This window comes from Natrix helvetica (genome assembly GCF_964273705.1).
Source record: "Natrix helvetica genome assembly, chromosome: 5".
NCBI classification, from domain to species: Eukaryota; Metazoa; Chordata; class Lepidosauria; order Squamata; family Natricidae; genus Natrix; species Natrix helvetica.
In genome coordinates, this window is record NC_138551.1 from 42,469,005 (window position 1) to 42,600,243 (window position 131,239).

A 131,239-nucleotide genomic window follows, 5' to 3' on the forward strand; every position below is an offset into this window, starting at 1 on the left:
CAGCTGTAAAAAGTCTTATTTTAACATTGGTAGATATATGGTTTCAAACCATCTGAATACAGAGTCTCAATGAAACCAGTCAAATGGCTGTACACTTGCAGCTATAAAATAAGTTCAGATAATAGCTCACTTAAGCTTACTTCAATTAGTTAGTGGTGGTAACCAGAAGAAATCAGTCAGGTCAAGCATGAACTGCAAATGATGAAATTGTGGCGGTAGAAATATTGGAATGATCAGTGGCACTACATTTTGCATTATTGTACTCACTTGTATTAGAATAATGCTTACTGAACTTCGTAAGCCTTCTGAATAGATATGATTGGGGTTATACTATCTTACAACTTACTAACTAATGGATAAGGAGAGGAAGGCATTTAGCTTTGTTGATTGTATTTAAGATGAAAAATAAAGTAGTGGCTACAAAAGTGAAGATAAGGGTCATAATACCCTTTCATATCCCTTTTAAAAAGATATATTGAGCTTAAGGTTTGTTATTAAAAAATATTTCATATGACAGGGTAACCATTGATTATCTACATAAGTGAGATTTTTGTTGATTTGGTGAATTCCTTAGAAAATTTTGGTTTCTTCACTCCAATGTGTATCCATACCATGTTCCTGTTTATGAGAAAGACATGCCTATACATGTTCATTTTGTGGCTAGGAATCAAGCCAGGAGCCCTTTAACAAACATGAACGTAGGAGAGAGATGAGTGAGAATGATGTTTGAGCCACGCATGCATCTTTTCCCACTTCAGTTACTTATCAGTTGAAGTTGGTTCAACCAGGACAGTGGAGTATGGTGAAGAAAAGTATCAGTCTGATTGTTTCAAATAATCATATTCTGACTGGGACTAACTCCATGTGTTAAGTAGGGCAATTGCTTAAAAAGCCCAAGTCCAAATCTGTGAGAGCTGATATATTTTTTTCATTATATCACAATGTCTGTCTGCATGTTCAGTCCATGAAATTAATCCTAAATTAAAAGTGCAAGTCACAGCTGTAATAGCATGTAACTAACTGATCTTAGATTATCTTGAAAAAGCTAAGCCTGGTTAGAGCTGGTTATTACGTATGTGGAAGACTACCAGCAATCTCATGGTTAGAGACTAAATTAGATTTTGTTGCCAAGAAAACAACCCAGACATGTCCATAGAGTCACCAGGAGTTTGATTTGAAGAAAATATTACTTTTAAGTGTAGAGCTCACGGAGTCCAGTTTGGGCTGTCTGAAAGTACTATTAATAACAATATAATGTTTCTAGACATACAACAAAGATCGGTGTGAGACACTTCTGTAGTTTTTGCAGTTGAATTTGCTTCCCTTATTTTAATAGAGAGCCACAATGAGGACATAACAGAAGTCATCAGGCATCTCTTCTAAGGACCAAATGTCTTCTATCATGTCTTTGAATGCATGCAAAGCATTTGGGTCTATTGCTTTGTAGATCTCAGCTGGAATGTCATCCTGCCCTGTTGCTTTATTTGAACAGTGTATATTGATTTCATTAATAGAAAGAAACATGTTTAGGGTATCCAGGACTGGCAGGAATCTGCAGTAAATATCAGGATCAGTTGTGGATTGGCCTATAAAGAAAGTTGGAAAAATGTTCAGCCATGGCTTTTCAGTCCTTCCTACCCTGTTTCCCCAAAAATAAGACCTCCCCGGATAATAAGCCCAATCAGGCTTTTGAGCATATGCACTAAAATAAGCCTTCCCTGAAAATATTGCAACACAGCAGCAGCCATGAAGTGACCATGCTTGCGGCCTCCTGGACCTCAAAAATATTAAGACCTCCCTGAAAATAAGGCCAAGTGCTTATTTTGGGGCTGGGTCAAAAGAAAATAAGACCCTGTTTTATTTTCGGAGAACCACGGTAGTCTTTGATCAAGCTTGACCCATCAGATCACAATAAAGGGAAGCATCATGTTTTATGGCATTCTGTGGGAAGATGAGATGGTGTTTTGTGCATACAGTCAGAACCCTGCTGGAGAAGTCCCCAGATGACGCTGTAGGATGCTGTTCATCTTTCTTTCTGGTGAAGCTAGCTCACCTCCTGTAGTACATTTTGGAAAATATGTGAGCGTGAACAGAATGTGGTAGTAGTCTTAGGTAGCCAAACTACTCCTATGTACTAGCATTATAGTCTGGCTAATGTAACGTCACCATATGCTAAATAAATAAATAATGGCATTGGAGAACTTTTTGATGTCATGCACGTCTGCATCAGTGGTGGGATTCAAATCTTTTTTCTACCGGTTCTGTGGGCGTGGCTTGGTGGGTGTGGGTGTGGCTTGGTGGGTGTGGCAGGGGAAGGATACTGTAAAATCCCCATTTCCTCCCAATCAGCTGGGACTCAGGAGGCATAGAATAGATGGGGTGGGGCCAATCAGAGGTGGTATTTACTGATTCTCCGGACTACTCAAAATTTCCGCTACTGGTTCTCCAGAACTGGTCAGAACCTGCTGAATACCACCTCTGGTCTGCATAATGTTCTACCTGCACAGCCTTCTTCTGCCACCATTTATCCTGTATTTCTCACAGTTCCATTTGTAATTTGGATTGTATGTGCTTAAATTTGTCTTTCTTTGAGACAGATGATGATTCATTCTGCCAGTCTGGGTAGGCTTTGCTCTTGGCTTAAAGGACTCCTAAAATGCCTTTGCAGTTTTCATCAAACCAGTCTTGATGTGACTGGCTTTTCAGTCCAATACAGTTATCACAGTCTGCATTGATGACATATTTAAACTACGGTATGTCTACTTTTCTTAATAGATTCCTACAAGTGGCAAACAGTACTTCATTAAGTACATCTTGGGTGCCTTGGACTTGGTCTAACTCTTGTAGTCTACCAATATAGAATGACTTACAATCCTTGGTTGTATATAATGTAAATGGGCTTTGTGTAGGCTGAGGACTGACCAGACCAGCTTGTGATGCAGCAATTCACGTGACATGGGTGATGGTGACATCTTTTAAGATCTCACTGATATACTATGACATAAATTTCAAGTAGGTGCCAGTGCTTGGATCTGTCAGTTTTGTACTTTTGTAGCAACCAGGTAATTTTGTACTTGTTGGCAAATCTGAACATAACTGTTTTTGATGCACAAGTTGCTTTCAGCGTATTTGCTCAGAAACAGCCCTTTGACATTCTATTTTCCCACCTTGTATCTTCCAAAGATTCTGTTCCAGTTGTCACTGCCTGTGTCCACCCTAGCATTGAAGCCTCCCAGAATGATGAATTTATCGCTGCTGGTGGTTGTTTGAATAATTTGCTCCAAGTTGTAGAAAGCTTCCTTCCTCTGGACTTGTGAGAGTTGGGGCATGGGCACTGAGAATGGTGAGAATTGCTGATAGAAAAGCAGAACTCCATTATGTGTTCAATATTCTGGTGGTTAAAGTTGGGATGTTGTTCAGCAGAACAGCTTTGATTGCAAAACATCTGTTCTAAAATGCCTTGGCTTTCTCATGTGTGGACTCAAAGGATGAGAACACAAGATGTAGGTACAATAGAGCTTGCTAAGTAAGGCATTGAGGAAACACTAAATCCTAGCTGTTAGAATATTCAGTTAGCTATACTCTCCTAACTACTGCATGCTTCCTATCCACATTTTAATTATCTGTTTGTTTTGTTGGGTATCCAGATCATTTCCTGAAATATATGAAGGTACATCCTCAGTCTGTTGGATTTCATACTGTTTGTGAACGTTATTTATGACTGGACTGCCCATAGAATAATGGATATGTATCAAAAGGAAGCAATAAACGGAAGAGGGAAATGCTACTCTCAACTTCCTTTTAACACTGCAGCTTGGAGTTAAAAGGAAAACAAGAAGGTGAAAGAATTTTAATTTCTAGTATTTATTTGAAAGCCAACAATGGGATTGATTATTCTTTATAGAACACACTTAAAAACTTTGTTCTTGCATAATTATATAACTAATTATGTTTGAACTTAGGAATTACAGTTGGATCTATTAAATATAAATAATGTAAACTGCATAGGTAATGGCGCTCTGTGGTCCAACCTAGATTTGTGGCACATTTTCTGGGCTTTCTTTTTTCTTTAGAAACCAGCCAAGACACTGATTTATCTGCTGGTTAGCAAAATCTAATGCTTATTTGTTCAGAAAAGCAAAATGATTTTGCATGTTGAATAGGTCAAATGTTAAAGCAAATATTTATGTTGCAAGAATATCCCCTTTCCCAGTACTCTGAGTTCAATTTTTTGCTGCTGTGAATGAAAATAAACAAATATTTGAATTTTCATTGTTCGCTGTTTCAGTTTCTGGTTGAATTTATACATTGCCTTTTTACAATTTACTTTGGCCTTCTTTCTACCTTCTATTTTTCAACACCTACGCTTAGTGTTGCCCTTGACAATATCTGATTGATTTGCCTTCCTTTTCTCTTTTGACAAATAACTTCCCTAGCCAAATGTTGAAACTATTCCACAACAGAACTTTTTGAAGTGGGGAACTATTTTTAGCATCTGAAGTAAACAATACCCAGACAGATTAGTAGGAATTTTGATAGTTCTGCATTAAAAAATATTGTAAGTTGCAGAAGAAAGGGAACACTAAACTATAATTTAACTACAGCCTGTCATGGATGGGCTATTTGGAGGATAAGCTGTCTAGTTGTTTATGAATTCTAATCCCTACCTGCCTTGGGCGGGATTGCCAACTAACTGGAGGGACAGATTTCTCTAGTTTAAAATTATTTGGAGTCATTAGAATATCTGAGAGAACAGGACTGTGAAACGTGTTATTCTGGATGTTTAAAAACATAAACATCAACCAAGTCACCTGTAAATAATAAATGTAGCAAATGAGACATTGGGCAAATGTTTCTGTCTTTGATTTTATTTCACTTGTTTTGCAGGACACCACACTCCAAAGAAAGGTGGGATGAAGCTAGAACAAAAACTAAATTGCATTTCATTTCATTTCTAATTGAAGTTAATTAAATATAATTCATGAGTCTGTATGAATTACCGGTATGTTTAATAAATCTTTTCAATAAATTTGTCGTTTGGTAACAACCTTGATATATTTGTTTTAATCCAAATTACAGTTTGAGGTCTCAGCCTTTGAATTTTGGGATTATGGTATTTTTTTTTTTGCATGTCATGTCCTGCTGTGACATTACCTTACTTGTATTGAAGTAAATAAGAATACAGGTTTGTCTCCCGGGACATGACTTTCTTAGAGGGCACATAGGAATTCTTTGCTCATTATGCCTCCCACCCCCACCCCCATCTTCTAGCATTTACCAGATTTGGGAATAGGAAATGCCACTATCTGCTTGCAACAAACTCCTGAAGCTTCTCCTCCAGTAGCCAGATCAAACGGAAGTCTCTTCAGTCTTAATCGGCTGAAGTAAGATTTTCTTTGCTGAGCTGGCAGTTCATTTCAGTTACTTTTTAGTTACTGGTGATATAAAAATGGCTCTGCTGAACAGCGAATGGCATAGTTGTCAGAGAGGCATTGAAGAGAGTTAATGAAGCACCTTGCTGAGCAGATGTCCTCTTTATCTTGGTGTTACAGACACCTCCGTACAGATTTGTCACCTGCATGGTGTTTTATTAGCTCCCTTTGAAATACTCACTGGAACAGGAAAAACATGTTGGATATATATCACAACGCACTCCCCCTTCTGGTAATGGAATCATAGATGTTGCAGACTTGTATGAGGACCATTGAAGATGAAGGCATAGCTCTGAATGAACCAGTGGCCAAGAGCTTTCCGCTATTCATTTAGTTTCAACCCGATTCCCCCCTTTCACTCTCCTTCATCACCACATTCATATTCTTTCTTCTCTTCTTTAAATTTGAGGTTTCCACTTATCTCCAGAACGTCAAAGAAAATCCCTTCTTGCCCTTATTGTTGGTATGCAGTTTCCTCCATCTGAGGTCCTGCACTAGAGAACTGGGAATTTGAAGATTCTCTGCAATACCTTAGCTGTTCCTCTGGAGAGAGAGAGCTATGATGTCCTGGGATCTGTTGTAGGAGGCACAGAGCCAAGTGCTCCTACCATTACTGGCAGTGGTGGGATTCAAATAATTTAACAACCAGTTCTCTGCCCTAATGATCGGAAGGGTGGAAGTGACAGGGTGGGCGTGGCCAGGGATGGGGCAGCACTCAGCCTCCTGCAGCACTCTACCAGTCAAAAGAGGGCATGGGTATTAATTACAAAATGTGGGCTTTGCTTTGTGACATCCAGATCCAGCGAGCAAGGGGTGTGAACTGCACAGAAAAGACACTTTTGTTTGGTTATGAAGAAATATCCCCAAAGTCAGATGTATACTAAATATAGACTGACTTTTAGCTACACACCTCCCCAGCAAACAGCAAATTTTGAAGCTCCAGGTAAAGAGGATTCGTCTTAGACTCCTGCTTCTATGGATCTGAACTTTGGTACCTATTCTTGTACTGCTTTGATCAGACTCTCACTGTTGTCTTTAAATCCAGCCCCTTTCCAGCCATTTCCCTATGTCTGACATCTCAGCTATCTTTGATGGTACATCCTATTCAGGTTTTGACTTGCCACAACACTTCCTTTGCTTGATCTTCCTCAAATGTTTGTTGGTATCTCAAACATTCTTTAGCAGCTCTTCTGTGGATGCCATCTTACCAATGTATTCCTGGATGCTCTGGGTTTTCTCTGGGACAGTGGTTTTGAAAGTCACCAAACTGTATCCGCCCTCTTTCTGGTTGGTATGAAGTTTTTGGGTGTTGGACTTGCAGTGGAAACTTGTGTGCATTGTGAAGACTTCCCAGTTTTCACATTGGCAGCTTCTATATCCTCCATATTCTCCTCAGTAACCAACAGGTTATCTGATAACTGGCAGGGCATGTGTTGATGGTGTGATTTTCCCCCCCATTAAGCTTGTCTTCAGGACTTGTCTTATCCTTTGTCGATACTTGATACTTGAATGTTGCTGTCTTCCTTATACCTTTCTCATGGTTCACATGTGGCTGTGGGATACCAAGGTATTTTTAGCTGGTCTATATGTCTACTATGTGGCCCACTGGTAGTTCCCCCTTCCATCAGTCTTAACTATGTTCCTTCTCTTTACTTCCATCTCTAGTCTAAATGACATCCCAATGTCCTCATTGTAGATCCACATTAAGTGGATCAATGTCTCACTTATTCTTAGCATACACTTGACATCATCAATGTACAGGAGGTTCCACTCTTAAACTGATACTAATACTCATAGTATCCAGTCCTTGTGATAATTTGGCTGAGGAAGTTTAAATATATGCAGAGCAGAAGTGGGGACACTGCAATACCTTATTATATGCCTCACTTAATAGCCACTTATGTGAGCTGTCTTGAGTTGATTCTCAGTGTTGTCTCCCACAATCCTCTTGGGGAAGATCCTTAGTGTCCTGTTGACATTGTATAGTGCCAGGCATCCACAGATCTGTCTGTTTCCCCATGAGTTGTAAGCTGTCCTGTAGTCAATCTAGGTTGTGCTCAAATTGGTCTGTCTAGACCTTGAGTGTTGAGGATGGCTGTATTTATCTTTTAGCATCTGGTGTTTTGAGCCTCTGGTGTTGTTCCAAGTGCCTTTCTGAGCTCTGCTCATGCAGTGGCATGTATGGTCCTGTAGCTTGATGGCTATGATACCTGATAGGACTTTCCAAGTTTTGTGGAGATAGGTTAATGATCCATAGTTGGACAGTACTGTTCCTTTGTGATGGTATTTTATGATCAGCAATACTCTTCCTTGTATTAGCCAGTCTGGGTGGGGCCCTGGTGCTAGCAGCTGGTTCATCTGTGCTACTAGGCATTTATGCACTATTGTTAGCCAGTAGGTGTAGATCATATCTGGGTCAGGTGCTATATAGACTTTCACGTTGTAGACTTACTGTTGGCTATTGTGCTACTGTGATTGTAACTAGTTCCTGTTTTGGGAGATCATATGGACTGCTTTTAGGTCCTGCAGCCACCTGTGCTATGTGTCTTCTCTTTCTCCCATATGTTCTTCAAGTATTGCTGTTACTGTGTTGCACTGCAGTTAGGTGTACACAAGGATGGTTGTTTGGCGAACAGGGCATTTGCCTTCTTGACATCTGCTTCTCTAGTGTTCTCTCCTTAGGTTTGGTAGCCAGGGATGTGAATCTTTGTTTAGCAGTCTCTAGGGCTTCAGATGGAGTCAGGTCCTTGTGCTTTTTCAGTACCTGAGTGTTATTTTTTCTTGTCATATTGTCAACCTGAGGTTTCCACTTATCTTTCTGACATTACACACCCATCCATCCATCCATCCATCCATCCATCCATCCATCCAGTTCAGCTTTCCTGTTCCTTGCACCACAATCTGTAAAATATGATTTACAGTTACATAAAGCTGGCTTTTTAAAAAAATGTTTAAGTAATGGAGACAGATTGCAGTATAATCAAATTATATGCTTTCAAACAGCAAACTCTTAGAGGAACAGTTGAAAGACATGGGAAGTATAAAATTATGTTATACAACATAATCTAATCTATATGGGTGCAGAGACGCTGCTATCTTGGACTGAATAGATACAGCTGCCAATCCAGTAAGCTTCTATATAGAAACAGAAAGTATTGCAATTCTCTTAGGCATATCCTATTTACTTACAGTATGTAGCAACAAGGTTTAGTTGACCTTCTTCTCTGATTCAGCAATTCTCTTTAATTATTATTCCCTGAAATCTGACTGGAATCTTCTATTGATCTGAATGTAATTTCAGTTCCCAAACCTTCTAAGATCTGCAGATCAAGCTATTGGTTACAAATCCAGTTAGAAGGAACATTTTTTTACTTCTATTGCAGTAAAATCAGTTTGCTTCTTTTTAAAAAAAAAGTGTTTTAGATATGTTGTAAAAGCACAGAAGATTGAGCTGAATGCTTTTTAAAAATGTGATTTAGATATGTTGAAAAAGCACATAAAATTGGGCTGAATGCATAAGGCTAGAATTATAAGTGGTGGCTCAAATAATGCTTTAGATACAGTTTTAGGACCCTCAAAATGTGGCAAATTATTAGTAGTTTCATATTTTTATTAAATTGAATACTATTTAACTTTCCTTTCAAATGACAACATTTTCTTTATGGTTTTAAGATATGTGGATTTTGCAACATATAAACATTTTGCAATAATTAACTACTCAACTACTTTGTTTTTAAAACAAATTTATTATGTATATCAAAAGTGTATGTTGTACATGTGTGTGTTTACAATAGCAGCAGAAGGAATGGTACTGTATACTTGAACATAAAAACACATATAACTCTCCAAACCATTTTCCTATTCAAATTGTACTATTTTATTTTGCCATCATAGGGTTCCCAAATAAATGTGAAACTTAGTAGAAACTAGAAATGAGAAGGAGGAGTTGTTTGCATCAACTGAACAGTGAATAATGTTTAAACTCCCATTGCCAACCCAACACTTATAATTACATCTTCTTATGCCTTGCAAGTTAAAATGACTCATGTGGTTTTCCTTCACTGGCTCTGTTTACAATATGTATTTCATTTTCTTATTGTTTGTAAAACCAAAAATCAGCAAAAAACAAGCTGTACTTTAAATTGCTCTATTGCTCAGATTTGGCATGCAGTGTAAGAAAACAACTCTGAATGTTAAGCATAACAAAATATACCTGTCATACATCAATGTGCCACTAGGTGGTGGTACAACATTTCTTTGTACTTAAGTTTTTTATTTTTATGCAGATATTTTTTTAAAAAGGTTTGAAGGAACCACCAAATTTGGAGTTAGAAAATGACCTACACTTTCCTCAAACTTTATAATTTTGTAAACACCTGCAAATAGTTGTTCGCCAACAGTGCATCTCTTTCTTTAAGGCATGCTTCCTAATCAGTTTATTAATCCAGTTGTTTATTTGCATCTTGCTCTTTAGTGTCCTCAAGCAGAATGGAGAATAGAAGACTCACTTCAATTAAGTGAGTCAAATCTCAAGCAAATACAGTGCAGCATAAACTAAACAGCATGTTAGTGGTTTTAGATTTAAGAAGCTTTACAGACTTTCTCTGTCTCCCCAAGAACTCGTCTGTTTTGGGAGGTAGGGGAAAGACCAAAGTGACAAGTTGTAAGTTGAAGAGAAAGTAACACGAGAAATGAATCATTTCTTGATGAAATAGCTATATTTTCATTACTAATTAAAAACTATCCCATGACTAAAACGATTCCTAGAATTAAAAATTGGCCTAGTACCATGTCAAAAAATTCCAAAGTCAAACACGTATATGCCTATAGCAACAAGGAGGCTCAAAAGCAGGGGAAATATTGAAAAAAAAGTGGCTTCTTCAAAATCTGCCAGTAAAAAACCTGTAAGAACAAACTAAAAAAAAAGTTTTTTATTTAAAAGTTTACATGTCATAACAACCAACTTTATACATCGACTGGGATTTTTATCCGTCCTGGCCTGTATAGTAAAGGAAGAAGCAGCAAAGGCACAAGAGAGGGCCGACAAGTTGAGATTGCTTCTGCCTAGGTCCCATCCCTTTGGCAAACCTGGATAATGCGTCAAAGTTGATTGAGTAGAACAGTCCAAGACCCCATAGCCAAATTGGGCGGCTTCCCCCTGCTAGCAACTTTTAAGTGACTCATATGGTTCTCTTAAGTATTAACAGTTTTCACTTGCCATTTCCATTGTTTTGACATAAAAACAAGAGAACCCGTTGTCTTCCAAACCTCTGTACATGCAGATGGACCAGTCTTTGAAGATGCCTCTACCACTGTAGCTGGGGGGGTGGGGTGGGCTCCCTTTTGGTGGGTGTTTTCATTTCAATGCCTCTCAATGGGATGAGCTGGCTGTGTGATCTCTGTTCCCCAACACAAATATGTTCTTTTAGCTGGACTACATGCAGCAGAAACTGTTCATGTAGGAGTTCCAAGTTCAGCTGCTAATATAAAATGGTGCCCGTATTGTTAAAAATAAAATAAAACAAAAGGCACAAAGGCCAAGTTAAGTAAATTTAAACATCATACAAAATGATGCCTGAAGCAGGTCTTGTTGTAGTGTAGAGCTATTCTGGGTCAGCAGCTTTATCTTGCACATTGTATTGCTTGTTCCTGGTCAGCTTCCAGCTGATGAAAGATAATAGCAGAATGCCAATAATTTTGTAGCCAACCTGGAGGCCTAAGTATCTGGAGATATAAAGAGAGAGGTTATTCCCTTTGAAATGCAACTTATCACATTTGTAGGGATGCAGTAATAAAACTTAGCTGAATGACTGAGAAAAAAATGAATCATTTATTTAGATTAAACTAACCAATTAGATTAAACTAACCAATGCTGAATTTGAAAAAAAAAGTTTTGAACTCCAAACAGTTACCCAAGTGCAAAGCAAATGTTTCACTGAATCTGGCTATTTCAATAATTTTAAGTGTTTCAAAATGCTCTGTTTTAAGCTCTGTACACTTCCAAAATGATTCAAGTCAGATCTGAATGCAGAAATATGAACTTCCATTTCTATGAAAATGAAAAATCCAGATCTGGGTGAGTTTTGACAGTGAGAACTATTAATCTTGTGGAATGGCTTGCCTCCAGGAATTGTGAGTGCTCCATCACTGGAAGTTTTCAAGAAGAGACTGGACAGCCACATGTCTTGACTAGTACAAGGTCTCCTGTTCGAACTCTGGGTTGGACTGGAAGACCTCCAAGGTCCCTTCCCAACCTGTTATTCTATGTGATTCTACGTTGTCAAGAAAAGAAAGCTTGGGGGGGGGGGGGGGAGAGAAGAGAAACTCCTCTTTAAGGGACAAAAACCAGTTTTCCTCCAATTGGTATCCCCAAAGTGTTGTAATATTTCTTTTGGAGAATTAACAAAGAGGTGGAAATAAATAATAATTTTTCAATCATTTAATGAAGCGGAATGTTACACTATCATGGCAGATAAGGGTTAGTATGTGTGATTCAGCGTGCCCAAATGTTTTCTGCTGTCTGGAGAGCATAAGATGTGCAAGCCAAGTTAATGATTTATTATTCTAAAGGTAGGAATATGCTTGCCCCAGACTGGTTTCCATTTTATTTTCATTTTAAGACAAAATTCCTTCTTTCTTGAATCCATATTGCAATCTTCCCAGCCACCAATGATATGTATCTCCAATTTCTATTATATCCAAATTGGTACCGCTACATATGTTGGAACTGCAAGCCACAGATTTTTGACCGTTTATGTCCCATGTGGAGGCAGCAGGTTGGAGAGCTCCTCTACAGATGGTCTGACTCAAGTATCTGCACCCTGAGTAGCTGTGGAACTGTGCATTACTATTAGTTCCTGGTTCAGTTAGTCCCAGTTAACTGCTCTATTTTAGGAATAAATGTCACCTCCACTATATTTATTTATTTTATTTTACTTTGTTTAGTTTGTCAAAAATGTACAAGATAACAGGTATAAGTATAAACATGGACATGAACAAAGCAAATGAATACAAATAAATGGGGGCAGTAGGACAGGGACGGTAGACATGCTGGTGCGCTTATGCACGCCCCCTTTATAGACCTCTTAGGAATGGGGTGAGGTCCACAGTAGACAGTTTAAGGTTGAAGCTGTCCTAGTTGTTCCTTGGGAGGAGGAATGAAGATCAGGATCTTGGCTGAGATTATACGCAATGGATGCTTAATTCACTCCCACGGCTGGTATGCTAGGAAATATCTGAGATTCCCCTGTGAGGTGACTCTCCTGATGCACCAACAGAACATTCATTGGAGAATGTGGTAAGAGATGCCAAAGGGCCATTGAAAAGACTTCCTTTGTTACTGATTAAAGTCCCAAAGCTTTACTAATGTTGGGGTTATTGGAGTCTTGTTTGGTGGGATGGAAGGAAAGCTCAACCCATCTGCATCCCAAGGAGGAAACTGCTAATGCACTGACAGTCAAGCTTATTTTCTTAACTTCACCTAGCCAGAGGCAGGCATGAGTCAAGGGCTGAAAGGGTATACAATATGTCCCTGCTCTTGAGACAGAACGTCATAGAACATTACTGGGGATTTCATGGCAAGATGCATTCCATTTTTGCTTATCTATTTGTGTTAGTCAAATCCTCTATTGAGATTCTTCTTTGCAAGTGCTGTGCACCTCAGGAGCTTGTTTCCCTTGTAGATGGCAGAAGCCTAAGGATCAAGGGGAGGAAGTCCTCATCCTCAAATTAAATCTTTAAGAATATACTTTCCCAACACCCTTAAAGTGCCTGTCCTGGAAATAGTTATTCAGTAATGAATAGCCACAGTTAGTTCACAGGCATAATGCACAAAACTTTCCTATATCATTTCAATACACAAACATTTTCACAAAAAGCCAATGTATTTCAAAATCATGCAGGAGAGACAGGTGGCCTTTGCTAATTTTATTCAATAACCCTACCAGACATTTTGAGCACAAGGTGACTGATTGGCAAAAGTCACCCAGTAAACTCTAACTTCAAGTAGGAATATGCACGTGGGTTTACTAGACCCAGTAAAATGGCAATTCATATATTTTCCCTACAACAAATGTGCTTAAAAGATGGCATTTTTGAGAAGACAGCAGTATTTTTGCATTAGGATGGAGGTGTCCTCTCAGAAAAGTGATATAAGGAGATTGTGCTTACAGAAGAGGCACATGGCAAAAGTTCTGAGAAAAAGGGATGGGGAAATTCCTGGGAATTTACCTTCTCTTCAAATACCAAGTCAAAACAAGTATTCTCAAACAATTTTGTGTGCATGTATATAAAAATCCTAAGTGGTTTGTAAAGGAATGCCAAGGCATTCATACATTAGGCTCCAGGAGTATAAATAGTTCTGTCTCCCCCAAAATAGTACATTTCTTAAGCTGATTAAAAAACAACAACAGCCTTCAGATTCAGCCAATTCAGATGCATGGGTAGAGCAACAATCAAAGCGAGCCCCCCCCTCAAACGTAAGAAAGAAGAGCCAAGAAGATTTCAGGCATCAGCCACCTTTGTTCAGATGCAGAGATAACTGCATCAAAGTCTTTTAAGAGGCAACCAGAACAAAGCCACATTATGAATAGAAGATTTTCCTGCTATTGCTTTAAGCTTGTAATTATTAATTTCTCATCTTGCTTACATCGCTTAAAAGTGATTTTAGTGCAGCAGACTTGCACCCTGATTGCTAAGCACAATACAGAAAATATTGGGCAAATTACTAAATTAGATTATGCTGCAGATACTACTACTACCATGTTTTCCTGAAAATAAGGCAGGGTCTTATTTTCTTTTGACTGCTGAAATAAGCACTTGGCCTTATTTTTGGGGAGGTCTTGTTATTTTTGAGATGCAGGAGGTGGCAAGCATGGTCACCTCATGGCTGGTGCTGTGTTGCAATATTTTTGGAGAGGGCTTGTTTTCAGGTGAGGGCTTATTTTAGCGCATGTGCTCAAAAGCCCGATTGGGCTTATTATCCAGGGAGGTCTTATTTTCAGGGAAATGGTATTACTACTAGTATTACTACTACTACTACTGATACTACTACTATTACTACTACTACTACTACTACTACTACTAAATTAATGGACACCAGCATTTTTGAAGGACCCAGTAAATAGTGACTTTATGATATGACTTGTAGAAGGCAGCCTCTCCATCAGTTCTATCTATCTACCCCAGATAAGAAAAGCCCTTATCTAATTCACACAGAGAACTATCACTATTCCCATTTCTTACCTGCTGCGGAAGAAGCTATTGTTATAATAATGGCAGGCTCCACTCTTACTGTTGCAGGCTTTCTTCCACCATATGCAGGAAGAGTCAATCAGGATACCAAAGAGGGTAGGAGCTGGCAACCAGGCTAGGAAAAAAAGAAAGAAAGAAAACCTACTAGTATTTCATACCCCAAGTACACAACACTACACATTTTTCACATTCAGAAAAACCCCTATGGGCCAACTCAACAAAAACCTTTTATCTGTTAGTTATATCTCTTCCAAGGGAAAAATAATCAAAGAATCATCTGAATTCAGATTGGATCTGGATTACAACTAATTTAATGTAACAGTTCATGTTATATTTTCAAGGATATGAAGATCACACTTTGTTGATATCTTTCTCTATTTTGATTTGAAATTACAGTAAGACAAAGCAGTAAAATTGAAACAAAACAGTAAGATTTTCTCCAAACCCAATAGCAAATGAAAATTATCCCAATATCTGAAATTATATTTCAGAAATGTGAAATGTATTTAAATACGAAGAACAATAGATTTAAGATAATCTGGATCTGATTTAAAATCCTGGGAGGAAGACTGCACCTTTGTATACGAATAAACTTTTAACCAATATTAGGAAAAGTACAATCAGTATGTTTTTGTGTCATCAAATTTTAATTTATTGTTTAAAACTTGAGTTTATCAGAACACCCATTGTTTTCAATTTTTGTTTTATTTTTATTTATTTTTATTTTTTATGTACACTGAGAGCATATACACCAAAGACAAATTCCTTGTGTGACTAATCACACTTGGCCAATAAAGAATTCTATTCTATTCTATTCTTTTTATTTGCTTTGGATTATTAAAACTTGTGCTAAGATAGCTTCTTCTTTATTTGTTGATTAAAGGCAGTTAAAATATTATGTAAAGAAACCTTATCACACCTAAGTGCAATATGTACATCCAGCCCATGAGTTTTTGAGTCGTCATCTTCTCCATTTAGAACACACTGTTTTCAATAAGTTTTTGGCTGTTTTCTTACCAATCCCAAATCTATACTTGGCCTCAACATTATATTCAGCAGAGCAAAGAAAAGGAGAAATTACTTAAGGATTGGTAACTACCGGTATTGTCCTGGATAGAAACAGTTATATGTGTATGAAATGGGGAGAGAAGAAGAATTATCCAAATATGGTTGGAATCCAATTCTCATTATTGGAGTTCTGACTGTTAAGCTGCTAGACACTTGTATTTAGATAATTGAATTTCTAAGGCTGTTCAACTTTACAGTGACTTTGATTGCATTTGAAAGAAGATGCAGCCCAACATCTAGAGCAGTGTTTCTCAAACTTGGCGACTTTAAGTCCTGTGGACTTCAACTCCCAGAATCCCCCAGCCAGCATAGCTGGCTGGGGAATTCTGGGAGTTGAAGTCCACAGGACTTAAAGTCGCCAAGTTTGAGAAACACTGCTCTAGAGAATGCTAAGTCCTATTCTGAACAATGCCATGTCTTCAAACTAGAATATGGAATTTATAGAATAGAATAGAATAAAATTCTTTATTGGCCAAGTGTGATTGGACATACAAGTAATTTCTCTTTGGGGCATATGCTCTCAGTGTACATGTGCTGCCCCAGCAGTATATAGATCAGTGATGGCAAAACTTTTTTGGCTCACATGCCAAAAGCAGAGGGAGCTCAGAGGAGTTGTGCGTGGGCGTGCCACACCCATAATGCTTTGCGCACGACCCCAGTGCGTATGCATGCACTACTAGCACTCCCCCTCATTTTTGGTGTGCTTTTTTCTCCTTTCCCAGGCTCCTATAAAGTCTCTGGAGCCTTTGGGCACAAATAGCCTTCGCCATCCCCCAAAAGGCCCTCCTGAAGGCTCCGAAGGGCAAAAAATGACCCTATGAGCAAACTGGAAGTATGTTCCTGAATTTCCGGTTTGCCCGTAGGGCGAAAAACAGCCAGCTGACAGGGCAATGCGTCATGTGCCCTAATAAATGGCTCCGCATGCCACTTGTGGCACGCATGCCATAGGTTCGCCATCACGGATGTAGATAGTGCAGGAATTAAGAGCTGATTTCTTTAAGAAACTACCTCCTGGGAAATGTAGGCAGAGACTGCCTTATGGGAAATGTAGTTCCATGACATGTGATCATGGGGCAGCACAGTACATAAAAGAAAAGATACATTTTTGAAGAACCGTAAGGTACAACACTTAATATTGTCATGGGGTACAAATAAGCAATCAAATCATATTAGGAAACATCAATATAAATAATAAGGATACAAGCACAAATTTACAGTCATGTTATGCTCTCAGTGCTATTCATTGTGGCTGATTTTCTAACATTAGATGCAGTTCAGTTATGGAACAAACTGTACAGAGGACCCCCTTTTACCTGATAATTGCAAGCATATAGTTAGCCATCCAATTTTCTGGAATTCTTTAATTTGGATTCTTGTACTAAATAGGGGGTTGAAAGTAATGGCCTCAATGGGACCTTGCAATTTTAGGATTCTATGGAATTCAAAAACATCTGATGGGCAGCAGTTTCCCAATCCTCATTTTTAAAAAATTCTCCTCAGGAAAAAAATCATTTATATAATGTTTTTGTCCTGTTCTCCCCCTCCCACCCACCCCTCTTTTTAAAATAATCCTTCAATTTACCTGGGATGACCATAGAAACTACAGGTAGTCCTTGACTTACAACAGTTCATTTAGTGACCATTTGAAGATACAACGGCACTGAAAAAAGTGACTTATGACCATTTCTCACACTTATGACCATCGCAGCATCCCCATGGTGATTTACATTCAGATGCTTGGTAACTGGTTCATATTTATGACGGTTGAACCGCCCTGGCGTCATGTGACCTCCTTCTGTGAGCTTCTGACAAGCAAAGTCAATGGGGAAAACCAGATTCACTTAACAACTCTGTTACTAATTTAACAACTGCAGCGACTCACTTAACAACTGTGGCAGTAAAAGTCATAAAGTGGGGCTAAACTCACCTAAAAAATGTCATCTAACAAATTTCTCACTTAGCAACGTACATTTTGGGCTCAATTGTCGTTGTATGTTGAGGACTACCTGTTGAGCACATTTCTGATAAAAACCTTCAAATACTATTACAACAGGGGTGTCCAAACTTGGGAACTTTAAGACTTGTGGACTTCAACTCCCAGAATTCCCCAGCCAGCCATGCTGGCTGGGGAATTCTGGGAGTTGAAGTCCACAAGTCTTAAAAGTTCCCAAGTTTGGACACCCCTGTATTACAACAACCTTTGCACATATAGTCAGATGCAAATCCCTACTATGTTCAGTGTGGGTTATTGCTTTATAAATAATTCTAGGATTGCTGTTAACTCACCTAGTAATCTCATCAGCAGGAACTGGACTCCAATAGCAAAAGACTTTTCATCATAGGACACCACTCTGGTTAGAATCAAAATACAGTAAAGTACGTCAGAAAACCAGATAGGGAGAGCAGTGATCTGTTCCTGTTCTGGGAAAAGCTAAAAAGCTTGATGATGATTATGAATGGTTGTGGAACAGACATAGCGAATTAGTTACATATTTATTTAGCATGTGGCATGTCATACATGGACTAGCAATATATATTAACATTTCACCTAGATTAATAAAACACAGTAAAATACAAATGTTAAAAAGTTCTATGTTGAAATACCAACGTCAAGGCTGTCTAGCCATGGAAGTGCAGCATCGTTTATGTTAAAAAAAAATCAGATACTGGACTGGTATATGCCCTTAGCTTACAGTCGGTCACAATGTGATCTACAGTTTGACGTGGGATGCCGCAGTCGCACATACTATGCCCCATTTATACAGAGAGTCCCAGCAGATGCCATGCGAGGTGCAAATCCTATTCAGGATTGTCCATTGCTGACGTAGTTCAAAGCCTAACAACTTTTTTTGTGGGGTTATTTATATGTCTTCCTACCATAAGTTTGTTCAGTGACCCATTTGGCTCTAGTTGTTTAGTCATTGAGTTACATAAAAAGAGGGTTAAAATTGAAAAGGGCATATAAAGCAAAATATTTTTGGCGGCAGTTCTCCATAAATTCTATACTTTAGAAAGACTAAAAGAAGGACTACGGGGAGACATGATAGCAGTGTTCCAATATCTCAGGGATTGCCACAAAGAAGAGGGAGTCAAACTATTCTCCAAAGCACCTGAAGGTAGAACAAGAAGCAATGGGTGGAAACTAATCAAGGAGAGAAGAACTAAGGAGAAATTTCCTGACAGAACAATTAATCAGTGGAACAACTTGCCTCCAGAAGTTGTGAATGCTCCAACACTGGAAGTTTTTAAGAGGAAGTTGGATAACCATTTGTCTGAAATGGTATAGGGTTTCCTGACTAGGCAGGGGGTTGGACTAGAAGACCTCCAAGGTCCCTTCCAACTCTGTTATTCTATTCTAAAATAAAACCAGGTGAAACCTAATCTCTCTTACTTTTAGAAGATTTAGGTTAGACTTCAATTTCAAGGTATTTCAGCAAATACTGGTTCAGGAATTTTGGAAGTTGATTCAAATCTCAGTAGAGCATACAGATTGGGAAAAGCTGTATGAAAGCATATCAAGGTTTTAGGATTTCTTTTATTTGATTCCATATTGCTATGCTGCAGCTGGCATTTGTGATTATTACAAATTACAGATGTATTGCATGGGACTATCTACTAAGGCCTTAGCCCCTTCTTACCGTAACACCATCATGTAGAGAGGGTTGTGAGATAGACAGGCAATCAATGCAGAAAATGAGATGATGAATATAACAGGCAACAATAGATGGGCACAGCTAACAGAGCAAGATCCAGTCTTTGCTGAAGATTGTCCATTCTTGGCGTAGATACAGGAGCAATTTGTGTAGATCTAGTTTAAAGAAAAGAAGGGAAATCAATTCACTTCAAGATCAGACCATAGCTTAATGATAAGGCATCAAAATCAGAAGTACTCAGGTTCAATCCCCAGCTTTTCTAGCTAAAAGTACAAATGTTTTTTAAAAAACCCTCTGTCCTAAATGTCCAATTGGGCAGAATTTACAACACTGAATAAGCAAATAGTTTGATACAATATCAGTTGCAAGTGATTCATGACTTAATTATTTTATGCTCAATTCACTGTTTGGCTGCTAAGAGAATTGTGAGCATATGTTTGAGGGAAACAGGAAGTTTAGTTGTAGCACTACTCTAGTGTTATAGACATTGTATGCACATTTAAAATTATATACTGATATTATATTTTTGACCTACTTTCTGAAACTTTAGAGCTGGAATTAATAAAAACAAATATCTAAGTAGATAAATAAATTAAAAAGCACAGTGCTGATACTGCATCTTAAGCAATTTTAAAAGTAAAGCAGGTCTTCTAAAGCTAACTTAGAGTTTACCGTCTGCAATTCTTGAAGTACATATGAAAACCCAATTAATAAACAGAAGACATTATGAGAAGGCTGTTTAGCACATCAATATAAAATCTGTGGTCTCAGCCCTATAAAAAGGTAAATATTTCCCAGTCAGTCCTGTCTGACTCTAGGGCATGGAGCTTTATCTCCGTTTCTTGGTTGAGGGAGCCAGCATTGTCTGAAGACAATTTCTGTAGCATTTGGCCAGCATGGCTATACGCCAAAGGCACACGGGAAGGCTTTTACGTTCTCAATGAAGTGGTACCTATTAATCTATTTGTATTTGCATGCTTTGGAGTCCAAAAATTATTATATACTGTAATTTTTATTACGAGAAGGAGGAAATGATTAAATACATGGACAATAAACATATTTAACTTACTGATCTGATGCTAAATTTTAATTTAAACAACAAAATCAACTTTGTTCTGGCCTGACCCATTTTTAAGTGGAGTGTCCTTTCTCATCATACTCCTCAAAATATACAGGTATCTCCTGGCCTGAAAAAAATGGTTTACTTCGGTTTGAGTGCGACTATAGATGTGAGATATTAAATAAATTGATTCCTTTTAAATAAATAAATAAGGACAGGACTCATATTAAACCTGAGGGACATTAAAAAGCTGGTTTTGTTTTTGACATTACTAGCACAGCCATCTTATTGTATTACTAATTCATGTATTTTTTATTTTTTATGTTGAATAACGGTATTTCTTCAATTTTTTTCTTGAGAAGTATATTTTTAATTAAAATAATCAGAATTAAAACTGAGATTCTCTGCATGAAAAGAACATACTCTGAGTAATGAATCCTGATCTAACACTATCATTTAGGAGAAAGCACTTCAAATTCCTGCAGAATGCATGGCATATTGCCTTCCTTATCTACGAATCATTTGGCCATATTCCCACCCTGTCTATATGATGAGTGCTAGAGAGATTTGAATCCACTCTGCATCCTTAACCTCTTACCATTCCAGATGTTGAAGAATTAGCGAAGAAACCAGTACAGCCAGCATGACAGGGAGAGAGGTACTCCACACCATCATCTCCGCAGACTGGATGAAAGAGATACTCTGAGCAGGAGCAACGAGAGTTACATGGATCTTGTTCTGGGGAACTTGATGTACTGCCAGAAAAAAAAGGAGACCAAACAACATGGAACCAATGAGTGAAATATGTTTTCTTGAGTGGACTGGTGATTCCCAGCCTATTATTATTGGGTTCTTGCCATCTTGAACCTTGGCCTATTGCCGTCTGAAGGTATTGCTAACATTGTTTAGTTAAATCATATGTAATTATTACACAAGCAAAAATGTGTAGATAATTTGGGGAGCAATTTATTTGATTCCTGAAATAATCTATCCAACATAAGCCTGTCAGTAGAAATCAAGGGGGAACCAAGGGGGAAAATGTCAAAATGATATTGGAATTAAAATGGAAAAGCTTCTTAAGGCAAAAGTACATTCTCAAGGCAGAATCGCATTCTTACAATTCTCTTTTTGAATTGGGTCACTCATTTTGCACAAAAGTATGAACTCCTGACCAATGACAATTTAACATTAGGAATCAATGGAACATATTACCTAAGCTTTCTCTCGAGAACACTTTCATTATAAGCATAGATCATATATTCTATTAGTGAGCATGTATCTTTCCAAAATATCAAAGGAAATGCTTACTAAATATTGGGATTTGCTTGGAACTCTTCTGGACAAGAGTTTATAATCTTTTGAATGAATAAGACTTCCATCACTTTAGCTTCTTCTATGCTCAAGGAAGAGTTAATGAAAACTGATATAGGTAGTTCTCAATTTACAGTGTTTAGAGACCATTCAAAGTTACAATGACACTGAAAAAGTCACATGACTATTTTTCATATGATCGTTGCAGCATCCCCATAGTCATGTGATCAGAATTTGGATGCTTGGCAATTGGTTCATATTTATGATGGTTGCAGTATCCGAGGTTATGTGATCACCTATTTGTGACTTTCTAATAAGCAAAGTCAATGGGGAAGCCAGATTCACTTAACAACCGTGTTACTAACTTAACAAGTACAGTGATTCACTTAACAATTATGGCAAGTAAGATTGTAGAATGGGGCAAAATTCACTTAACAAATATCTCACTTAGCGACAGAAATGTTGAGCTCAATTGTGGTCATAAGTTGAGGACTATCTGTATTGCTTTCACATCTCCAAATTGTTTTAAATGAATAATTTGAAGCTTTTTGCCATATTATAATATAAGAACAACTCTACTAAATTGGGCCAAAAATTCATGTGAGTAGTTTACCATGGGAATTACTGGGATATTCACAGGCAGAGCAAGGATACTAAGTCTCTTGTTGGTTATCTCAAAGCAATTTGCATTAACTGCCTTGATATCCTGGAATTGGGAAGACCAACTTAACCATCCTGACAGTTATAGCTATCTTTTCCCTCTACCTATCTTTTAAAGCCATCTAAAATAGTGGCAATTCCACCTAATTCCATAAATTAATTATGCACTCTATGTAGAAGAGTTCACCTCAAATATCACACAGTGCCAGTGATACTAACAGAGCCCTATAGTGTGCAGCAAGAAGATGTGTAAGCATCATTGGAAAACAAAGGCAATTGTTTGGGTGATATCCCTGCCCAAAACGATTCAGCAATATGTAGCCTTCTCAAATCAGAATAGCAAAAACAATAAAACCGCGACAAAACACTGGCTAAAGAACTCGTCTTAGAGTTTATCGCTAAACTCAGTCACCATATTTATTGGATGAAGAATGAAGTAAATAAAATAAAACAAAACAAAACAAATAAACAATGAAATAAAAATCTAAGGGCCGGGACAAGGAGAAATTGTTAATTCAAGATAAAGATAAATCTCTGTGCCATGATTTTATAGCCCTATGTTCTAGTTGCCATAGAGCAGGGGTGTCCAAACTTGGGAACTTTAAGACTTGTGGACTTCAACTCCCATAATTCCCTAGCCAGCATGGGGAATTCTGGGAGTTGAAGTCCACAAGTCAAAGTTCCCAAGCTTGGACACCCCTGCCATAGAGTACTGCCAGAAGAGTAGAGCATATTACCTGGACAGATGAATTCCAGCCACGGTCTGTGAAGAGCAGCCCATAAAAAAGAGAGGAAGATAGCAAAGGGTAGAAAATAGTAACACCACAATGGTGAAACGTGGGATGGTTTTGAGTGAGAAAGCAAAACGTTTCATGATGAACCCTCCAAAGAGCATCCCTAGGGCAGCTGAAGGTAAATTCACAGATCCTACAAAGGAAATGAGGGGGTTGAATTACAAATCCTTAGCAATTGGAAACAGTGCTACACAACTGAAGACAAAAAAATATCTCTTGATGGATAATCGATCTTAAAATTGGTACAGAAGGGATTGCATGTTCTTTTTGCATAATAAAAACATTCTTTATTTTTATTGTGAGGGTAGGATAATCAGTTTTGTTTCCTGGCTATTGCACTTTGAAATTCCTATTGGGATTCCCCCCCCCCCCCCCGCATATTAATCTGAAGGAATCCTGCATCTTGCACTCTAAAAATCCAGCAAAAGGTAGACAATTTCTATAGGAAAGGCAAACGCAAACACAGGAATAGGCAATTCTTTTGCCGAGAATACTGTGTTTCTAGTTACCCTTCCAGAGTTACAGGTACTTGTTTTCATGACATTACTAGAAGATGATGAAGCAAAAGTGCCAGCCCTTCCTTTGGGCTTCATAGGACTTAGTTTGGGTTTTGAGGAGGTAAATTGTTGGTTTGCCTCTTTAACTCTTCTTAAAGGAAGAGAAAATACAAGCAGGGATTTTTGCTTTAAAGATGTGACATGGATGCCTTCATGTTTTGCAAATTAAAACATTCATGCACTACCTTCAAGCTTACCCCCTCCTTCATAAAACTTAAATGAATAGATAAATATTGATGCTCTTCATTTCAAAAGTGTCCTGGGAAAGTACAAATGGTTGCTGTAAGCTGCAGGCAACATCTGAATGTAAGCCAGGAGGAAAAATGACATTGTCTCCTTCCAACATAACATTCTCAGTGATAGGGAAAACAGTGGACATGTTCCTGTCATTAAAAGAGTTCTAGTTCACTGCTGCCACATGGCAAAAGAGGAGCAGTACTGAGCCATTTTTTTTACAGTAACAGCAACATCAAGAGATCCCTAGGCTCTAACCTCCTATACAGTATCTATTTGATGGATAGAAGGACATTTACTTTATCATAAGGATATTGAATTATCAGGTGTCCTGGTGCTTTCTGAACTTGGTTGTTTTCTTGCAGGTGTTTCATTATCCAAACTAGGTAACCTCATCATTGCTAGGAAGGAGTGAGCACCAAAGACCCCTCATTTCAACGTTGAGCTAGAAATATTTTCTTTTATCGATATTGAGGTATTTTATCCATTTAATTCAAAGTGCCTCTTAACTATTTATGGCAGCAATACAGGCCTCAAAGGTGGAGTTGCACAGCTACTATTAAAAAAAACATTGTTATAAAAGGAAGGAAGGATTTTGGATGGATTGGCAACTAGAATGCGTAGAAATGCTTGATAGTCACCTGCAACCACTATACTGCAGATGCATTCAGAGCAATATTTTTGGTGAGAGAATTTTTGACGCAGATATAAAAAGCATGGTTTCAGCCTGACATATTTTAAGATTTATCAGTCGTGCTTCAACTTCTAACTAATTTCCATTGCCCTCAATTTAGTGTTGTTAACAGATACTTTATTAACAGATATTTGATGGCACAAGCTGTTGGCAGCCCACAGAAGATTATTTGCTAATTTTTCTATGCCTTCCAATTTCTCAGATTAGATCTTCAATCTCAATACTGTGTTGCACTCCGGTGTGTTATTGGATGAAATGAATAAGGAGAATTACCTAAGCACTCTGTTTAAGTAGCTAGTGCTTTGTTCTCAAAAAGCCTCAGCCATTATCTCAAATTAGATGAGTTATTCTAGTTTTCTCACCAATGAGGAAGTTAGCATAAGAGGAGGAAACACCAAATTGTTTTTCCAGGTACTTGTTGAGGAAGGTAGAGAGCCCAGCAAGAATAGAGGAGAAGCTGCATTGTGTCAAGACCAACAACATGAAGAGAGGATTGAGGAGCAGTCTTAAGAAGCCTTGTGGGAACTCTGAAAATAAAAATAGAAGAGTATGAAGATTAGAAAAGGAAAAGGGCTTCAGGACGTGGGTACACCCAAATAATTATTATAGCATCTTATTAAGGATGTCAGTTGCAACAAGATCAATTCTTATGGTAGGTCTACTTGGTGTCTATTCTTAAAGATGTGTATCTTTTCTTAGTCTTTTCTAGACTAAGGTTCCCCAATCTGATATTCTTCAGATGTATTTAACTAGGTGAAAATGTAGGGTTGCAGCCCAACATATTTGGAAACCACTAGACTGGGGAAGACCAGGCTTGATTGATTTAGGCTTTAATGGCTTTCTGCTAAATGCTCATGGAAAAAGAAAGACAAGAGCTCTTTAGAATCTTTTTCCCCCTCTCTGTCTCCTTTACCCTCACAATAGTTCAAAAGAAGTATATAAGATAAGTAACACAGATAACATTTACTCATACTCTCACTGTCTTATGTTCAGAGTTATCTCTGCATTGGAGACTAAGAGACTTAAATCTAAAATTCTCAAACTGTTAAGGCACATATCTCATTCAGAGCTATATTCCTCTTACCTTGTGGACTTTTCTCTATGCTCATCAAGTAAAAGTCAACAAGCAAAATCAGTATCAACAAAATGTAAAATTACATTTAGAAAGCAAGTATCAGATGGGAAGAAGGAACCAAGGTTATAGAGTAATCTCTAAGATTAGCTCTCTGTATCTCGGCAGAAACTTCAAACTCAGATGCTGTATGGAAAGTTTTCAGATTAAACTTTTTTTTCCATTCAATCATGTCTGATTCTCGGAGACTGTCTGGGCATGTCCCTGCAATTACTCAGCAAGTTTTTTTGGCCCCAGAAGTGGTTTGCCATTACTACCTTCCTAGGGCTGGCCCTTTGACAAAACTGGGAGTAGAATTCAAAGCCTCCCAGTTTCAAGTCTTATCCTTTAGTATGCCAAACTAGCTTGATTAGATTTATCTTATATGGGTGGTTCTTGACCAGTGGTGGATTCCGGATCCCGTTCCAACCGATACGTACCACCTGTAACCCACCAGTGACCATTTGAAGTTACAATGGAACTTGAAAAAGTGAGTTATGACCATTTTTCACACTTATGACCGTGGCAGCATCACCATAATTAGGTGATCAAAATTCAGATGTTTGGCCACTGATTCCTCTTTATGACGGTTGCAATGTCCCAGGGTCATGTGACCACCTTTTGTGACCTTCTGACAAGCAAAAGTCCATAGGAAGTCAGATTCACTTAACAACCATGATAACTTAACAAGTATAGTGATTCTCTTAACGACTGTGGCAAGATAGGTTGTAAAATGGGACAAAATTCACTTAATGGCTGTCTTGCTTGGCAACAAAAATTTTGGACTCAATTATGGTCGTAAGCCAAGGACTACCTACATATTATGAAAAGTCATGTGCATATACATTAGATTATAAAGAACTGAACACTTTATTTGGAAATGAGATTTCTGTTTTGAAAAAAAAAACCTATTAGGACAGCGATGGTGAACCTTTTTTGGCTCGCGTGCCATAAGTGGGGGGAGTGCAGGGTGGTAGTGTGTGGGCGTGCTGCACCCATAATGCAATGTGCAACCTCCTCAGTGCGCATGCTTCCCCCATTTTTTGCATGTTTTTTTTGCCCTCCCCAGGCTCCAGAGGCTTTATAGAAGCCTGGGGAGGGTGAAAAAGCCTCCCCCGCCCCCCCAGAAGCCCTCCGGAGGCTTGAGGGACCTTCAGGACGCTTCCCTGAAGCCTCTGGTTTGCTCGGAGGGTCATTTTGAGTGCTCCGAAGGTTTGAGAGACCTTCAGGAGGCTCCCTGAAGCCTCCGGAGCAGTCAAATGAACCTCTGAGCAAACCGGAACCATTCCCAAACTTCCAGTTTGCCCGTAGGGCCGATTCTTTGCGCTCCAGGGGCTTCAGGGAAGCTCATGAAGCCTCCAGGGGGGCGGGGAGGCTCTTTTCGCCCTCCCCAGGCTCCTATAAAGGTTCTGGAGCCTGGGGAAGGTGAAAAATGGCTTTAAAAAAGGGTGAACTCAGCTGACAGGGCAGCGCCTTGCGTGCCCTGACAAATGGTTCCGCGTGCCACCTGTGGCACACGTGCCATAGGTTCGCCATCACTGTATTAGGAGATATGTACCAAACAGCTGAGTTAGCCATCAGTTTGAACTAGTGAACAATTTTCTAAGATTACTATACAGAATGCCTAAATGATTATTAGAGACATTTTTTCAGTCATATTTCATTCAGTGTGGAATGTCTTTTGGAGTAGAATTTGAACATTCCTCTACCACTAAGCCAACTCCTATAATGTCACCTAAAAGCACTGAAAGATGGGTCGATTTGATGGCTAACTAAAATCATAATAGAACGAGTAAGAAATAAATAGCTATTTTTAGTTATCCTGCTTTTCAATATTGCTACAAAAATTGGATGAAATCTGGAATGGGTTGGCTTGAAATATCCAAACAATTAATCTATATTAAACTTGCAAATATGAACAGGATGGTTGGTATTGTAGATATTAAGAAATGTTGTTGTTTCCCTCCCCCAAGTAGATATAATTATTTAGCAAAACAAGCATTTACTTTTACTGGAAATACACTTTCATTGAAATCACTTTACTTTTGATAAAAACCATCAGGGACTCTTCCTCTGCCTTTGTTTTCTCAATCTTCTTCAGGATATCTGCTTCAGATGCTTCCTGATGGAAGAGAATTTAAAAAAAATCACTGCTGGGGGCCCCACTGAATTTTTTTCCCCAGGTTCGGTTTTAAACATTACCACATTTTTTGGGACTCCCCCTGAAGGCCTGAGATTGATAGGGAGGACTGTTAATGAGCAAGTAGCAGAAAGCAAAAGATTAATGTGATGAAAAAATACGAATGAAATAAAGCTTTTTTTAAACATAAGAAAACAGAAGGTTGTTTGAAAGATGATGGAATATAGAAGGACTGAAACTGCAGCATGTCCAAAATGTAGTATCCAAGCTTGTGCTGGACATCTCCTGGTGGCTTTGTACAATATTGGCTGCATTGGCTTCCAGTTGCCTTCCATGTCAAAATCAAAGCATTTGTTTTATTTATAAAATCCTATATGTACATTTACAATAATACAATACAATACAATAGTAGAGTTGGAAGGGACCTTGGAGGTCTTCTAGTCCAACCCCCTGCCTAGGCAGGAAACCCTATACCGTTCCAGACAAATGGCTATCCAACATCTTCTTAAAGACTTCCAGTGTTGGGGCATTCACAACTTCTGGAGGCAAGCTGTTCCACTGATTAATTGTTCTAACTGTCAGGAAGTTTCTCCTCAGTTCTAAGTTGCTTCTCTCCTTGATTAGTTTCCACCCATTGCTTCTTGTTCTACCCTCAGGTGCCTTGGAGAATAGCTTGACTCCCTCTTCTTTGTGGCAACCCCTGAGATATTGGAACACTGCTATCATGTCTCCCCTACTCCTTCTTTCTCTTAAGCTAAACATACCCAGTTCCTGCAACCGTTCTTTATATGTTTTAGTCTCCAGTCCCCTAATCATCTTTGTTGCTCTTCTCTGCACTCTTTCTAGAGTCTCCACATCTTTTTTACATCGTGGCGACCAGAACTGAATGCAGTATTCCAAGTGTGGCCTTACCAAGGCATTATAAAGTGGTATTAACACTTCACGTGATCTTGATTCTATCCCTCTGTTGATGCAGCCTAGAACTGTGTTGGCTTTTTTGGCAGCTGCTGCACACTGCTGGCTCATATTTAAATGATTTTAAATGGCTTTACTAACATGTAGTATCATTTTTTAATCTCTTCATTAACTCTGGATCTATTGTTTTCATTATGTATATCATGATGTTTGTCTATGAATTTAATTTATATATTAAAATAACCAAGGGCAGTTTCAGGACAGAAAAAAAAAGAGAATACACACACACACAGTTTTTTTCTCTTATGTAACATTCTATATTCCATTATGGACAGGACGGTAGCAATTTAGCAAGATAATTTCCAATCCAATACTCGAGGCTTACCTTCCCTTTCAGCATATATCGAGGGAAGAAGAAATAGGGAATAGAACAGAGTATCAAACAACCAGCAGCAACGAGAAGACCCAACCACCATGCTCCAATCCAACGAGGGTCACCTGGGGTCAGGTTTACATCCTCTAAGAGACATATGGGAAAAACAAATCACAAATATCAAGAAGTGAAGTCACCAGACCAGATTCCTAACCTGGCATTTTTCAGCTTCTGCAATTCCCTGAATTCTCAGAAAGCATGACCCATAGTCACCTTATGAATTTCTATCCCGTTGCATCTGGAAGGTACCAGATTGGAGAAAGCTGCACTCAGTAAATTGTTACCAAGAAGTTACATTACAATTCTGCCAATACGTAAAATATGATCCTTTTTCTTTAGTTGGCCAAATGCCATGAAATTCAAATTATTTCTATTCTTAGAATCTATTTTCTCAGAGACCAATCCATCCCATGATTTTTTTTAAAAAAAACAGCAATGCTGTCACATTTGATCTGTGGTCCTGTTCTCCATCCCCCCTTCTTTAAGGTTATGGCCAACCACAATTATATTATTCAGCAATCCTAACCCTAATATTTCTTTGTTTAATTGGTTGGATTATAATTGTCATAATTCCAACAAACCTTAGCAGGGGTTCAGCAAGTTATAGTCTTAATATGTTAGCATAGCTTTACATTCTAATAGTATTTTATAAATCCTAGTATTACTTATGTCTTTTTATAGTTTATATCTTTTCTATCTTGATTATCTATATAGTATTTAGTTTATTGATGGTAATGCTGATTGTAATTTTACAGGCCTCCATTGAGTTTTGATTCCTGTATTTTGAAATTTTACACTAATAAATTTATTTTACCTTATTTCGTTATTATGATTTTTAATTTTTATTTCTATTTCAGAGTTACTGTTCGTTTTATTCTGCTCTATGTCTGAAATGAAATAAATACATATTATTTAGTATAATTTCATTAAGTTGAGTTGAAGAAGTGATTCACAATTTTTAAGGAAAAACTGCTCTAAAACAATTGACAGGAAATATTATCTAATGACAATTTTTTTAGAAGAAACAACCTCCAATGGAATTGTGAATAAAGAAGCATAAGTAATGGGGAAACCGAAAGAAAACCTATCTATAGGACTGGGCACCAAATATGAACTTCTGGTAAGGCGGAAACTTAGTAGTATTATGGGGTGAAAGGCATTTGTTTAAAATACAGACTTTTAACAGTCTACAGCTGAATTGTGAGGCTGAGGGAGGTAAAGTGGCAGGTCTGATTCACTTGTGGAATTGCAGTAATTATGGAAACCGTTCTATTTAAAAAATGTCTAGACAACTGATGGTTTTTTAAAACTGATTAGCCAACAATATAAATAGTCATGGAAGCTGGAAATATTAACTGGCCTTTCCCTGAAAAGAGTCTCATTAGAGTAGCTGTCTTAATAAGGCCAACATTTGGAGCCTCTATTCTCCTGAGATCTTAGCGAAGAGGCCTCAAATCAGTGTATTTTGAGAGCGGACATCCTCCCAGCAGGAGGTCTTGCTTCAAACAGGCAGCAGATCACTGAAACTGGCATCGAAAGTATCGCTCCACATTGTTAATGAGCAGGAAGGAATAAATAGCAATCTTCAGACTTTTCCAGCTCTGTCCAGGTTTCCTGTCCTTCAGTATTAAAAGCATGCAGACAAGAAGAGCCCACACCCCATTTAAACAATGGTATAGCTTTCCTGGATGTGACCACCCCACTCAAAATTGGGTGACATAATCAAGGGGCAACTAATGAAAAGAAACCCATTGCCACTTCCCGCTCTCAGCTCATTTATTTGCTTAATGTAGGACAAGATGTCAGCAACCATTCTGAAATTCCAGTCTGCCTGGAATGGGGATATGGGAAAGAAAATCTGAGGACTGACATCACAAACTTTCTGCTGCTACTTTTAACTGCCTGATCAATTAGGGCAGGATCTTTCTAAGTTTCTTCCTCTGACTGTTAAGCCACTGGGGGCTCCTCCCTTTCTTGTCTGATTCTTTCCTATGCAGCATCTTCTTCCCTCATTTCCCAAGTTCATCCACATATTGCATTACACTTAAGTCCAAATTATTAATTAGATGCTTATTCCACAAAACCTATTATAATAACATGTGAATTTCTCCCTAGAAATCCCATGATAAATAATAGAGATGTATCAAGAAATAATTGTGGTTAGGTTGGATATGGGAGAATTGGACAAGAAAAGATGGAAGCCGATCTCTCCATTCAAGGGAGAATCCATCCAGATGGATTCAAGGGATCCATCTTGACACATGGTTTCTGTAAATGTGATCTGAGTGCTTGGCAGCACATTACATGCCTATTATCCATAAATACACATGACAATATCTCATTCGAAGCATTATCCAAGCCAGAGTAGCTTATATATGCATATCCAACTAGCTTCATTATGCGACAGCAAAATTGCCTCCTCCCAATTTGATAATATTCATATTAGAATAATATTCTAATAAACCTATCTACGTATTTCCTACTGTTTATGAACATCTATCCATAAGAAGGCATAAATGGCTTGTTGCTTCAAGAACAAAGAACTGCAGAATTTCACAGTACCTCTAATTTAGGCAGGCTGTGCTTTCACCCTGCAGGGTATCAAAAATCTGCCTGCAAGTGGCAAATGGAGACAGAAACATACTCTGTGTGATTGTAGCTTTATTTCCAGGTCTCTGGTTATTCAAAGCTTATGTGTGAGAGCCCATAGCTTTCCTCAATTAGACCAAACACTTACTTGGGCTAACCCGTCCAAAATCCACAAAAATCCTCAATGCTGCAGAGCCAAGTAGGTAGCCAAAAGCTGGACCAAACACTGAGATGGAAAATAAGATTGCTGAAAAGAAAAAAAATGAAAAGTGGTTTATTTTGTGTGGAATAATTTTTTTCCAATTACAATTCATTTGTCTTAATTCTTCCCAGCCTGTAATAAAGTTTGATCTGAATATTTATTTTGTACTACAAACTGTGAAAGTACTGTGGTAAAATAAATTGTATAATTAAGACTTACTACAGTTGATTTTTTTATAGCAAATCCACTCTTACTTGTCACTGGAAGAAATCCCTAATATTTTCCCTAAAGTAAAGAGCACCTCCCACTTTAAATGACAAAATCACATAGTGCAATGCAGTGCAGGAACACTAAAGCTGAAAATATTTGGACCTAAAGCATACTTGCAACTCATTCATTTTCAGTTGCTAAATGCTCATGAAGTCTTTCAAACTAATCCTTTGCATGCATAAGGATAACTGAATCACTGAATAAAGAGTTAAAAGTTCCCATTGCCCTAAAAATGATATGAAATGGCATGACAGCAACAATAATTCAAGGACTTTTTTTTGTATTGAAGAAAGAAACATCCTTGTGCTATGCCAAATTATATTTCCTAACTTATATCTAATTGCTGAGCATAATTGGATGACAATCTTTTTGGCATCATCATAATATTGTATTCATCTAATGCCTAACCATCTGGGTCAACTTTAAATCATTTTTACCTGTACCATTGTTAAAATAGTATATGTATCCAGAGTTTATATTTAGGTTGTGGATAAAATCTGATGACCGTCATCAGCTATTTGCTGGTGGTGCATGGGATGTATGCAGCCCAGCAGCTGTTATGGACCTTATAAATTGGATTGTCTCATTGTGCTTATACTTATAAGCCAGAGTAGCAACTCAAGAGCAAGTTGGGGTGGGGAGAACTGCACAGTGAAGCAGGGAAGAGATGGTCCTTTCTCCTCCTTCAAAACACAACACTCCCGCACCTGTCAAATGTTGTTTTGGCTGCTTTTGAATATTGGTTTAGTGCTTTTTGGAAGAGGATTAAGCCAGTATCTAAAAGAACTTGACTATCAGTTGGTCTTTTTTTGAACATACATAGGCCAACTACTTGCAAAAATAATCCAGAGTGTTAATCATGGGTCTAGCATCTGTTAAAAACTTGCTTTCTTCATGTAAAAGAAAACGATTGGTGATGACTTCCCACTGGAACTGTATGTTTAATGGGAGATGAACAAAATGTCCACTTGGCATTAATAATTCTGGAACATCATGAATTAGGACCACAAGATTTGCTAGTAATGTGCTTCTGGCAGGATAGAGATCACCAACTGGGAATAGCAAATGTTATGCTGGCATTGTTTTCTCCTAGCACAGGAGTGTCAAACTCAATTTCATTGAGGACCACATCAGGGTTGTGTGACCTTGGAGGACCAGTGTGGGCGTGGCAAGAGTGGGCATGGGCAGCTTGACATCATGTGTATCAGGGGCACCTGTGGTGGCCTGAGTGCTCTGCCAACAAAAGCGGGCTCCCAATCTCCGTTTTTGGTTGGGACGGCCGCCTGCAACTCTGTGCCAGTGAAAATGGAGCTCTCCCGAGCTCTGTTTACACTGGCAGACGATTGCTGGCCATCCCAGCCGAAAATAGAGATTGGGCCGGTCCTTTGCTGTTTCCAGGGCAGCTCCATGGGCCAGATCTAAGCACCCTGTGGGCCAGATCCAGCCACGGGCCTTGAGTTTGACACCTCTGTCCTAGCATAAGGACTGGCAACTAACACTGAGATACCAATACTAAACAAAGAAGAGATGATTGATAGATGACCAAAGAATCATAGAAACAAAACCAGAATATAACAGATTTTATCACTTTTGATCCATACCTACTGTATCTATCCCATTTTTAAATCATTTTTTAAAAAAAGGCTGAAAGTAGGTTTTTTTTAAGAGGTAGGAAAAGCCTTTTGTCTCAGTCTCTTGTTAAAAAAATAACAAGCCTCCTCAAATTGAATCCAAACAACAAACAAGCGCCTTGTTTTAATTAACAAATAGCAAATTAAAACCTGTGGTAAAATTGCTTAAGAGCATTGAGAGTTTGACTGGTGTCTGAGCATTTGTACAACATGTCTTTATGCACGTAGGTCAGTCTTGTGGCTGCCAATTTCTCCCCTTCCTCTCTTTTCCTGCTTAAGTGTACCAGAAATTGTGTCTAGTAAGAAAACCCAGGAGCATGACTGACACAGATGGACAACCTTCATCACAAAGGGCAGTGGGTTATTTTAAAGGAGTAGCAACACTGGTGCTCCAACACAGCATAAAGTAAAGGTAAAAGTTCCCCTTGCACATATGTGCTAGTTGTTCCCGAATCTAGGGAGCAGTGCTCATTTCTGTTTCAAAGCCAAAGAGCCAGCATTGTCCGAAGGCGTCTCCGTGGTGATGTGGCCAGCATGACTACATACCAAAGGTGCATGGAACGCTGTTACCTTCCCACCAAAGGTGGTCCCTATTTTTCTACTTGCAGTTTATATGCTTTCGAACTGCTAGGTTGGCAGAAGCTGGCACAAGTAATGGGAGCTCACTCCATTACGCGGCACTAGGGATTAGAACTGCTAATCTTTCTGATCGACAAGCTCAGCACCTTAGCTCCTGAGCCACCGCGCCCCATCCAATAAAGCATCTAGTGCTGCAATTGCTGGATAAGCTTTGGTGAGTTGGTATCTGGCAACTGCCAGAAGACGGTAAAGGCTGCAAAACATCAGTTCTGGAGGATTAAGTGTGCAATGAAACTGCAAAAACCTTACCGTACGAAATGCCAATGGCCACAGGTATTATGGCAGAAAACCAGAAAAATGTCTTTCTTATTCTTTTCATAAGAGAAGTACATGAGGAAAAAGCTGCCATTATCAACAGGAACAGACATTAAGTCTGTCATCATGTTGTCAATAGTTCCCACAATTGAATATGGGTCTCCCCTCCTTCCTAGACAGCGATTTATATTACAAGATTATGTCCCTGACTTACGTTACACCAGAAAGAGTTCTTCTACATCAGTGACACATCCATGACAGTGTGCTTAGCAGATATCTTCTCAGCCAGCACCACACTGATATTAAAGAAATACAAACCAGACAATAAGGATGCTACAGTACATCTTTCAAGCAAATACTTACCTATGTACAAAGGAGAATTGTTTGGTTCAGCAAAGTCATCTACGTAGGAAATTCCAAAAGGCTGAATAGGGACTGTTCCAATTCCAGCCAAGAGTTGGGCAAGTATCATTAATCCCCACATGATAGTAGCCTCTGCCTGGATGTTCACAGTGGCATTCAAACACTTAAATCCTCCTTGGCAGAGCTCTAATCTGGACTGGCTGCTCTGGTTACCTAGAACAAAATCAACAATAATTTCACAGGAATACGCTGGGAATTAACTCTTTACGGTACTAAGTTCTTATATTAAATCCTTATTAGCATTTTTGTTTGAAAAAGAAAATCACCATATGTAGTCCTTGACTTACAACGGTTCATTTAGTGACCGCTCAAAGTTACAACAGCACTGAGAAAAATGGCTTATGACCATTTCTCACACTTACTGTATGACCGTTGCAGCATTCCCATGGTCATGTCATTTACATTCGGATGCTTGACAACTGACTCACATTTGCAGTGTCATTTGCAGTGATCTCCTTTTGTGACCTGACAAGTAAAGTCAATGGGGAAACCAGATTCACTTAACAACAGTGTTACCAGTTTAAGAATTGCAGTGATTCACTTAAATGTGCCAAGAAAGCTTGTAAAATGGGGCAAAACTCACTTAACAAATTTCTCACTTAGCAACCTAATTTGGGGGCTCAGTTGTGGTTGTAAATTGTGGTTGCTACCTGTACTGGGTATATAAAAATGGGCAAACAGCAAACTTGAAAATCAACCGGCAGTAGTTTATTCATAATCACTTGTAATGTCCATGGGGGGGGGGTGAGGATTGAGGAGGCACCACAACGTTTTGGAGAGAAGAAAGCTTAATAACTCCGGCAAGCACCTGAAGCACCTTATGCTGGCTAACATTCATTCAGAATCATCTTTGCAACAGCAACATCGTGGGTGGTGACAACTGCAATTCTTATAATCTCAGGGATCTACTAGCAAGAACAAGCTAGAATGAAAAGTGAATTATATACCCTTAAATTTGCTTAATGATTACTCATTCCTGGAGAATTGCCAGACCTATAAACTTCCTTAGTTTAATTAGTACCTGTCATCACGTTTTCTGTCAAGATACGACAGCATTGTTACAGGGGTAAGTTCAGAAATATTTTTGGAACCTGGGTTCCAAGGATGAAGGGACAAAAAGGAAAGAGAGACAGGGAAAGAGAGAGACAGGGAGAGAGAGACAGGGAGAGAGAGAGAGAGAGAGAGAGAGAGAGGCATCAAAAGATAAGAGGATAGTTATTACAGGACCTAAGCAAAGTTAAAACACACATAATGTCCTTGCCCTTAATTCAGTTTTCCTATATCCTAAGTCTTGTTATTTGCATTTTCACTGTTGATTCAGATATTGCCACAAATTTTAATCACTTTATTACCATGCAGGTTTGTGTACTTCTATGAATTTGAAAGTGAGCAAAACAAAACATGCTGAGCAGTTAATGAAGGGAATTCAATTAATACATTGTATTGACATTTCCATATAAATTAATTACAGCAACAATATTACAGCACAGGAGGCCATGATGTAATTCCAGAATGCAGGAGCCTTCATAAAAATTTCATATTTATTTGTATAATTCAATTCCCACAAGACCATATTTGAGATACATTCCATGACAAAGTACAATTTTTAAAACTGAAACTGTTTGGAGGTAAATGAGAAAAATAATACAATCCAACAATTTATTTTTTTGTTTGTTTATATAAATGCTCTTAATTTTCACTTTTCATCTCTTACTGAAGAGATTCTGAGGAGATCAGAAAGGATCTTTCTGGAAAAGAAAAATGGTTTACTGCCCTCACACACATACAATTGAGGTAAATAAGTTTTAGATATACACGTGTAATTGAAATGAATCTACAGATGGTATTTAAATGGTAACTAAAAATTGTTAATTAGAAACAGCAGACATCCCTACTTAGAAAAGTATACTGTAGGCAAACTTTAAAAAATGAATACATTCCATGATGAAGAAAACTATGTTTTAAAATGCCTTAATATACCTAAGAATATATTCTATTTATTAATGAGGTATGATCTACAAGATCGTTTAGCCTGAATATCTCTAATAAAACATAACTAAAAAAGCCCAGTTTCAACTCCCAGAAATATCCAGAAATTCCCCGAAAGATTAGAGGTCTTTATTGTCTTTACTATTAACAAATGAACTTTACATAATGACTTTTTCTCCAGAGAACTGATTACATCTTCCCCAAGATCTTCAGAACCTCTTCATCATTAATTTGTATTTCTAAAGATTGTTAGGCATGATCACTTGGATGAATTTTTTTGCCCCCCGATTTTGAATAATGATAGTTCATAATGCACAATACAGTAACATTTTGGAACTATTGCCTGCAGTGGAGCAGAGCTCACCGAAGTTCTTCATACAACTTGCCAATTTTTTATTATTGTACTCCAGGAGTGAAATCCAGCAGGTTCTAACAGGTTCTGGAGAACTGGTAGTGGAAATTTTGAGTAGTTCAGAGAACCGTCAAATGCCATCTCTGGCTGGCCCCAGAGTGGGTGGGAATGGAGATTTTGCAGTATCCTTCCCCTGCCACACCCACCAAACAATGCCCACCAAGCCACACCACACCCACCAAGCCACGCGCACAGAACCGGTAGTAAAAAAATTGAATTTCACCACTGCTGTATTCCATTTAAGTGTCATGTAGATTCTACTGAAATAATAGAATGCACAATTTTCTTTGGTTTTCTTAGCTTAATATGAAATGGCCACTTCATTTTACTGAGAATAATGTGAAGCTCGTGTGCAAGAGAGGGGGGGGAGGGGAAGAGAGTGTGGTGGCGGCGGCAAGGAGCCGCTTTCAAAGCAATTGTGCAGGTTTAGAAAAAGACTAAGCTTCTTTAATGATTTGAAAAGAGATACTTCATACATGCTTTCATGTGTTCTGAGGCAATCTTTTGAAAGATTTGCAGAGCCATAGTAAATAAAAATCCACAATCTAAGTAATAACATTTTTGCTGAATCTTCTGCCAAGATCTTTCTTACCAATTCATAAGCATTTTCAAGATCATAGCATTTTCTATAAAGGCACTTCCCAGTAATTTTATTCCATCATGGTTTGTGCATAAAGATGGCTCTGTAAAATGACAGTTATAACAAAAATCTTGTCTAGTACAAGAGAAAATGCTGTAAGATGTTATATTTGTGCTTGTCGGTAACTGTGAATATCCAGATTTCCTCTTCCAGGAACAAATGAGAATAATGTTTTCCTGCATATTCCTTGCTGAATATTTTATAGATAAATATCATGACCGCATAAAAGGTACTATTACATGATTATATGTATGATTAGAAGGTTCAGGAGAAGCCAAATGTACTTGTCAATGCTTCCTAAATGAATTATCTTATCCATCATCCTATGTTGCTTTTTGATGAATAGCATACTGTTTAGAAATTCAGAATTTGAATCCAAATCTTGGCAACCAAACAATCAAACCCAGCTGATGTCACCAGAAACAATTGATCCTGCCAACCAGATGTGGAACTCTTTTCAAGTAGAGTACATCAGGCTCTTTGTTTCTGTCTGATATTAAAAGGAAATGTGGGAAATACCGGAAGCCAAGCTGACTATATAACAAATTAATGTATAAATCAATAATTTCCTTTTAGGTCTAAATAGAAATGAGCAATAATACGGAAGTTTAAAACATACTGCATTATACCGAAGTTAAAGTAGAGGAGAAAAAGAACCAAAGAGAGGGCAATAATAATTGTTTTCTTAGACATATTTTTGGCTTTTTAATTTTTTGCTTTTAATTTTTTATATAATCATATCAAATTTCATCTTTTGAATTTTCACTTCAGTCTTCATCTCAATGTAAAGCTTATATAAGATCAATTATAGCATTAAGTTTAAAAAAAGATAAATAACATAGATGAGTATATTGCTATATATGTATGTATATGTATTCTGTTCCTTTCCCTTTTTTCTTTGTTTTGTTTTTCCTGTTGATGATTTTCCTTAATACAGATAAAATGTTGTATCATATATACACTGAACATTCTCTTTTTATAAGGCTTTGACGACAAAAAAGCATGAACTATGCATCAATGTCCTGATTACCATTATTTCTCTATCTGCATACAGTTTCAACTCATTTTGCTAACATCAAAGAATCCCGATATTTTCAAAGCAGAAATTCAATACATAGAACTATTATCAATGGCACCCAAAACTTGCACTGCCTCAGATTCAATTGGTCCTGATCCAGCTTGGCATGCTCAGAGTAGACAAGTCATTACACAGAGACTGCACATAGCCCTGCAGGGAATGTTGGAAGTTAAGATGGCCAAAGGCCAAGTTACTATAACATGCAACTAACCTTCCAAACTTACCTGCTAGGGAGAATCATATAGTACCATACAGGATTTAACAAGAACAAAGAAAGCAAAAAAAAAAGGTAGGGAACTCAACTAAACTTTAAAATATCTACAAAGGACTTGGAGAAGAAAAGAGTTCAAGAAAGTTACATACTGATTTGTGCTGAAGAATATTCATATCGGCCAGAAAGGAAATGAGGAAGAGTCAAAAGGAAGGCCCCTAGTGCCAACAGCAGACCTCCCAGACCAATGATCCGAGGTCGATGAACTCGACTACCAAAGTAGCTCACAAAGATGATGAGGATGACATTGCCAATCTGTGGAGAGACAAAAATATACAGATGTGTTAGGAGAGTTCCAAAGGAGGATACATGATAAGGAGGAGAAGGATCATCTGGATCTCTTTTATTCCTCTTTCATTTGCTTGTTTTCTGTCTTAGATAGAACTAGAACAGATTCTCTAACTGTGAATTCACCCACCCCATTAATATACATACACACTGTCATCCTTTCTTGGTTTTACAGTTGATGGAATCATTTCTTCAATATACAATTTTATCAAAGGTTTTTTTAATACGAATACAAATTAATATAAAGTGAAAAAGAGAAAAGTAGTAATCAAAGAGAAAAAAAATGCAAAAAAGAGACAAGTTAAAAAAAGAAACAAAATTAAAAAGATGCAAAGAATTAGCTTCTGATCTTTATAGCAGATATAAGTACTATTACGGGTTTACGTCTTCTTCTATTACTACAGCATAATGCTGTTCTTTCTATAATCTATTTAATCCTCAAAGCATAAATCATAAATTCATTATTTTCTGTTCCAAGCAAAAAGTCTATAAGGGGCTTCAGTTAGCAATTAATGTAGATCTTATCATTTCTCTGATCAAAGAAGTCAATTTATCCACCTCAGCTGGTTCTATCATCTAAGGCAATCATTTCTCCATTTTTGGGGAGTGCCAAATCATTCCATATTTGTACATATAATACTCTTGCAGCAGTTATCATATATAAAAACAAATTCCATGAACTTTTTCCAACTGTTTGTCCATCAATCCTAAATGAAAAACATATGACTTCAATTTCATATTACCTTTTAAATTCTCTTAGTTAATTAATGTATTTGAATCCAGAATTTTCTACCTTTGGACATATCCATCACAGATGATAAAATGTCCTTTCTTGTTGTTCACATTTCCAACATAAATTTGAAGTGTCTTTATATATTATGGACAATCTCTGTTGACATATACTAATAGTTTTTATTAAAAATATATTTAAGGTTATAACTTAATGTAAATTTCAATCCTTTCATCCACATATTTTTCTATTATTCCATCTGTACCTTAGAATCAATTTTTTTGGCCCAGCTTTTGGAATCATTTTTAAACATAACTGAGAAAACCTACGATCCCAGTCATCAGGCAGGGGAGCTTGTAGAAAAAGCATGAAAAATAGTTCCAAGCAAAAACATATGTACTTGGCAGGACATTAATGAGGGCTGTTTGTGGGCTAGAATAAATGTGACCATGAAGAAATTTTCAGGGAAGAACATCACAAAGCAGACATTATGGTGACCCTCAAGAGTAAGACCACATCTTTTTAATATAAAAAATATTTAAGAAGTTTCTGTGTTTCCTACCGTAAATGAGGCAATGTGCTTGGAGTTCTGTTGGAACAGCTTTCCTGAGTGTCCTCCAGATATGTGGACCAGCTCCTAAAATTTCTTGCCAGAATGGCCTTTGCTGAAAATTCTAGGAATTGTAGTCCACACATCTGGAGGCTGTTCAACTTGAGACAAAAAGTTTTGATGTTTGTAACATATTAGTTGCAAAACATTTCTACTGATTTTTAGAACTGCATCTGCAGGCATTTTGTTGAATTTCTACATATTTTAGAGTTTACGGAATAAATCACAGTGGGGTCATATGACCAATCCAAACAACACACAATATGTGTGAATCCAATATTTACATGTATCAGCTGGTCTTAATGGAATCCGCTTCTACATATACAGTATTTGGTTTGCACTACAATATATGTCCAGTTTCAGGATTTTCAAATGATCCTCACAGAAAACATCTATTCCCTTAGAAAAGCAAATGACATGGGACTGAAATTTGTAGAGATGTCTAAAAATCAATGTGTACTCAGACATACCTAACATACCAACAACATCACATCAAGCTGACCACTAGTGACTCTCTAACATTTATCTTGAGATGCTAGAAATTGAACTTTAGACCTTCTTCAGGAAAATCATGTCCTCTGACACTGAGGTACATACTCTGCCCTTTCCAAAATTAAACTTTCAGCTATAAACCTCTATACAGGAACAACCTTTATACAATAGCTTTGGGAATGATGTTTTTAAAAAACAGTCTCGGCTGACCCATGGGCGCCCAGACACACTGAAATTGACTTCCCAGAATGTTTGATCAGTATGGCCAATATAAACTCTGATTGGATTTTTTTTATATCTCAATGCATCTGGAGAGTCAGAGTTAGGGAAGGGTACCCTAAAACAATCCTGAACAACAAACCTAACACTATGGTGAGTTGGTAGAAATATTTTAATATTCACCACAATGAAAAGTATACACAATGTTTGCCCTCACTTTGCATCTTAGGAGAGATTTATTGCCACTTTTTAAAGTCCAGAGAAAAAGTCCTTAAATCTGTTCCTCAAAAGAGAATTTTTCTTTCCAACCTACCCAAATCTGGGAAACAGAAACATCTCTAGAAGCAACAATTTGGAATCTTGAATAAAATAGGTTAAAAAGAAACAAGTTGAGAAGAAGTTCAAGGATTCTAACTCTGGTATTTTGCCCATCATGTGTGACTGAGCAATCAGAAAGAAATGCATGGTTATTATTGTAATTATCAGAAACAAAAGCCAGTAACCTACAGCCCTCTTAAACTTTAATTCCCATAGCTCAAACCATCATGATCGACTGAAGGAATTATGGAAACTGTAATCTGAAGTATCTGGAAGGCACACCCTTAATATCTGGAGGAGGTTAATGAAGAAGATGAATATCAGAATGACTGGTTGATTCTAAAATAGTCTGGATAATGGAACGGGAAACATATTATGGGAAACAAATAATATTTGTATCCTTATAAACATGATCCCTGAGGGATTCTGAATTCTACAGCTGAAGGAGCAGGCAAACTGAAACTGTTTGATGACCCTGGAGGAGCAGGAGACAGATAGTTAAAAACTAAATTGTAGTCTTTTCCTTGGTGTGAAAGGAGTCAATATATGCGTACAATAAAAATGTTATAAGATGCTGCAGTAGTAACAGTAGTGTAATTTTAAAGTGCCTAATCAGCCCATAGTAAGATCACCTCATGTTCTTATCAGCAGTGGTGAAATTCAATTTTTTTAACTACTGGTTCTGTGGGCGTGGCTTGGTGGGCGTGGCAGGAGAAAGATAGTGTAAAATCTCCATTCCCACCCCACTCCAGGGGAATGATACTACAAAATCTCCATTCCCACCTGACTCTGGGGCCAGCCGGAGGTGGTATTTGCTGGTTCTCTGAATTACTCAAAATTTCAGCTACTGGTTCTCCAGAAACCTGTCAGAACCTACTGAATTTCACCCCTGCTTATGCCTGTACAGGAAATGCTGTTATTTACATTGCCTTTTGTTGTTCTTAGGTATCTTTTCAGAGTGTATATAACCTGTAAAATTTCAGAGCTTTTCTGCATTCCTTTGGCAAGGAATTATTGTAGTGGTTGTGCAAGCTATTAAAATATATTTTGTTGCATTTATTTCCAAGTGTAATGGTTCCTTATTTAAATGGGTATTTTTCCTATTATAATATCTAATGAGAGGTGCTGATAAAAAATTTAGCTGCTTTTATGTTCACAGTTAATATGAGATTTGGCAATTCTTTTTCTCTTATGGAATTATACAACACTCTTATCTTAATTTCTAATCAGTGATTCTGCTCTCCTTTTTATTGTTTCCAACCTACCCAAATGTGGAAAGAAATTCTGTAAAGGGTTCAAGATGCTTTCCATCGGCAAATTATCTCTTTGAAAATCACACAATGGAACTAAACTTGGTATAAGAAAAATCAGCAAAAGTCCAATTTTTTAAATGGACCAGATCTGTTTGGAGGTTACAATAAGAAATATTCCAGGAAAAACACATCTCTGAATACATCCATGTAGAGGCAATGCCTCAATGCTGCTGATTCCTCCATTCTAAGATCATTTCCATATTAGTAACTTATAGCATATTCCAGATCCTTATTTTTAAACTCAGCATCTTTAGAATGCGTGGGCTTTACTTCAGGCTGGCTGTGGAATTCTGGGAATTGAAGTCCACACATCTTAAAGTTGCCACAGACATCCAACCATTTCCATACCAATCTCATGCTATAGGTGGCTCGATGATGCTACAATATACAATAATTCACTGACATAGAAATTAGGCCGCTGTTCTGGATGCATTTCCTGGAGTGGAGAGCCTATACTCCACTCCATATGCTTCCCAGTGCACATGTACCGTATTTTTCCGAGTATAAGATGCACCCTTTTCCCTCAAAAAAGAGGCTGAAAATCTGGGTCTGTCTTATACACTGAATACAGCATTTTTTGCCTCCTGAAACCCTGCCCCCTTCACCAAAATGGCCTCGCATAGCTTGTAGGAGGCTTTCAGAGAGCTCCTGGGGGCAGGGGAGGGCAGAAATGAGCAAAAAACAGATCGTTTTTTTGCTCAATTCCCCCCCCCACAAGCCCCCAGGAACACTCTATAAGCTTCCTTAAGGCTATCCATGCCCCCCTTTTTGGCAAAAAACAGGCCCATTTTTGCGAGAAATGGACCGTTTTTTGCTTGTTTTTGGCCCCATCCTCCCAGGAGCACTCTACAAGCTTCTTAAGGGCTATTCATGCCCTTTTTTGAAAAAAACTTGGGTCCGTTTTCTTGAAAAGCAGGCCATTTTGGGGAGGTTTGCAGAGTGCAAAAACTTTTTTAAAAAATTTGCCACTTCAAAACCTTGGTGCATCTTATACTCCGGTGCGTCTTATACTCCAAAAAATACAGTAGATGCATATAGGCAATGTTTGTAATACTAAACACATATTTGTAATTTAGATGCCATAAAACATGGTATCATAGACAATCCACATCATACTCACTATGCCTTATTTTTATATTCTCAGATTAATCTGTGTGAAAAAAATGTATAGCCTACATGTAGCCTATTAATCTAACGTAATTCAGTAGATACTAGTACAACCACATTTCCATCAATTTTGGGAAGTTCAGCTAGAGCAGTGGTTCCCAAAGTGGGCGGTACCACCCTCTGGGGGGGGATGACTTAGGAGGGCACTAAGAGGCAAGGGAGGTGGTAGGGGGGGGCGCTAAGAAGCGAGGGAGGTGGCAGAGGAGTGCTGTAGGTGGCCTCCTCGCAGGGGCCAATTCTGCCTGGGGCTCTGTTGGCCGCCAGTCAGCTGAGCACTTCCGGCAGGGGTGAAATTCCGATGGAGTATGAAAGTGAAAAGGACATAAGGATCCTGTAAGCAGAATTCACTGCCTAATAAATCATCAGGTTATGTGTGCATTTTAAATTTCACTGTTTTTGCAAAGTTAAGCAAGGCTAGAACAATGAACAATGAAAAGGAAATTATGTTTGTGTGTCTCTCTCTATGTGTGTATTTGCAAGCCTAAAAGTAAACCTCCAATTCTCTTTCACCAGGAAGATTTCGAGATCTTCCCAAACACGAGAAAGTTTTTTCTTTCTTTGCTCTTCCTTTCCATAAATCGTAAAAGTTACTCAATTGGAGAAGCCCGCCCCCCCTCTCCTGACACATCCACGCCTTTTTCTTTCTCAATCGAAGACAAGAGCCGATCTCCAGGGTCTTTCTTCAGGAAATAAGTCCCACTAAATTCAACGTGGCTTACTTCCCAGGAAGCGCACAGAGGATTGAGACTACTGCTCGAATCGGCTTTCCCCGCCTCTGCAATCTGGAGGCGCAAAAGACCTTTCTAAGCGCACAGGTGTGGGAGGGTTGCTGCGGCAAGCTCAGCCGAGCACATTCACCCCCTCCACCAACCTATGAGTCACCTGCCTCAATTAGCATAGTGTCCATGTGATGACTCCAAGCCCTCTACAGCTGGTGGCAGCGCCTTTTTGGAGTGAGCGAGAACGTTCGGGAATGGCGGCCACCGACGGATGCAAGAGGCACCTCCTTGTTCTGCATATCGGTCCTGTTGCAAAATGCTATCCCACCTGCCATCAGTGGGGATTCTTCCATTCCACGCCTGTAATCTTTGCGCCCAGGCCCTCCACTACAGTTGCCTGGAAGAAGCAGGTTTCTGATGGGACAGAGTGAGCAGAGCAGCGCTTTGCTCCGTCATCCAGAGGAGTTAGGCAAGGTGCAAGGGCTGCTATAGCCCTGCTATCACCCGCTCAAAATTCTCCTTGGCTCCAGTTTTTTGCTCCGTGGTTGCCTTAGTGCCATGTACAATGACAGTGGGATGCGAGGAAGAAGAGCCCACTGAATTTTGTTTGAAATGGATGAAGAGTAAAGGAAGAGCGGAGGAGAGGGCTTTGTCTCCCCAAGATCCAGTGCCTCCCCTTTTCCTGGCCTCTCTTGCACTGTGAAGGGAATTTCTCTCCATTGGTCACTGGGAGGGGGCTCATACGGAATCTGCGTGCAGAAGCCCCTGCCCCCAGTTATGGGCAGGCTCAGAGAAAATATCTCGTTAAACCAAAACTAAGCCAGATTATGCGGGATCGCAGAAGTATTCTGCTTCAGCCACCTCCTGTCCCTTTCTTCGTGAAGGTGCCAAATGGGGGACCGGGCGGCAGAGTCAGCGGGTGAGTCAAAGCCAGGCCGGCCTAGCTTTATGGAGGAGGTGGGTGGTGCCGGGGGAAGGGACTTGTTTCTCTTGTGCCTGGTTTGGTTTGGCTCAAACTTTCTGACAGGCGACCTAATTATGAAATGATGATTTCAGAAAACCCAATCTTTTAAACAATCATCAAGTATTGTTCAAAAAGTATTTGGATGACAAGGTCTTATAACATATTAGGCCAACTGCCATACTTCAACTGAAGCTCATAATAATAGCGATGGACCCATTTCTTCTTCTTGAGTGCCATAGTTTTGGTTAAATTGTTGTTTCTGTTCTCTGTTGCAAGTGAAAGGCAGGTGAGTAGAGTAAATATCAGCCTGAAATGCAGGGAAGGAAGAAGAAATGAAACTGCATGATTTTCAACCAGGAGGGTCTTCCAAAAATGAAGGGCAGACTTGTAACCATAGAACAGTGCTAACCAAGGTACTCTGGGTCAAATCTTTAAAAAGTTTTTAAATTGGATTTTGAATAAATGTGCAATTAATTGTTACAGTTTTGAATTTTACTGTTACTATCTTCCTTCCGTCAAACTCGTGCAAACCGCCCAGTCACATGACCCCCCCAACCACGCCCAGCAAGCCACGCCCACAGAACCAGTAGTAAAAAAAATTGAATTCCACCTCTGGGTGAGGGGCACTGAGGATCAGTTTGTAGCACCAAGGGGGCGGTGGACTGAAAACGTTTGGGAATCACTGAGCTAGAGTAACCCTACCACAGCTTCACCCAGAAACAATTCAGCTGATGCAATTACCTCATGTAAACTGGAGATAAAGCCAGAGGACAAACTGGAGAGGCCAAAGCGCTTCTCGATGGTAGTCAAGCTACTCTTAAAGTAAGCACTGTAGAGGAGTTGACACAGCTGCATCAGGCCATGGCAGAACACAAACACCTGTGAGCAAGAAGATGCATAGTTAGATGTATTATCATGATGGAAGGCTAGGAAATACCAATATGTATGTGGATGATATTGTTGGGTGATTCTGAGTTTTCAGACAAAATAGTAACCAAATGTTTATATAAACTTAAAATCAAAGTCCCTAAACATCTGAAGAGAATTTGCTTATCTGAAAAACAAGCTTTTTTAAAAATTGGGATCTGTTGCTCTATATATGTGTTGTATACAACATATATATATGTTGTATTTGTGCTGATAAATAAATAAAGGGAGACTAGTATAGATCTATTTCAAGCTATTTAGCTCTCATCAGCTAGCCATACCCTTACTGGGATTCGAACCAGGGCTGTATTACATATTAGGCAGTTGTATTATATACTCAGCATATATGTATATATATATATATATATACTGTGTGTGTATGTATGTATATAAATATAGATAGATAGATAGATAGATAGATAGATAGATAGATAGATAGATATAGAGATAGATAGATAGATAGATAGATAGATAGATAGATAGATAGATAGATAGATAGATAGATAGATAGACAGACATATACACACATACATACATACATACATACATACATACATACATACATACATACACACACACACACACACACACACATACATATACTGGTCTTGTTGAATTCAGGTCTTTTCCCGTGTAAGATTGAGATTGTCTTGGCAACGTTTTGGCGAGGTCTCACTCGCCATCCTCAGACTGTTGTTTTGGCCAAAACGTTGCCAATACAATCTCAATCTTACATGGGAAAAGTCCCGAATACAACAAGACCAGCATACCTACACCCGTGAAAATCTACGAAAATACACACACACACACAGACACACACACACACACACACACAGATATGAAATAAAAGTTTAAATTGTATTGAAATAAAATTTTAAATATTGTGACAGTAGTTATAAAGAAGATGGAAAAAAACTTTTTCCTTTTGTGATTTGTATAATTTTTGTAGCATATCAAACTGACAGCGGATTACACAGTATATAGACTGATTGCTGAAGTCATTGCCTTCTGATGGTCAAAACCTTATGCTACAATCATTTATTTAGCTCTTGTTTGACATAGGGATCATGTCTTCATGCTCTGCTTTTAACATGAAATAAATGCTTGTTAAAACAAACAAGGAAATACATCTGGCATTAGGCTACAAAAACCCTGGACTTATATTATTCTTTCACTCCAATTCTTTGATTCAGCAAGCTATATTTTTCCTCTCTTCTGCTACTGGATTGCTCTGAGTTTGTTTGTTTTTTGCTCCCTTTAGAGTTTTTAACATTTTATTTTATTTTAATTTTTGCATTTTTGTAACTTTGGACTTTTCTTTGGGAAATTTTCTTTTTTTTTCTTAGTGGTCTCATTTTGTCCGCATTTCCTTGCGTTTAAAAGACTTTCCTAGGATTTGGCAGCTACAATTAAACGAAAAACTACTTGCTTGTTTGAGATGTGTTACATTAATAAAATAAAGATAAAGATAAAGCATGGCTCCTTGCCATCATTTTAAATTATTCTGTACAGCTGAATTTAGGTTTAATTCGCTTTTAAGGGTATTTAAGGGTATTCATCTTTTGTATCTGGTTTTTAATGAAATGCCTGTACACCGCCCCGAGTCCCTTCGGGGAGAGGGGGCGGTCTATAAATCTTGAAAATAAATAAATAAATGAATAAAAGATGAAATATGGAAGTGACTAGACCCCTACCCAATTTGAACAAACTTAGAGAAACACTGTAGCGAAACAATAGAGATTGTGAGATGACAATAGCATATGTATCATAGAAAAATCATCAATAAAAATGAAGTAAGTTTTAAGAAGGATTAAGTAACATGTAAAATAGAACCACAGAATCTGAAGGAACCATTTTGGCATTAAGTCCAATCCCTGTTCAACGTATGAATGAAAAGTAAAGCATCTGGCTGTGGAGTCCCACTTTAACACAACCAGTGATTGTGATTCCATCTTTAACTACTTATTCCTTCCCCTGTTGCATTGCTCTTACTATTACATGTTTAATAGTAAGTAGATTTATAGCATCGATCTTCCTGTAACAATAACTCTTTTTCTTCCTTGTTCTGAATTCTGAAAAGACAAACTATAGGCTTTAATCTTTTCTCTGTGACATTCTTTCAGATATTTAAAGAGTGCTTTCCCATTTCCTCTCAATCCTTTTTTTAGGTCTAAATATCCTAATTTCTTCATGGTGTACCTTCAAAATACTTTCAAAGTGCACAGCTACACAAAATATGTTAGGGAAATCTGCTGTTCTACTTGCAACTGCATTCTCCCCTCTCCAAGTCAAACGAATCTTGCTGTGTTGAGCAGTACTTTTAGTACTGCTTGGCATGATACTATGCAAGTTTAATGGCCAAGTACACTAGTTTTCTTTAATTTATTTCTGGAACTTTTATAAAGAAACCAACCGTGGGAATATTTGATAAAGAGAATGCAGTAGTAAAATCTTGAACCAAAAACTGGCTTACGTTTGCTTGTTAGATATTATGATCATGCTTGGTCAATTATGGTAGGGTGAGGCATCAAAATATGTATTTTTGAGTGAAAGAAAAGCCAAAAATGGTATAAAACACAATAGCAGAATAAAAATCAAACAAAACACTAAATAATCAGAACCTGAAATTTGAAATGCAAAAGAGCTTGAAGACCATAAATTTAAGAGCCTGCCTTATCCAACTGGTAATAGATGTATATTTTAAATAAATATTAATACGACAAATACACATTAAGTTATACAACACTTTTTCCAAATCTTGGCTTTTCTAATTCTCAATTCCCCGTTGTTGCCGATCGGTATTTTTTAGGAGGGTTATCATAAACATAATTGTTTCGTTGATGCTTGAGATAGAACAGGCATCCATGACATCCACTGGCCTCTGTTCCAATGCTAACGCTGGCAAGAGTGATAACATTTTGTGTGTATGTGTGTGTTTGTGTATGTGTGTTTGTGCATACAGGCAAACCTAATTTTTGCATGACGTTTTTTGTTTAGCCAATGACAATAAAGAACAGTTTCCCAATCAAAGCCACCAGTGGAACATTCCTTTCCCTCTAGTTGCTCTTAACTCAAATAATGTTTAACAAATATGACAGAAACACAGAAAGTCAAAAGAAAAGTGAGGTGAGAAAAAGAAGGGACAAAGTGGAGTTTCACAGTTTGGAAGGGAAAACGAGAAATTCATGCCAAATCCTCCTCTATATTATTACTTTTAAAAATTCTGTACTGTTTGTTATTACTAGTCCTCTCAAAACTCTTTTCTACATAACAAAAGTGGCTGTGACAGCTAGTCATTTTCCTGACACAACTCATTACTTTGCATCATCAACTGCAAAACTGATTACTGCCTTTTTTACTCATGAAAAAGAGTAGACTAGTCTTTATTTACTCAGCTCTTATAATTTGGTGACAAGGTTCCAATGTTTTTATGTCAGCATTATTCACACATTACTTATGAATGACAAGCAAAGTGTACAGTTTAATAACAAAGGCTGTGTTTGTGAATGTCCACCGATATCCATGAGCAAAATATACATGAAAAAACAGAGGTAAAAAACATTATTCTGGCCCAGGAAACAGTGCCTCTTGAGATAAAACAACACGAATTAGAGGAATGAGATATATTGGGAAGCTGATTTATGTGTATAGAAAGGAAAATCAAAAGCATTTCCAAGATCTGGACTGCGGTCAAAAAAGCAGACACTAGAATTTCTTAATAGTATCCAGATCAGATTCTTGGTTCTTTTCCTTGGAATTCAGACTAACATAACAGGACCACAGATTACTGTTCAGCACAATATGTTTTCCGTATGGCTTTTAACAATTGTGAATGAAGCTGCCATGTTTTCACTGGCTTTGTCGAGTTACAAATACATTAAAATTATCTGACAAAGACTTAACTGGTTTTTTAAAAACTCTCCTACCTTTAATTTTTCTCAGAATGATTAAGCAATATGACAGGTGTAACTGTTCTGGTAACCAGTTCATAAGAATGCTCAGTTCATGCCCTAAAACCCTATATGTTCCCCAGAAAAACACAACCTAATCTTTCCTCTGAGATAGTTCTTCTTCCCCTCTACACATCCCATTTTTTTTAGACAACTTATAATAATGCCAGTAAGCTCAGTCACAGAGAAGTGCTTAAGGAACAAGAACATTTATAAAATGAGCATCAAACGAATTCAGTTCTTGGGGTTTTTTCAAAATTAAATTATCTTCCATGCTTCTTTATACTTACTAGGGCAACTACACCTTAATCTAATTAATCTACGTCTATTATTTGAGGCAGAAAGAAGCTATATAGTACTACGGTATGTGTGCTCAATATGTTTCCATCAATATGCTTACTCATGATGGGTCTAGTGGTAGTAGAGCAATAAACTATTATAAATGCTGAATCCCAAGTAGCCTACAGTAAAAAAAAACAACAGCATTTTCCAACATGGCACCCTCTATGCATTGAGATTTCAGTTCCCTAGCCAACCTCCATTCATCTATGAATTCTGGAAATAATATTAGTTCAGTTCTGTACAACAATACAGGAAAGCTATGAAGCCATGGTGTCCATAAGAAGGAAATTCAAGCTCCTTAACAGGGATATGCCCTAATGTCTTTATTTGAAGGGCCAATTTCTTGTGGCTTATTGTTGACGTAATTAGGCTGATATTTGCTACTAATACATACAGATAGTTCGAAGGGGCCTGTATGTATTTATGACTGGAGGAGCCCATGTTCTGAATATGGATTTTTAAATTTGCAAATCTGAATTGGATTTCAATGTTTGCATTTATTTGCACAGCTATACCTTCAAGATGGTATTTGCTGATACAATCTTAATGTTAGTTTACAGTGGCATCTAAACCTATCTATTAAATCAAATGCACTAAATTCAAAAATGTTTTCATGTAAGCAGGTAAACATAAAGCTAATAAAGAAAAAGGTTTAATCTTACATTAATAATTAAATATATTTCCCCCTACAGGAGAAAAGAAAAGATAGAACAAGCAATAATGGGAAATAGAATCCAGATGGGAATAGCAGTTAATTTTTCTCTGAAAGTAAGTTAGAGGAAATATTTAAAAAAAAAAACACTTACTACTAATATCAAAAGTGTCCTGATTTTAGGCGATGCATGTTAAAGGTTGCGTGAAAGGGGAGCCAAATGCTCCATTTGACAGAAAAAAAGACATTGTAATTGTCCATTAAAAGGCATCTGGTTAAAATCACTTAAGCTACCAGGTTTCTCAATGGATATGAGACACTAGCTCCTTCTGAGATATACTAGCATTTTTCAAGATATCCTAGGATTTTTGTTTCTTTTCATTACTACAATCAGTTGTAGAAAATAATGTTTTGGCTCTCTTGAATTGAATGGTAAAAATAAGTCAGTGTAACACAGAAAGGTAGTTACTGGGAAAGAGTGATCTTAGTAGGTCATAAAATATGATTCACGTGGGAAATTCAATCTGCCACTCAGCTTTGGAGATTTCGACAAGTCCTACAGGCTGATGGTTTTTCATATGAATTGACCTAGGAAAACTAGAAAGGCTAGAGATATCAAAAAGCATGGTAGCTCTAGGTCCGTGATGGCGAACCTATGGCACGCGTGCCACAAGTGGCACGCGGAGCCATTTGTCAGGGCACGCGAGGCGCTGCCCTGTCAGCTGGCCAGCGCACATGCGCGCGCTGGCCAGCTGAGTTCACCTTTTTAAAAGCTATTTTTCGCCTTCCCTGGGCTCCAGAGGCTTTATAGGAGCCTGGGGAGGGCGAAAAGAGCCTCCTCCGCCCCCCCGGAGGCTTCAGGGACCGTCCCTGAAGCCTTCAAACGCTTAAAACCACCCTCCGAGCAAACCGGAAGTGACTTCCGGGTTGCTCGGAGGGTGGTTTTAAGCACTCCGAAGGCTTCAGGGAAGCCTCTGGACAGTCCCTGAAGCCTCCGGAAGGCCTCCGGGGGATCGGGGGAGGCTCTTTTCACCCTCCCCAGGCTCCTATAAAGCCCCTGGAGCCTGTGGAGGGCAAAAAAAACATGTAAAAAGGGGGGTCGCGCGTTGTGCGCGCATGCGCACTGGGGGGTCACGCGTTGCATTATGGGGGCGGCACGCCCGCACTCGACCCTCATGCGCTCCCCCCACTTGTGGCACGCGAGCCAAAAAAGGTTCGCCATCACTGCTCTAGGTACTGTAATTCTTAAATATCCCTGGATATACAGAGCCTGTCCCCCAGGCCAAAACAGGGTTTTCTCTTAGATATAGTCAGGAACATTTGAAAAGAGTTTCAAACACTGTCACCCAACATTCTACATCTGTGTTTTCTTAAATCCCATATTCATTGTCTGGTTTATTTGAAAGATGGATAAATCACCATAGCGGCAAACTGTTTATAGAAATAGCTTAATTCCAACCACAATTTATTTTTAAAATGTCTATTTTCCCATGCCCAACTCCTATAAAACAGAGAGGATTTAAAAATCCGTCACAGATTTTATTTTCAAGTAAATGTTATGATTTGCTAGAATAGAACCTGGCATAGTATTCAGGGGTATGTAATTCGCCATAATACATATCCATGTTCAATTATAGAAAAAGGAGTATGCAGTTATAAAAAAAGCATCTCTTTGGAAAAGATACATGCATAGAAACTTACATTCCAGAATGACAAAATAGGCAATGATTGCATGTAGAAATTACGTAACTAAAATGTATATATTAGAGGCAGCTGTATATAAATATACACTTCTTAGGAATAGTTGAATAATAAAATAAATGAAAACTTTCAAAATGTAGAATTGACAGAATGATCTACCTTTTAAGACTTAGCTGTAGAAGATCACTAGCACAGCAAAGAATAGGAGAATGCAATTATTTTTATTAAAAAGAAACATATATGGAAAGGAATATAGGTCACTGTTGGAGGAGTATTTTTTTAAGGGTAAATTATTATTATGGTACCTGAAACACTCTTTGCATTAAAACATAAATCAATTAAATCTGTTTCTTCTCTGATGTTGGGTATCAAAGTAATTAATGCAAATGTATCCAGTCCACGTTAGGCAACCAGAATAGTTTATGTAAAATAATACAATCAACAACTTTGCTTACCCTTCTAAAGGCAACGTTCAAACATCTGCTATAAAAATATAACCACCGTTGAACATTTCCAGAGATTTGGCAGAAAAAAGTCTGTGCCATTGTTGCAACATTAGCTAACAAAAATCAAAGTTCATGTATATAGTAACTTCCCTGGAATTAATTATCAAGAAAATACTACTACGGTTTAGAGTTAAAGGCTTTACCCTCCGTGTTTCCAGAAAAGGTACTTTTATATCTTTACATAAAATCAGAGATCAGGAGTAAAACACGGCCTCAACCTATCATGCAAGATACTGCTATGAGGCACAATAAGTACAGAGCAAATCTCAATTTGGCACAAAGACTTCCTTTGAAGAATCTTTGTCAGAAGAAAAATAGTGGGAGGAGGTATCTGAAAGCCTTCTCATCATCTTGAGAAACAAAGAACTACAGTCCTTATTTGTACTGTAGTTTTCCAGTTTAAATATGTCTAACTAATGCAAAGGGAATTGTTGAGGTATAAATGTTACCAAGCTGTGGGAAGGAGGAGCTGTAGCAGAACACAGCAGAAATAGTCAGAGAGTTAAAACATTCAAACATCTAAACCTGTTCTCAAAAGTTTGTTAACATATGATCCTCTCTTAAATTGAATATTTGGGATTTTTTAAAAAATGTTATCACTAGTAATTTATACCACTTGTCTCTTTCCTTCCTTTCTGACAGCGCACACACATAATTCTCTTTCCATCTCCTATTTTCTCACAACTACAACTCCATAAACTAAATTGGGTTAAGAGAGAGTGACTGACCCAAAGTCACCCAGCTAATGGAACTAGAACTCACTCTCTCCTGGTTTCTATCCAGCATGTTAATCACCACACCAAACTGGCTCTCTCTTTTCTTACTAAAAGTCTGTTGCATAAAATGTTTTGGAACATTACTTGTGGAAAGTTTCCATCTCATTGTATACTCAAGAGCTTTAATTGTCAGTCAAATCTTTCAGAATTAAGTTTATGCCATAAAGTATATATTTTTCTTAGTTTAAGTTTGACATGGGGTCCTCAGTGCTTTCTTGTAGACATTTCATTACCAAACTAGGTAAAATCATCAGTGGTTTGCTAGCTGGGAACTTGTACTCTTGGAATCTGAATATTTGATACCTTTTCAAAATTTTAATAGTTTAGAAAGTATTGCATTCCTCATTCTATATATGGGTTACTAACAAGGTATGGGTGAAATGGTATACCTGAGTTTTATACTCCTTTTCATATATAAAAGTAACATTACATGAAAATCAAAAATTAAAAAATAGCAAGGAATTTCTCATTCCACTGGTAGTCATTTCACTGAGTTGCCTTTCCAGGTATTTCAATACTAAGAAAGAAGTTGGGGCAAACCCAGACTTAATAATTAATTATACAATTATAACAATAGAGTCTAGGGCAGTGATGGCTAACCTTTTTCCCATCATGTGCCAAAAGCGGGGGGAGTGCAGGGGGGTTATGCACGGGCCTGCCCATACCCATAATTCTATGCATGCGACCCCCACGCTTTTGGCACATGGTGGACTCGTTTTCCGCCCTCCCCAGGCTCCAGAGGCTTTCTAGGAGCCTGGAGAGGGCGAAAACAGTCTCTCCCTCACCCCCAATGCCCTCCAGAGCCTTCAGGAGGCTTCCTTAATGCCTCGGGAGGGCGAAAAATGACCCTATGGGCAAACCGGAAGTCCATCCCCAAACTTCCGGATTGCTCGTACGACCGTTTTCCCCCCTCTGGAGGCTTCAGGAGGCTTCCATGAAGCATCTGGAGGGAGAAAAACAGCCCAATGCATAAACCAGGAGTCCTTTCCTAAACTTCCGAGTTGCGTGTTGAGTTGTTTTTCACCCTCCGGAGACTTCAGGGAAACCTCCGGAGGGAAGAAAACGGCTGAAAATGAAGGCCGAAGTCAGCTGACAGGTCACCACCGCACGTGCTGTAATAAATGGCTCCGCATGCCACCTGTGTCACATGTGTCATATGTTCGACATCACGGGTCTAGGTAATAGAACAGAGGTTATTCAAGGATCCCAAATCCGTCAGACCCATATTTATAATCTCTGCCCCAGAAAAAATTAATTATACTCTTTAACACAATTTTGGGAACACTTTAAAGTCTGTTTTAAATAATGAGACCTGACCACCCAAGTAAAGGGATCAGAAAAAAACAAAAAACAAAATAAAAGGGAGCATGAGTCAGATGTGCAGAGTGCAAGTGGTGATTACAGATACTGTGGCCATAGAAAGTTTAGGAAACAAAAAATTGGTGCAAGTTATTTTACAACCATCACGGTGTTCTGCAAGCACTTTTGAATCAAAGCTTTAAAGCCATGATGACGAGGGTATTAAAACTCAGAATCTATATCATCGGTAGATTTTGCCACAATTAACTACTTCAGTCCAACTGTCACTAACCAGGTTTCAAAGAGTCACAAGTAAAGAATGAACAAGAAGTGGGTAGGGAGGAGAAAGACTGAAAAGTGACAGCTGAAAAATGAGATCTGTAAGTTTAAAGGATAACCACTTTCTCAAAATGAAGAGCAGGGCATCTAAGCATAAAGTTTCAGTAAAGCAGAAGTAGGCAAGTAGGTAAGGTTAGTACAGAAAAAGGTGCTTTGGATCAAGTCATGAAGCAATGCTATTGGAAAGAATGGAGGGAATGGCAACTCCCAACATTTTGAAAGCATCGGGTTGTCTGCGCCTGCAGTCATGCCAGACTAGTTAATTTTCAACTGCACAGCACCTGTTTGCTACTTGACCCAAGACTGTGACTATATATATATATATATATATATATATATATATATATATATATATATATATATATATATATATATATATATATATATATATATATATATATATATATATATATATATATATATATATATATATATATATATATATATATATATATATATATATATATATATATATATATATATATATATATATATATATATATATATAATCAACAATCTTTTAAATAGCCCTTTAATACTCTTCTATCCCTTTACTATAACCCAAATCAGTTGTGCAAAGTAGCTGCCACACTTTGTCAAATGACAGGGCCAGCTCTAGAGTTCAGTAACAGAGCCTTCCTGGGATGCTACATTATAAAAGCATGTTGTCTATGACCCCTGATTTGCCTGCATTTCCAGAAAGTGCTCTGAAAGTTCCCACTTTAAAGTAATTATTCATAGAAAGAGATTATTAAATCCATGGGGAGTAAGCCTATGACCTCATTTAACTAACTTAATTATATAAAATCAAATTAGTCTCCTTAGTTTTTGGAGTGTATTCCAGGCATTTCATCTAAAGACCAATTACAAATCTTGGCTTCAGAAAAAAATCACACATCCCTAATATACAAGGCCTTTGTCTTTGGATTAATTGGAACTCTTTTCTCCTAATTTAAGAGACAATTTATGCCTTGGCTGGGGATTGCTATTATTCAAGAAATCTGCTAGCAAACAGTGAGGTATCTGGATGAAGTTAATGTTTGAGAAAGTGCTGGCCTTTTTAGGAAATTCTGTTTTAGTAATTCTCAACATTCTCATTTGTCTCAATTTCAGCAGTCCTGAAAAGTATAAAACTCTCTTTCTTGTTTTTCCCCACCCATGGCTTATAAAGATCTTGAGGTTTTTAAGTAGACTAGAAATAAAATTGATATTTCAGTTGCGTTTATTATCCTTATCCCCCTACATATACAGCTCAGGGGCTGCATAATACCAGTAATCTTGTTCTTTCCCATGAGATGCATTTACACTGAATGTATGAATGGCTGCAGAATGCTAGAATGACTTCAGAATGCTAATATAATTGAAGCAACACTGGCATAGGAACAGAATGTAAGGTTATAGTAAGGTTGTATTTACAGAGGTTATATTTATAATGTTGAAATAAGGCTTAAATCTGCTATTGAATCACATATAGTTTTATCACCTCAAAGGGAGGTAAAACCAAGAAAGACTGACAACCCATCATTCAAGAGCTATCAAAATAATATATTCAGACCTCCTTTCCTTAAAATCTCAGATCAGAGAGATACAGATATTACATTATGTCAGACCTCCCTATGTGGAAGTTTACATGGCTTCTCTATTTTCTAATGTGTATTCTAACCTGCTACTGTATTTTCAGCACTGACCACCAGGAGGTGCCATGTGACCAGTTTCATCCTATTGGAACTCATCAGACATTTTCCTTCCTGCAACTACTAAACCCCAGCACCAGGATAGCTCCTAAAGTTAATGTAATGCACGTAGTCGTTGAAAGTGCAAATATCTGTGAATTCAATTCCAGATGCTTTTTGAATCTCGTATGATAATATTTGGCTAACCATGTCTCATGAGACTTAATAGGATGAAATGGTGTCTTCTCATACTCAATGCAACTATAATTAAGGAAATAAGATTGCTGGAGTATGAATCCAGGCTCCTTGGATCAAATCTCCAACTGGTTACAATAAATTAACTCTAGTATTCCAAATCATATAGGAGCACAGGAATCTGTTCTTTACCTACAATCATCTTTTTTCCCATTCAGGTTTTTGAAGTCCAAGCTTCTTTGTTCCCTAAGGCAGTATTTCTAAACCTTTATGATATGTGGCTGGCTGTCCCTGGCTAAGGGAATTCTAGAAGTCCAGACATCTTAAATTTGCTGAGATTGAGAAATATTACTCTGAGGCTTGATATGTTTCTGATTAGCAATTGCTTTCTTAGAAGTGGGAAGATGTGTTGACTTTAAGATCTAGGTTGAAATCTTCGTTCAGCCATGGGATTCACTGGGACAAGTTACTACCTTAATCTGCACATTGCATTATAGTGAAATGCTATTTGGTTTTGGCTTATAATGTGATCTGAAAATCCAATTTACATAATTTGTAAACAGAAGTTTATCCAAAAAATAAATCATGCATGAATTCAATCACTATTAACCCAATCGAGAAAAGGCAAGAAAAACCGTTCTGAATTCTGTGAGTGAAGGATAAAACTAAAATTTATAAATATTCTGCCACATGCTGATCAGAGGCCAAAGTTTCTTCCTGAAACCTGTAGTATAAACCTCTCAGCTTTGGTAGTAATTGATAAAAAGTTCCTATTACTGTTGTTAAAAACAGTCCTTCGGTTTCAATTTGGTTTATTTGCAAACTCACAGTTCTGCCCTGTGTAAGTGTTTACTCCATGTTTTCCCAATTTCTATGGTGTTTTTCCTTCATTTAGAAAATAAATGGCACTAATTATAGTCTCCTCTTAGTCTATAATCCTTCAATTCACTTTCACTTCTCTTAACCTAAAACTGATTAACCTTCCTTCTCCTACTAATATGCTAGACTTTGCTCCAACTGCTCCAGTATTAAATAATCTTTCCTTCCTTCTTAGGCTAACCTTATTTTGGAGGGGCATTTCTCCCTGAGATTTAAGATTTCAGAACTTAGAATATGCCTTTAGGCATTGAGAACACCGCTCAACATAGGAATCCCAATTAAAACATTCCCAGTGACTCTTTTGCCTTTATTTGAACACATCCACCCCCTCAGGAATTAATTCCACTTGCAAATTGCTCTGTTAGAGAAATAAATTACTAATATGCAATGCAATCTGCCTTCATAGAACTTAAATTTATTGTACTGAATCTGGCATTCAGAATAAAGAGAGAAAAAGCCTTGTTTTTTTTCCTGTTTGAAATCTGTTCAGTTTTTTTGAAATATATATCCTCTCCCCAATTCCAATTCTATTCCCAATTTATTTACTTTCTCATCATAGCTCTTATGAGATAGTTACTATTATTTATCATGACTGGGTACAATATTTCTGTTGTTATAACCTATAACTGCATTTGCCATTTTTGTAGCCATAATACACGTCTCATTGAGTTTGAAATATATTACTATTCCAAGATTGTTTTCATAAGACATTTCCCATTCTGTACTTGTGCAATTTTATTTCCTCAATGAAAAACTTTGTGCTTCTTTTATACTGTTATTTTCAGCTAGTTCTTCTAACCAATAAATATTTTTTAAATTTTTTATGGTTTTGACTCAAATTTATATAATTTGAATAATAAATTTCTAACTCAAATTTATATCTTATATAAATAGGGCAAGCTTCCTTCAACATCTTCAACCAAACTATTAAGAAAAGGACTGAGCTGAAGGATAGAGAATTCAGGAGGGATCCTTGTGGCATCCTACTTGATACCTTAATAAGTTATAGACAAGGCCATGCCCTTGTGCCCACACTCAACTAGTTTGTTAATAAAAGAATTATGGGGATACACTCTTGCATAAATCAAGATTATTAGATCTACATTAAGGGCAAGTTTGGTGTAGTGGTTAAGGCCCTGGGATAGAAACTGGGAGATGAGTTCTATTCCCTGCTTTAGGCCTAAAGCCATCTGGGTAACATTGGGCCAGTTATTCTCTCTCAGCACTTAAGAAGCAGGCAATGGCAAATGCTTCAAAAAAGCCTCACCAAGAAAATTGCAGGGACTTGCCTGGGCAGCTATCAAGAGTCAAAACTAAATTCAAAGGCATACAGAAATACAGAAAACTCCTACAACATCCACTTAGTTAAACAGTTGATAAAATTAATCTGGCAAAACTTGTGAAGTCTATACTGTTTCCAATATGATCACACCTGTCTAAATGTCTTTATATCTGGTCCAAAACCTTCTCAGGCATTGCTGTCAAGCTGACAGATCGGTAGCTTCTTAGATCCCTTCCCGTCAGTTTGAAGGAGAACAAAGTGCCCTCCTCACTGTGGGATTTCTCGAAGATAATAGGGAAAGAATTAGCCTTTGTAATTTTATTTTCCCAAAATCAAAAATGAGCCACAATTTACTGCTCATTGCTCTTTTTCTTTGGACAAGGACTGCTTTTGTGCACTGGGTAGGACTTGAGGACTAGAGGATAGAAACATGATGCTTAAATGGAAATTCAAGAAAGCAAATAAAAAGGGTGCTACAGTTCACATTAGAAAAAAAAAACATTACCAGGGTCCAAGTGATAGTAAAAACAAGTTTTACGGATGGGGCCAGTTATAAGCACAGGAGTGTATACATCTTTCAGACTGCCCACATCTACTCTAAGCGATCTGACTAAAACTACAGAGCACTTAAGGGATTCTCCTCCCTCTTGATTACTAACAGCCCATTAAAATAATAACAACCCATTAAACATAGCAGAAGAAGCTAACGGAGCAAGACAGCTTCTCTGGGCAAAGGGAAACAGGGCATTCCTTACCTTAAATATTCCATTAATATGAATATACTTTGCTATGAACCATCCCTTCTGTTATCAGAACTGCCATATCGTGACTCAATTTCCAGTGACCAACACTCTGATTTCCTACCAACATCTCAAAAGAAGCTAAGGACAGAAATGGCAGACTTGCCTCAATTGTGGTTGTAAGTCGAGGGCTACCTATACACCAAACTGACATTCCTCCCTATCTAAAGGTCAGGAAATTAAATGCAGTTTTGGAGATAACCAGATAAAAATGGATTTGCTGGGTGATCCAAAGTCCACCTAATGCAGCACACTGGTTATAACCAGAAAAGCTAGCTTAAAAGGTCTTGTGGGGAGGAAATGGGTTCAGAATGAAACATCACCTGGATGTCGCTTTAACATTAAATGCATTATTTAGAACTTAGTTACAAATTAACATTTTATTTTACAGCAGGTTTTTTTTTTTCAAAGTTAGCAACTTGAAGATGGGTGAACTTCAACTCCTGGAATTCCCCAGCCAGCATAACATAACTGGCTGGAGAATTCTTGAAGCTCACCCATCTTCAAGTTGCCACGGTTGAAAAAATATGGTTCTATAGCATTACTTAAGAAATATAAAGAACAATCCTTTATTTTAGTTATTTATAGTTCTGTAAGCTTTTCAAGAACAGCTGAAATATACTGGTATAAATAACAAATACATGAAATGTGTTATGGCTTAGAGGCAATAGAAGAAAAAATTGCTTGCAGCTACCATGCAAAATATACTTTTCATGGATTTTGCATCTGCAAAAGAAGGGTGTTTTTGGTGCTGCTAAAAACAATTCATTTTGATACTCCAATTAGCCACAGAGGAATATTAGTTTCATTAATTTTCCCACTTTCCCACCAACGTGAGCAAATTTTTGTAAACTTTCCCAGGGCAAAGACAAGAATGTCCAGTATCACAAGTATAATACCAAACTGATCCTATGAGTGATATTAGTAATGGGCGTTATAGGTTCCCTTAGACTTGCGACTCTCAGGTGGCTCTCCCAATTTTGCTGACCTCTGGCTTTCAGAAGTTGCAACCTGTTTGGGCAGCAAGGAGTTGTACTTCAGGGGCATTTGGAGGTAGTTAGCTGGCTTTGATCTAATGGTTCATACAAAGCACAATGTGATTTGTTAAGGTGTTGTGTCAACTCAAACATATCCCAAAGTATTGGAAAGCATAATTTATGACTTAGTTTAAATTGAAATTTAATCTTTCGGTATCATCAGACAGCATAACTAAACAGCTGCTGTTTCCTTACCTACTTTATTATCACAACTACCTTTTCCTGAGTTTGCAAAACTTTGAAAGAGTACCAGATTGCATTTTCTATTCTTTGCTAAATTCCTGCCAGATTGTTACCCAATGTGTCTCTTATAAAAAAATAAAGTAAATAATTACTTTCTACATTTCCTCATTTTCCTGTTTTAAATGCTTTCAGTCTTTTTGCTACCTCTGTAATTAACATTCCAGTACTATGATGGATAAAGATTTTGACAGGTTTTTTTTTTTACATTGCCTCTTCACTTATTCTTTCAATGGAGTTCAGTCATGGTATCTTTTACCATCCAACTTCCACAATCATGCCAAATCATTTAATAATTCCCAAAGGGGACAGACATTTAAATCCAGTTCCCCAGTTCTAGGATTCCAGCAGTATTTATATGGCCTTGGGATTTTACAATATACATTTTAAAATTAATAGTTAATTTATACAATTTATCAAGGAATTTATGATGTTATGTATGGGACTAATGATGCTAAGAATCGAGTTAGATGCAATTCTAGCCATCTCTTTTAGTTTAACTAAAATTTACATTCTTTCACCTCCTTCAATTTGTCAACTCAACAGTCACAAAGACCTTGATCCAGATTAAGACAATATCTACAAGGGTGGATTTTTCCAAAACAGGAGCTTTTTTCAGATCCATGCTCTCAACCCCCAAGAGTGTCTTTTAAAGCACTTTTTTTAAATAGTCCCGACTATAAAAATACATCTGAAACTGGAAGAAAACTTCTGGTAACATTCAAGCTGAGAATAGGTCCTTGACTATTTCTAAGCCTACTAGAAGCAGAATATATCAATACAAAGCAGATTTCAATTCATATACTGTGTTTCCTCGAAAATATGGCAGGGTCTTATTTTCTCTTTACTTACAAAATATGGCCTTGGGCTTATTATAGGGGAGGGTTTATTGTTTTGGGGTTGTCCAACTCCCCCCTCTGGCCAGGCAGAATGCCACTCCCCAACCTAGTGGTATCCCAAAGGCACCAAGCAATGTGAGCGCCTTTCTCCCTCTCCCCTGGCTCCTGCGGCTTGGCGCCTTCAGATACCGCTATGTCAGTGAGCAGTGCTCTGCCTGGCCGGGGGGGGTGGGGTTGTCCAGGGGGTTTATTTTGGGGGGTGGGCTTATATTTTTGCCCACACAAAAAATGTGGCAAGGCTTTAGTTTCAGAACAGGTCGTATTTTCGGGAAAACACGGTAAATTACCAATCACCTTTCACCTTTCTTTGGCTCAGAATTGTTACATTTTCAATGAGTCTCTGTTTAAACTGATTCCTATTAAACAGGGAAGTAGTGTTTCTTCACTGCTGCTGTGATTGGTTATATCTGAATATATTTCAGTAAATAGTGCCAGATAGCACTGTTCTTGTTCCATTACTATATTTAACATTTTCTCCTTCTAACACCATGTATACAAAGCATGGAAGACACGCCAATCCTCTAATTAGCTCAACACTCCCAACGTGGAATGAGAAGGCTCAGATTCCACAATCGTAAAGGTTTTGTTCCTGCTGTGTAGAAATCTGGGAGTTAATACCCTGTTTCCCTGAAAATAATACATCCCTGGATAATAAGCCCAATTGGGCTTTTGAGCGCATGCACTAAAATAAGCCCCCCCCCAATATTGCAACACAGCAGTAGCCATGAGGTAACTACACTCTGTGCCTCCTGTACCTCAAAATAATAAGACCTCCCCAAAAATAAGGCTAAGCACTTATTTCAGGGGTCAAAAGAAAATAAGACCCTGTCTTATTTTCGGGGAAACACGGTACACCTGAGAGGCTGTTATGTGAAAGCCAATAAGATACTTTATTTAACCTTTTAAAGGTGCTTAACCTACTGTTCACCCATCTCCTGTAATCAGCAGGCTTTGCGTACTCCATGTTATTTGATTTAGCCTGACTCTCCTCTTCTAAGCGCCAAAAGGCAAACCTGATATGAACTTTTCATCATCAGGACTTGTTGCTTAATCATTCAGCAGTCACAATTGCCAATTCCCCACCCCGCATCTCTCGGCGAAACCCATGATTCAACAATTCAGATAGCAGATAGAAAAGCAGAATTATTTATTTATAAACTGCCCAGTTACACTATACAAGTCATGAGGAAATGATTCAACTGTACGGTGAGGCTCATTCATAAGTTTAAACAGGGGTGGGGAAAACAATCTCTGCATGCAAGGTTCTATGCTGAATCGATGTGTGTTATTGCTGGAGTAGCTTAAGAAAGGGACTTTATAAACACCGCTACAAAACAAACAGGAAGTCCATTATCTTGAGCTAGCAGACCTTAAAAGCAGTAATATTGTGCATTGTAACAACAAAAATGGACTTATGATAGCAACCCCATTTTCTTAGTTTTTGATAGAGCCGATGTGTTCAGTACAGGTAAATTCTTCATGCTGGTCTTCCTTTTACACTGAGCTAACGATGCAGAGCTGCTGGTATCTGCGTGGCATGCTGATATGCAAATCCAGATACCGCTCCCTTGTACAATGCACTTCCTATGGGATTAAGATCCTTGTACCAGGTGTACAAGCAAATAAATGACGTAGGAAGGAAGCCTTGGAATCAATCCAAGCTAATGAGAGGAATTATGCCATTCTAAAAGATAAATATGAGAAACAATAAAATAATTCTATCATCAGAGCGTCAGCTCAGAAAGGGAAACCACAAGAAACAACAGAAATGCTAAGCAAATAATGATACAATGCAGGGGTGGCCTTCAAAAATTGGCAACAGATTTGCTGCCCCATTGCTTGGTGGGTGTGGCCATGGTTGCTGTGGCCTAGTCGGCCTCCTGCACCACAATGAGGGAGGGGTGTTTTTCACCCTCCCCAGGCTCCGGAGGCTTCTTCGGCAGACAAAAACTTCCCCTGGGCTCTGGAGGCCCTCCAGAGGCTGGAAACAGGCCTGTTTCTGGACTGCCAGAACCTCCAGTAGGCCCGTTTCTCCCCCCCCTCCCTGAGCCTCCACATGGGCCCTAAACCTACCTGGCATGATGAAAGGGCCAACGGGAGACTCCTGGGAGGGACGGGAGGGGAGGGGTGGGTGTGGCCAGCCAGGGATAGCATTTGGGTGTTCACCGAACTGGGTAGAATCCTAGCTAGACGATCACCCGAACCCGTGCAAAACCCCAGCAGCCCACCCCTGGAATGTCTTTAAAAATGGATATATGCTACAATGTATGAAAACACTTCATCATTTCTCTTGATAGTGCTATATCCAAACTACTGTACACAGGTACAATAATCCTTTGTAAAGAATCTAATTTGCTGAAAAACACATGTTGCTCAGGGTTTTTTTTAAATGAAAAAATGGCAATGTTAAAATTCCATTGATCTGATAAATGCAGAATAAATGTAACAGACAAAGCACTGTGCTTGAGATTGAATGGAGGTTCTCATCACTACGAAAACATAAGCGACCATAAGAATCTACCTTCTTGAGAATACCCGTGTTTGCATTTTGTAGAAAAGATGTTGTAGGACTACAACAGTTTTTTATACCTCAAAATATTATCCAAAGATTCTAATTTTCATTATGTATATCAGGGGTGTCAAACTCACAGCCCATTGGCCGGATATGTCACTTGCTGACCCCGCCTCCACCTGGTTTAGCAAAGGGAAGGAAAGTCCCAATAAGTCATGTGATGCCATTGTGATGACGCAAGTTTGACATCCCTGATGTATGTTATTGAAACATGTAAGCCCGTGCAGAACACTGCCAGTATGCTTGGAAAAAGAAGAATGCAAAGTAACACAGAGTAGTATTTCTCAATCTTACCAACTTTAAGATGCATGGACTTCAGTTCCCAGAATTCCTCAGCCAACAGTCCATGCATCTGAAAGTTGCTGAAGTAGAGGAACACTGAGTTAGAGCGATGGTATATTTTCCCAACAAAGAAAGGTTTGTCGGGCTTTACTGACTCCTTATAGAAATCCAAGTTTTGTACACTTCAGTTATTGGTTCAATTCCAATCTTTTAAAATGCTGGGGACAAAATAGATGTTGCTTTTGATCCAAAATAATTCAAGACAAGAGACATTTTGTTCTGTTTATTTGCTAGTTTGGAGAAACCAGTCCATGCAAAGTCTGTTAGCTTTGTCCCCATTCCTTGCTTGCATGCCTTGATTGATGGCTATTTCCTTCAATGGCTTGTGGCTTGTTTAGGAAAGAACAGCAGCAAAACCAGAGGATAAAACCACTCACCCTCTATAACAATTGTCACACAAGCAATACCAGTCTATAAAGACTTGACATTATGGAACAGAGACAGAACAGCAAACAATTTGCTGTAATTTTGCTATGTTCCCTCAAGGATACAACGTGGGTGGTATCTGATTGTACCAATTTTGTAGTTGGGAAAAGCCCCACTTCAGGACTTTCCCAGTTTTGACTGATTCAAACATGCAAAAAAACAAAAGTTAATTGCCCTCTTGATCAACTACACAGACTTTGATCTAGAATCTGTCCCTCAGATTTGACCAGTAGGCTCCCAAAAATTGTGCACATGATTTTGTTTCTAGTATTCTGGTGCTCATTTGTAGCGAATCTGGTTGATGTCTACGCAATGAGCCATGCTATAAAGTTCTGGAACCAATTTATGTAGAAAATTTCAACTTTTGTTTCCTTTTCACTTTCAGTGACTTTTAAAAAATACAGAAAATTAAACTTAACACAAAATGTTTCAACTGCAAATACTCATTGTTATATATGGTCTGACCTCACATTGTACCACCTGCCAGAATTCAGAAAAGGTCGTTTGCTTAGGTGGCTTTAAAGAAGAAAAAAATGTATGGGTTAGGAAAGGGTGGGGAGGTAGACTATGGGTAAAAACTAACAGACAGTTATGTTCATATAAATTGCAAAATTTTATCTGCCTGTAGTCCTGCACATCATTTTTGTTTTCTGTGAAAATCCTTTTTCACTCCTGTTCCATTGCTCTATCTCTATTTACTAGCTATTCATTACCAGGAGAGTGACCTAATCTCATTTCACAGCAAAGTTGCTTCTCCCAGCTGCCCTGTCTCCCCCAGCTGAAACAATATATATAAAAATAGAGCTATACAATACAGAGACTACATCTTTCATCACTTATACATTTTCCGTCAGCAAGAGCACCAGCATGTACAGCTTCCTTTGAATGGCACTGTTATTTGCACATAAGGGACAGGATACGTGCACTTGGAAACGGTGCCATGGTGCTAAGTTCTTCAGGCAGTTCTTTCAACTATTTATAGAGGAGAATCATAACTGTCTGAAGAGCATATGTGATTAATTCAAATGTTCTGATTTGATTAATACTAACACAAATAAAACGGAGGACAAGTTATCCATATGGCAAATTTCCTGAAAACTTCAGTTCCCCAGACAAACCATAATTCATTCTGGCAATTTGTTATTCAATAAAAATCTGGTTAGTGGGTAAAAATAAAAAAGAACAATGTAATGTATGAGTATTTGCCATCTCTAAAAAGGTTTTCTTGTTGTTACTAATTATCACGTAACATTAATCCCAGGGGATTACTATTAATATTACAGCAAGGGAGATGTTAGGATCTCCATTCTTTTTGTCTCACTAAAACTATTGAACCTTCCTACTACAACAGTGTCTCTTTGTGTGTTTTCTTGGTAGAATACAAGAGGGGTTTACTTATTGCCTTTTTCTGTGCAGTATGAAACGCCTTTGCCATTGTCACAGAAGTTATCATCCACCTCCAGCTTCTGCCTATGTCACTATTATCCAATATAAGCACCTGCTTGTTTTAACTGGATAACTGGGATTATCTTTATGCCTTGGGTGACCCTTCTGGGACTACATACACCTGGTATACACTCCCAATATTCTTTGCTCAAACCTCCCAGGCATACTTGTCCATCATGATGAGGCAGTATATGAGGACTGGAGGGAGGGGGTAAATTGGAGGAAGAAAGATTAATAATCTGCACATACTATTGGTGCTACTTCGACAGACTGAAATGCAAATGATGTCCAAATTCTAGTCAAGAAAGTCATAAGCACAATTAAAAATAGGACTATGATTACATATACAGAACAAATTAATGAAAACGGGTACAAAAAACAGCCTTGACAGTGAAGATACTGAAGTTGTATATAGCATCTGATTACATAGCAACAATCAACAACAAATGAATTAGCAGTCAAAAATACATTGCAGATAGCACTGAGTAGAGCAACAATTAAGATATTGGGAAGTATATACAGATGCTGGATGTGTCTATACCTGCAAAGGTCAGAATTGTGCAGGCAATGATTTTCCTGGGATATTCCATGCAAGTGAACCTTGGTCACTGAGGAAGCAGGATGGAAAAAAGTATTTATATTTTGGAATGTTGATGTTAGTAAAGACTGTTACGATTATAGCATGGATAGTCAAAAAACAAGCATAGAACTAATCAATTGAGAATTGTCATATGAGGCACAAAGGACCAGTTTAAAATTATCATATTTTGGATATATTATGTAAAGATATTGAAAAATATGTAATGTTGGAAAAGACAGAAGGCAAGAAGAAGGTTGATCAATAGCAAGACTCATGGGCTGGGTTACAGCAATAAGTGCATCCATAGAGGACTTGAATGGCCAAGTTGGAGCTAGATGTTTCTTTAGAAGTACTGGTTGCTAAGAATTGACACTGATTTAATGACACATCAATCACATCAGTGAGAAAAACAGGCAGGAGCTCTCTTTAGGGCAACGCTTGCTGTTAAAGCTAAACCAGGAGGGGCAAAACTAAAAGTAATCCACAATGGAGATGATAGTAAATGGAATTTTTCATTAATTATTGAAATAAACCCACTTAAGGCATTCCAAAATTTCTTCCAAACTGGAAGAAAACAGTGGAAAACCACTTCTGTGTTTCTACCAATAAAACTTTTTCAACATGGCTGGGTTGAGATGGCAGGTGATAAGTCACAGAAGAACTCTGCTATTACTAGGAAAAACTCTGAATTTCCAGAAATAGATTTAGAAATGATGACATAACCCAACTATAAGAAAATCGGGTCACTGATCATGCTAGTAGCAAAAAGTTTTTCAATTTCATAAGGAAACTTAAAATCAAAGCAAGGAGAAGCATAGGCAAGAAAAAGTTATGTTGTCAAATAAAGTAGGGATAGGTAAACATAAATAGATCAGAATTTGGCACTCATATAATTAATTGATTCAGGCATGAAACTATATGAAGGAACAAAGTAGTAACAAGATACTAGGTCATAACCTAATGACCACCATGAGTTATTTGTAAAAAATAATAAAGGTAGGAAATTAATGAATGACTGACTGATCGACCAACTGACCAACCATCTTGATACACCTGATAGAAGAAAACTTTGAGGAATTACATGGAATTGCAAGAGTTCCTATACCATTCGTGGACAAATGACTGTACAATCCTTTCTAAGAAACCTCAAGTGAAGGACCATCCACAACTTTTGGAGGCAAGACTTTCCACTGGTTAATTGTTCTTGCTGTGGGGAAATATCTTCTAAGTTCTAGGTTGGATCTCTCCTTGATAATTTTCCGTAATTCCAGTCCTGCTCTCGGGTACTTTAAAGAATAGGTTGACCCCCTCTTTTGTGTGATCACCTGACATCTCAATCCAGCCTCAATCAGAAAGTGAAATATTTAGCACACTTCATTTATGTGAAACTAAAGCTGAGGATCTATGAGAAGAGTGAGACACATGAGAAAACTAAGGTGAAAAATTAATATTCTCAAAATGAAAAGATTCAGAATGAGTTATTGTAATTGCCTTGGGCAAGGAAAAGTATGTATATTAACTGAATATACTTCTGAATATCACCTTCTGGTATCAAGCTATAAAAGACAAAAAAACCACTATCAAGTAAATGTCAGCTAATAGAGAAAAACAAAACGACCAATACTTTTAAGGTAAGAATATTGGAGAAATCACAAGAAAACATGCATTTTAGTTAGGAATACACAATAATAATTGTGGAAGAATCCAATAGAGAAAAATGTGATCAAAGAACAATGAAACAGCTGTACTCAAACTGTTTATGGACAGTATTATAGGATGACAGAAAGATAATATGTTCAGAAAGCTATTCACCAAAAAGTGAAGTGGTCAGGTAGGAAAGCATGACTTAAAGTATACTTTTAAATGGTTGAAAACTATAGGGTAAGATACTAAATTATTACTGTTTCTTTCAACACAGACATTATATGGCCAAGAGACAAAAAAGGATGAGCGTTTATACATATGGCGGAGAATGTGCAAATTGCTGAACTACTAATTTCTTATGCAAACAAGCATCTTAGAAAGGAGCCATGTAGGTACAGAGGAGTCCCAAATGAATAAGCAAGTTTCAGAAAAAGCAGAGGGAGCCTAGAACAGATAGCTAATATGAGTTGGTCTATTATTGTTTATAAGGTAATATAAAAAGATGAGTTATCTTTGCTTTGTTAACTACAGCAAAGCTTGTAGTTAATATCAGAATAAGCTAATGGATGTGAGAATATATAATAATTTTTGGAAAGATCTTATAATGTATAAGAAAGTACTGTAGGAACAGAATTTGAAAGGGTTCACAATTGCAAAGCAAGCAAGAATCACTTCCAACATTTTTTTTTTAGCAAGAGGCTGAAACATCAATTTAAGCTGTGTTGATAACCCTACTTTATTTGCCAAAAGAAGAGGTCACTTTAAATAGCTCATTGTGAAAGCAAAAGTTGGGAAAGCAATACCTGACTTTGCGCTAAAATATTAGGAAGCACTAATGGTTTAGTGGTTGTACAGCGGATGACAAAAAGTGAAGTTGGTGGATAAATTTATTTTCTTGGGCTCAGAATAAGATAAAGGTGGACAACCTGCCAGAGAAAGGATATTCTGGAAAGGATGTCAATGATAGATTTAAGCAAGATCATGAAGGACGTCCCCAAAGATTGAAGAAAAAGGCTAAAACAATTATTTTCTAGTGATAATATACTACCATGAAAGCCGGGCATTAAGTAGAACTCATAGAAAGCAGTTAACTGCCTTCTAGTGATGGTTCATATAAGAACAACAGACTGCAAGAAGAACTAAGTCATCAATCCTGGGACAAATGAAGGCTGATTGTTCCCTTCAGGCAGTGACTAGTAGGCAGAAATTCAGACCATTTGGATATGAGATGCAAACAGATGATGAATATAAAATAAAACCTTGCTTAGAAAAAGAGAAAGGGAGTGGCAGAGTATAGCCAATAAGGTGGGTGGGTGGTGTAAAAACAACCTACAGGACACATTTGGAGTAGTACTTGGACCTGAATACAGGTCAAAGAGGTGAGCATTTGTCTATATGCTCTCCAAGAAGCAAACCCAATTTGATGTGTCACCCAATACTCCAGTTTAATTAAAGTGTGAATCACAGCAAAAGTACATAGGTGTTGACAAGTAATGAATTATGGTTTTAAAGAATTTTGTTCTTTTGCAATATAGCACATGCTTTAGTACACTGCAAAAATGATAATTATACCACATACAATCAGAGTAAATACATTGTTTATTCAGAAATGAACACCCGTTCTTGATTTCATAAACATCCTATCTAAGTTGCACAGGATGGTATAAATCTTAATTGTCATGAAAGCTTTATAATATCTTAGGCATTTCCTATTAATTTACTTCTCAGTAAATCAGGAATCCTATTCCTCTGTCACAGAATGTGCCCTCTGGAACAGCATCTCCCACAAAGCCCCTCTCCTGACAGGGTTTAAAGTCTTTTTCTCCAGGGCTTGAGCCCAAATGTGTTAAAAAACCCCACCTCCTACCATGTTTCCCCGAAAATAAGACAGGGTCTTATTTTCTTTTGACCCCCCAAATTAGCCTTATTTTCGGGGAGGCCTTATTATTTTTGAGGTGCAGGAAGCTGCGAGTGTGATCACCTCATGGGTGCTGCTCTGTTGCAATATTTTCAGGGAGGGCTTATCTTCAGGGTAGGGCTTCTTATCTTAACGCATGCACTCAAAAGCCCAATTGGTCTTAGTATCCAGGGGCGTCTTATTTTCAGGGAAACAGGGTAGTCTAAGATTTTTGCATATTTGATTTTTTCTTCTTCTTCTAGACATGCATAGGTCACCTCTCTGTTTATATTATTATTTACTGTTTTTAATGCTACCTGTCACTCAAGAGTTTTTAATAGTTAGGGGGCCTTATCAATGTGGCAACTCAATGAGGAAATAAGTGCACAGAGAGGACCGTAGTCCTGATGTACTTTACTCCGTTCAAGGGCTGAATACAGCTTCCAAGAAACCCATTAGGTTTGGAAATCTGAATTAAATACAGCTGGATTTTGCCTATTAAACTTTTCACAATTGAAAACCTGCCCATTTTGAAATGAGCTAGAAGGGGGCTCGGATGAGACCAAAAGAGCCAGGCAAGAAGGGATGTGCTGATCGGGACGAATAACAGCCCAGCGCATCTCGACCCCCGCTCTGTTCCTAGAAAGAGGGGGAACGGCGTCGATCCTCTGCGAACGAAGCCCATGGCGAGGCGGGCTCCTTCCCCACCACCTCCCGGCTCTTCCTCTCGGAGCGAAGGTCCTTCTTACCTTAATGTTACCGAAGACCTTCCCCGGGCAGGTGTTCAGCCTCGGAGGCTTATAGTCGGTTGCCGGGGCTTTGCTGTTTTCGGATTGAAGCCCCATTATCTGTTCAGCCTGCCGAAGCTCCAGCACCACTTCGCCCTGAGTCCGCGCTGCTCCTCCGTTGCTGGCCGAAGAAACCGCAGCAGAAATCGGATCCCGCACTCGCTTTGATTCCCCCTTTCCATGAGCCCCTATGGAAAGAGCGGGAGCTGCAGTCCTTATAAGCCTGCCCTACGCTCCGATGTGCGGAGGATACGTGGCTTTCCCCTCCCTCTTTCCTCCTCTACGTAAAAGCGGTCCGGTTGCCGGCGGCTACTCCAGAGAAGCAGGTGTGGGGTCGAGTTCGGGTCTTTCGGGGGACTTTTGGTAGCCCCGCCCGACCTCCCGCTTTGTTTGGCTTTGTTTGCGGAGGGTAGGAAGTTGGACGGACCCTATTCGGAACGTCAGCAAATCCTTCGCCTCCGAGTCCCAACTTCAAATCTGCCGAAAGGAGATACTGAGGGGATCCCGTCGGGGGAGGGCGTCCCTTTCAGTCTGCTGGAAGCGCGCTCACTCTGCACGCAAACTTTTCTATAGTTTCCGGCTGTTTAGCCAACATAAGCACCTGATATATATGCGCCTTGTTTAGCTCGGAGAGGTTTCCTCGTGAACAGAGCCATAGATAAGGCAGCGCGCGGCCTGCCCGGGGGAGGGGGGGGGGCTGCTGCAAGCGCGCGTTATTGTCCAAGAAGCTCGCGCACATTCCTCACTTGGTAAGATTTCAGTCTGCGAACTGTGACTCGTTGGGCTTTGTTTGCAAACGGCCCGGCAGGGGTACTCTCGCTGCTTGGAGATTTACGCAAAAGTATTGATTGAAGCCGCTTTTGCGCAACGCCTCCAACGATAAGAGACACACACAAAAAGAGAAGTGTCAAAATCACATGAGCCGCGTGGCTTTCGGAGGTTCCCAGTCCCTGCCGAGGAAGGCGACCTGCGTATTCTTACAAATCGTAGAAAATGTCTCGCAATATTTCCCTTTGGCACAGATTTCATGGCTTTTGCAACAACCCAGTGTTATTCATTTTTAGACTTAGGGATTTTTAAATGCTGTTTAATATTTAAGGGACACGTGATACGTATAGATGGTCTCAAATGCCTTTTTTTCATTGCTTTTTAAAAAAAATATTGCTTTTTCTTTTTTTTAATGTGTCTTGTTTTTTATTTTGTGGGATTTTTTGTAAAATATGTACACGTTTTTAGAAAGTCACAGTACAACAGCTAATAAAGACAGAAAGCCTTTTGTGCTTTACTAAAATATGGAACCCATTCTCTTAAGATAATGTAATTTGAATCTACTTTGTTGAATTTACAGGGCAGATTAATTTATCTGACTCTAGATAGTGTTTCTCATGCAGGCAGGGGAATTCTGCGAATTGCAGTCCACATATTTTAGAGTTGCAGAGGTTGACAAACACAGTATCTGATAAGTATATATCTGAATGATATGTAGTTATCACTCAATTAAATATTATCCACCTTTTCCTCAGCATGGCTGGGATCTAGGCTTATGATGTAGACCAAGGCCTTATTTCAGCTGAATGAGATAATGGGAAGCATTGATTTATTTCGGACACAAAAGCTACAAATCAACAACCAAAAACAATTTTCTTTTTATACTATTTTAAACTTTTAGGAAGTTGAACTGAATTAAAACAAAAGTACTGTAAGCTAAGGACACCCACATGCACCTCCTAGCATTTAATCATAATTTCCGTTGTGCTGCTTTCTATTCATTGTAGTCACATCCATTTTCCATAGTCTTAGTAAGCACATTCTGTTCCCCAGGTCATCCTTTACCAAGAGGAATTCTACATGAAACATAGAATAGAACAGAACAAAATTCTTTATTGGCCAAATGTGATTGGACATGCAAGGAATTTGTCTCCAGTGCATAAGCTCTCAGTGTACATACAAGTAACAAGTGATAAATCATCAACTATTTTACAATTGTTGGCAACCTTAAATGTAAACAGGCTATCAAATGTGCTGTCAAGCCCAAAGACCTGGAAGCCATCTTTTACATTGGACCTTCAGGTCTGACATGCGCACTAACAAATTGGCTGGGCCAATTGAAGTCAAGCATGGATTTTGCTTATTTGGTCTAAGAGGCTCTGTAGGTAATGTCAAGATGGGATTTGCAAACAAAAAGAAATTCGGTTCAATCTTTTTCTTTTTTTCTGGTACTATAGGGCTACGCCTATTTGATTCTAGCCTTTTAAGTTTTTAACTTCTATTACTTAATAGAAAACAGCACCATCATCTTAAAAATTAAGTTTTGCTGGTGAACATCATTTTTGAAATGTGCATTGCGGACATGCTGTCCCTGCTTTACGTTTTAGTGATTCTGTTGTAATTTCTTTAAGTCAGTCACCGAGAATCAGCATGCAAGTTTAATAAATAAATAACAACAGAACCTATTATTAATTCTTCCTTGAAATAGAGCACCACCAATGGAAATTCAGAGTAGGATCCAAAGTAATAAACTTTCCCTGATGAAACCAAGGAGCAAATTAGTTCTAACTCAGCAGAAGTTAATGAGAACTAACTACTTTTGGGATCATCCTATAATTGCTTCCCTGCTTCTTTTTCTCCAATTCCCCCCTCCCTTGACTCTCCCAGTCTGGTAATAAAACACAATTGAAACTGTCTGCCATTCAAATCCATTCCTTATCCTGGATAGGACTGAGAAACTGTTATGTCATACACAGTGCTCTGGGTGCTTCTTCGGTTTTTTTTTTTTAAAAAACAATCCTTTCAATCTTTCAAAAGGATGAAATGTTATTCTCAAGGAAGATGATGAAAGGATGCAAGTCACGTTGTCTTCATCAGGAAGATGCAAGCAAGCCAGAATTTTCAGCAGTGACAAGGCCACCGCACTCACGGCTTCAGTTAAACCTGCAGAACAATCCTTGCCCATCCTCTTGTGCTGCTGCTGAACTGGAAGTGCTGTTGAACCTCAACAATGTTATGGGAACACTAACGCTAAGGAGAGTTTCCACAGTGTTTTCAAGCTGGTTTGTGACAGAATAGTTGAATGAAAACATACACACACACCCTATAGCAGTGGTTCTCAACTTGTGGGTCGGGACCCCTTTGGGGTCCGAACAGTCCTTTCACAGGGGTCACCTAAGACCATCGGAAAACACATATTTTCAATGGTCTTGGGAACCGAGACACCAATTTTATGGTTGGGGGTCACCACAACATGAAGAACTGTATGAAAGGGTCACGGCATTGGGAAGGTTGAGTACCACTGCCCTATATGAAAAGAAGCACACAGATTCATTTGGCATTACGTTTATGGTATACTTCACCATGGTTTATTAAATAATCTGTTCATATAACACCTTCAACCAACATCAATGGTTTATTTATTAATTAGATTTTACTTTGCACAACCCCAGCAATTGTAGGTTGTTCACTTATAAAATCAGGGGAAATAGCATTGATATAATAAAAACAAACAATGTAACAAAAGATGACACAAAGGGGACAACCAAAGAAACCCACATTATCCAGGAACAGGCTTTGATCACCCTCACCAAATGCCTGGGCTAAGAGCCACAATAGTTAAGGTCACATATTGTAACACTTATGATGGCTTACTGTCCAATTGAACAAGTCGCGAGTCTTGCAAATTGCAAGAGATAAAAGGCAAGAACTGCTGCTTGGATCTGATTATTTTCCTATTCCCTTTTCCTCTGCCATCAGTATTTTAACTGGGAAGCTATTCTTGTAAACCATACCAAATATTTTTCAAAAACTAAATCTAGGTATGTGGGCTGTAATAATCTGGATGATTATTGGTAATAAGAAGGTATGAAAAGTTCTAATCCCCTGTGCCATATTGAAATCCAAATTAAAGCATCCTTAATAAAAGTCTGCCCAGACTCTTAATGGACAGTCAAAATCTGCCTGCCTAAATCCCTTATTTCATGATATCTGCATAACCTCTTTTCAGAAATTTGATTTGCATATCCTGCTTCAGCTAGTTTTCTCTTGAATTCTAAAAATGTGTTCACTTCTTTTGCAACCCAAGCAGCTTTCTGTTTCATATGCATTTGGTAATTAATTGCTAGTGTAAGAACTTTTTACAAGTATCATGGTTAAGTCAGGAATTCACTATCCTATCTCTGTGTGTTTGTTTCAACTGACCATTTTGTTTTTTTTTTTTTGTCTCTATGCATATAATTCTATCACTTTCATATCATCTGTGTAGGCTTCAAGGGTTGTTTGTATATTACTTTGAAGATATTAACTGTTCCATTCAGTTTTCTGTCAGGATATCAAAATGCAGTCAGTCTTAGCTATTAGGACTGAATATCAATAATAACACCAATGGGCCAGTATGAATTACCATACCTTAAAATAATTTTCTCTGTCCATACTTCTTTGATATTATTCACAAATCCATCTGATCTGTAATGATCAGTCAATCTATTTTTATTTTGTAATAAGTCAGAAAATAAAACAATAAACTCACAATTAATAAACTCACAATTAAAATATTCTTCTAAAATGTCTTAAAATGATATTCTGCCATAATGTACAAAATATAGAACAGTACTGTGCTTAGCTATTGTTAAGTAAAATCATAATAACAAAATAAAACAAGTCAGAATGACCAGGATGTTTACTGAAGAATAGAGATGATTCCTGCTGAGTATTTGTGAAAAGGAGGGAATACAATATATTGAGCTCCATCTTCTCAATTATTCCTCTGACACAGTGACACAATCTTTGTTGAAAAGTGATCTTGCAGTATTTCCCTTCAATAACAGCTAGATATTGAATCTAGCCAAGGGTAAAACCTTTCTAAATTTCAGAATTGTTATGCAACTAGGATACCTGATTGGTTGGAGAAGGTATGCAGAGTAAGTAGCTCAAGGTATTTCTAGGTAAAATTGATAAATGTGCTTCCAACTCTAAATCAGTGGCCTGTTGTTTAAGATCAGCTAGTTTGTGATCATAGCCCACCTGAGTGATAGCTGACCATGAAAAGCCATAGAATTGCAGCTTGGAATGTCTTGCCTGTCACAAGGAAGATTGAAAGCTATAATTAAAGAGGTCAAGCTGGCTGGAAAAAAAGTAGAGTTTAAGACAATGAGAGAAAATGAAAATCGAGGAAGAAGTTTCTGTTTTATGTAGACTTCACAGCAGTGCACCACTTGCGGAATGTAGCAAAATGCTTTAAAAATAGATTTCAAAAACTTGGGATTTCAAATCTTTCAAGAGAAATAATGATTTGTAAGGGCCCCAAACTGCAATGAACCGAGTTAACCTTCCAGTTTTGCAGGCCAATGCATGCAAGGCAAGAATTTTGTTGGAAAGTCCCAGAGTGTCCCATAGAAACCATGAAGGTTTTTCATGCTTCATACTATCATTATATAATTTGTATCAGTTATATGATGCAAATGGCATAAAATTCATAATTTGTATCACTTGTGCAACAGTAAGATCACTTTTTCGTCTTCCTTGGGATGTTCATGGAGAAACCCAATAGATTCAAATTATGACATTTCTGTGCCATAATTGGACTTCCCTTCTGCTGGAATTCAGGAAACACCTATTTTCTTTTTTAAAAAAATATTTGATTTTTCAATTTAAAAAAACTAACAAAAACAAATGTCTAAAATAGAAAAACAGAGAAATAAAGAATGAAAAAGAAAGCAAAGCAATGAAAAAGTAATTCAGAAAAGTGACTTCTGACTTTCTTTATAGTAGATGTAAGTATAAATTCACATTAAACTCTTACTTTACAACATAACTTTCATTTTTCTGTTGTCTAGCATTTTTCTAATCATCAAATCCATACGTCATAATTTTATTTTTTTCTATTTCATCCCAAAAATCCAAAAAGGGTTTACACTCAACATTAACATTAGTCAGCCTTCTTTAATCAAAGTTATCAAAAACACATATAACATGAAAGTACACCCAGGCCTATTGCTCTGGAGAGGACACTCCAGCTTTGCATACAGTATACCAGATGCTGTTTTAGGACCTCTTTCCAGACACCATACCATAGTCTTTTGAAACTGAAGGATGCAATGCAATGCACACATGTTGACATAGAAATCCTATTAGATTCAGCAGTGTACACATGGTTTGAATTTCAGCTTTGAAAGTCAGGGTAAGACACACATTGATTGCCCCCATACAGCATAAAGATGGTTTATCTGCAATGAGGTCTTTAAAAAATAATTTTATATAAGTAATTTATTTGGCAATAAGACTGTGGTGTTGTTGTTGTTTTTTGCAAAAATGTAATTTTTATATGTTATAAAATTAAAAAAAAACTTGATGAAAAAAGTCTTTTGGGTAGCATTTAAATATGCAATTCAACACAAGGTCAAGATTGGATGCTGTTTATGAGATATTTATGGTTCTTAAACTCAACATACAACTTTCATTAAGAAGCTCCTAGCCCTCATGGTTTTGAATTTACATATAGTGGTATGTATGGAATGCTATTTGAAATGTCAGTAAACAACATTATTGCCAATAGATTGTAAGGCCTTTTGAGTAGAAAATTGTCAAACCTGTTCTATGCAAAGCATCATTTTTTTCAATTGGTTCAATATAAATTAATAATGGCAATAAAAAATAGTCAGTATTTAGATGTACTTGTTGCCCATGCTATAACTGGAAAAAATAACACTGTGGAACATGAGAGGAAAAATATGTAGACGAGCTGCAGTTTAACTTTTAGAACTGCCTTTCTTGTTCTTGCATAAATATGTACACCCAAATATACTCAATAGGGTATATTCCAGGTCCCTTCTATTAATTAATGCCATCTTGTTGGACTATGGAGTCATGCCTGCTCAAAGGGTTATCCTGTTAACCTTTTGCAAGATTTTGAAGTCATGGCTGTTTCCCCAGGCATTTGGATCAAGGGATGGATAAGCTCTCCTGCTATGAATGGTGAGTGGGGTTAACTTCTTAGCCTTGGGTGCTGCGAATTATGTTTGATGAGTTTATGTATTTAATCTTGTAAGTCATTCAAGGTCACTTGCGTAGATCATATAAATAAATATATTTTCTCCCCTCTCCTATATCATTGCTTAGTTTTGCATATGTATGCACAACATGGTAGATGTGGTTTCTCATGAGAAAAATGATCTGAGCACAGTCTTCTATGCACTTATGCACAATAACAAAGATAAAGGTTCCCTTTGCACAAATGTGCTAGTCATTCCCGACTCTAGGGGACAGTGCTCATCTCTGTTTCAGAGCCGGCACTGTCCAAAGACATTTCCATGGTCATGTGGCTGGCATGACTAAATGCCAGAGGTGCACAGAACGTCCCACCAAAGGTGATTCCTATTTTTCTACTTGCATTTTTACATGCTTTCGAACTGCTAGGTTGGCAGAAGCTGGGACAAGTAATGGGAGCTCACGCCATTATGCAGCGCTAGGATTCGAACTGCTGAACTGCTGACCTTTTGATTGACAAGCTCAGCATCTTAGCCGCTGAGTCCCAATAATAATAATAATAATAGCCATGGCATTTTTAAGTCTTTTGAGTGTCAGATGACAAGCTCTATTTCCTCAAGGGCTGGGTCTTCTGGATGCCAGTATACACATCTAACCTTCCACTTCTGGTAGCTAAGCCTGCCATGTATAGAATTTATAGTTAAGGATGATTGATTGACTCTCTTTTGTGTAACTATAGCACACAGTCTTAACTGGCCAATCTGTTAACCTGCTCCCTTAACCTCCGGCTAATGTGATGTAAGGTTAAGAGGCTGTAAGTTCCTCTTTGCCATTTTCTACTGCTTACTTATTTTATTTACTTATTTATTTTGAGCCAGTATGGTGACAGCATCAGGCTAAAAACCCCAGACTAAGTTCTAGTCCTGTCTTAGTCAGATGCACATAGACTCACACACAAATAGAGTTTCCTGCCTAGGCAGGGGGTTGGACTAGAAGACCTCCGAGATCCCTTCCAACTCTGCTATTGTATTATTATATTATTGTATAATTCATTTTTGAAGGGTATGACATTAATCGATATCAGTCTTTCTGGTTTTAGTTTTTTATTTAATCTTCTTAATTTTAATCATTTTGTATTATCAACCACAACCCAGACCACAATTTCCATTGCTAAGCAAGGCAGTTGTTAAGTGAGTTGCACCTTATTTTACAACCTTTTTTTTTGCCATGGTTGTTAAGTTAATCAGTGCAGTTGTTTAAGCAGTTGTTTAATGAATCACTGCAGTTATTAAGTGAATCTGTTTCCCCTGTTGCCAGAACATCACAAACATCTGGCTGGGAACATCACAAGTTGCCCTCTACATGATTTTACCAGCTAAATAAGTAGCATTTAGGAGACATCGCTGGCATTATCTGAGTCTTCACTGTAGGGGAGAGAGGAGAAGGTCTGACATTTTTATGCTGTTTGTTTGTATTATCAAAAGTTATTCCACTTAGGGTGAGCAAATACTGACTACATGGGCTATTCTGTTGAAATGATAGATTAGCAAACTCTGAGTAGAGAATTGCTCTCTTATTCTCCTTTCTTTTATTTCATTTTGTGTGCATCAGGGATGGGATATATGGTTTCTTAAGTGAAACAGGTTCTGGTATGATGCAAATTTGTAGTTTAAAATATTAACACAAGGTGCAGTAGAAACAAGTCAAATTATACCGTAATACATCACAAGTTGGAGTAGATGATATTCATGCTTTAAAAAAAATATCCTTTGATGATAGGCATCCATACTATTATTATACATAGATGAGTCCAACCATATCACTCTATATATTTTTACATTACTGTACTAAAGTTTCTATAGATCAAATGGAAATCTGAAACTGTCATCAGTTTGAAACCATCTCAGCAAAATAGCAAGGAAATGTCCCTGGAGGTACAATCAATCTCCAATGTTGCTGAATAGTAACTACAATATTTAGCAGTTAAAAAGAACTTGCATTGTGTGCATAGGAGTGAGTTTGTGAGAGAGAAAGGTTTTCATTATATTTTCCAAAAATGCCTTCCTTTTTAAGATCCTAGTTTCTATGTAGTCATTTTTAATTCTTTTTAAAACTCCATTGTATGTGGGTTTCTTTTTATTATGATGATGTGACATCAAATTGTTTTTGACTCGCAGTAACCACAAAAATCTGTCTGTGGTATTAGGCCACAGAAAACAGCACAGAAAACTGATTAATTGTAGCTATAGGATGAGTAGAAAGAAATTTCAGATTCCTTTTATTATTGTTTGTTAAATTGTGCTGACAGGGTACCTAGTTTAATCATATATAACTCCACCTTTTACAATGCTCTAGGAACCACTGGTTTTTTGTGATGTTAAAGATTCTATCAAAAGCATCTTTATTCCTATATATGCTGGTAGCACTCTAACTAGATGGGCAGCATCTTACAACACTAAGATAAAGATGAGAAAATATAAGATAGGAAAGGAAGTGCCTTGCAACAAATACCAGATTTATTGGACATTGGTAAAAAGCCCTCTGGCAAAAAAAATATGCAAAGAAAAGAAAGAGTATCTGGAAATTTATAATATATTAAACTATTTGCAGTTTATAGGTTATCTTATTCTGAATGGCACAGGGAATAAAAATATCAAAATTACAACAGTAAAAAATGCGATAGCATTAGAACTCAAAGAATGAAATAAAACAGAGAGGGGCAACTTGTGGGCGTGGCCTACTAGCGGCCTGTGAGGGCTTTGCAAACGGGCCGCAGAAACAGCTGGCGAATGCATCTTCATTTGCACAAGGAGCCAGTGATGGGAGAAAAAAAAGAGAAGATTCTCAGGGTCCCAGCTCACAGACACTGACCTCTAAATCTGGGGTGTGTCATCACTTCAAACCTAATTAACCCGAAACATATTTAGAGAGCTAGACTCTTAGAAAGTCATTAGGGAACAATTTGCTGGTGTGTGCCTCAGTTCAGACAATAATCTTAACAAGATCAATTATCCACCTAATTGATATGTAGGAAGTTAAAACCCACCCCTCTGCTAGAAAACGGAAATATCCTGGGAAGTATTGAAAAAGTCGAATATTATATTTCCCTGGATCAGAAATTGAGAAACATGTTTTTAGGTAGGAAACAGACTCACTCTTAATAGCCCCCACTTTCCTTAATGGGCCATTAAAATGTCCAAGCCCGTCTTTCTACATAACAAAGAGTTTTCCCTGTTCAGCTCCAGGGTGATGGGATTAAGGAATGATAGTATTGGCCATTTACCCCACTCACCACATGACATCTGGAAACTCAAACTTGGACTCAAAGACAGCCTAGAGAGTTGCCCTTGCATGACCCCATGGGAGTCTGACAACCAATCAGAATATATTTTCTTACATAGGAACAGGAAACAGAGAGGTGGGGCCGAATAGAGAGGATAAAGCCAGGAACTTTCAGCCCTTCTCTCTCTTTTCTTCTTATTCACCCAACATCTGAGCATGTGATTAGCTTTTTCCCCAGGACCTCAAGCCATAGGGTCCTGTTCACCATTAAACCATCTTTCCAAGCCCTTCTCTCTCTTTTCTTCTTATTCACCCAACATCTGAGCATGTGATTAGCTTTTTCCCCAGGACCTCAAGCCATAGGGTCCTGTTCACCATTAAACCATCTTTCCAAGCCCTTCTCTCTCTTTTCTTCTTATTCACCCAACATCTGAGCATGTGATTAGCTTTTTCCCCAGGACCTCAAGCCATAGGGTCCTGTTCACCATTAAACCATCTTTCCAAGCAGCCTCCATGTCTCCAGTATCTTTTCCCCCACTTGGAGCTGAACCCAGAAGGACATTTCTGCCAACAGATAGTTTGAGCTTTGATTACAGATTGTTGGCTGCAAGGGCTTAGTATTTTGTAAAAACTCAAACCATTTGTTTAGTTTATGATTTACTAAAAAGATCTCTTTTGTGAATACAATGGTTTGCCAACTTTCTCCAGGAAATGCCTGAGGTCCCATGAATCTCTATGCCATGAGAGCTCTGGCAGAGTATCATGGCATCTCTAGTCCTCCACCTCACACACACCCTGCCCCCAAACAGGTAGAAAACAATAACGTTGGATTGGCTTTTATATTCTTGGAAGAATAGGCATGCAAAAACAGGACAGTTGATTGGAGTTTGGCATTCTTATAACTGATTGAGACCAATTCATGGCTGTGCCAAAGGGGAGTTTTAAATGTTCTACTCTGGATTGCAGTGGATTAACAACAGACCTAGGCAGATGCTTAGTTTGGACAATGGCAGGGCCTGATTGCCCCATCGCTTGCTTTCTCCGTTCCCCATCTAAACCAGACTTGCAATTCTCTAGAAGCATAAACTCTTAAGAAAGTGTGAGGATGCAAAAAGTTGCCAGAAAGGCTGCACTTGTAATCCAAGACAGATCTGACTGAGAAAACCAAAGTTCCTCCTGACTTTTCTGGAATGGCTGGGAAAAGACCTTACCTGAAACTTCAAAGATCCTCTTTTATCCAATGTGCATAATATGGGGAGGGGAAGGTTTTGATCAGGGGTGGGATTCAGCCAGTTCGGACCGGTTCTGGCAAACTGTATGCTAATTTTGCATCTGGTTTGCCAAACTGCTTCTTGCAAGGACTGGCTGGCTCTGCCCACCTGCCCGGCCCCTCCCAGGAGTCTCCACATGGCTGGTTAATCATGCAGGGCCCACACAGAGAGTCTGGGAGGGCAAAAAACAGCCTTTTGGGAAGTTCCAGAAGTCCGGAAACAGCCCTGTTTAGGGCCTCTAGAGCCTGGGGGAGGCCATTTTTGCCCTTCCAGAGATTCAGGGAAAGTCTCCAAAGCCTGGGAGAGTAAAACACAGGCCTACTGTAAGTTCCGGAGTCCGAAAACGGGCCTGTTTCTGGCTTCTGGAGAACCTCTGAAGTCCAGATGAGGCCGTTTTCACTCTCCCATAGGTTCAGGGAAAGCCCCCAGAGCCTGGGAAGGGTGAACCCCCCCCCCCAAGCCATGGTGCAGGAGGCCAGGTAGGCCATGCCCACCATGGCTATGCCCACCCAGAAACCAGGCAGAGAACCGGTTACTAACATTTTTGAATCCCACCGCTGATTTTGATAGATATTTGTTTATTTAAGATGTAAAAATCTGCATGAAAAATGAACCATATTAATAACATTCTGTTCAATTTGAGCATATTTTAAATACGAATGACTAAGGCCAGGTAACATTCTATTCAGGCATCTCTTCTTTTGAGATGTTGGTTCAGTGATTCAGTGCTGCACACATGTGTTTTTATGCAGGAGACATTCTCATCTGTTGTGAGTCAACTGTTAACAAGAAAAACAACAGCTTCAAGCACCGGTAGTGGAACCTTGAACAAAAGTCTAGATGCCCTCCAGGCAATCTAGATTTCTGTTCTCATAATTTAGAGTGAGCATAGATCAAATCTGAAAAGAAGCAATTTAGAATATACTCTGTGGCTTCCCAGCTAGATGATCTGTTTTTAACCTGATAAATCATTAATATACCAGTAAAGCTTCTATGTTGTTCATAATCATTCTATTATCAATGTGGAAAGAATAAAAACCAGATCAATGATCTGGGCATAAAAAACAAATTATTACACTCTGTGTTTATTTGGGCTTCCATACTTGTAAATCTTTTGAATTTTTATTACTTATTATCAAAGGCTTCTTCCTTTTTGGGTGATAACCTTTTTCATTCTACTCCAGATCTCAGCTCCATATAGCATCTTAGTCATCATTGCCTTGGAATATTTTAAGTGCAAGGATTACCACCTTCATTTGTATGATGACATGAAACCATTTTAGCCCAATTATTAGTTGGATAAGATGCTTATTGATATCTATCCCCACAAAACATTAAAAAATGTCATGGGGTATTTAACACAATTAGCTAAACTTTATTATTGGCTAAATGGTAACAAGTTCTGGGGGCTAGTGATTGTTTCAAAAATTTCATGGAAAAACGGTTTGAGGACAGATTCGTAAGAAAGGAGAAGAAACCGGGAGAATGAAAATTATTGAGGTAGATGTTAAGAAATAGTTTTGAGATGAATGGACAAATGAAGAATCTAGGAACTTGGATCATTGTAAAGTAGTCCTTGACTTATGTCCATAATTGAGACAAACATTTATGTTGCTAAGCAAGACAGTTGCTAAGTAAGTATTTTTAAAAACCTTTCCGGCCACAATTGTTAAGTGAATTACAGCAGTTGTTAAGTTAGTAACATGTTGGCTAAGTGAATCTGATTTCCCCATTGACTTTGCTTACCAGAAGCTCCCAAAAGGTGATCGCATGACCCTGGGACAATGCAACCATCATAAGTACATGCCAGTTTCCAAGCATCTGAATTTTGATCACGTGACCATGGGGATGCTGCAGTATATGGAAAATGGTGATAAGTCACTTTTTTTCAGTGCCATTGTAACTTTGAATGGTCACTAAATGAATGATCATAAGTTGAGGACTTATCTTATTTTCTACAGTAGATTAAAGAGAGACCTGTTTGTATTGCTATTTTTATTATCTTGTGTATCTCCTATGTTTAACAGTTTTCTCTGAGCAGCTTTAACAACACCAGATCTTGTTCTTCACCCTCCAAAGCTGAGGCTTTTGTAAAATTAAATCCTCACTAGTACTGTGTTTCTCTGAAAATAAGACCCAATCAGAAAATAAATCCTAGCAGGATTTTTCAGGATGCTTATAATATAAGCCGTACCCCCCAAAATAAGCCCCAGTTAAGATTGTCAGTCAGATGGCTGCATTTAGTAACTTATTTTCCCCAAAATAATTTTCCTAACCAGAAAATAAAGTTTAATGTGCTTTTGGGAACAAAACTTAATATAAGACCCAGTCTTATTTTCAGGGAAACACTGGTATATACTGAAAGACTGGTTTTAAGGCTGTTCATCTGCTTTCAATCATTCAAAGGATTTGATGTTCTGATTCTACTCCCTTCTTTGACCTGATCTTTCTTTCTGAATTACTCGTGACCTTTAAGGGTCATTTCTGGATATGCACAACATGTGTTAAGCAACAAGAGATCATAAACTGTTAGGTGCACAAACTGAACCTGTCCCTGGAAAGAAAATATTTCCTGCTTCTGAAGCAGAAAAGTCACTGGACTTCCCCACCCCACTTGCATGGGAGCTCATGCTGTCATTGCATACTGGCAGTAGCAATTTTATGGTCATGTTTTATGAGGCTATTAGTACAAATGCTCCTTCCTGCTATTCTTTGTTTTGTTTTTAAGCATATTGCTGTTTTATTCAAATAAACCATCCATATACTTAGTACTAACAAGAGTTCTTCCAACTCTGAATAAAGCCAAGTTTATTCCCCCTCCCTCAGATTTAGGATGAAATCATGTACACCATGATGGCTGGAGAATTTCAGGAGCTAAACTCCATCCATATTAAAGTTGCCAAGGTTGAGAAAAACTGATGCTGACCATTCAGAGAGCTGGGAAGATGTAATAGTTATCAGCCTTGTGGGACTTTGTATTGTTTTATTTAATTTAAATGTCAAGCGCGGGAAATCAGGAGATCCAGGCAGCTCAAATGAATATAAGGGTTTATTGTAAACATAAGCTCACTGCAAGAATCTAAACTACTAACTGTCAAAGAAAATTGGTCACAGATAAGAGTCAATGGGATTGAAAGTGGTCTGGATTTACATCTCTTGTGGATACAAAGGACTTGAGCAGTGGTGAAATTCAATTTTTTTTTACTACCAGTTCGTAGATGTGGCTGGGGATCATGGGAAGTGGGAGTAGTTTTGCGATGATATCCTATTTTTGCTCCTGGTGCCTGTTGTCAGAAATGTGATGCTGAACAATTCAGGATTTGATCCTCCCTTATCTTCTTAGAATTGCTCTGAGTTTCCAGAACTCTTGTTACATAATACGTTTTTCTGAGGAACAAGAAAAAGCAGAAGTGAATTCCAAAATGCTTCTTTCTGCGTCATGACAAGTTTCTAAAGCATCAGCTAAGTATCAAGTAGCTGACAGATTGGAAGCTAGACAATTACCTCTGGCAGTTCCCTTGCCCTGTGTCCATTTTGCAGTGGTGATGGTGGTCGCACGGTGTGTGTGTGTGTGTGTGTGTTGGCTTAGCCGTCTTTCTCAATAGAGTGTGTTCTGAGCTCTTATTTATCACTTGCCACAGGAAGCAAGCTAAAACAATCATGTGAAAGATAATATTCTGAAGAATTTTCGAGTGATCTGCGAAAGGGTGTTTTCTGCATTTCTGCGATGTCTGAGTTTTCAAAATAAATACTTTTTATCTCATTCCTCTGCATAGAGAGACAACAAGGGCAGTAGCATGTCATTTCATACTTTTCATACTTTCATATTTTAATATATGTTTTTATCAATTGTTACATGTTAATGTTTTAGTTGCATATTGTTTGTGTTTTTCAAACAGGCCCATATGAATATTTTAAATAAAATGGGTTGTAAAGAAGTGCTTGTGGATTTCAAAAGAGCAGTTGATTTAGTGTTAGAGAAAAGCTGATTAGAAAAACTGTAGAGTTGTTAAAGAAACATTGGGATGACATGAAAGATCAGATTTCAGCTCCCTGAAGCCCCACATTCAAGGATTTGTGAATGAACCTGAATCTTCATTGCGTTCCTTGTTTCTGCATTAGATTTCCCTAAGTCTGTAGCCTTTCAGATGATCTCAGATGATCTCAAGAAGTCCTCAATTTACAAACGTTCATTTAGTGACCGTTCCATGTAACAACAGCACTGCAAAAAGTGACTTACAACCGTTTCTCACACTTCTGACTGTTGCAGCAATCCCAAGGTCATATGATCAAAATTCAGATGCTTGGCAACTGACTCATATTAATGATGGTTGCAGTGTCCAGGAGTCATGTGATCCTTTTTTTTGCAATCTTCTGACAAAGTCAATGGGGAAGCCAGATTAACTTAACAACTGTCTTACTAATTTAATAACTGCAATTATTCACTTAACAACCATAGCAAGAAAGGTCGTAGAATGGGGCAAAACTCACTTTACAAATATCTCACTGAGCAATAGAAATTTTGGGTTCAATTGTGATCGGAAATCTAGGACTACTTGTACCACAAGCCTCATCTCAGCACTGCTGAGTGTAAGCTAGAGGGGATCAAACCACAAAGCACATTTTCCAGACATTCTAGAATCACACTGCTGAAATTTGACAAGAAAAGCACTTTCTTTCTTTTTTATCTTGTTTAGAAAATATATAGGACAAACCTATTATCATTGGATGCTGTATTTTATGTAGCCCTTTAATAATCCTAACCAGAAAACATCTAACATTTGCAATCCCCTTCTCTACTACAGTCTTGAAGAGCCGAGCACTTAAACGTGAAAGGGCATCCCACAATGGCAAGAGGGTTGCTCACATTTGCCATAATGGTTTGGTAGTTTCAAGTGCTCTTTAGCTACAAAAAAGGGTGACTTGCAGAGCACAAGAGCGCCACCCAGTGATCAGGAGGTGTCCTTTTGTGAATAATAGCAGGTTATCAACCCATCAAGCTCCTATCACTACCTAATCAATGGGCTGAAAGAGCACATCACTGGTAACCAGTGATGTGCCATGAGGTTTATGGCTGGCGAGGCACTGACCCAGTGGTGAGTTTCAAATTTTTTTAGACTTGTGGACTTCAACTTCCAGAATTCCACAGCCAGGCATGCTCAGTTCCGATTTAAAGCAACAGCATTTGTTTTTCTCCTTTGTGAAAGAAGTTTCCTTCTTTCTTTTTCTTTTTCTTCTCCCTTCCCCTCCTTCCTCCCTCTCTCAAACACACACACACACACACACACACACACAAAAGTTGGATTGGACTACACACACTTTCCCCCAGCCCCAGAAAGATCCAGCCCAGGGTCCTTCCCTCCAGCCTTTGTCCAAAGCCCCGCACCAGGAGGATGAAGTTTGAATTCCTCCCTCTCCCTAAGACCCACACGTACCTTTTCCAGCTGTTTCAGAGAGATTTCAACTCTGCTCTTGCCTCGGGTCCTCTGAAGAAGCCCCGTCCAAACGAGCGCCCTCTACTATGAGGCAGGAGAACTGCGTGCCTCACCTACGTCAGGAATTTTTAGGCTTTTAACCCTTGCTTAACTCTGCTCGAGTGATCATAAAACGCCTAAAGTCAGGCTAGAGGAGGCATGCAGTTCTCCTGCCTCATAGTAGAGGGCGCTTTTTTAGAGGCCTTTTTAAACAGTTAAGCAGAGTCATCCACAGTGAGGCAGCAACTAGCTCAGCCTGACCTCAGCTCTCGCCTTTTTCTTTTACATTTTCTTTTCTCTTCATGATGACAGTGGTGAGGCTGTGCCTCCCCTGCCTCCCCTGACTGCACGTCACTGCTGGTAACTTACTATAGCACTGGAAAATTGATGTGTGTGTGAGAAAGAAAGAAATAAGAGGTGTGTGCGCGCGTGAGCGAGTGCATGCATGCAGATGCACAAGGTAATATGGAACATAGAAATGCAATCTTGGATTCCTATTTAGCATCTTGCTTCGGCATCAAAGCTTAAAATGTTAACCACTCAGCTCACGTAGTAGGCTAGACTAAACTGGATATGTCTCACAACAGCTGAAAGTTTCAGCGTTTCTCTCAAGTGGTTTGCTGAGTGGAAATGTTGAATTTGAAGATACAAATGTTTGCAACATAGCAGCAGAAGAATATATTCTTTCAGAATATATTTGGCTATCAGAGAAACATAGAGAGGACTATTTTGAGGAACAAGCATGGCGTCCTGTGATTAAAATGAGTTAAAAGTCACTAGAAAGTTTATCTTTTACCTGTGTGCTAGATAATCTGCTTCAGTCTAATTTATTTAGGGGGGTGGGGGAAGAGGGTTGCTTTACTCAAAGAACATTTGATTGCTTTCTCTCTTCATTCTTTCCTTTAATAAATGTCTAGTTGCTTCAGCATTTTTTCATAGTTCTTGCATTCCAAACACTCCTTATCTTTGGTCTTTGAACTTTTATTCATTTGTCAATATCTTTTGTGAAGTGTACAGCATCAGAGTAGGGGAAGTATTTTGGAGAAAGTGTGCTCAGAACAGAATGCAATAACCTTTTTTTTACGTCTTCCTCACAATATTTCGTACCATTATGAAGTTTTAATGCCCACATTTAGTATCTGAGCCTGTGATCTAGATCTATCTGAGAGAGGTACCAGATAATGTTTGTGGTCTCAGAGTGTTCTGCAGAAAGGAATCAGAAACATTCTGTATGAAACATCTGTCTTGGTTAGTTCATGTAATTAGCAGGGGACTGAACTATCAGTAGATGTGCCTTCAGATCTGAGCTTCTGTGAAATCATATGCATGATGTCAGGGACCAAGAACTGGAGAACACCTCACTCCATTCTAGATTAAGCTACTTTCCCCCCTTGTTTCTAGCCCAGTGCTTCTCAATTATTTTCTGTCATGCCCCCCCTAGGAAGAAGAAAACATTTCGCGCCCCCCGCGCGACTGTAAATAGTATCATTTGTCTATAAAATTGTTATAAGTACACCACTGCATAACACTGTATCCTTATTAAGGTATAAGAGAATAAAAAAAGAAAGAAATGTGGATCAATTTACAACAAAGAATAGCTTTATTAACTGTAGCAGAAAAGATTTAAAGGAGCACAGGATTTAAAGGAACACAATATTAAAAAAAACTTTAACCTGCAAAACAAAAATATATAAAATAATTTGAGCTGAGCCCCCCTTTACGGAGCCTCGCGCCCCCCCTGGGGGGCCCGCCCCACTATTTGAGAAGCACTGTTCTAGCCTGACTTTAATATTTATTAACATAAATAAAAATGTTATTTAACATATTTGCCATAATTCCAGGCTCACTAAAATGCAATTTTTCCAGTTATTTTTGATAATTTTATTGTTTGCCAGGTTATTTTAATAATCTTTTCCAGGCTCTCTGATGCTTTTCTCTCTCCTACCCATGGTGGTTTCATGTTTCATTCCAGAACTTTACAATTATTTGGGTTAATGCTTAAAAGACCAAGTGAAATGATCATCTGTGGAAATTAGTCAACATTGCAACATCCTTCTTAACTCCCATAATATAGATTTTCTTGAATCTTTTACAAAATGAAACTAGTTACATTACTGTTTCCCGATGACCATTCATTATACATAATGTTCACTTACCTTTGCTACCAGCTCGCAAATGTGAGTGTGCTCGCATGTGCAGAAAGTCGCGCATGGAACCTTGTCGCATGCACAGAAGGTCATGCATTACGTCGGGGCGGGTGAGCGGAGCCTCCAGCAGTCGCCACTACCAGTTCATCTGAACCGGTAAGAACCAGCTATACACCACCTCTGATAATGTTGCATTTTAAATTTAGCCTCGAGAGTTGTATTCCTTGAACATTTTCAACAACTAAATAAGGAATTTAAAAAAGAAATAAATATCTTAAAAGATTGCAATCTTTCTCTTATGTTTTATGAGCTGTTTGAGTTTGATAACTTTTGAATTTATTGATTTTTTTCCTGATAATGATTTTTGTATCCATGTAATGCTGTTTAATTGGATGTGTAGTTCTTCAGTGCAGAGACATTTTGTGATTCTCTTTCTAAATAATTTTGGCTACTATTGAAGTCCAAATCATCGGGTGTTGCCCTTATTGTAATTGAAACATATTTATGCTATCTGACAAAGTGTACTCTGCCTATTTACATGTTTAAAGATGTAAAAGAAAATTATAATTAAATCATGAGAGTTACGATTATCTAGCACAAGACATTAATAGTGTCCATTATTACCATGGACACTATTAATTTCTACTATATTCAAGAGGGTGTAGGTTGAAATCCAATACCAAAAGGCTAGGGGATTCCAACTTGGAGTTAAAATCAAGGAGCTCAACAAGGGACCTAACTGGGAATAAGGTAGGCAGCACACCAAAGGGATAATCAGTTTGTTTCAATGGAAAGATCTATGATTCTCCTCCTCCTCCTCCTCCTCCTCCTCCTCCTCCTCCTCCTCCACCTCCTCCTCCTCCTCCTCCTCTTTAAATAAATTCTTTTTATTGCCATGGTTGGCGGACAGTGATTAATTGAACAGTGCAAGTAGAGATACTGATCAGGTCGGGTCTAGAATATTCTAGTTTTAACCCAGGTTTATAGATTAGGATTTAAAAAAAAATTCTTTAAACACCTATATGGCTTACATTATACTTTTCCTCTAGTATAAACTCTACAATATAATAGTTTACAGCACAGCTGATTTTTGATGTTGCGCTGCTGAAATTGAATTATATGGTTGGTAGCTGTAAGAAAAAGAATCAAAGACTTCTTATAATTTCAATTTTTAGGAATACATACTATGACTCCACAATAGATAGAGATACATCTATTAGATACAAGAGGGTCCATATGTTTGATATCAGTTTCAATTTAGTGACCTCTATTCTGTCTGTCGAGAGATGGGATTTATATTAGCTATAAAGCTATTTAAAGCTTGGTTAATTTTAATAATTTGCTAAAAATCTTACCAGGACAGGGATTTAAATAATACATTGACTCAATATTGACAACTTCTATAACTCCTAAATGTATGAACCTCAACATCTAAAATGTTCATTAGTCTAATGACCATGCTAGCAGAGAATTCTGGAAGCTGAAATTTGTGCATGTGGGAGTTGCTAAGGGTGAGTAAGACCTCTAATAAGTCCATGATTGAAAAACTCTCATGATTCTGCCGTCTGTTAGCTACAACCAAGTTCACTATCTATAAAATTATACATTAAAATACAAAAGACTTCTTTCTTCTTTTGATCCACTATCTTTCATCAAAGTCCTGCTTTTTAAAATAATGATAGTTGATGACCTATGTCAGAGGTCTTCAAACTTGGCACCTTTAGGACTTGTGGACTTCAATTCCCAGGTTTCCCAGAATTCTGGAAGTTGAAGTCCACAAGTCTTAAAGTTGCCAAGTTTGGGGACCCCTGACATGTGCAAGTAGCTTGATTTATTTTAAGAAAAAAAATCTGAAACAATTTTATGAATAGGGTACACGTGAACACAAAAATATTAAAATTAAGATAGGACTGAGTTATATAACCATCCTAGTAGATTTTTTAAAGCACATTCTTTTACATTGGGCAAAGATTTATGATCAAATTGTATTTCCTTTGTAAAGAATAATATATATTTCTTAGTACACCCATTACATAAGGAACCTTTGTTGGAAAAAATGCTGTTCCTGATTTGCTGAGAAAAAAAATAATCAGTGTTGTTGTCAAAGTTATTGTAAGATATGAATGATTTCAGGAAATATTGTCACACATTTCCCTTTGAGGGAAAACCCATTGCTGTGGAAAAAAAGGAAGCTGAAAGCAAGATATTTTTTTGTGTTGTTGTTTTTGGTAGCTTTTTTTTTTTCAGATGTACTGGGTATTTTGTTAGAACATGGAGTATGTAATTGATCACCCTTCACCTAAACACAATTGCTTCTGTTTTGGTTCATATAAATCAGTTTTTGTGGATTCCAGTCAGTAGATGGATATGTTCTTCTATTATTCCTTTTCTAGTTATTTTTTCCCAATTTATATTTGTTCATCTTTTATCTACTTTCATAGATATATGCAACCTACCCGAGTCTCTGAGAGACAGCTTGCATTGAGACAAAAGTTTGTATTTTTGCTCCCCACAGATCTATTTTTCTTATGATATAATGAAACTAGAAATTAAAAACAGCTAAAAATGCCTTTTTAATGTAATGGAACCATGGGAAAGAACAATAAAGAATGGGTTATCTAGAAGCCTAGGGATGAGGACTTGGTTTCTAATGGCAGCATTCTTAGAACTTAGAATCATAGGGTTGGACTGGATTTTGGAGGTGTAATCCACCCTTGCTTGAGCAGAACATAGCAATTCACAAATAACAAAAGGAATGAGAAAAGTAGATTTATCCAGTTAATTCTGTTTCTGTTGTTGTTATGTCTGCAGCTAGGAAAGGGCTAAAAAGAGTTCAGGTCATGTGCTTTCTTTGCGCAAACCCACAAACCACAGATAAATCCATCCAAGATAGTGCAAATGCTGGGAAAGAAGATTGTCAGTTAAGTTTATTTGTACCTACTGCAATGAAGGTTTGTCTTTGTCTGGAAGCATAATAAATATGAATTTGGCTAGGATTATAAACTATACTTTTTGGGCGAAGAAATGTAAGATTAAAAGCTTTGATGCTATCTTTGGAATAATGAGAAGCACTTGACCACTTCTTCTTTTAAAGGAATTTTAAAAACAAGGCAATACTTAAAAATCTGATTCAATTTGAAAACTTTACAATAAAAAATTCAAAGCACTTGCTAGGCCTTATTTGCAAATAGCTGGTGAAATATGACCCATAAACTAAAAGTAATTAAATATAATTAAATACATGTAGAATTTTAGGCAAAATATTGCAGGGAAGGGCTTCAAAAATTTTAGCAAGGGATTCTCTGCCCACTTGTGGGGTGGGCGTGCCAGGGTGGGCATGGCCTACTCATCACTGGGTGTGTGTGTCATTTTTGCCCTTCTCATGCTCCCGAGGCCCTCTGAAGGCTGGAAACGTGCCCATTTCCAGCTTTTCCAAACTTCCGGTAGACCCATTTTTTGCCCTTCCCAAGTCTCCGCAAGCGCCATCCATTTATCTGCATCCAAAATTGGCCACATGGGGACTCCTGGGAGGGATGGGGCCGAGTGGGATTTGGGGGTTCTTCGAATTGCACAGAATCTTTGCTAGAGGCTCTCCCAAAGCCTTGCGGACCCCCAGCGGCTCACCCCTGAAATTGATAAGCAACAATGGGATTTTCAATAGAAAAAAATATTTTTAGCATTAACATAACTGTCAGAAAAAAACTAGTATACTGTAATATGTTTTACCAATGGTCTATCACTCCAATATTGACTTTCTGACCCCCCTCCCGTTTTACAGGCTCTTAATCTTGGTAGATGTATTCTCAGGTTGATCAGGTTATAATAGGAATCGGAATTTGCCTTGAACAAACAAAGCCTTAAAGTCTTAATCCTTAAAGTCTCACTCTAATCAACACAGGCAGACCCGGTACACTCACAAGTGGCGCCAAAAAGACAATAAAACAGACTATTTTGTGCTTCCCTATTAAATGGCTAAGGGGGGGAAAAACATGACTCAATCCAAAGTACTTTGCACAATCTAAGATGCCATTTTCCACAGCAGCTTTTCCTGTTACTTGACCCCTTAGATTCATACCCGTTTAATTTGTTTCCAAAGACCGGCATTGATGGGAATCCCATTCCTAAAAGCTTTTCCCTGCCTATCCCCCCCCCCCCACCTTCCCTTCAGTATCATTTCTTAACTGAAAGCATTAATAGTCAGTCAGCTGCTGGGTTCAATGGAAACAGACAGCAGCCCTCACCTTCCTGGAGGTGAACTCTTCCTGACACCTCCTCTCAATAATCGTTCTTGAACAGAAGAATTCTGAAAGCAATCATTTCCTACTGCTTGATTGCCAATTTTTAAAAAGGCCCCAATGATAGCTAACTACAGCAAGGCGGCACTCTGGAAACTATTTCTCAATTCTTTTAGAAAATGGTAAATTGAGACAGCAAATATTTATCAAAGAAAGGAAGAGGGAGCCCCCCTACAACCCATCACCATTGCTCCCTGATGGAACTTCAGTTACACAGAATAAAGCAAACTTTATTTCATAGCCTGTATATTAGAAAAACAAACAAATGAACAAAGCCTAATGACCATTTTAGTTCAGCACTCCTTACAGTAGTCTAGACATGAACCTGCCAACAGAAATAACTTTTTATCCTTTCTTAACTAACTGGTTTTGTAATAGGAGACCTGAAGAAGGGTTCTGAAGCCATTGGAAAGTTGCCTATGCTTTTGACTGTTTTAGATTAATTTCAATAATGGTGATACTCAAATATGGATTTAGAGGGAGTTGAAGGGAAGATCTTCAAAAACATGATGCCTTTTTGTTGTGTATTTAATTAATGTAATAGCTTGAAATAATTATACTCTAGCCTTCAGAAATTATGAACAGCTGGGATCTTTTCCACTACATGTGGGCCTCTTTAAATTTCCCGTTACAGCTGAACTTAATTTGGGAAGGAAAAAACCACTGTCTTACTAAAAAGCGTTGTGTGCATTAGCACACTTCTTTCCAAAGATACTTTCATGTCTCAGAGGCATTATTAAAAATTAAAATGGCTGATGGCTGCAGGCCAGTGTTTCATTTAGAATCACAATATGCTGAGGAAAATTAGCATGATCCCCGGCGTCCTCATCAGTTTATCTTCTGAGGAATAAGAATCTACATATTTTCCCACCCTCCATTGAAAAGTTTAGGAGGCTGATATGAACAGAGGATGAGTAAATCAATTTCTGACCATGACTAAAAGCAGAATCTCACTGAACAGTAGCTGCAGGGAATTGGGGGCAGGAGAAGTTTATTGGCTACTTGGAAGTATTATGATGACTGATAAGGAAAATCAATCAAAGCTGCAAATGGATATTTGGGTCAATTCAGCAGGCCTCCCTTTGTGCTCTTACCCACCTGAGAAATGAACTCCCAAAGGAGCTTTATCAGATAGATATGGCATACTGGCTGAAGGAGCTTCTGTAAGTTTGAATTGTTCTTTTGTTATGGCAAACTGAATTTACTAGTACTAGATAAAATAGCAACTCATGGATCTATAGATTCAACTCATGATTTGAAAGTGTTATAAGCTACAATCTTGAGTGGATGAGTGAACATGCATGAGAGTCACTGCATATTTCCCCCAGAAAACAGGGGAGCTTATATTTGCAAATAAAACCATATTACAACAAAATAGAAAAATATAGAGACCAAATAATAATAAAGGAACAGCATTATATAGCACTGAGTAAATAACCTTACATTAAAGGCAACGCAGCAGCAGATTTCAGGATATTTGATCCAGAACCAAAAGAAGAGAATTAAAAACAAAATACAAATTGTGTCAAACTCACCTCATATTAAACATTTCTCAAAAAAAGCTAGAGCCTATATTGGGAATTGGACAGCCAATACATATTTAATTAATCAATTAATCATCTAAAAATGTTGGATGTTGCAACATAGCTTACCTTTACTTGAGCTTACCTCAAGGTTAGGATGCTATGATTCTAACAAGTCCTGCTGGACTTCAGTAGGTATGAAATCTAAAAAAGAGCCTTGTTATGTTGAAAACAATCCAAAATCCATATAGCTTTTTAATGATTTGTTTTATTTGTATCCAGTTTTATTCCAGGAACTCAAGATAATGTGCACAGCACTTCTGCCTATGATATCTCTCCAGAACAACCATCCTGTGAAACTAGCTTGAGAGATAGTGATTGCTCTGAAGTTAGCCAATGAGTCTAGAATAAACTTAAGCAGGTCAACCAGCAATCAGCACCCAGAGGAGCATAGATGAACTCTAAGATTAACATTAGACCAACAATCATATAAACAATACTCCAGTCAAAAAAATTGCCAAATAAACCAACATAAGTAGTCCAACCAAAGAACCTCTAAAACAGTGGTGGGTTCCAGATCCCGTTCCAACTGGTATGGTTGGAATGGGACCGGCAGCATCCACATGGACACGCGCAGTGCATGTATGCATCTTAGCGCCTCCACGATACTCTGCGACGCTCCAGCTGCTCAGAGGAGCATTGCACAGCCACTGTTCGCACCATGCGCGTGCGCAGGAGGGCTGAATATTTAAAAGACCGGTAAAGAGCTCAGGCAGGAGGAGGACCCTCTGGAGCACCGTACCAGAATGGTATCTGGTACTCCAGCAGACTCCAGTACGCCCGTACCCGGGCGTACTGCCTACAACCCACCACTGCTCTAAAACCACCCCCACCAACACTGACAGGCCAAGCCATTGGAATTTAAACTGAGAGCAAATCCCACTCCTTACTGATGATGTTGCCTAGTTTGGGTAATGAAGCATCTGCAAGAAAACAACTAAGCTCAGAGAGCACCAAAAATCCCTCATTTCAACCCTGGGCTACAAATATTCTCCTTTATTAAGCAGGCATTCTATGCCATTCCAATGCACTCATCATCACTTTTACAGTCCACAACTTGATCAATCCTCTATAGGGATTAACTAATAACCTTTACTATAGTTACTGACTTGAATTTTATGTAATTAGAAAAAAATACAATTAAGAATATTAAAAAAAAAGAAATATGTAAGAGTAAAATGAGCTAAACCACAATATAATTGTGAACATTCAAATGTTAATAGGAAGTCTTTAAGAAGATGTTGGATAGCCATTTGTCTGAAATGGTATAGGGTTTCCTGCCTAGGCAGGGAGGTTGGACTAGAAGACCTCCAATGTCCCTTCCAACTCTACTATTGTATTATTGTATTATAATAATTGTATTATAATAAAAGTATTCTATAAATAATTACTGAATTACTGGGTAGCTGAAACAGTAAAATACAAAAATACTAGTGTGTAAAAATATTAAATTAATAACATACCAATCAAATAACTAGTAAAATACTACCCATTTCAAGCTAATGTTAAAATTCATTATATTGCTTCATATAATAATGCAACTACATAACATTTCAAAAGCAATTTAGAATGAAGTACAGGGGAAGACCACAGATTTTTATCTTTCTACAGATTGTGCTCTTCATTACAACAGGGCTGTACCCAGCAAGCTGCCAAACAAAATTTTCCTATTTGCCAAACAGTTTTATCTGAAAGCAGAACATTGATGTAAAACTTGTCCCCAAGATTTATTTATAATAGGAAGGTTATGATGGAACTATGAATGTACTTTAAATAACGGCAGTACAAATAAACACGGCCCAATGTTTCTAGGGACACCTTCCCCACATGGCTGAGTAATATTTTCTTATATCTGTTCTTAAGAATTCCTGAAATGAAGACGTTAAAATGTACAAAGGTACACTTGGCTTCCTATCATAGGAAGGGTGGAATTAACTTGTGTTTTAAGAACCTGAATGCCCAGACTTTATAATTAGCATGAGTCAGAAAAGGAAACAGAATGTAAAGCTAATCTATTATAATATTTTATTGATCAGCTATTAGGCCATATCAGAATATAAAATATAAAACACAGAACAGTAATAAAACGGTGGAATTCAGACAGAAGATAATGAGATGAATTAAAAGGAGATACAAGAGACTGAGTATAACCTGCAAAGAAAACAGAATCGGGGCTTTTGGAAAAATGGGGAATTCTGTCCAATGAAGCTAAGCAGTGGAACCAATTTTGGAAAAGGTATAAAATGTGTGGAAATGGGGCTGTGATGAGATAGAGCAAATGGCAAGAAATCTATTGAGGGACAAGGAGCAAACCTGGTGACTTTGCTTGATGCAGGTAGGCTTGACCAAGACAGACTAGTTTAATGTCTAGTTTAATGAAAACCATGTCTAGTTCAATGGAAAGAAGAACTGTGTGTGTGTGTGTGTGTGTGTGTGTGTGTGTGTGTGTGTGACATGATAGCAGTGTTACAATATCTAAGGGGCTACCATAAAGAAAAAGGGGTCGGCCCAGGGGTGAAATTCATCAGGTTCTTACAGGTTCTGGAGAACCAGTAGTGGAAATTTTGAATAGTTCAGAGAATCGACAAATACCACCTCTGGCTGGCCCCAGAGTGGGGTGGGAATGGAGATTTTGCAATATCCTTCCCCTACCATGCCCACCAAGGTATTTACAGAACTGGTAGTAAGAAAAAATGAATTTCACCACTGGGTCATCCTATTCTCCAAAGCACCTGAAGGCAGAACAAGAAGCAATGGATGGAAACTAATTAAGGAGAGAACTACAACTTAGAACTAAGGAGAAATTTCCTGACAGAACAATTAGTCAGTTAGAGTGCTCTAACACTGGAGATTTTTAAAGAAGAGGTTGGACAATCATTTATTGGAAATGGTATAGGGTTTTCCTGATTGAACAGGGGGTTGGACTAGAAGTCCTCCAAAGTGCCTTCCAACCTGGAAGAAATGACTAAGAAAAAAAAGAACGTTTTTTTATCCTAATAAAAAGCTTGAGGACATAAAGAAGAGTCAGTTTAAAATTGAAACAGAGAGATTATTGGACAGTAAGAGGGAAAAAGGCTTTAAAGTGAGGTTCAGAAAACTGAAGAATATAATAGGGGGATAAATGGTAAACACTATATATAGGAGAGTCAGAACTATTTCTAAGTAAGATGTAGAAGGAAAATGAAGTTTTTTTCTTCCTGCTGAGTGCTTTGCTGGTGTGCATGTCTGCAATTTCAAGGGATGTGAATTGTCTCCATCTATGTTCCATAGACGAAGGAAAACACTCATATGGTAAGGTCACTGTGGAAAGATTTGATGCCAAGAGAATGGAGACTAGCCAGTGCTTTGCTTGAGGTGAGCAGATGACTTGAATTTACAAGTCAGGGCCAGGACAGAGGAAGAATAAGAAAGTGCAAGTTTCCAGAAATGAAACTCTTCTTCAGGATTCTGAGATTCAAACACCTTTGAGTTTCCTTGTAGTTATTGAAGTTAATCTTGTTATTTGTGAAAACCTGATTGTGTATTTATATGTTGATATACATATATACATGTAGTAACAAAACATTTTTTCAAACTTTAATCCCATGCCAATAACAGTAAAGCTATTCATCTGAATCTTGTTGGATTTAGGGAAGGAATGAGACATCCTTTAGAACCACCTTCTAGTTGGAGAGATGGCATCAAGCTTGCTTGGTTCAAGTATTTAGTATTGGAATTAGATAAGGAAGTAGTAGGGATCCTTTGGCTGTTGTCTTCCTCTATGAAACAATTTCTTGAGTTCAGGACTACTGACCACCCTGAAAAAAGGCAGAACTACCCAAAGAGCCACATGATCATAACTGAAGGTCTATGAATCAACACCTCTGTTTCCTTAATGATAATTTGTATTAACTCCCGAAACATTATTCCTTCTACACTGAGCTTCCAAGAAGTATGATAATGATCTACCACAGTCCTTGTGATGAGACGTTTGCTTAATCATAAGCAAAATATCTCATCCAGGCTCTAATTTCAATTTTTATTAGACCTACCTCCAAGTGGAGTTCTAAATGTGGAATATCAAATGCCTCTTGAAATCCTTTCATTAGAAATTTGGATTGAATCATCTTAGATAGAGGTATCAGATTTCCTACAATTGTATAAAAGAAGTGCAGCAGGAGTTTGACTGCATGAAGCTTAATGGTATTTGAACAATATCAGGCTCACCTTGAGTAAAGAGTAAATAAATTGCCACAAGCCTTTTGGATTGTATATAAAAATTGCTTTCCAATTATCAAATGAGTGGAAAAACACTCAAAGGTAGTTAAAACAAACCACCTATACAAGTTTCTGCATATTAATGGACCAGATCAACATTTTAGATCTTATTGAAAATACCATGAACTTGTTCCATTAGTTGCATTTTCACAGTGTCTGCTTCTCTCTAAAGAAGAATGATAGATTGAAACATCTGCTTTATTCTATCACTGATAGTGATAGTATCACTGCATCATCTGCATATAGAAACATGACAACCTACCTGGGGTATATAGTGAAATAACATGACAGCATACCTGCTCATCTGCCATATTTTGCGGATGAAATTCTGTTTTAATTAAATGATTGATCATGGAACTGATACAGGAATTAAATAATAATGAGACAACAATAGCAATAGCTTTACAGTGCTTTGCAGCCCTCTCTAAGCAATTTAAAGAGTCAGCATATTGCCTCCAGCAATCTGGGTCCTTGTTAATAATAGAGTCTTGGTTAACTCTCTTCTGGGAGGGACTATTACACTGCAATGTCCACCAGTTTTAAATTTGGATAAAGAAGGAGATTGGGATTCCCTTCTGAGGAATCATAAATCAGCCATGGACAAATGGGAAGGCAAAACATACATCACATTTGGGATTTAGCAGATAAGGTCAAGATGCTGATGAAAACTATGCAAACAACCAGAATTGTGAAGTCAAGAAAACATTTTAAAATGGCTACTTGAAATGCTCAAGCTAGTTCCAGGTCAGACATAACAAAATATGTCTGTTTATGGTCCATTTCAATATGAAATGTTATTTGTGGCATTGTCAGGATTATGCCTCATAGGATCTGGAAATGTCCATGTCCACATACCAGAAAGTGGCAATTGGATGCTCTTATCTTGGAGGTGAGAAATACCTACAAAAATGTTGGCTTTGCTATAGATTACATAGCTTGCCAAGTATTGTGAATTTTCTATTAAATAACCATTTAAATTAATAGTTCCATTGCTTGCTTGAACAATAAAAATGGGCATAACTGCAGTTTATGTTCCTGAAAAGAAATACAGATAAGGCAAAAGATAAGTTCTACGCACATATACAAATAATCCTAGATGCATTGCTATGGAGAGAATTGTTTCTGATAACTGGTAACTGAAATTCCCATGTTGTTAAAAATCTGCAAGACGGAAAAAATTTCCTGGACAAATTTGGTGCTGGAAAGCTGAACAACAATGGCCTGTGCTTGCTATCATATGCAGCAGCAAATGAGATAACAGTTGGAAACAGCTTATTTCATTATCCACTGAAACAATAAATAAAACAAACTCAGCCAGTGGAAAACATATGTAAGTCCTTAATTATGTCCTAACAAACAGCAGTTTTTAAACATCACTCATGGATGCCTGATCAGTGAGAGGCACCAACTGTGGCTCTAACCATCCCACGTACAGTTGTTCCTATAACTCCAATTGAAACAAATTGCTTGTAATTAGCCACACCCAAATGTTATGACTGGGTGAAGCTACAAGATCCTACTTGCCAGCAAAATTGCAACTACTACTTACCTACTGTTTTGCCACCCTTAAACATCTGCAAGATGTAAGTGATCAAGCAGTATTGTCATGCCCCAACATCAGAACAACTATAATTCTTATTAATAAAGAATGTGCCAAAGAAACTTGTTCTTTCACAAGATAGTAAACTTAACTATGATTTTCAGATGAATGTTTAGCAGTAATTAACAAACAAAAACAGTGCACATTCAAAAATGGGACACACTGTAATATCAGCAACTTAATAAATGTGTACCTGTTTCAAAATAGAAGAGAATGCCTATTGGGATAATAGAAAAATAGAAGAATTTGAAAAAAAGCCACACCTTGCCAAGAATATTGCAGCCTTTCCTCATATTATGTAGTAAATTTCAATATTCATATAATTTCAATATTCAAATTACAAGATCAGAAAATCAGAAAGCAGTTTTGTATGCTGTGGAACTGCATAACTGAATCCTTAGCAAAAGTATTTGCTACTTTTGAACATTTCAAGAATATAAGTCAATATTTTCAAAAATAAAAGTGACTATTCATTAGTTACAAAGAAGGAAAGCTGCTGGAACAAATGAATTCATTGCAGAAGTATTCAAATTTGAAGATCATGTGTTATTTTTTTCCCCAATACTTTAAATGAAAGCCACAAAATACTAAATCCATTGAAATAGACAATAAGTTACAATTTTCAGAAATGAGGCAATCAAGAAGGCAAGAATTACCATGGCATTAGCTTATTTTCAATTGCAGGCAAGATATTTGTGAAACTAATCAATAAAGGCTTCAAAAACAATTACTGTATCCTACGAATAAGCTGGTTTCCTGAAAGCAAATGCTGTGATCAAATATTTGTACTAACTAATTGTTCAAAAACACAATAATTGTGGAAAGAGCCTTATTGTTGCATTTGTTGACATTGAAATGGAATGTAATAGTATCCATCAGCCAACGTTGTGGAATGAATGTCTGGTAAAATAATAGCCTTCTTCAGGTACATAAGAAATCATAAAGTAATATCCATTCATTAATGTCAACATATCCAAAGACGTCCCTGAATGTGTTAATATAAGACCGCAGAGAAGATCTTTTCCTGTTCAATACTGTGATCAGTGCAGTCATGTTGAAAATCTTGATTGGTATGGTGTCAAATTTGGACAAGATGAATTCATCCTAGATCTAACGTTAGCTGTTGAGAACATGGTTTTTACAGAAAATGAAAATGAAGATTTTGAAATCTTACTCACTATAAAAACTGTTAATTATCCCTACAGTAGCTTTATTATCAATATTGACAGTACTAAGGTATCTACAAATATTGGTTCTCAGGAAATATTCTGAGTTTATTTAGTTCAGATTGCATAATTTAAAGAACAAAATAACTGTAACAGCTAATATCAACAAATGAACTGGCTAGATTGCCTCAGACTTCAGAGTCCTTGCATGGTGGCTCTGGAAAAAAGCAGCATAAAACATTGCTACTGACATGTGCAACTATCAGTCGATAATACTATCTACCAATACTGTTATATGATGCAGAATCTTGAACTTTGCTTCAAAATTATTTGAGAACGCTCAAAATATTCTAAATATATTGTCTGTCCTAATATTAGGGGTGTTAATGTATAAAAATCCCAAAATCAAAACATGAAAGAATGGTGCTGCAAACAACTTATTATAGCCTGTGAAATTCAAATACATTGAATGTAAAAGTTTGGATACATTTGCACCATGATGATTTCCTTTTCAACTGCTTTGAAAAAATCACACCCTGTAGGTTGGAAAGTACAGCAATTGGTTTCAAAGAAAACTTGGCTAAAGTATGTGGGAGAAGTTCTAATGAGATTTAAGATGATAGAAGTTAAAAATCATAACAAACAAAAATGGAAGATAATACTGTGAGTGGACTCCAGAGGTGGTATTCTGCAGGTTCTGACCAGTTCTGGAGAACCGGTAGTGGAAATTTTGAGTAGTTCAGAGAACTGATAAATACGACCTCTGACTGGCTCCGCCTCCTCCATCTATTCTCTGCCTCCCGAGTCCCAGCTGATTGGGAGGAAATTGGGATTTTGCAGTAATCTTCCCCTGGATGGGGAGGGAATGGAGATTTTACAGTATCCTTCCCCTGCCACGCCCACCAAACCATGCCCACCAAGCCACACCATGTCACACCCATCAAGCCACGCACACAAAACCAGTAGTAAAAAAAATTGAATCCAACCACTGGTGGACTCATAGTACTTAGAATGACATATTGGCTGTAACAATGTTGTACTTAACAGTTGTGATTTTACAACTTTAAGATTGAGATAAATAGGGATCAAATTATATTGTTGACCTACCCTATTATATTTTAAAGGTTGTATTTTCATACACCTTGCAGAAAAGAGTTGGCATATCTTTTAAGCTTTTTCCATTACTTTGTTTTGGAGATGTGATCATATGTGTTCTTAAAATCAATAAATGCAATAGAGGAAGCGGACAATAATTTGGCCATCTATTTCTCCACCAAATAATGAAATGAAAATTCCTGCTATTTTGTACTTTTGGCAGCTATGAAACCCACCTATCAATCTGTAATATTTTATAATTTCATCCAAATTTTTCAAATTAAGTGACTTGCATATATTTTAATAATAGTACTTGCTGCTACTTATCAAAAACATCTTTCTGCCCTTTTTAAAGACTGGCATAATTATGGTCAAACTCCAATACTGAGTGAATCTTGTCATTTTGCCCATCTGCAATATGTGAATACTGAGGACAAATCACTTTTACTAACCTTTAGGGCGGATCACATCTCTTTCGGTGCTTTTCCACATTCCAGTTGACTAATCAGTCTAGAGATTTCTGACCTTTAGCTTGTGGTCAATGTAGGAGTCTGAAACCTAATGCAAGTATATTGAATTAATAAACTCTGCATACAGCTGAGAAAAAAAACCCTCTTCCCCCTAGTTACAGGAATATGGGGCATTATATACAGATAAGCAGACAACAAGGTAGCAGTATAATTTAAATGGCAACTGCTAGCAGTTGAGTTCACTCCTCTATTATAGGTTTTCTCTTTGAAATCAGCTGTAATGCTTTTAATGTTTTAAAGTCAATTGTATAGGAACATTAGTTTACCTTATAATCATGATAAATTATTCCCATATCTTTCTTGGCCTTACATATTCATGTTCTAACTATTATTTGAGTTAGGTTGGATTTTGGGCATGCATGCCACTTGTTTCTTATTTTTCCACTAGTCTGTAATAACATTTGGAGACATTGTATTAAGTCTTCATAATGTATCCGTAGATACATACAGCTTTATGGATCCAAAGTAAAAATATTGCTGCAAAGTTGGGTGTTATCATTTTCACTGAATTTCTCAGAACCACTACCGACCTCCGCTCCTTCCGACAGAAACTCAAGACCCACCTGTTCCAATTAGCTGGCCTAGCCGATTTATAGTCCCATTTTTAACCTCCTGGCAAACATCTTATTCTGGGGTAGTTTTTTAGGGGTAGTTTTTAATTCTTTAATTCTAATTTTAATTATTACTGTACAGTTTATATGTTACCTCCTCCATCTATATTTATCTATATTTATGTATTTATATTGTTGTTTTAATATGACTGTACACCGCCCCGATTCCTTTCTGGGAGAGGGCGCGGTTTATAAATTAAATAAAAGTAAAGTAAAGTAAAGTAAGCACCTTCTTAATAGAGCTATGGCTTTTCCTGAGGTCAATGATAACTATGCATCTCCAGAAAAATATGTGTTTGACTTAAGCCAGTGCCTGGGCGACACAATCTTCTCACTCTGTGTAAACCCCCTTAGTAAGGATCATGATGGTTAACAAGGTTAGAATGCTGGGTTGATTATTGGCAGGCTCGTGTTTGAAACCCGTTGCTGCTGCGGGGAGGAGTTCTCATCACATGCCCCAGCACTCAGTATTTGTGGTGCTGGACATGGAGTATAAAATCATCATCATCATCATCATCATCATCATCATCATCATCATCATCATCATCATCTTTGTATCAAGAAATTTCCTACTCATTTAAAGTCTAGAGTAAATTAGCATTGTTAGTAAGAAATCTTACCACAATTGTTTCTCAGTTGGGCATAAAATACAGCGGCAATTGGCTGAACCAGAGGAAGGATCTTTATATAGAGAAATCTTAATTTTCTTCCTTGAAAGTGCACAGAAGTATACCTGTACCTTAAGAATTGAACTAATCTCAGCCTGGAAATAATATTCACCTGAATTGATTGACACTTCTGCCACATTATAATTTTTGTGTTGAGCCTATTTCATGTAATTTTTAACCTAGTGTGATACAGCAAGAGGACATGATTTTCTTCCTACACTCTCCCCCCCTTTGTGCAGAGAATAGAATATTTTATGTACACCAGTGATAGGTTGCAAATATTTTTACTACTGGTTGGGGTACACTCCCCGTGCGCTTGTGCATATCTGCAACACTTCTGTGCATGCGCAGAAGCATCCAGGCGGGTGGGCGGGGCCTCCCGCCACCACTACAACCAGTTCAGTTGAACTGGGCCAAACCGGGAGCAACCCACCACTGATGTACACCTAGATAGTGAATGTATGGTTGTAAATCATTATGCAAACCAATTTTGTTTTACTTTTTGTCAATTTGCATCATCACTAAAGATATTTGCTTGAGGGAAGGAGAGATTGACCTTTGTCTGGCGACAGAGGAATTCACAGTTGTCCCAATAGTCACAAATGCAAGAGAGCCCAAAATGTAGCAAGGCTGCCAGAGAAGATTCTTGTGCAGAAATCTGGTCCCGAGGCCTCTCCACACCAAAATTGCAAATGGAAAGTATTTCACATAGCTCTGACAACCAATCCAATTTCTGCCTATGATTCACTTATAAATTTCTACCCTTGACTTTGTGCCAAGAAGCATAAGCCCATATATTGGTGTGGCTAAACATAATGAGCAGTTGCTTGAGGCAAAGCCATACATGTAAGTTCAAGTTGCTCCTTTTGGTTGTCCCTTTGGGGAAGGGCTTAGAAGAACTGGTCCTTAACATGGAAAAGTTTCTCCTGGTAGCACAAAAGGCCATAGAAAGACCAAAGTCCTTGACTTCTTGCAGCTTCTGGGGTCCTGAAGGTGCAGAATGGATTTCTTCCTTGGCTCGCAAGTACAAAGGTGCAGCATTCTTCCTGGTTACTGCATAAATGCCACCTTTGGCTGCAAGGATCTAAAACTAAATGGTAGGATTTCTATGTGCAGGGTGCCATTTACCTTGTTGTTGTATCACATATTATTTCTGATATAAATGCTTCATAGTAATCATAAATATATATTTCCAGTCTTATTACACATGCCTGATTAAAGCAAAAATCTTTGAGAAAAGATTGTCTGTTACTCTGAACCTGCAGGGCCTTTATCTTCCTCCTTTTTCACAGATGACCAGTTGTGAGCTATTTGTTGTGTTTTCTCAAGATGCCTGTTTGGCTTCTTTTTATTTATTTGGTATTTAGACAGGATAAGGCCTGCTGAGATGCAGCAGTCCTGTTCACAAGGTACATCCTGTTATCACACAAAGTTAAGTACACATTCCAGGCATGGAACAATGATATGGCAAATGAAGGACAGATCTCTGCAATCATCATATTGGCTGGGAACAGGGCTAATCACAACAGTCAGGATAGGTATAAAGAAGTGACATCTTTCAGATGTCCCAAGTGAACCTTCTTGAACCAATAAACGTCACTGACACTAAGCAGCAAAGCATTGCATTTTGGTTATTATCTTTTTAGTTTGGCTGACTAACTCAAGTAAGAATTTTTTCTGGCATAAGGTTAAGCAGTGAATCAATTCTGCACAAAGGACCAAATAATGCCTTGTTTCTTTGGATGAGCAAAAGAATGGAAACCTCTACTCAGGTAGATCATTGTCAATTATACAGCAGGACTGATTTATCGGAGGCCACTTTTATACTCACAGAAGGGGTAAAGTTGGTTATTTGTGGCTTCATGGTGGACAGGGTTAATATAGCTTCATTGCGTGACAGAATCTCCTCACCGCCATAAGATTCCTGATCAGTACCATAAAATATTTATTCTTGGGAAGGAGAAAAGAAAATGTGAATCAAATTATTAATGGCATATTAAAATGGAAAGTTCAATCTCCCATCATCCCAGTAAGAGAATATATAGATACAGTATTTGTAGTGTCCTTGGTGCTCTCTGAACTTGGTTGTTTTCTCATAGATGTTTCATTACCCCAACTTGATAACATCATCAAGATGATGTTACTTACTTTGGGCAATGAAACATCTGGAAGAAAACAACTAAACTCAGAGAGCACCAAGGACCCCTCATTTCAATCATGAGCTACAAATATTATCCTTTACAATATATTCAGCAAATCCAAAGTTTTTGGGTGGAGGGTGAAGCAACTGCCCTGAGCCTTGGATATAGATGGATCCCCTCCAAAGGATGCCCCAGAAGCTAACACATTGTTTGAATATATTTATTCAGGACAGTCAAACTCAAAGCATTTAAAAGACAGTTCTAGGAGCTCTTTTGCTATTTTCGATTTTTCCTCATGTACCCATGGGGTGGGGAGAGAAGTAATGTAGAATAAAAATACAGTAGGAAGGCAGTGGTAGGTTTCAAATAATTTAACAACTAGTTCTCTACCCTAATGATTTCTTCCAACAACTACTGTAGTTCACCAAACTGCTCAGAAAGTTAACAACCGGTTCTCTTGAAGTGGTGCGAACTGGCTGAATCCCGCCACTGTAGGAAGGGTTCAAAGGCAGCTTCCATTTTTATGATTAATGAGCTGGTATCTCATACAGCATACTGAATAGATGTGGTGACTATGTTCAAGCATTTTCTAAATTCACTGAATGTCCTGAATTGTAAACTAATAAAATAGTGAGCTTACATAACATTCTAAGCCACAAAATAAAGTTAAAAATAACTTTCTGTATGTTCAGTTAATCTAGTTAGTTATATGGTGTGAATCAATTCGGAATTTTCAAAATTTTAGGTTTATTCCAAATCCACTAACTGATTGATTGGGATCCTGTCAAGCCATATCTGACTCCTAGCAACCACATAGGTAAATTTTGCCCATGATTCAAATCCACACAGTTAGACAAATTACAGTCTAATAATGTCCCAGAATTAGTTGATGGGAGCTTATGGGAAAGTAAGAGAATGAGGCATCAGTTGGAGAAATGTGGGGCAGGAGAATAGGGAGAGCCTAAATATAAGAAATAGATATTTATGCTAGTTTCAGTATGGCACAATAGTGCCCCCTAAAGCTTCTGATAAGCTGACCCCACAATAAAAATTCTGAAGCGATGGAATGTTTACAACTCTCTCTGTATAGCAAAATTACAACTGGTAAAAATCACACTGAACATTTCAAATCCCAACGGTTACTTAGAAAGTTAAATGAATTCTGATTTGTGACTAGACCCAAGGAATCATAGACTGGGCACTACCCAGTGGTGGGTTTCAATTTTTTTTAGAACCTCTTCTGTAGGTGTGGCCTGCTTTGTGGGAGTGGCTTGCTGACCATGTGCCTGGGTGGGAGTGGCTTGGCAGCCATGTGACTGGGTGGGTGTGGCCAACTTGTAAAATGTGGTGAAACTCACTTAACAACGCTCTTGCTTAGCAACCAAAATGTTGGCTCAGAAACTCTGGCATTTGAAGCAGACAAGTCTTAAAGCTGTCAAGTTACAAGACTCTTGCACCCCTAACCTTTTAGAAAAAAAACCCCAGGGGTGTTCAAACTTGACAGCTTTAAGACTTATGGACTTCAACTCCCAGAATTCCTCCTCTCGCTCTTCATCTTGATGATGTGAGAACGGCTGGGGGAGGGAGCTGGAACTGGTTTTAAATGGCACTGTAGATTTGTGGAACCTCTTCTATAGAAGAGGTTAGAACTGGCAGGAACCCACCCCTGGCACTACCCCTGCCTGAACAAAACAATAGTCAGGGCTTATCTGAGTCACCAACTTGCTGCAGTGTCAAGAAAAGCTTCTAACTAGATAGGAACACAAATGACTGTGCCAAACTCCAGCCAATGGGAAGGCAATCTCCATCTGTTTCTTTTCTTTTCTTTTAGAGAGCATCCATGGAAAATTATGTTTTTCAACTTGTGCTGGTACAATTGACCAGGAAGCATGGCCTTGCAAAGGTCAGCCCAGAATGTATGTAACTTGGAACAAGACAGTTGGGAGTTACTATTCACAGTGAGTTTTGCTTTGGATGAGCTTCAGATAATACATACCTGAAGCTTTTATGTTCTAAGATGGTTCAGTGAAGCTAGGAGAGGTTGCAATCTAAGGCAGACAATCCTGTAATCACAACTGCAATTCTAGTAATTCAAAGAAAACATATGCTTTAAGTTTAATAGTAAAGCAACTTTCTGTACACCTGGATTGAAATGTTTTTAAAACACAGTTTCTCTTCAAACCAATACAATATCTGTTAAATTGTTTCCTATTAGAAACTTGGGAAAATCCTTTAACAGAGGCACATTTGTGACTAGCCAGATGGTGAGGGGGGCTGCTACATCAGCATTTCTTAATAATGTGTTTCTTAATAAGTGAACCCGCATCAGAAAATTTGGCCAAGACTATCTTCTACGTAGGAGGTTGACGTACTGAATGAACCGGATGCAACCTGGAGCTGAATTAGCTGGTTGGTATGCTAACTAATCTACATATACCCTCAAGTAATGATTCCCAATATTGCATACAAAAGTTTACATTTCTAAGCACTAATGAATTGTTCAGTAAAGTATATAAGCCATTACACTGCCTGAAGCAAGCTCACAGGATACAGAGCCAGAATTGAAGGAATCCAAAAGATAGCTACATAGAATAATAACTTTTCTTAAGTGTTATTGTGGGTTATTTTAACATGAGGATAGTCTGATTTTGCCAAGTTGTGGATTCATAATGAATCAAGGGTTTGCAAGCCAGTGATAATAGTATCACAGTTGCTTCTGCTGTCTAAGCAATAACTCACCTACTAATTCTGAGATCTTTATGATATTCAGGCATTTCTACAAGTAGGCTTGAGTAGAGGCTTGCCTTTAGTTCTCTGGAAACCCCCCTGAGCTATTAAACTGACGTCAACAGTTAGTTGTCAAATAAAGATGATTAAAATCTGGCAAGGGGAATAAATTGATGAAAGGTAGATCTCTTGCTTCTCACACAATGGGCACATAAGGAATGCTGCTGTGGGCAAATAAATAGGCAAATATGGTAGAGAAAAGACAAAATGCAAATATACTATGATTGGTATACACAGTGGTAGAGAAAAGGCAAAATGCAGATATACTATGATTGGTATACACAGTGGGAGTGTTCCTACCAAGAATTTCAAATTCCAAGAACTTTGGTTTCAAGTATTCAAGATGTGTGCGTATTAAAGACAATAGCAGAGATCTTTCACGGGAAACACTAAGTGTAGAAAGAGGTGACTGAATTCTTGATCATGGGCACAAGTCTGGCAGAAGAATAATTTTCTTCTGAGGATTGTTCTATAAAGGGCTAATCCAGAACACAATAAACTCTTCAAGGACAGAGAGGAAATGATAGAAGGTGTTGAAGCCATAGGAACCCTGGGGGCAAGTGACCATGCAATATTGGAATTCAACATTATCCAAACACAAGTAGTAGAACAAAGTCAAACTAGAGTCTTGGACTTTAAGAAAGCTAATTTCAATAAACTTAGAGAGAGCTTGGGAAAAATTCCATGGATGAGAATCCTCGAGGGGAAAACAACTCAAGAAGCTTGGGAAATTTTGAAAAATGAGATTAGAAAAGCCCAGTCTAACACAATACCAATGAAGAAGAAAAACAACAGCTCCCAAAAGAAACCAGCATGGCTGCATAAACAACTATCTGACAAACTGAAAGACAAAAAAAGTAAGTATAAAAAGTGGAAGGAGGGGGACATAACTAAGGCAGAATATCAGCAAATAGCCCTAGCCTGTAAAGATGAAGTGAGGAAAGCTAAGGCTCACAATGAAGAAAGGCTTGCCACAAAAGTAAAAATTAACAAAAAAAGCTTCTTCCAACATGTTAAAAACAAGAAAAAAGTTAAGGAAACAATTGGTCCATTGCTAGGAGAAAGTGGCAAGAAGGTGACAAGCAACAGGGAGAAAGCAGAACTATTTAACTCATGTTTTGCATCTGTCTTTACACAAAGGGATAAAACAGTCCAACCTATCAAAAGCAGCACCACAAAATTAGGAACACAAATTGAAATAGGGAAGAAAATGGTAAGTGAGCACCTGTCTACCCTAGATGAGTTCAAATCACCAGGACCGGATGGATTACACCCCAGAGTTCTGAAGGAACTAGCAGACGAGATCTCAGAACCACTGAATTATATCTTTCAGAGATCCTGGAACACCGGGGAACTACCAGAGGACTGGAAAAGAGCTGATGTGGTTCCCATCTTCAAAAAAGGGAAAAAATTAGATCCAGGAAACTACAGACCTATCAGCCTAACCTCAATACCAGGAAAGATTCTGGAAAAAATAATCAAGCAACGAATTTGCGAACACCTAGAAGCAAACAAAGTAATAGCCAAAAGCCAACATGGATTTGTCAAAAACAGATCATGCCAGACTAATCTTATTGCATTCTTTGATAATGTGACAAAATTAGTGGACCAGAGGAATGCCGTTGATATAGTTTACTTGGACTTCAGTAAGGCTTTTGATAAGGTAGACCATAACCTACTACTAGATAAAGTAGAAGAATGTGGGTTAGACAGCATCACCACCAGATGGATTGGTAACTGGCTGACCAACCGCACTCAACGTGTAGTTCTCAATGGAACTGCATCTACATGGAGGGAAGTATGCAGTGGAGTACCCCAAGGCTCTGTTTTAGGCCCAGTACTCTTCAACATCTTCATCAATGATTTGGATGAGGGAATAAATGGGGAACTCATCAAATTTGCAGATGATACCAAGCTGGCAGGAATAGCCAACACTCCAGAAGATAGGCTTAAGATACAGAAGGATCTTGACAAACTTGAACATTGGGCACTATCTAATAAAATGAAATTCAATGGTGAAAAGAGTAAGGTTCTACATTTAGGCAACAAAAACGGAATGCACCGGTACAGTATAGGTGATACCATACTCAGTAGTAGTAACTGTGAAAGGGATCTTGGAGTCCTAGTGGACAACCATTTAAATATGAGCCAGCAGTGTGCAGCAGCTGCCAAAAAAGCCAACACAGTTCTAGGCTGCATCAACAGAGGGATAGAATCAAGATCACGTGAAGTGTTAATACCACTTTATAATGCCTTGGTAAGGCCACACTTGGAATACTGCATTCAGTTCTGGTCGCCACGATGTAAAAAAGATGTGGAGACTCTAGAAAGAGTGCAGAGAAGAGCAACAAAGATGATTAGGGGACTGGAGACTAAAACATATGAAGAACGGTTGCAGGAACTGGGTATGTTTAGCTTAAGAGAAAGAAGGACTAGGGGAGACATGATAGCATTATTCCAATATCTCAGAGGTTGCCACAAAGAAGAGGGAGTCAAACTATTCTCCAAAGCACCTGAGGGTAGAACAAGAAGCAATGGGTGGAAACTAATCAAGGAGAGAAGCAATTTAGAACTGAGGAGGAATTTCCTGACAGTGAGAACAATTAATCAGTGGAACAGCTTGCCTCCAGAAGTTGTGAATGCCCCAACACTGGAAGTCTTTAAAAAGATGTTGGATAGCTATTTGTCTGAAACGGTATAGGGTTTCCTGCCTAGGCAGGGGGTTGGACTAGAAGACCTCCAAGGTCCCTTCCAACTCTACTATTGTATTATTATTATTGTATTATTTTCACTTTTCCCAACCCCCAAAAAAAAAGTTTTCTCCAAAATCCACCTGAATTTTCAGGTTTTAATTAAAGCCCACTTCAACAGCATAAATGGCTTTTGAAATGCTCCACCCACAATGAAGATAGTAAAAGGAGTTATTCAACAATGATTACACAGTGAAATACAAGACATTCATGCATATACAGTACCTTGATCACATCCTCACTATGTAACATCGGAATTTTACTGAAATACTTTTTAAAGGAAATCCCTTTTAACATAGCCAAATTAGAATGGTTAGGGAAAAACTGAGAAAATGTCTATCTGGCACTATTGTAAATTATTACCAGTTAGTTCTAGACACATGCTAAATACATAAATGACAATGTCCAAAGTCTGTTCTGCCTTTATATTGGGGTGTCAAATTCTTTTTAAAGCTTAAATTGGGTAACCTGCAGAGAAACAAAAAGATTGGTTCCAAATGTTTTCATAATTACATGCACACATAGAAAATGGAGCAGGATTATGACAGAGCTTTCCACTAAATTTTCTGTTTCTGGGAAGAGCTCTTTCTCAACCTTTTTTATTTTCTGTCTGGGATCACACATCATTTAAACTTGTATAATCATAATTTAGGACAATCCAGCTAATTGATGCAATATACTAAACTATAAATTGTAGTTTAAAGATCACAGTGGCTCTTCACACAAATACATTAAGCCAAAATCAAAGAAAATTGCATTAAGGCAATTGTGTGACCCTTGAATCAAGTCCATAACTAAGATTAAATGGGCATATGGTCAAGTGAGTACAAGTCTCTGATTCCAACAAATGGTGGGCAATTTGAAATTTTAACACATAGGGTAACGGAGTTTTCTTAAAAAGCTATGTGCAGAGTTGAGTCAAATGGTGTTGTGTCTATTAATCTTTTTAGCCTAACACCTTGTATGAATAAAAACTATAATTAATCTGCTCTCCACCAACAGGAAAATCTGCAAATGGGTTGAAAATGACAAGATAGCTGGTATAACTGTGTAATCAAAGTCTTGTCCCTCTTTATGTGCATTGCACATGATATTTGATCACACACTCATGGCTCCATCATGATTTTTTGGAACTCCTGCCACCCCCAGGTACTTTTATGACAGCAGAAACATGTCTTTGTGAGGACACTTTTTAAATACATCTTGCAAAATATTCAGACTGCCATATAGGGATGCTGTCGTAAAATCTTCCTGGGTAATTCTAGACTCAGAGAATGTTCACACACTCAGCTTGAGTTTATTCCTTGGAAATGAGAAATCTTGTGTGTCTACCCATCACAAGGAAATACTAGTGCAGAATTCAGAAATGGTTGAAAGAAATTACAGAGCAAAAATAGAATTGAAACCAGAAGCGTTCTTATTAGGAACATTAGACCTGAAAATGGACAAACAATTTCAATACATAATACTACACATACTCACTGTAGCTAGGATTACTTTCGCACAAAACTGGAAACAAATCAATACACCCGTAGATGAAACAATAATTAGAAAAGTACTCGCATGTGCAGAGATGGACAAAATGACCATGGAACTAAAAGAAAGAGAAGAATCAGATTTCTATAAAATACGGAATAGAATTTATAAGTGGTTAGAAAACAGAAGCCAAAACAGAAAATAGAAGTCTTTGTGGTTTTTTTAAGTAAACCAGTATTGAATAAAAATTAACCAAAGTTACTAATCACTATCAAACTTAAAGTATTGACTATAATGTAAATATAACGGTGATATGAACAATTAATATTATTACAAGTGTTAGTACTATTGCTATTATATTATTAGAGAAGGTAAAATAAATAGGCAGGCAATGTAGAATGGAGACCTATAAAGGCTAAACATGAAAGCCGAGGCTGTATAATTATTTTATATTGTTATTTATGTTTTGTTTTTTTGTTTTTGTTTTTTTGTGTTTTTCCTTCTGCGTTTAAAGGTAAAATGTTTAATAAAAATTATTTTAAAAGATAAATCTTGTATGTCTAGATTATACTGAATCCAAATTTAGATTGCAAATTATAGTGGAAGGAAGGAACCAAAGCTTCAGCTTTTGGGGATCTCTCTAATGGATCAGCAACTGCATCCATTGGCATTGCTGTTCCTTCAGACAAAGGGGTCAAATATGGGCTAAAAACATACAGAATGGATCCCTTGGTTCTGTGAAATTTCCAGAGATAATGGATGGGAAATGCCTATATAGACATTTTCCAGAGATAACTTCACCCAAACTATTCTGAAGTTCAAGTACTTAGAAGCTCTCTTAGCAATTATTATTTGCACAGAATGGCCTCTTTTTGTTCAGTTTCCCTGCTAACCTCTATTTTCTGATCCAAGACTCTGATGATTTATTGTTTGGACTCTGATTAGTATATTTCCTCAGCTTGTTACAATTGACCAGTTCAAGCCCCCTCATAAATCTTTCAGCTCTGGTTTATACTTTTGTGACTGCTCATATGTATACGCACATGTAAATGAATTGCACAATGGAGGTAAATCTAATATAAAGGGTGGAGGGCAGGGTGGGATGTCTGCTAATTGAATGACCTCACTCACTGTTCAGGGAACAAGTGGCACCAGAACTTTTCCAAAATAGCCTTCAATAGACTTGTGTATAGCCAAGAAATGTTATTTCAAGCAACTTCAATGGGGTATTGAGAGGCACGCAATGAATTATATTGTTTACAATATATATATATATATATATATATATGTATGTATGTATGTATGTATGTATGTATGTATGTATGTATGTATATATATATATATATATATATATATATATATATATATATATATATATATATATATATATATATATATATATATATATATATATATATATGGGCTTCTACAACCTAATGGCCTTATGTAAAGCTACCATTTCTATTATCCCTGACCAATTGGTCCATCATTTATGGGAATTCTGGCAGTTGCAGTCCCACACATTAGGAGAAAACTAAGTGTGACATGTGCATGCATATGTATAGGTATAGATTTTTCTCCCTTTTCTGGATTTTTCTCCTAAAAAAAATCCATATTAATAGCAAAAAGAAAAACAGAGTTAACAGGTACAGAAAATGACACATTATTGCATAAAATCATAAATACTTTTGTCAGTTTGTCTTATGTGCTCAGAGGATATGATTTTGCATTTGTGCCCCTTCTGCATTCATGGGGTCACATCCGTCATTCTGGAATTCCAGTGTTAGAAAAAAATCAGACAAATTGAAGTAGATGCAAACTTGGTCAACAGGAATGAGCAAGGAAATAGAAAATAATGGTACAGAGAGAGCTTGAAGAAACTGAATGTGTTTAGCCTTGAGAAAGTGGAAAGGAAATATAAATATTCTTCAAATATCTGATGAGATATACAATAGAGATCAAGCTCTCTGACCTAGGCTTCCTGATACAGTAAAAAGCACATACGTAATTCCCAAAATACTCTTTTTTATTTCAAAGGCTGTGAATTATATTCATTCAGAGCCCATAATGAGTCCCAAATAGATTATACAGAGTCCAACAGTAGTCTGCCAAAGTCTTTCAGGATAAGGCTGATAAGCACCCAACTTTATCTTCTTTGAAACGCTGCCAAAGACCTAATTGGCAATTAGCTTGGCAAGGCCACACGGAGCAAAGAGTCAAAATGGAGCTTCAGAATGTAAACCGACCAGCATGAACAAAGTTGTTTCCTGCAAAGGCTCATGTATCTTTGCTCCTCCTGTATGTCCTATGAGATGGGCCAATCATCTCCAAATCTTACTCCTGAGTTATCCCTTTTTTGTAACTGTTCTTGCCTTCTGGAAGCTCTGCGCATGCGTTCACTGAGAACACGCTCCCCCTGTTCCTCTGCCTTGCTGATATCTGATTCTGGAGACTCCGGAGGCAGCACATAACTCCCAGATGGCCCTGGTATCCTCTCTGCCTCCGATGCAGAGCCCTTGCCTGAGTGTTCCCCAGACTCCAGGACTGGCCCATGTTCCTCCCCAACCTCCTGTCCAAATCTGCTGTCAGCTCCGCAGGCTGCTGGCGGACCACAACACTCTGTTTCCTATTACCGGATCTATAGGACACAGAATAATCAGTTTAAATTATAAGTGGGTTAAATGTTAAAAATTTTCAAACTGTAAGCACAATTTGACCAATAATTCAGAAAAGTGAACATTTGAGACTTTAATTTGAATTCTTCCACTAAGCAGAGAAATAGCCTAAATGATCCCTTCCAACTCTTGTTTTCAGAACGTCAACTTCCTAGACTAGACTCTAATTGGAGGAGCAAATATTTATTTCCCTTTTTATTCTTTAATAGAAAACCCAGTAGTTACATCTTTATAGGAAAACTTGCGTGCTTCTTTACTTAAAAATCTAATATCCAGAGAAGCAATACCTTTATTAAGCCAATTGTCAAGTGTCAAGACCATTGGAAACCAATTAGGGATAAATAATCATAGATAAAAATCAAACAATGTGGTTATTAACAGTTGAAACCAACTTGATGGCCCATAATCAATTAAATCAAGTACCAAGAAGTCCTCATTGGGGAAGCTAATAGGAGAGGGGGGGGGGGAAGGGGGGAAAACTCAGATAGATAAAAATGTTGCTATCTTAAAAACCATCTTTGTAGCAGTATATTAGATTAGATGATGTGATAGATGGCTTTCAGACCTGCAAATAGGTTTTATCAGATGTGTAATACTGTTAGGGTGCAATGAGTATTGTGGGAATAAGCAAGTAAATATTGCAACTTGTCTATTTCTGATGATAATTCTACTTATTAGTCAGCATTATTTCCATTCTATTGAGATTCACTAATATAGAAGTCCAGATATGCTTTCCTTTGTAAGTTAATATTATATATAGTTTGAATTATAGTGCATGCATGATTTGTTTTTATTAGTTATATTTTCTTGGTTATATTTTTGCTGCCGTTCTCTGCATATGAAGGCTCTTTTTTTTTTACTTCCTACGTGTTTCCTGTTTCCTGTTTGCTTTTCTCTTTTGCTTTTATTTAAAGACATGATTATAGAATATTTATATACATAAATATGCACTGCATTATTTTAGAAGTAATGTCTAGAAGTATGGCATATTAAACTATTGGATTTGTTGGCATTTGAATGATATATATTGGCAAGTGAATGGCCAATTTCATGGGAAACCATATGAAAACTAGATGAATCAATGACCTGGCCATGATATTTCATCAGACTTTAATAATATAAATGTACAGGTAAAGCTATCCCCTATCCAGTTGTATCTGAGTCTAGGGGACAGTGCTCATCTCTGTTTCTTAATTGAGGGAGTCAATGTTGTCCGAAGACACTTCCATAGTCATATGCTATATGCTGAGTCACATGGAATACTGTTACCTTCCTACCAAAGTGGTATCTATTTATCTGCTTGCATTTGCATGCTTTTAAACTGCAAGGTGGGTGGGAGCTAGATCAAGTAATGGGAGCTCACCCTGTCACATGACACTCAGGTCTCAAACCTGGGTTGTCAGCTTTGCAGCTGATACCTCAGTGTCTTTAATCACTGAACCATTGCATTTTGACATTTACTCAAGTCTCTGACTAGTATGCAGAACACTTAGGATATCTCAGCCTCATATCATTCAAACTCAAGCACACTTAAGGCTGACTATTCTGGAAGCTTTCATCCTCGGACAAAAAAAACTTAAGCACTCATCTATGCCCTGCTAATAAATACAGCTACATGAATATAAAATCAAAACCTAGGTAGTTATCAATATGCATAGACAAACACCATTCAATAGCGTCACTGTATATCTGGTTGGCAAAGCCCATATATGTCAACGATGGCCAATTTGAGTGTGATCATTATGTCAATTCCTCTCTAGTGAAAAAAATGTGCCGAATCTATCTGGTTGACTCTAAGAATACTACTACTACTACTACTACTACTACTACTACTACTACTACTAACAACAACAACAACAACAACAACATTGATGATTTGAAGCATGGATGATTTGAAGTTGTTTGGTAAAACAAAAGCTGAACTAAATTTATTAATTGAAAGCACCAAAGAATTTAGCCAAGACATTGGTATGCAGTTTGGAATTGACAAATGTGCAACAATGGCAACCAAGGCAGGCAAGATCCTAGAAGATGATGGAATACAACTTGAGAATGAAGAAATGATAAAGGAGGTTGAGCGACTGTGGAAAAATAAATCATGTGTTGTCCCAATTGTAATTGGAGCCCTTGAAGACATACCTAAAGGGCTACCTCGCTATTTGAAAATTCTAAATTTACCTGACTTGAAATTCTGACTCTACACAAAACCACCCTATTTGGAACAACTTATATCCTCCGACGTTACCTTAACAGTTCCTAGGTCCTTGGTTAGGACTTGAGTTGTTGAGCTACCAACTAGCCCCAAAGGCTGTGAATCTCACCAAAGATTAACCACATAATAAAGATAAAATAAAGATAAAATAAACAGCAAGAAAAAAAATCACAAAATACCGGGACTTGCAAATTGAGGTTGAGTGACTGTGGAAAAAGAAATCATGTGTTGTCCCAACAACAACAACAATAATGGCAAAAACCAGCAGTGGTAATTCCAGTGGTAATCGGCACACTGGGTGCTATTCCAAAAGCACTGGAATTATATTTAAAACAGTTAAAACTTGACAAAATCATCATCAGTCAAATACAAAAAGCTGCACTGCTTGGATCCGCACGTATATTACGAAAATACGTTACGACGTCCTAGGCCTCTGGGTGGGGCCCGACTAGTAATTAATGCCAAATCCGGTGAAACAACTGGCCGCTGTGATACAATCGTATAATAATAATAGCAGCAACAATCTCTTCATAGGCTACCCTTACTTTTAAACTATTATATTAATTCAATGGTAGGTGCTTTAAGCAAGAAAGGCCATTTCTGCATTTGGCTAGCAGATCTATATCTATGGTTTTATGCGTATGATGCTATCGTACTGTTGCAAACCTCAGCAGGGCTTAAAAGAGGCGTGCAAGTGCTGATCCATTTCAGCAAGGAAAACACATTATAAATTAATTATGAGAGTTTTATTTTTTCTGTTGTTCCTATCCTTGGGAGGGGGGGGGGCATTTATTATTTGATTTTAAATTTTAAGCTTCCTTGCCTTCAATGTTTCTTCAAATTGTAAGTCATTCACAGCTGCTCTTGTGAATTGGGTGGCCGTATAAATCTATTAAGCGAAGAAAAAAATATCCTTGATAAATTCCTGATGGCTTCTTATAATTCTACATGGTGTTCAACGTGCCTAAGATCACTTTCCTAGGTACATAAAAAGCAGGGATAATATAATGATATTTGAGCAAGCCAGCTAGCAGATATGAAAAGGCAGCAAGAGATAGCAGTAAGACATAATTGAAACATAGGAGCTGTCAGGCCTGTAGTTATGTTCCTTTTAGGATCTTTGGCCTGCCACACTTTCTTATAATTTCCTATGTGTTTCATTAGTGTAGTAGGTGGGAGGGGGGAATAGAAAGGAGTAGGATTGTGGAATGTTTTGTTGTCATTCTTTTATAGAAATTCAAGGTCATCTTTTGTCTCCGCACCTCGACACCTGACCGGAAGCAGAGGGGTGTAGATGCCAGCGTGGAAGATGATGATTGGAACATGTGATGAATTATGGGGTGTGGGGATAGATCATGAACTTTCAACTGGGTGAACCCACAGGATGTAAAATAGAGTTGAAATTTCATAGCATAATGCCAACACGTCTTATTAAATTGGAGCTTTAAGGATAACTTTGCCTTGGACAATGATTTAATTCTGCATGATATTTGGAACGCTGACAGGAGCCTTGGGGGGAGGGACAAAGGAAATTAAATATATTGAAGCACACAGAGAACGGAGCATGCCATTTATCTGCCCACTCTACAGTAGTTTACCATTATATTTCCATATCTATCCCCACTATCCTCTGAACATCTTATAAGAGTCATGGTGGCAAAGTGGTTAAAAAGCAGTATTGCAGGCTAATTTTGCCGACTGCCAGCAGTTTGATTCTCACTGGGTCAAGGTTGACTCAGCCTTCCATCCTTCCGAGGTTAGTAAAATGTGGACCCAGATTGTTGGGGGCAATATTGTGCATTTGTAAAATCACTTAGAGAGGCAGAAGTTGTACATAAGTCTAAGTGCTATTACTATCTTAATAATAACCTATTCAAGATTTCCTGTTACAATGAATACATCACCTTTTGCCATTAGTCAGTATTTTAAAAATGAAACTGGTAATTTATACATTTATACATTTACAAAATAACTGTAGCATTGTGGAAAATTGCCCTACATGCTACTTCTCTTGCACTACTTTTACATTAGTAGGAAAAAATTATATACAGTAAATATTGTAATTAATGATTCTTGGACTGTATTTTCAATGCGAAACTATTCATGCCAATGATTCCCATTTGTGAATGACAAAATGCATGATCATAAGGCATGCAGGATTAAGATTGTAAAAAAACCTTTCAGTTCTTTGTGAATATGAAAGCATTTTAAATTTTTGGACTCCAAACTTTTACAAAATTATGGAAAATGTTGTTATCATTATAATAATGTTAATACAGGAAACTTTAAACTTATTGAACTCTACTTAATGTTTAAAAACATTATCAATGCAAATTGAGTGTTTGATTGAAGCGTTCTGAATATGGGTCTGTTTAAGGAAGAAAATTTCCCTTCAAGGCATTCCTACCAAAGAGACATTAACCTACCAAAGTTCATGAGTTTTTCTTGTAATTACCAACCATGGATATTACACTGCCCTCTAGTTAATTAGCGCTACTCCCAGTATTCCTACTTGTCAGGGTGCTTAAATATTTGGAGTCATAATTCCCATCAAATCTCTCCACATAATTTAGAACATTTACAAATGAACCCATCTAGTAGGGTTCCTGGACTGCACCATGGAAGGTATCCCAGAACGTTTCTGTCATCTTTGATATTTAACAAAATTGCTGTATGCTAGAAAGAATCAACTTTCAAAGAACACTTTTTAAAAAAAAGTCTAGGCAGTTATAGGCACCTTTTTCATTATACAGATAAGCACATAAGCAGCTGTAGATGCATATTTTATTAGAAGTAATATATGTATTTTTGTCATGTTGACCATACCAACCAATTTGCTCCAGATATTAAGGCAAATACTTAATATTTGATACCCAAAGTGGTAAAAGAGGAAGTTAAGAAGAAAACAAGATTAAAGCAAAAGCCAACTGAAAGTTTACTATAGATTTCCGTTTAAAGCTTACTAAATACTGTGTGTTGCACAATTGATTTTGCAAATTTTGTGTACATAATTTGAAAGTAATCTTCCCTGAAGCTAGAGCTAGCGTATTTATTTATTTATTTAATTTATATATGGACTGGAGTGCTTGATTTTGGCCTAACTTCATTGCTATTCAAATTATTAGAAAAATATGCTGTTTTAAATGAATACTCGCTTTCAGATTAGTATCAGGTGTCAACTTGCAAAGCATGCCTGACCTTCTTTCGAGTTGCCATAGGAAGGGGGATGGGAAAACCAAGCTTTGTGGCACTCTGGAGCAGTATTCAGGGGAGGATAAAGGTTCGACCTTCTTCAAATCATCAGCTTTTAGCCCCAGTAACTTAAATAATGATGACTCAAATAAGCAGGGGATCGTGGTCCAAAACGAAGAACTTTCTTCGGAAAGGCGAAAAGGGGAACCAGGTATCACACATCAGTCGCAGAAGAAGATCAAGGTATGTAAAAAGAGAAGTCACCTTCTGGTTGGTGATTCAATCGTAAGAGATGTTAATTTAGGAGAGGATAAGGAGGTTTTAAAAGAGGTCAGGTGTCTGCCAGGTGCTACTGCCAGCAGAGACAAGAGGCGTATTCTTAAGATAGTCAAGAATGCAAGTAAGGACTGTGACGTTCATGCTATTATACATCTTGGCACTAATGATCTATCCCAGAAAGATGTACTTTCTGTGCAGAATGATTTCCAGAACTTGGGGTATGAACTTAATAGTATAGGTTGTAGGCTTATCTTTTCAGAGGTTTTACCTGTATATAAGGAACAAAAAGGGAAGGGCCAGCGTGTAGCAGAGTTTAATGTTTGGCTAAAGGAGTGGTGTAAAAGGGAAGGCTTTGGTTTTATTAGTCATGAAGCCTGTAGCTGGTCCAATGAAAAACTGTACAAAAGAGATGGGTTGCACCCATCCAAGAAAGGAACTGAGTTACTTGGCATTAAATTCACAGATTTTCTTGATAAACATTTAAACTGAAGAGCGGGGACAGAGAATTAATAGATACAGAACATCTCTGTCCCCAGCAAACTAAAATTCATAGGGTTATAAATGCATGTAACATAGATGTGTGTGTGGGTAAGATTATCACTCCTGCTGTCAAGCAAAACCAAGCATGTAATAGTGATTGTCATACCATGTGCATGAATCACACAAGTGGCAAGAAAATAGGGGCAGTCAGGCATAATACAGGTTATGTAGACAGTAAACACAAGGTCAATCAAAATGGACTCAAATGTCTATATACCAATGCACAGAGTATGAGGAATAAACAGGGAGAATTAGAAATCCAAGTAAAAGAGGGCAGATATGATATTATTGCCATTACAGAAACTTGGTGGGATGAAACTGACAAATGGAACATACAGCTAGAAGGATTTAAATTATTTAAAAGAAATAGACCAAATAAAAGAGGAGGTGGAGTTGCACTATATATAAGAAATAACTATGTCTCTACAGAAATAGAGCACAACAATAATGAGAACTATCTTGAATGCATTTGGGTCAATATTAAAGGTTGTGGGGGAAATGACATTGCCATAGGTCTATACTACAGGCCACCCAACCAAGCAGAGGAAGAAGATGAACTTTTTGCTAGTCAGCTAACTAAGGTATGTAGGAAGCACACCACAATAGTAATGGGAGATTTTAACTACCCTGACATCAACTGGGAAACAAACTCTGCACCAAGTGGAAGATCCAACAGGTTCCTAACAAACCTAGCAGACAACTTTGTTTTCCAAAAAGTAGAGAAGGAAACAAGGGGATCAGCCATACTGGACTTAATTCTCACTAACAGAGAGGAAATGATAGAAGGTGTTGAAGCCATAGGAACCCTGGGGGCAAGTGACCATGCAATATTGGAATTCAACATTATCCAAACACAAGTAGTAGAACAAAGTCAAACTAGAGTCTTGGACTTTAAGAAAGCTAATTTCAATAAACTTAGAGAGAGCTTGGGAAAAATTCCATGGATGAGAATCCTCGAGGGGAAAACAACTCAAGAAGCTTGGGAAATTTTGAAAAATGAGATTAGAAAAGCCCAGTCTAACACAATACCAATGAAGAAGAAAAACAACAGCTCCCAAAAGAAACCAGCATGGCTGCATAAACAACTATCTGACAAACTGAAAGACAAAAAAAGTAAGTATAAAAAGTGGAAGGAGGGGGACATAACTAAGGCAGAATATCAGCAAATAGCCCGAGCCTGTAAAGATGAAGTGAGGAAAGCTAAGACTCACAATGAAGAAAGGCTTGCCACAAAAGTAAAAATTAACAAAAAAAGCTTCTTCCAACATGTTAAAAACAAGAAAAAAGTTAAGGAAACAATTGGTCCATTGCTAGGAGAAAGTGGCAAGAAGGTGACAAGCAACAGGGAGAAAGCAGAACTATTTAACTCATGTTTTGCATCTGTCTTTACACAAAGGGATAAAACAGTCCAACCTATCAAAAGCAGCACCACAAAATTAGGAACACAAATTGAAATAGGGAAGAAAATGGTAAGTGAGCACCTGTCTACCCTAGATGAGTTCAAATTACCAGGACCGGATGGATTACACCCCAGAGTTCTGAAGGAACTAGCAGACGAGATCTCAGAACCACTGAATTATATCTTTCAGAGATCCTGGAACACCGGGGAACTACCAGAGGACTGGAAAAGAGCTGATGTGGTTCCCATCTTCAAAAAAGGGAAAAAATTAGATCCAGGAAACTACAGACCTATCAGCCTGACCTCAATACCAGGAAAGATTCTGGAAAAAATAATCAAGCAACGAATTTGCGAACACCTAGAAGCAAACAAAGTAATAGCCAAAAGCCAACATGGATTTGTCAAAAACAGATCATGCCAGACTAATCTTATTGCATTCTTTGATAATGTGACAAAATTAGTGGACCAGAGGAATGCCGTTGATATAGTTTACTTGGACTTCAGTAAGGCTTTTGATAAGGTAGACCATAACCTACTACTAGATAAAGTAGAAGAATGTGGGTTAGACAGCATCACCACCAGATGGATTCGTAACTGGCTGACCCACTACATTCAATGTGTAGTCTTCAATGGAAGTGCATCTACATGGAGGGAAGTATGCAGTGGAGTACCCCAAGGCTCTGTTTTAGGCCCAGTACTCTTCAACATCTTCATCAATGATTTGGATGAGGGAATAAATGGGGAACTCATCAAATTTGCAGATGATACCAAGCTGGCAGGAATAGCCAACACTCCAGAAGATAGGCTTAAGATACAGAAGGATCTTGACAAACTTGAACATTGGGCACTATCTAATAAAATGAAATTCAATGGTGAAAAGAGTAAGGTTCTACATTTAGGCAACAAAAACGGAATGCACAGGTACAGTATAGGTGATACCATACTCAGTAGTAGTAACTGTGAAAGGGATCTTGGAGTCCTAGTGGACAACCATTTAAATATGAGCCAGCAGTGTGCAGCAGCTGCCAAAAAAGCCAACACAGTTCTAGGCTGCATCAACAGAGGGATAGAATCAAGATCACGTGAAGTGTTAATACCACTTTATAATGCCTTGGTAAGGCCACACTTGGAATACTGCATTCAGTTCTGGTCGCCACGATGTAAAAAAGATGTGGAGACTCTAGAAAGAGTGCAGAGAAGAGCAACAAAGATGATTAGGGGCCTGGAGTCTAAAACATATGAAGAACGGTTGCAGGAACTGGGTATGTTTAGCTTAAGAGAAAGAAGGACTAGGGGAGACATGATAGCATTATTCCAATATCTCAGAGGTTGCCACAAAGAAGAGGGAGTCAGACTATTCTCCAAAGTACCTGAGGGTAGAACAAGAAGCAATGGGTGGAAACTAATCAAGGAGAGAAGCAATTTAGAACTGAGGAGGAATTTCCTGACAGTGAGAACAATTAATCAGTGGAACAGCTTGCCTCCAGAAGTTGTGAATGCCCCAACACTGGAAGTCTTTAAGAAGATGTTGGATAGCTATTTGTCTGAAACGGTATAGGGTTTCCTGCCTAGGCAGGGGGTTGGACTAGAAGACCTCCAAGGTCCCTTCCAACTCTACTATTGTATTGTATTGTATTGTATTGTAGATGACCCCTCGTCAGCTGTATTGAACTCCAGTAAGGTAAATTGCCGTTAATGGGGTTAATGATGAGGGCCACCTGTTTTGGCTGTAAGACTAGGCGGCTAATCGTGTCATAGGATGTGGAATTCAGTCTGTTGGTAGAATTTCGTTGACTAAGATTCGTTGGCCAGTGCTTTTATTAAAGCTTTTCCTATGATTTGGTAGGGAACACCCTGTCGTCACCACCAACTGCCGAGCGATCCTCCCAGAACACCCACTGGTAGTCCAGGAGACTAAGTAGTTTAAAGTACTTACTATTCTATCAAGCTGGAGCTGAATGCTCGCTGTAGTTTCTGCAACCAGAAAATATTGCTGAGCCAAAAGTTCTACAAGGGTAGGCTCATGCAAGGGGTGGTTAGGGACCACAGTTTCAGGTAAGTCTTTATTCTCAGCTCGGAGGGTGATGCCCTCAGAAGCTCCCCGACCAGAAGACTGAGCCAAAACAAAGTCCTCAATCTTAGATTGCTTCAAGAGAGGTTGAAAAGCCAAGTCAACGGGAGATCTGCTCCTTTTCCTTGTCTGCTGCCCAGTTTCTCCTCCAATCCTTTTCAGGGCCTCCAGTGGGGCAGGGCCACCAAACAGCGGTGGAATTAAATTTGGAATTTCTAATGCCTTATCCCTGCATGGAGCTGACTCATTTAAAGTTGCTGAATCATTTGTCTTCCGAGTATGTGGAGGGACTTGTGAGCCTCCCAGCATGCCTCCCAACTGACTCTCTTCAGGCTGTGCCTTGCCAAACAGTGCCGAAACCTCGCAGCTGTCCGGCTGGGGAAGGGGGGAGGATGCACAACCCATAGTTGATGGAATAAGCTGACAGTATCCATCAATTCTCTGCTGCCCCTGCAATCCACTTCCACCTTCTTACTGCTTAGTGAGCACTGTGCCGTCTTTGTTTTCTTTCTTTTCATCCCGTGGTTCCAAGTAATAGATGTTTCCAGGTGTATCTATTCATGTGCTGGAGAAGGAAATCGCTGACAATCTGCAGCACCTAAGACTTTGTTTCTGCTGGCACAGCATTTGATCAATGTAATTCTCATCAAACAGTTAAAGAGCTTTCCAAAAGAGGGGGGGGGGGAGATTTTGCACTCTGTAAACCTCCCAAAAATGGCCCGTTTTTCAAAAAAAGAGGCATGAACAGCCCTGGGGGGGGGGGGCTTGCAGAGTACTCCTGGGGGAGCCAAAAATTAGCAAAAGACTAGCCCATTTTTCATGAAAACGGGCCCTTTTTGTCAAAAAACTTGCATGCATAGCCTTATAGAGGCTTATAGATTGCTGCTGAGGGCTTGAGGGGGGGGGGGGGGGCAAAAAACAACCCATTTTTTACTCATTTCTGCCCTGCCCAGCCCCCAGGAGTTCTCTGAAAGCCTTCTAAAAGCTAGGCACGGCCATTTTCATGAAGGGGGCGGGGCTTTGGGAGGCAAAAATGCT

The 131,239-nt window shown here is 38.0% G+C and overlaps 1 protein-coding gene across 1 annotated transcript; it reads right to left on the reverse strand.

Annotated features, from left to right (window-relative positions):
• Positions 1-10,348: 10,348 nt before the first annotated feature.
• Positions 10,349-74,355, reverse strand: SLCO2A1 (solute carrier organic anion transporter family member 2A1). The gene is made up of 14 exons (XM_081954262.1): positions 73,687-74,355; positions 47,275-47,412; positions 39,806-39,968; positions 35,264-35,476; positions 32,052-32,150; positions 29,267-29,400; positions 27,870-27,948; positions 25,078-25,242; positions 23,174-23,363; positions 21,064-21,220; positions 19,391-19,560; positions 18,039-18,103; positions 14,676-14,799; positions 10,349-11,156 (listed from the first exon to the last, which is right to left on the reverse strand). Exons 1-14 carry the CDS (start codon positions 73,780-73,782, stop codon positions 11,036-11,038), a joined length of 1,914 nt encoding a protein of 637 aa, XP_081810388.1. The 5' UTR covers positions 73,783-74,355; the 3' UTR covers positions 10,349-11,035.
• Positions 74,356-131,239: the final 56,884 nt, after the last annotated feature.

What these genes read in the sequence shown, in the direction of transcription:
- SLCO2A1 (XM_081954262.1), bottom strand. Translation starts at nt 73,782, where the DNA reads ATGGGGCTTCAATCCGAAAACAGCAAAGCCCCGGCAACCGACTATAAG. An exon ending in TTATCTCCAGTTTACATGAG is followed by an intron (nt 39,969 to 47,274) that starts GTAATTGCATCA and finishes GTCTCTCCACAG; the next exon opens with ATTGGCAATGTCATCCTCAT. An exon ending in TTATGCTAACTTCCTCATTG is followed by an intron (nt 23,364 to 25,077) that starts GTGAGAAAACTA and finishes TTTCCTTTGTAG; the next exon opens with GATCTGTGAATTTACCTTCA.